The sequence below is a fragment of the Ornithodoros turicata genome, chromosome 9, assembly GCF_037126465.1.
Source record: "Ornithodoros turicata isolate Travis chromosome 9, ASM3712646v1, whole genome shotgun sequence".
NCBI classification, from domain to species: domain Eukaryota; kingdom Metazoa; phylum Arthropoda; class Arachnida; order Ixodida; family Argasidae; genus Ornithodoros; species Ornithodoros turicata.
In genome coordinates this window covers 39,952,725-40,070,227 of record NC_088209.1, presented here as the reverse complement: position 1 = coordinate 40,070,227, position 117,503 = coordinate 39,952,725, and the positions used below count along the sequence as shown (strand labels likewise).

Below are 117,503 nucleotides of genomic sequence, written 5' to 3'. Positions count from 1 at the left end.
CAACTTCACTGCTGGTCGACGTAATGCCCTGAGGTGGTTTATTGCTGGATAGTGACGGACCTGTCCTGTTATCCTTTCGCCGCATCCTAAGTGCCGCATTGAGCCTCTGTATGCAATAAGGGGATAAGTCGAAAAATCTCAAACCGAGAAAACTGCATGCGAATATCTGATAAAATAATTGCAGATGGGCTTCCTCGAATAACGCAAATGGAAAATGCGTAACATATATGCATGTGTCCACTTTACATGCATGTCCCGTTAGCATCGTTTCTGGGTGTGTGACTTTTGTGTAAGTTACTTTTGTGGGGGAAGTTATGCAGTGGAGCAGCCTAGATCGTGATTATTATGCTGCTAAACGAGCACAATTTCGAAAATGTCCTGTATATGGCCTTCAGACTATGCCTTATTAGCTCGATGCACGAGTTTTAGTAGCACTGCTGACTCTGTCACGTGAGGTAGGAAGAACGGTTCATTTCCGCATCGTAGCAAAATTTAAGCTACACACACATGCAATTCCTGTTTCTTACCCTCCTATGGCGTGTCAATGAATTCCGATACAATCAACTGCAGTTTTCTTTGACAGGTACTACATACTCGTATGCAGATGTCATTGCAACAGAAATACTACAAAGTGGATAATTCGACTTGTCCCCTCACTGCATACAGAGGTTCAATTGCTTGCGAGAGCGCCTCCGGTGACATACTGGTGTGTACACATCTACCGAGTCCTTCACGAACGTCTCCAGTTCGCAGCCCAGTTTCGAAAGGTTGTCCTTTTGGGGTATTTCTCTCGTCTCAACTCTCTCTCCCGACATTCGGGCTCAACCAGCGAGAGCAAGCAAGTGGAGTTCGAACTACGGGGGAATAGTCGAAATCGAAACAGATCCAGGTCAAAAAAAAAGAAAAAAAAAGATTTAGTTCGTTACCGGAACCACTGAGTTTTTGTAACCAACGAAAATAACTAGGTAAATGATATGTTTTTACCTGAAGCATCAGGAGCAAGTTAGGAACGAAATTAAACACGAATGACTTTCACGAATTTCATCGTCCGTTTCTTATCGACGAACCGCCATCTTTACTAAGGACCTTCTGACCGAACCTGATGCACAGTCTCGACGCCCGCACAGCCTAGTGCGTGCCTGCGAAAGGGGGGGGGGCGGACCCCTCCCCCAATCTGAAGTGATGTGATTTAGCCCAATTCAACGACCCTACCTCTTGCAAGATGGCAAGTTTAGAGTCCGTTAGGCTTTGCTTTCCCGTGTTTCTCTCGCGCTAACAGTGGATCAGATGGAGTTGTTGAAATGCATATAAAAAAAACTTGTAGAATTGTACAATTCTTACATTTTTAGATTCAGTACATGACCTCCTTCCACTTCTATGCAATATTTACCTTTCAAACGCTTTCACAAATTTTTAACAACGAGTGGTCCCGGTAACGAACTATACAGTCGAGAAAAAAAATGCGAGCCAATGCAATTCAATCTCTCACCTATTTTTTTTTTATTTCTTCGTCGTATCAACATCAAACACAGTATAGGGTCAGATCCCATAACACATTCAATAGACGCATTGGTCGCGAAAAGTTCGATTATCGACGAAAAGTTCAATATTGGGTCCACTTGTACAGTCGGCGTCATAAACGGGTACGAAATGGTCGCAATATCTCTGTCGTTTCCTCCTTCCAACACTTCTTCCATAAGCGCCAAATGCCACGACGCTCGCTGAATCACGCTGCCCATGCTAGAAGAATAATGGACGAAGAGGATGTTCCAATCCAGCAGTAGCTCGTCGCACCTTTCCTCGTCAAAGCTTACGTTCTTCGAAATATCTTCGTGCCCCACTCCGATAGCGAGCGCCAGCTGACCAGTAACGCAGGCATCGTCGACCTTATAGTACGGTATCTTCAAAGACCGATAATATCCGGCCGGGCATGATCACAACGCGGCCGGAGCAATACGTGTAGTACGTGGACTTCGGGCACAGGTAATGAGGAACATAGAAAGTATGGTCGACGTCTCTGTAGACATGCATTTGATTCCAGACGAAACAGTGCATAAGTCTGTCCTGTGGATTCACTCGCTTTCGGAGGTAGTCGCGTAGCTGGACGGGACGAACCGAACCGAAACGTCGTCGTCGAGCTTGATGACGTGCTTGACGTTGGGACAGTGAACGGACATCCAATAGAGTCCCGTCGTAAACTTGTGAACGAGGTTAGCGTAGATGTCTTCGAATGGAAGGATGACAGTGTCTCCGAAGATGTCTGCTTCCATAGTGTTCCACGCTTCCAGCGTAGGATCTTCCGTACAACCCATGACGAAGACGATCGCCGAGTTCCAGAAGCCTAACATGGCGGCGTGTCCCAACGTGTCGCGGTAAACAGCATGGTGAGGGAAATTGCTCGGAGCGGAGTTGACATAGAAGAGGATGTCCACCCCACGGCGAAAGGCTTCGATGGTGGCCGAACCACCGATGTACTCGATGTCTTCTACGACGGAGCGCTCGGTCGTGTACTTGAGTGAATAATCCCGCGAATGTACCAGGGAAGTGTCTTGGAGCAAAATCGACATGTCGACGACGAACGATAAGGTGATAAGCAGTATACTTATACGTTTGCCGACGGTTGATATTCGTGCCATTGACACGTCTTTCTGAACAGCCGAAGTGATGACCTTGCATGAATATAGGCTTCTTCTTCTCCTCCTTCTTCTTCTTCCCACGGAGAATGGCCATTAGCCACAAGGGAGATCGGCCAGGGCTATGCACGCAAGGCTTCTTCTTCTTCTTCTTCCACCATAGGAACAGTGGCCACCAGCCACACAGGGCGATTGGCCATGCAGGGTTTCGTGCAAGGCTTCTAGCACGCGGGCCGGTGCTACGTGACGTCTTCCTCTTATTCTTCTTATTCTTCAGCCAGGAGGGCAGTGGCCGCTAGCCACAAAGGACGTCTTCTTCCCACACAAATTATACTAAATCATTTTTCTTCACGGACCACTCTGTACTCTAATTTATCCAGGATAAATTTTATGTCTACATTTTGACGCTAGGATTGATCTCAGCCCACGCTATTAAATTTCATCTTTTCGGAAGCGAATTTATTTTAGCTCTCATTCTTTATCAGTCACGTAACCGGATCAGTGACGGACGGGGCTGGGGTTGTCGCGACGTAAAAGTAATAATAATAATAGGAAGGAAGTGGTTGACCAATGGCCGTGCGCTCTGACCTGGCGACCCCATAGAGTCAAGGTACGCTTCAGAGTATCGACACTGAGGGAGCACTTTGTTAGGCGTCTTTGATCCTCAACTCGGGGTGGTATACGGGTGTGGTGCGGAAACAAGATGGCGCTCCTGCTCTCCCTTGGACAGAGCCGTATATTAAAAGGGAGTCTGGCCATTAATGGGTCATGCCTATACCTGAAGCTCCACCCACTTTTTCAGCTTTCCGACCAATGAAGTCTTGAAATATGAAGCCCTATCAATCAGCCTATCCTCACTATTTGCCCTCTTATCCAACATGGGCAGCGCCATTTTGGGTGGCAAGTGGATTGGATGGGATTGAAATGGATACCTCTCGCAATCTGCAAAAGTAGTGGATTGTTGGTGCAAATTTGATGAGCGCCACCTAGGGAGCGTAAGGCACGTCGGGAATTGTCGTCTGCTTCCGTCGTTGTACCGCTGCCGGCAGAACCACCTGCTGGGACACATTCTGTTGTCGGTATGATTTTTAAACAAATCTCCATGAATAGTTGGAATATAAGAGGCAATACTGTTTATATCCATGCAATCCAGCAATTAAATATAAGATTGTACAGCACAGCGCCGTTTTTGTTATGATTTTGTTGTGGTCGCCGTGTTCACTAGGCCTAACACCGGCGACAAAACGTATTATTTTCAGTTAGATATCGATGGATGAGCATAAGTTGAAACTGATTTCCGAGAAACTTATATTAGGATGTACATTTGCAGCGTAAAATCAGGTTAGTCTGTGAAATTTTTTGTCACGAAATCCCCGCTTCACTGAGTTTGTCTTCGTCGCCATTTTGGGTGGCAGTATGGTGTCATGGCGACCCCCTTGGTAAAAGGCAAACCAATCAGAGGAGCGAAATTGTGATTGACAGGTCGAGCCTCTTTTTGTGACTCCTCCCAATGGCCAGACTCCCTTTTAATATACGGCTCTGCCCTTGGAGATACCAGTGTCGATACTCTGAAGCGAAGCTTTATTTAGTGACTCTAGGCGTCCCGAAGCCGGTGACGAACCGATCTAAGCTTCCCGCTTCAATCACTTCAATCACCAATCCAACACTACCAAGAAGCACTCTTAGAACATTTTCGTGTTGCTGCACAACTGTTACTCATACATAAACATGGTGTTTGCTCTAACGTGTCCAGAAATTTTAAAGCGAGCGATAAAAAAGAAACGAGCGCTACTTTTTATCTACTTGACTAAGAAACAGGTGCTACTAGTGAAGCAGTTTCTAACTGAAGTAGCAGAATAGTACCACTCGCTTTTGTTTCATCGCTGGCTTTAAATATGATTTCCGGACACGTTAGAGCAAACACCCTGTATAATTTGCGTTACTGGTTCTGCGTTGTATTTGTGCTCTTTTGAAATGTCCTGTCCCCCCTCTATAATACTTCTGCCCTGAGGGTAATAAAATAAATAAATAAATAAGCACTTGGGCGAATTCCCATGAGCCTACCGTGAAGAGGTAGCGTTATATTTCGAAAGTACGGGTCTTCATTGGAATTCTCCTCGTACCACGGTAACCACCGGGATTATGGGCGAAGTTACCTCGTCGTCGTCGAGGGGGTTAGAGGGTGGTGACACCCCTCTAACCCCTAAAACAAAATATATGGGTAACATAGCCATCTCCAAAACCACCATATCCCACAGCTGTGCCACACGCGCATGGCGCGAGCGGCCCGTCGGTTCCAAGAAATTGGGGAAGGGGACTCCTTCGGATCCCTCAACAATTTGGGAGCGAACTCTCACTCATCGTCACACATTCCATACGAAGCTATAGGGTACCTCCACGTGAACGTTACATATGTAAGTTTCTGTTTGTCTCAGCAGATTTCCCAATAAAAAGGCAAAACGAAATGCTGCGCAAGGTAGAACGAAATCCCTTTGATCAGCAAAACGCCGACGCCCGTGCCGACGCCACTCAAGGTCACGTGATAGAGCCGGGTCACGTGGGGGAAAAAACAAAGTGAGTCATTGGTCATAGGCCGCGTCTGTGACTCGGATTGAGGCTTGAAGGGCATGAATCCAACGGCATCCAATATTCAATCTGCCATCTGCCACCCTGCAACAAGTGCTCACGCGCGTCAATCGGAAGTACCACCTGTTTCTTGCCTGCATATCTTGTGTCAGTGAATAAGGCCACCGTGTTGTTATATACAGGTATGAGGTATAGTTCCGAGATACCAGAAACGTTTGTACTCTTCTTGGTCATGCATGAAATCGCCTGTCATTTGATCTCTGCCATGGTATCAGCGTCATCCGAGCGTTGTCTGTTTGAGGAGAACTGAGTCATGTTTGGACTACCGTGCTGTAGTTGGAGGGTTTTACGCCTGGGGGACTGTGCGACTGCGCTTCGAAACGGGTAGAAGCAAACTAAAGCTAAACTCAGACCAAGACTAAAAAACGGCATGCTGCTTTTCAGACTTCATTACTTTTGACAACTCAGTTTTTCACCATATATTCCTTACAACTCAGTTTACATCCTAAATTAAAATGGCGTTATCACAAAAACGAATTAGAAGGGGCCTTGGAAAAATGCCCTACAACAGTGATTGCAAAGGACATCTGCATCGTTATCACCGTGTTATGCAAACATCTCGAACTCCATTTATTCCTTGAGATAATCGCGATGTAGCCTTCGCATACGTCTCATTTTACTGCCTATATGTTGCAGCAACTAGTTCTTTTTCCTTTCTTTTTTTTGACAGAGACAATTTGTATGTTGTCTGCTCAACCTTTCTTCAGGAGGAGGAGACGAAGCATGTTTCAGAAAAAAATGATAATGCTAGGCAGGTGCAGGGCATTTTCAGAGTTGGTTTTGCAAATGACTGGTATGACGTCAGTATGCAAAGATGGAAGTCACCCACATGAAGCACACTTGAAGCACATCAGTGACAGAAGTGTTGCACTATTTGCACCATGCAAGCATGGAACCCGAGGTACTGCGCCATCCTGCTCCGACAAGGCTATTTTTGCTGCACCTGCACTCACGTACAGAAGTAGACTGCAGAAAATATGAAAAAAAAATGGCTGGGTGACTTACCTGCAATGGGAGGCAGTTTATATATAAGAGCAAGTGAATCCAGTCACGGCTTCTCTTGGCGAGCTCTCAATTTACGAGAAACCATAAAAACAGAGCTTTTCAGGTTCATCTGAATTGCTTCATACTTTACCTACATACATTTTTTTTAATAAATCTGAAAATCTGGAACTCTAAAAAGCTCAGGAGCTATATTGATATCGTGTGAATGGTAGCATCCCATATCGTAAATCAGGAGGAACTCGTTGGGGTACCCACTGCCAAGTTATTTGAATTGCAGGGTACTTTTCTATTGAAAATGATTTCCAGTGCCCAGTGTAATTTGGGTACTGCAGGACCAATTCATTACCGTGTCATTTAGATAAATTCATTAAATATAGAAGTGAACTAAAATTAAGTGAAGAAGCAAAGCTAAAATGAACTGCTTGTATCAATGATTAGAAAACAGTAAACAGAAGACACATAATCCTTACGTGCTCGTGGTGGCCTGCAAGTGGCATGTGTGAGTGACAGTCGTAAAAACCATGTCCATAGCTGTTCCTAGCTATATACTACCCATATGCTAGCTATTCAAGGAAGCCACTTATACTTTTGAACAAATGTTGTCTGTGTTGTCGCGCATATATATCCCTCAAGTTCCTCAAAATGGATTTCGGAAAGAGAAGTATTAGGTTTTGTGAGGTGTTTTAAGGTTTCCCGAGAAAAGCAGGGAAACAACATAAGAGGGATGTAGCACGGAGGCGGCAACGGAAACGAAAAAGGTCGCGCTACCTTTCCCTTCTGCAGGGTTGCGCTTCCCTGTGGCTATGTCGTTGTAATCGAAACCTTTCTTTGTGTTGTGAAAACACGTGTAACTACGTTTGCAAATTGACGTTCTGAGGCTGCAACACACGTAGATTCACCACTACGTTGATGCTTGCAGTCGCCGGAGATGGGCAGCGAACCGGACGACGCGACGGAGGCCAAGAAGCGTGACTTGCCGCCGCCGGGCTGGAAACGGAACCCTTTCCTCCTGTCGCTGAAGAGGCTCGACGAACTGCTGTCCGAACGGTGCTTCCTTGCCGCCTCCGAGAAATCTCCCCTCGGCCACCGCATACCTGCACTGTGCATGTTGGAGCGGACAGCTCACAGTGCACTGTGGTTCGGTGGGCTCCTCCTCCTCATGTGGTTCTTCTCGATGGATCCGCCGTTCCGGACCTTTCTATTCAACGTCTTCCTGGGCAAGTAGAGCGCTCTCTCTCTTCCTTCACCTGCAACGTAACTCCAACGCTGACAGGTTCACCTCGGAACGACGGTGGTGAGAATAGTACTCGAACAACGCTGTGTCGACCTTTTACGTGATGTGGCAAGACGGACATTGTCGTAATACACAGCCAGTACACTGTCCTTGTGCTCAACGTATTCTTCACGTGGCAGCAGAGGCAGTGTTGCCAGAACGTGAGGCTGAAAATTGGGTGTTCAGATTTCTAAAAGTCGTTAGAATATGTATATCGGGAGAACTTGCAAAGCTTCACACAGGTATTCCTTGTCCGTATATAAATGTGGCAGAAACTTATTAGAACCAAAAGGCCCTAAAAACAATTAAATATGCTATACCATACAAGGCAGGCTTTCACTTGCTGAACTGCAAGCCCTTCTACAGAAGAAACGAAACCTTATGCATTGTGAATTTTTCTTTTTTCTTTTCTTTTTTTTATGAGAGGCAACATTGCTTCCCATGTGGTTAACTTTTTGCTATGTGATGTTTTTTCTTCAAGTAAACATACTCACCTGCTCAGAAATCCAGTTGCCTTCAGTGGAGGTAGTAACGAGGACCTAACATGGAGCGTGTAGAATCAGCAATATTGTTGTCAAACACTGTATACGTAGCGTCCGACTTCTTTGGTTAAACCCGTTTTTTTCCCAAATTTCAATCGCTAATCACATGCACTATCTGCTAGCAATTTATCAGAATGCGTGATAGAATAGAATAGAACCTGATTTTAACCTCCCGAAACTGGTAAAGGCATTTAGACCAAAAAAAAAAGTCAGACCGTACGTGTAAGTAGTAACTTTCGCAAGGACAAATTTCCGTGGATGCTATTTTTCACCGGAATTAAAGCCCCGCGAAGTAAGTGACACCCGTTAGAACTTTGTGGTGCATGATCAGCATACCACGAAATGTTCTCCATCCGAATTCATGAAATTATTGAGACCGCGAACTTTACCACCTACACGGTGTTGAGAACATATCTGCCGGAACACACCGGCTTCAGTACATTGTGTCGACATACAAGTTGATACTGTAAGTCATTGATTTTGCTGGGAACATATTTTTGTGTTTTGGGGGAAGTCATTATTGACACGAAAACTTAAATTTGCGAAAAACGCAAGCTCATGTTTCTCGGTGACATCAGTGTATCTACTTCGCTGGTACTTAAATTCGCAATTTTTGTCACTCGCTCCGCATGAAAAAATCCACTTTTCCAGAATGTGTGATGCATATGGCAATCTAGCTTGCTTGAATGTAGTTCGCACTAATCTTGCTGTTGACGTTCAGCAGAGGTACGAGGCAGGGGGAAAAAAATAGCGAGAAACGGATTTTGTCTGCAGCCTAACAAACTCGCAGTATACAATATTCAAATATTTGTTGTAGTAGTTTGCTCGAATGGATTGATTGATTGGTTGGTCGATGTCAAGTCACCAGATTTGTCGCTAGGCTTCAGACCAGCGTAATTTGTCCGTGTGCTGCTCAAAAAGTCACTAGGTACTGTCACTAGAACGACTGTATTTGTCAGAGATGCTCAAGTATCACTCTGTATAGAGCGCCACAAAATGGCACTTTGACATCTTTTATCGATGTGGCGAGCAGTGATACCACCTCCAGCTAATTGATAAAAGTTGATAAAAGTGTTGATAAAAGTAATGTGCATGACACAAACTCCACATGGCTTCTGAGATAGAGCAACGTAGAAATTATGTTGCAGTAGCAGTCCAGATATAATTTAGTGTCATGTTCAAACTCGCTTCACTTGTCTTCGGCTGACAGAGTGTGGAGCCTCGACGGCAGGCCTTGTGGTGCAGGTAGAAATGTTGAGAAAAAGTGAGGGGCGCGCCGATGCCACCATATTTTTTAGACAAGTATTTTCTGTAGCGTGTTTACTTGATCTTAGTACAGTGTGACATGGTGCCGAAAAAAAACTTGTCATTACTCTCGTTAACAGCCCGTGAAAACTTTGCAGTCTCGGCAAAGGCCTTTTTCGTTTCGGCACATGTTAGAGGTCATTTTGTTTTATGCTGGAAGAAGATTTGCAGAAAGTGTTTCTAAATCAAAGAAGGACATTATCAGGAAGGTATTGTGGCGGACACGCAAAAATTTTGCCGCAGTTTAACCTTATCTATCGTAATTGCCATCGTCGCTTAAGTGAGACTTACATAAGCTGTGTAGTAAGCACGTAGTGAAAGTAATGTTCGCATGGTTTGAGTGCACATCACAAAATTAGCCCACGTGAAAGGGTATAAGGCCTTGCAGAACTGGGAAAGTACAAGTGTTATCTAAGTGCATACCTCTCTCTGTGACGGTAGCTTCAAAAATGTAACTGTAATCAAGATAGAATGGCGTAGATGCAGCCTAACTGGTGGACGAACTCCATGGTAGGCAAGCCTGAGAGATGGACAAGACACGTAAACACAACACAACACGAAGGCTCAAAGTTTCGTGTTGTGTTGTTTACGGGTCTTACCCATCACTCAGGCTTGCCTATCATGGAGTAACTGTGATTAACTTTCTCAAGTACAGTAGTGCCATATTTTTTTCACGCGTAGTTTTGTTCTTCTTTGGAACGTTCTATATACCGGACATTCACACGAGCGACATTGCCCGCAGAAGTGGAAGACACGAAAAACGTCATAACTTCTGAGCACGAGCGCTCAACGTCCTCTGTTCACACTGCTACCACGGGGAATATCCTGCAGCACAGCCACAAGATATTCCGTAGCAGGCGACAGGAAAGACACTGACGGTGTCGTCTGCTAAGCATCATCTGCTAAGTGCATAGTACGCCACTCCCGATATTCTGCACCGTGCGAATGCTCAACATAGCACGGGGCGGAACTTAGTCTCCGTGAGCATTGTTTCCGCTCTTTCTTCCGCCGGAATATTCCGCGAGGACGTCGCTCGTGTGAACACACGGATAGGAACGCAGCTCCAATTAGACAACATTTTAGCGTAGAAAAAGGGCTTGCCGAAAGCAGAGTGGCAGTAAAACCCTCGAGAAACTGTTACGACTTCAGCGTTACCATAGTAACGCACGTGACGCACATCACTGCCGTTGCACAAAGTACTAAAGTCAAATCATGGAGAATCGCAGCTTGCTCAGAGCTGGAATTTGTAAATCGGTCACCCTTCTACATTTTCCCCCGTTAATTTTCCCGCAGCACTAACGCTCGACGTGATCTTGGTCGCCATCTTGAAAGCTACTTGCAGACGACGGCGTCCAGGCGTGACGAGGGAGCAGTACGAGAGCTCGCCTCAGGCGTCCCACCTCAGCTTCCCGTCCGGCTTCACGTCCCGCGCCGTTCTGGTGGCCCTCATTGCCGTCGACCACAGCCACTTGTTCCCCCTCTTCAAGTTGCCCTTTGTGGTCTGGTGCTGCGCAGTGGCAGTCTGCAAACTGCTCATGGGACGGCAGTTCGTTGGTGACTCCCTGGGTGGTCTTGTGCTGGGGTACCTGGAGTACCACCTGGTTGTCGTGCCAATGTGGTTGTCGCAGGACTCTGTGGGTTTCTTCTTCAACCTGCTCGACGACGATGCGGCCGTCGGAGTGTCCTTGTGACGCTGGCTCTCGTTGATCAGAATGTTCCGGTTAGAGTTCCTATGTTCGGTTGGTTTTGTGTGTCTCATACATGACGTACATCTCATACATGACATATCGTGCGGAGAGTAAAAGACGTGGTGGTTCGTAAAACTGAGCTGACTCGTCCTCTTGGACAAAAAAAAAAAAAAGTCATCTTCCAAGGAAGTGTTTTGCTGAGCGGGTCCGAAAACAATATTTGGAGATGGTGTTGTAGGAAAGATGTTGGCTGCAGCCAGTGGGATTGACGGTCTGAAGCTGAGCTTGGCAAATGTTGCGGTCACGTTGCAATTTAGAAATCGACCAAGTGAGCCAAAGGTGCAGCAAAATCTTGGGTATGTAGAATACACTGCAGAGAGTATTGCTGACGTAGAAGGTATGGATACATGATAAACTGGGATTGCTGGTGAGGACGTTATCGCAAGAGCTGTAATACTGATCTGGTCTCAAACTCGACTATCATAATTTAGATTTAGAATCTATTACAGCTACCTAAAAATGTAAAACAAAAAAATGCAAATTGGTTGGTTCCCAAGGAGCGAAGACTGCAAATTAGATTTCTTAACCTCTTGTATCCATCCATTACGCCATTTATATTTACATATTTATTTTTGTATATATTTATTTCTATTCATTGATTGTGCCACTGTCCCAGCTGCGGACGGCTCCCATGTTGACTATTTCGCCCCAAACAGGTGGAAAACACATATTCGCATCACTATAGCCACATTAGGGTGCATCTTGAGAAGCAGACAAAAAATTTACTTTTCCTTCCCAGACTGCACAGAAAAACCCATAACCTTATGGCTGTTTATTTGTCACACTGATTTTTTTAAAGGAGACAGAAAAAGAGACTTCCTCATTTTTTGCATTTTCCAGAAATCTCCTATTATAAGTAATTGACTGGCACTCGTCAGTGCAACCTTGGTAAGTGTGTCACAGAAGGTTGTGTCCCTCACACAACTTGTCAGATGATACACTAGAGCTCTGCACTGGTCGGCATTTTCCGGGACGGACCCAGCCTTCTTGTTTTTGTGCTGCCTGGCCTGGCTCAGCTCAGCTCAGTGGCCCAGTGAGAAGAGCCCAGCCCAGCGTTTCCAGTCGTGGCTGAAATTTACAACAAGAGGAGACAAGGCAACAAAAACCTGCAAGAACTGGCGGTTTAACACAGCAAACCACACAAGGCCGAATGAAATTCAGAAAGCACACGGTCATGTGCGTTGTTGTTACGCTACACATTTTTGTGGAAGTAGAGCAGGATGTCGACAAACTCCTCCTCCCAATCCCTACCTCCTCTCTCACCGAGGTGTGTGAAATATATGAGAAACCAGGGCCAATGCGAAGTCCCTTTGAGAAGGTTCTAGAGGGTCGAATCAAGCACTTTATGATATGAACTGATAGTCCTCCGTTGTGTGGAATTAGCTCTATGATACACTGCCAACACAAATTGTGATGTCTGTTCGGTGTGCCTCCTAACTCTTCATCTGTCATGGATCACATAATTCGTGTGGATGAAATCTCCCCCCGAAGACGCAAAGAAATAGGCCGTGAGTCTAGTAGACAAGTGAGATTGCGGAGTATTATCGTTTTATCGTGTTCTCTTAACGCTGTACAACGGACAAACCGAGACATCCTAGGCTGCGAAATTACACGACCCACTCGAGACTCACAGGCACGTCCCTCATAGTTCAACGCCTTCATTTCCGACATGAAAACTTGCAAAACTGGTAAAATAGGATGCAATGTAGAGGGCAGTCTCGCTGTTCATCCAAAACAATGTCACTATCACGAGATATTCGATCACTCCTAAAATAATTCCGCCGCAAACATCTCCTATGTAGTGGCGGCCCAGGAGGACCCTTGAGCCGGCCACAGCGGCGCACCAGAGAACCGACGCCAGTTTAAATACTGGGAAAACGGAGGTCTTTAGGATGATGATGCACGACAACATGGCTGTCCTCGACGCATGGCCTGATGGGAAGGATAATTTGTCGATGGACACCGTAAAGAACATGTCTTGCCGGTTGACGACTGGACGCTTGCGCCGTGCGGCTGATTTCACACAGGCTACTGCAATGAGGTCGATGCACAGTGCTGGAAGGAGGAAAAAAGATAAAGTTGAAGAGGACAGCCAAAGCTGCACTGCTTAAATGACGACAGTGAATATCGACGTCATGCGGCAGGGCGTGCCCTGGTAGCTTCCTGGTACACAAGTATTTCGTATCATGCTGTGATTACTTTGTGGCACATATGAAAAATTAGTATAGGTGAATGTATCCACTGAATGTACAGCATCCTGCAACGTTAACTGTAACGCTGTGACTGCTGGGGAGCCACCCAACGGGCGCTAAGTAGATTTACGAGTCCCTCGTTTTATGAACGCGTGCCGTTCATAAATCGAGGGCCGACTGGTATAGGAGAAAAAAAAAAGGAGGGTTTTATTATTAGCAATTACTAATAACTTAGCCTTACACAATAATGTAGCTTAATCAAACGATACTTGCCAAGGAAAAGATTTATATAGAAAGCACAGAGTTCCCTGTCTGTCACGAACCATACAAGCAGCACGTCCACTAGTAACCAAGGGATGCCATGCGCAGAGTACTCCAAGAGTATCATCGTTGACCTCCAGCTCGCCATCGGCGAATGGTTGTTGGCAGCCAGAAAGCACTTGCTCGACAGCTTTTCGTCGGCTTGCTTGAGTTGGAGAAGTAGCGGGTGGCACTTCAACCCCGAAGTTTGCTGTTGTGACATTTTGAGACTTCCCGGCACGCTAGTTAACACACCACAATAACCGGTATTTGGAACGTTTTCGTCAGACGTACGCCTGAAGGGTCTGAAGTACCGTGCGGCAAGGATTTGTCACAGTTTGCCGGAATAATGGCAGGTAGAGCAGAATAGCTCGACCGACCAATGTCAAATCTGACTTATTAGTTCATTTGTAATGCGTAACCACGTATTAGTGCTGCGAAAATATTCCGCCGATGATCTACCGCCTGCGCCGGCTTTTGGCGGCTTGCTGTGGTTTGCTTTGGCTGTTTTGATTGGTGGCGGCGGCGGCTTGATCCAGCGAGTGGTGCCGCCGCCGCTCGCTTTTTGGCGATCGGCGCGCCGCTGTCGGAGAACGAAGACTTTCCCCCTTCTGCGTTTCAGAACACCACTGGGGGCAAAACCTAAAACCACATCGTAATGCGATTGTTTTTCTTATTTCTGTTGCAATAATATTCTGTCCGTTCGTTGTATGTAGACAACTACTCATACGTTGGTTGGTTGGTTGGTTGGTTGGTAAAATACGTAATTTGCGGCAATGATGTGGTTAATGGTGAACAGGGACTGAAACCGAAACTAATATCGGTTCGGTTACGGTTACAGTTCCGTTTCAGAACTCTGAAAGGGATTGGACGTTTTAATATTTGCGGTTAATGGTAACCAAACAGTCGAACCGGTGATCCTTTTTCTTTTCTTTTTTTTTTTATCTGGGATGTATCCGCAGGCTGAGTGGATGTCGCGAAGTGAGTTTCAAAGTGCAAACGGGTAAAAATGAGCATATTTATCTTCGACGCACTTTTGCCGTTTGTGACATTCCCCGTAAAATAATTTGTTGCGGTCTCTATTTTCTCGTGCACATTCATTTTGCTCTTGCTGTAACGAACAAGAAAAATAGCGTGCGTTCAGCAGTTAAGCAAACAGAGATGTGGAAACAAACAACGTGCAACTCTGGGTATCTTAAATGATCACAATAATACAGTTCGCCACTCATAAGTAACGTGCACAACAAATGAACATGAATCTACAAAACTTCTGAACGAAAAACACAACGACGAAGAGGTATACTTTAACAGAGGCACGTACTGCACTGCTGTTCGCGTTCACGCTTGAACCGATTCATATGAACCGGTAACCGCAATCACATTTTTTTGGTTCGGGTTACGGTTTCGGTTAATCGACGATGGCGGATTGCGGTTCCGTTTCGGTTTCAGTCCCTGGCGGTGAATCTGCCGACACCACTAAAAAAAAAAGGAAGATCAGCGACCACGATATGCCTTCACCAAACACGGAGGAAAATGTGGCAGTAGGGAGACAAAATATGTCAACGTGACATCTCTGCTGTGCATACCCCTATTGTTGTGAGGAAAATATTTTCTGGAAGGTCCCAGAAATAGACCTCTTCCTGTTTACAAAACAAACGACATCAGATGGTAAACAGCGCCGCCAACCTGGCAGACTGGAACTACTACTACAAAAAAAATATATATATTTTCGAACAAGGCAGCTTGGCAACATTTTCTTGAGTGTTACGAATACAGAGGCGGCATTTTCGAAAAATGAGGTATTACGATTGAACAATGAAAAATATTACTGGTGTGAAGCATAACTAACCTTTGTAGTTCGTACTCTTGTCGAAATGACCACCGGCATGGTGGTAGCCAAGGTGTCGTGCTGAAGTCTCTGAGGTGGTGGGTTCGAATCATATACCACCGGCGCTGCTGTGTGAGGTTTTCCCTGAATATATATATATATACAAAAAGGAAAAATAGCCGAATCTCTGCCGGCTTGCACAGCGGCCTCCACAGGTGGCGCGGGATGTCACTGATGAAAAACACTGATGTCTCGCCGAGACACACTGTTAGCGCCGACCCAAGATGGTGTCATTTCCCTGCGCCGTGCTGACGAGCTCCAAGTAGAGCGAAACAGCTGTCCTCGGCTGGGAGTGCACGATCAAATTATAAACATATGCTCAACGTGCAGCCACAGAACTGCGACTGTTTTTCCTTATATAAATAATATATGGTTCAGATGGTTGTTTGCCTCATATGTGGCGAACCAGCAGGGAGATAATGTAATTAATTCACAACTAGTGTATGGTAGCTACATCTCATTTACTTTTGAACGCTTTCAGAAAGGTTTCTACAGTGTTCCGTACCGTCAAGGTTCCTTTCGTGGATAACCATAAACACATATACAAACAAGAAGGAGTTAAAAGTCAGCTCCGTCGATATTTCGCTGCTACACGTTGCGTTCAAAGTTCCCTCTGTGAAACCATACAGCGCATGCGCGGAAATTTTGTTCTAACCTCCACAGCGGCACCAAGGACGTGTGCACACTTGACTCACAAAATATACCGAGTTTGCAGACTGCACAAGTCGATTCTTACAGCTTTAGCGCAAGATTTTCTTGTACTGTACCTGGCCAAGGCCATCTAACCGAAAGAAGGGCTTGCCCTCTACTGACAGGACGTGTCGTTTGTCTTTATGCCAATCGCAGTCACGCTTGTAGTGACCTTTGCTCATACAAACTCGCCGAACACTTGAACAACAGCCTACAGCAGTCAATACATCAGTGGAGATGACCTTTAACAGTATGCTAACACAAGTGATATTCGGAGACCCTTCAGAAGCGCACATGTAAAGTCATGGTACGTCTTGTGCGTCAACCTTCGTTCAAAACGAGCGAAAACGGTCACAAATTTTAGAAACGGCTCTATTATTTGGCACGACATTTCAGAAGATCCACTTTTTGCAGTTTTTGTTGGTCGAAGAATTCCACGAGGCCGCCATCTTGTCCTGGAGTTCCTGGTCGGCCCACGGAAGAACTATGCACATGAAAATTCGTCCCGTGCGACTGTCCGTCGGAAACATGGACACGGGGGAAAAGGCTTCGCCACCGTCCACGAACTCTCGTATTTTCGCGTATATATCGGGATAATGTCTCGCCAGGTGAACCCCGCGCGTCTCCAACTGTTTCTCCACTTGCCTCAGCCCCTGTAGTCGTTGCCTGTGCTGGGGCGCCACCCCGTTTGTACCGGCAGGCGGTGGTACTACCGGTAGGATGAGCGTCTGCACGTCGTCTTCCGGCAGCGGGCTCGTCAGGCGCAACTTCATCGCTTTCACAACCATCTCGCGCGAGATAGCGCTAATACCCGCGGGCGTGTTCACTTCTTGCGTCACACAAACGGCTACTAGGAGGACAAACTTCCGGTCCGGGTCGTAGTCGTCGCAGAGCGACCGCACTTGAGCATAAACGCGAGCCCCCATATCGTGGGGAAGAAGGTCAGTCCGCGGAATGTAGAACATTTGGCCCCGGACGGAGTCCCAACCCCCTTCCAGGAACTGGGCCGCCTTCTGCGGTCCGTGGAAGACCATGCGGACGACACCGCGTCCTCGGGACATGAGCCCACGCTGAGCGCACACGGAGAGGTGATGTCGAGAAGTCGGGTCGTGGCGGATCTTCTGCAGGACTTCTTGGCATAAGTTGGAGACCCGCGTGAAGGGACACCGGCGCGACTCCCGGTGGTGGGTACGGCACACGCGGCTGCAGAAGTAGCTGTAGCACGTGGGGCAGGTGTGCACCTTCACCTTGCCGCTCGTGTCGGTGGCTAAGATCCTCTGGCAGAGGTTCCACTGGCATTTCACCATGGCCGGCTGGTCGGGAAACGTGGTCTGCGACGCGGATTCGGGGTCGGACGTGTCTACGGTGGTCGTGGTCGTGGCGGCGAGGTTGGCGTCGTCGGTGAAGGGTTCTGCTGTGGGCTCCGTTGTCACATGCCTCGGTGTATCTGCAATAAGAAGTGGGTTAATAACGTTCCTAAATGGGTCTTTTAAACACTTCTCAGATGGGTTGCTGTTGCTGCTATATAGACACAGCTGTGATGACCTCGTGGTATTAGACGTACCAACATATGTTTTGAAGTGTCAACATGACCGATTTAAGAACTGTACACAAAAGGAACACGCATTTTCTTGAGCTCGTCACAGGTCTTCTGCATGCGGTCCTGCTGACGAACGCAGGTGGTGACACGCTGTAGCTGATTACTATATATGAAGCGTGCTGCCCTCTGCGGGCTATGCGGCTTGAGTACGCTACTTAAGAATAGCTCTATACTTGAGTAGCTGAGGGGTTAGAAACGCTGTAAGCAAAACATTTCAACGAATGTGCGAGTGTGGAAGCGAAGTAAAAAGCGCAAAAATGAACGAGGCCGAGGAAAGAGCAGAAAAGAGAGAGAGAGAGAGAGAAAACTTTGTAATCAGCTTTGTTTTAGTTGCTCTCTGTTATTCTAACTTCTATGTTGCGCTTGGCGAAAGTCTGCATCGGTAATTACAACCTATATTACCAGTGATGCCCACTAACTACTTCCACAGTAGTTTAACTATAACTGCTTCGCGATTGAGTAGTTTAACTAGTAGTTTAACTGCTTTTCAGGGGAGGTAGTTAAAACTACTTCTTTAACTACTGCAATATGTATTTTAACTACATCAATAACTACTTATTAACGTCGTCCATCAATCGCATTCTATAGTGTTCTCGGGCACCTAAATATGAATCACAAGCAGTGATAAAAGTGAAGATTTAGTACGCATGCACAGCACAATTGTTCTGCACCTCCGTTCTCATCAAACAAGTAGCTTAAGGTAAAAGTTGGAAGCACAATCGTGCCGCAAAGCTTGCGGCAAAATCGGTAGTAGTTGGCGCCCGTAGTAACCTCACTACTGTAGTTAACTACTCCAAATAGTAGTTTAACTAGTAGTTGCCACTACATTTCTGCAAGTAGTTGATAATTACTTTTTAACTACAATCAGGTAGTTTAACTACATGTAGTTAAGTACTGGCCAAATCTACTGCCTATTACTGTTCCCGAGCCATCTGAATACTACTGACCGCTGCATAAGAGCCAACTGAATTTCGCATATCTTATATATCTGAGCTTGATATGTATTCGGTTCTTCGAACTTTTGATGCCACTCTTTTTTACTAATGTATTGCTACGATTGTGCGATCGACTAGAAAATGTGTGGTGTTGGTCTTGGCGAAAAAAATAAAAGTGAGAGAGCGTTTTGCTACGGACACTTATATAGCCCATTGTATTTATGTTGCCCCAGTGCAGCCGGGAGTCCGTTCTGGCTACACTATTGACCCCCGGCCGGTCCCCACAATCATTTCAATTTCAATATATCGATAGGAAACTGCCAAGAACGTGTAAAAAGTGCGTGACCAAAACAGCGGTGCATTGACAACACGTGCAGTGCTATGGATATCGCCTAGCTCCCACGGACACTTTTGGTATGGTGACCTGTATATGGTGAGCATATACTTTTGGAACGAAAGATGATTCCTATATAGCAGGAATTCAGTGTGCGGTCTCTGCTGGGTCTAAAAACATCCAGTTAGAGTGCAGACGACATCTCTGTCAGGAGAAGCAAGGCAGTGCATTCTGGGAAACAAAGCAGACGACCGCCTTAGCTCGAAAAGTCACTTACTGTGCAATACTCAGCGGAATAAGGTCCTGAGCATGCGCAACGAAAAGTCTCCGGTTCTGGAGGCTGGTCAAAAGAGACAGCATGTTAGGGTTCGCCTTTTTCTCACAGTGCCATTATATAGCAGAACTCGCGCATGCGTGTTGAAAATTTGCCACGCCAGACTGTCGTCTGCTTGTGACTAGGAAATATAGCAGATGACGATTATAAAGTGAGAGTCCGACTTAGATATGTATTCGTACAGGGGCTTCTGGTTTGCTTTACGAGTACAGATGAGATGACCAGGAGGCCAGAGGTGCTTTGGGCAACGTCATCTATATGCGCGAGGTTCTAGAATAAAAGAAGCCTGCATCACAGAAGTTAAAAAACTAAAAAAGAGCTGGTGCGCTTTCTACATTGAAGGTTGGTAAAGGCACCCAACTCAGATAAACGAACTGTCGTCTGGCTTCGTATTTGAAATGATACAGCTTAAAGTGCCACTATGAACTAAAATATATATATATATTTGATTTCGTATTATATAGCCGTCCCACAGCTTTTATCCCATCTCCTCATCCTAAAGATGAAATAAGCTGAATTAAATTGAATAATTCTCGCTAAAAAAACTGAAAACTTGGTAATTTCGGAATCTCCAAGAGTATCGTGACCAGGTGTTTTTGCGTCTGTCTCCCAGCAATAGCGCGCGTCTCCGCTCTCGGCCCCACGTTGTAAGACTATAAGGAGCTGTTTTGCGTCGACAGAAACGGACCCGCGAGGAACAGAATGTTGCCAGTCGCGAAACTGAGCGCATCATGACGTCATGCTTCTTTAAACTAGAAATTATTATTTTTTTTATGATAATTGAGTGTCACATAGAGCAACAATGTTTTGGAAGAATGAGACCGATAGATTGGAATGGCCTACATTTCCGGAGACACGACATCAATTTAGTCCGCACAGTGGCACTTCAGAGAGAAGTCAATTTGAAATAAATACGGAATGAATTAAAATTTGAAAGTGGTTGTCACTCTTCGCCCATCCCACGTAAATGCCCGATATACACTCTAATAACCCTGTCACACTGGCTGTCTTCAACGACCATTGAAACCAGTGACCATTGAAAATGCACTGATCAAATTGAATGCATGCAAACCATTGAAATGCACTGATTTCAATGGTCATTGATCTCAATCGTCCTTGAAGACTCCCCGTGTGACAAGGGTATAAGAAAAAAAAAGAGTAAAATGGGGAGTAAATGCCGCCTTTAGTCCCCTTGATTGCCCCAATGACTCCCCATTTTAGTCTCCTAACCCCGACATTTACTCCGCAGGACTGCAAATTGTCACTGAACTTCGCGCATGGTCTTCCGAATGCAACAGTCTTACGTAAATATGTGCTCTTATTGGTCAATTTGATGGCATAAGGCTGTATAACTCCGCCAACTTAGCAATTTTCCACCAACACAGAGTAAGAAACAGTTTACGCTTCATTCTTCGCAAATTGTGCCCTATGTATGCCGCAAGATTTTATATCACTCGATATATCGCGATTGAAGGTTTGATTCAAAATATTTTCATGCATGTACACGAATTATGTACCTGGGGGCTCTTAGAACAGAGCGTGAAATGCAGTCTCTACTCTGTGACATTCACTTACTCCCGTGCATTTACTCCCGAACGGGATTATTTTTTTGTGGCAATGCATTTAGTCCCCAAAAGGAGTAAAAGTACTTTTTTTTTTCCTTAGAGTGTACTTGCATCGACGTGAACCTGCATTTTCAAAGTGTTACGGCAAAAGGCGATGTCCATCTTGGGGCAAATACAGTAGACCTCTCCCTTTTTGTAAACAAATGACGTCATATAGTGTACGACAGCGCCACCAATTTGGTAGAGTTGTACTATAGGCTGGAAGCTAGGGGGGGCGAAAAAGGTCGCGCCCGAAAGCCATATGTTCTTGAGGGGATTACGATGGTCCCTGAAAGGGATGCGAACTTCGGTCCTGCTTTTCTTTTAATAGGAGGCAGCGAACACGTGCCCATTCGTGGAACCAGGCCCTCCCCCTTCCGATTTGTTTCGGTTTCAGTCTGTCTACCAACGTCATGATGACGTTTCCTGGGTAGAGGTCTATACATAGACCCATAGAGCCGCAAAGGGACAATCTCAACAAATGTAAAACAAACGTAACGGTGTCGTCCCTGACCGATAATCAGGAGGGTCCACCACATTCACCCCCTTGCGCTGGGGCACACACATAGGCTTTTTCGTGAATTGCTCGTCGACCAATAGACGCGTAGCACTGTTTAAGAAGAAATAAAAAAAAATGGAGGCGCACCTTGACGGATGACGATTTCAGGCGAATGGTCGTTGGAGGACCCACTGGAACACGTCTGCTGCGGCACGGTCAGATGGATGTTCCCGACAGAGCCGTGGGTATCCTGGGTGTCCTGCGAAGTAAGGAAGCGGCCGTCCTGCTTCAGGATCGAGATGGGTGTGGAAGGACGGGCCCCTTCGCTGCCACGTCGTTCTCCGCGTACATCGGGTGAAGGGCCCTGTGCAGCGGGACTGCAGCGGCCTGGTGAAGCAAACGCTGCATGAAGAATGAATGCGTTTTGAAATGGCTGGCTTACGGCAGGGAGACGCACACACTTACAGACGTGCCGTATTTCTGGCGAGATGGGACTCAGTGTAGCTGTCTTCGAGGGTGTTTCCAGTCTGCTAGAGTGCGATGGAGATATGTCTGAGAGGGCCAGCAGAGAAGACAGCATGTCTTCCAGTGTCACGTCTTCTTGAGATGAGAACTCGCGTCCTGCACAAAGGAACGGTTAATTGTGAGAGTGTTTCTGCCGTCAACAGTCAGACTTGAAAAAAAAAAAAAAAATAAAACAAAAAAATAATGCGCCCAACGTGGGGCTCGAACCCACGACCCCGAGATTAAGAGTCTCGTGCTCTACCGACTGAGCTAGCCGGGCAGTTAGTGTCAGGGGCGAAAAAGACATGATTGAGGTCGAAACTATATTCGGACTCAACAATCATTGTAATGAGAGTTCAGCCGACATCCTACAGCATGAAAATCTCTCGCACAAATAACTGTACTTCGTATCTGCAGTTCCGTTCAACAGCTGCGTCCTTAAATTTCTCATTTCGAACTCTCCCCGCCCAAGCAATGCGCGCAAGCGATCCGATCTCCAGGCCGTCCGCCAGATGGCGAAACCAGTCTCGCTACCGACTGCTCGGTTGCATTCTTCTCCGCACTTCGGCGCTGGTGCACATTTCACAATGGCGGCCCCCTGTCGTCCGGTTGTGCAGTACGTCGTCGTTCGCGGCGATCTTTTAACGGAATTGAAGTGGCCAACGGGTGCAGTGATTGCACAAGCATGCCACGCTTCGTCGGCAGCGATGCATCTTTTTAAAGACGATCCCAACACTCAGGCTTACACAGCAAACTTGGACAGTATGCACAAGGTAGTCCTCGTGTCACCTGATGAAGATAAGTTGAGAAATTTGGCGGACAAGCTGCGAGAAGCCAGTGTGGACCATAAACTATGGATTGAGCAACCGGAGAACATTGCTACGTGTCTAGCGACAAAACCATACCCCAAGGATGAAGTGCAATCGTATTTCAAACAATTTAAACTATTCAAGTGATCTTAGGTATGACTGTCACCAGTGTATAGACCTGTCAAGTCCTGAAACAAAGTTTGTTAACTCCTGGCGTGCTCCGCAGTTTTGTTTTGATGTGAATTTTATTATTGTTACGTCGGAGAAGCGTACTGCTACCAAAAATAGGCATAGCTTTTTAAGCTCGGTAACAGACATTCAAAATAAGAAAGACTGTTGAGAGCACCTATTTAATATGCAAGGAAACTAGTCTAGCTTTCGTATTTGCTCTCAACTGTCTTAGTTTTATTTTGAATCACTATCGTCGACAACTTGACATTGACCTTCATATATTTTGCATACAAATGAATGTGCGTACGCGCTTCTCTAGTTGATTTGGTTACAGAAGGCATAACATAACTCCACTGCGCCCTGTGATTATCTCGGAGCTTCGGAGGCAAACTTTTCGGCGAAGCGAACACTTCTCCTTGTCAAGTTCGACGACCGTGACATAGACATCGGGGACAGAAATGGCTTTTATCGGTGATGCCACCGTCAGATGGGAGAAAGCTTGGTGTTCGGGGATCGCCTGCTATTCATAGTCGCTTGCTTGCAAGACAGAAGACAAAAGCAGACGACAGGTGCATGACATGAGCAAGCGCGAACGTGACAATGATCGGAAAAAGAAGTTATTTATTAACCTCCTAAAGGGGGCCCTCCCCGGTGCTTTGAACTCAGTTGTCTTTGTTTGAAGACAGGAACACGGAGGCTACCTTCGCAGAGATCTTGCCAATAATGAGAACGGAGGCTCGCTGTGCTATGTTTGTTCCAGGATGGAGCCCTCCTCGGCTCATTTGCCTATCGGCGGGTTTCGCTTCGGATAAAGTCCGATTCCGCCCGATACGTACCCGGCGAATCAGATTTAGTCTGAATCCAGTTACAACGGCCATTTCCCTCCAGGTTACTTCCTGACTAACAACTGCAGTTAAGGAACAATGCCGGTAAAACGGGTTAAAGAGAACGATGCCAGCCATTGCTCGACCATGTCTGCGACGTCGACCGAAGTGCGATGAAGCCGGGCATCGATTCCGCTTCTGCCCTTCGCGGTGAGAGTGAGAGACAGGTCTGGCAACATTTCCTTCGCGCCATATTGAATAAACCCGTGTGTGTGTGCACGTGCCCGAGTTGGACGTGTGGGAAGTCAATTACTGCGGATGTTTGCGGAGAAGACCGCCCTCTCGAACGCATCCAACGCGTTCCTCCTGATGAATATGGGCGCCGTGATCGCCTTTCTCGCGCGCGTTAGGTCGGCCTTGATTGCCTGCGGCGACAGTTCAGTTTGCGGAAATGGGCTGCGTCGAAGCACGCGCCATGACAGCTGTATGAAATGATCCATGGGATAGAGCAGCCCGTACCCGACATTCCATGGTTAGGGTGCGATTCTTTTGAGAGATAAGTGCCGTTCACCGGTGGCTTATCCAGAACACAAGCACGGGGGAGAGGTTCTTTCAGTGACGATAGTTAAAACAACTGTTATGTATCGCTGCCGTCTTGTGTCTAAGCTGAATAATAAGAGCCCCCTGTGGGGTGTACCCAGAGTGGGTGTATAAAAGCGGTTCTTCCAGCGGTATCTTCCAGAGGACAACGCGCCTTCGCCGTAAGCAGTAAGCGAAGGAACACGCCGCACACGACCAGGGATCGGAACCGAAACGGAACCCGAAGCGAAAACCGCTAACAACCCGTACCTTTCGCTGAACCGGAATCGAACCGAAACAGCTTTTTTTTTTTTCTCGCGTTGAACCGAACGGGAACTGAACCGAAATACATTTAGGCGGTTATCGGGTCGCGAAACGGTCGAGACGTAATGTGCGTTGTGAGAGATCGAAACTACTATTTACACAGCGGATTGAGCCTCGTCGCCAAACAAATACGAAACCGAAACTGAAGAAAACGAAACTGCCACCAAGTGCGCGAGGTATTTCCTCCTCGCAGCTACCGCGTTCATTCAGTTGTGTTTGGTCTTCCTTTTGGCAGTTGTAGGCTTCCTTCCGTCGTCGACATCATCTTGTAAGCGAATTTTGTCGTCCAGCAACCACCAAGTTTTCATTTTGGGCTGTGAAAATAACGGCCAGTCCACGAGCAGGATGTATACGATGAGTAAACATAGAGAGTACAGTATGCTACCGTAACGCTGCACCCGAAATGCATATCTGTAACACGCGGCGTTGAGGTGAACCACTGCTGCGTCGATAACAACAACAATAAAAGTACATTTGTGTTATTTGAGAATCGTAAGTATGTGCTTGCTCTTAATACAAGTAATGGCAATCTGCTCGAAATTAACTTTCCTGCACCGGTTCGAACCAAAATGCCTGAACCTGAAACCGAACCGAAAAAAATAACGGTTCCGATCCCTGGCACACGACCAGTCAGGGTGCTCGGCACATGAGGAGGGTGGTCGCAGGGTGAAAGTTTAGTGCATAATCCATCCCATAATCCATGCACCTTTTCTGCAAGTTCAGTTCTCGGTTCACTGCTGCCAGCGTTATAAGCTGTTGTTGGAAATCGTCATGCGGCACGTTGCATTTTTTGAAAATTTTTACGAAAGTTTACGAAAGTTTCACAAAAAAATGTGCGTCATCTCTTCACCACGCGCAGTTGAAGTGACCCCTCTCTCTCTTCCGCGTTTCCCCCTTTCCTTCGCGTTCCTCATCTCGCTTCTTAACCAAACGCGCGTGGGAGTCTCAGCCAATCACGTGCGTGCCATTCGGTGCCCGGTGACGTCGTCAGTGACGTAATCTTTTCTGCATGTCAAACAAGAACGAGAAGGAAGTCGTTTCATGGCTGCCAATGATGCCAATACATATATCTATTCGATAGCATGAGCCCTCAGTATACTCGTCGTTGGAGACATTTTTTTTAAGAAAATTAAAATCGAAAATTACGGGCAACATTGTGTCGAAGTACTCACCAAATGCTCATTACTCCTCAAGTAATGCGGAAAACTATGTTGAATGTAGATAACACTTGGTCTAAAACGAAAGAAGTTGGCTACGTGTCAGCTACGTAGCCATCAGTATGAGCCGTATTAGCAAGCCGGCCGGGAACGTAGATCACTGTTGCTTGACGAATTAGGGATTATTTCCCGCCAGACGTCGCCACGAGCCGTTTTACCTCAATTTTGCACGTTTCTGACTTGTTGCGCTAGGTTTAATACAATCAACGAGCTCAGTTTTAAACTACGCCATCAACACGAACTGCCCGTCTGCTGCTTTACGGTCATCTTTGCGTGAGAAATTCCCAAAAGGAAGCTTCACTGTCCTAATTCTCTATGCACCGTCGGGCGGCGCTGCATGTCAAGTGACAGCCTTGCGGGAGAAGTTCGTGCACCACACCGCCCCATCCGCGTGTTGCCGTCCTGTGGTATCTGCCCTAATCAAGCGGAACTCCCCATCCTGCTGTGCAACCGTCAATGTAGCCTACCAGCACGACGAAAAACGCCTTGCATGCGGTTCCAAAACTGACTTAACCCTTCTCGTAGACCCGTCCTGGTATCAGGCTTAGCTGCCTTCTACACGACGGGTTGCTGTGGTGTGGTGTACTTACTACAATTCCATTTGTGGCAATTTATTCGATGGACGTTGATTACTTGCTGCACAAACTGTGTATTCACACAATATACATCACCACGGAATGTTCTATAGTAAAAGAACGAGCTCAGAACGCCCGAATACGGGATTGGCCGACTCACACATTGCAGACGACACCACAGGCCCTGTCGTCTGCTACGGAATATGATGACGTTGAGCGCTCGCGCTCGCGTGGCAGCAGAAAGCTATGACGTCATGCGTATCTTCCGCTGGGCTACTCTGGGGTTTGTCGTATACTACTTCGTGGTGAAATCGAGTGCTGTTCATACAATCGGTTGTAATAGCACTACGAAGTGGTTGCATCACACGTGTTGGGCAAAGTTTCCAATGGTGCACTATAAATACACAACGTGATACGTAATTGCAGTTAGGGGAGAAACCGAATTTGTCCCGGAAAAGTCAGATACATTACTTGCCCTATCCTTATAGCACTTCTTCGTGGATGCTTTAATGGTGTACTATATGCTACAACTTTAATAGTACAGTAACGTTGATATGTCGCAGTACTTAGTATATGGTATATCAGTACAGTATATATTAACATTTGTTATGTGCATGTCTTGTACATCCAACATTATTGTACCGGCCTTGTATTAATTTTTTCGTGTACTGCCCTCCAGATTTAAGTCGCTGCTCCTGAATGAATGAATGCCACAGTTTCTCAAAATGACCTATAAATCAACCGAACGTGACCGCTTTCCACAGGGTTGCCCGGCCACGTCTTCCTTCTCACGCACGCGCTGAATCTGGCGGAGAGCCGAAGGTGACTTGAAACACTGCAGTGCAAACACGATGCAATCACTCACAGTGTGTGCAGACGACAGCCTCGTCTCGTCTGACGAAACTCGCCTTCTGGTACGGTTGGTTTGCGACCAAACAGAAAGCCGTACACCTTTCGATGCGCTTCTCAAGCTTCGTCTGGTCAATTTCAAGGAACGTCCTAGGAACGTCAGGGCGGACCTCCCACTGTCACACGAAAAGGACGTCCGCGATTTCCCCCTCGCGGACCGTCACAGGTATTTGCAATTTGCAACACGTTCCTCCTTTCCAGCCGCCGGCGCGAGAGGACATCGTGTAGACCGTTTTCGACAACCCTTTCGACCGGAACGCTGTGATCCCATTTCGAGGGACAGGTAACAGCGAGGCAGAAAATTGACTCTAGTCGTAGGCTGTGTAAGATTACAGGGATGCGTTGAAGGGTTTTCACTCCGGCGTACCGACCTCCATCTGCTATAGATGCAAATATGTCAGTCGTCAAACAAACAGCCAGACATCAGCTGCGGGTGTCGAACCACACACCTCTCGGCGTTGCGCTGTGTTCGTCGTTTGTGTACTCCAGCCCCAGAGCATACTTTCTTTCGTGACATATTATATACCGACCATGCCACAACTTGTAACTCCTATGCAAGCTAGCTCCATTCCGCTTAAATTTAAAAAAAATAAAATTAAAATTAAATTAAAAATTAAATGAATTTTTTTAAAAAAATTAAATATTAAATTAAAAAATTAAAATTAAATCTAAATTATTAATTATATTTAATTAATATGTATTAGTATAATATGTTAGTAATAGTTAATAATATGTATTAATATGTAATAATAATTAATGTATATATATATATATAATTATTAATAAGAATTAAATAAATTAATTTTTAAAATTAATTTCGTATATACTCTTTATACGTAGGAACGCACTTTACAAGTTTCCGCGTTCAAGAACTAACTGTGCTCTACAGCTGCTTTCACACAAAGTATACCACTTTTTACTAATAAACATTTACGAAATAACATTATTATTCAATCACTTTCACGCCAGTTAATAAGGTCATTTTACATTGTCTGAGATCTATGTGTACTACATTACGTACATTTCTGAATTTCATTGTGTATGGCGCTGTTTCGTTTGTTTTATACTTTAGTCAAATTATATCGGTTAACTGTTATCTTAATGTATATGCTATTGTTCGGGACAAACTCAAGTGTGCTGAAATTTTCGTTTGAATTCTCATTGTTGAGGTACTATTAATAACTGTGCCTGTAATCTTTCGCTGCATGTAAACTTTGAAGGGGGCAGACCACGCCAGTATATACCTCCTGTCTTGTACCGCCACCAGTCAGGATTGCCTGTATACCTTCTGCCGAATACTTGATAAAAGTAAACGTTATTATTATTATCCGCTAGGGGCGCTACGCGTCGGTTACGTATAGGTATTGGACTGTGGAAATAGAAAATTTTGGGTGGCAACAAGCGGCCACGCTGCCGTAGCAAACGCTCAACAGACATGGCTACTGCGAAGGTCAAGCCAAAGACCAGTAGGTGGAAGGGTCGAGTCCTTCTCCCGACAGTGTTTCCCTTGGGTCTTGCGCGGCAGACTTTCCAGAACCGCACTTCCCCTGAAGTCGACCCAGGACTTGCATTAATCTTCCCCTTGTGTCCTATACATTTCTGTAGCACCCTCTCTCTATCCTCTCTCTCTATTCAGCATGACATGGATCGGTTGGTGAGGTATGACCCAAACTGCAAACTGAATTGCTGCAAAAAGCTACGCAAAAAGCTGCATCCGCAGGGTCATATGACCGCTGGTCATTTCGTTTTCCATACCTTTTCATGCTCATATGTGCGCTTATAGTTATTCGTTCCTTATATTAATTGGCATTGTCATTTGCATATTTTTACGGACACTATAAGGACGTATACACACTACAGGAAGAGGTACGTATATATATATATATTTTTTTTTTTCGTTTGTATCTATTTTTCTCTATGTAACGTGGTTATTGTGTAGCGTCCACTTGTTTGGTTTGATCAACCGCTAAATGTTTTTCTGTCTCTGTCGCTTTGTTAATTCACCACGTCGCTGTCACGACGTTCCTCCGTCAGTAATATAAATCCAATTGCAGGAAGAAAGAAGCGACATGTGATGCGTAGAACCATTAGCGCATAGCAGGGTTGTGTCGCGCCGTTGATTCCACGAACGGAATTTCCTCTTTTGCGCTATTTACCACGACGGCCTTGAGACGACGAGCTGTCGTCGTTGCACGTGTTATTACCTGCACACACTACGTATTACACACGTCTGAAAGCACATGGATGCCGTTTGGATCAGTTGGTAAGCGTGTCCACATAAGTATCGGCGAGCTGTAGTGTACCGGAAACATTCCATGAAAAGGAACATCAACAACAACTACTACTTTTATTTTGAGATGAAGCACGTTGTCAAATCCAAGATCAGCAACGTGCCAGCGAGTTGAAAGAAGTCACGGTCACGCCATTAGCTTCGAATAGACCTCCTCCCTGTTTCGTAAACAAATGACGTCATAGTGTTCGACAGCGCCACCAATTTGGTAGAGTTGAACTATAGGGGCGAACAAAGTCGCGCCCGAAAACCACGGTCTTGAGGGGATTACGATGGTCCCTAAAAGGGACGCGACCTTCGGTCCTACTTTTCTGTCAGTAGGAGGCAGCGAACAAGTGCCCATTCGTGGAACCAAGCCCTCCCTTTCCGATTTGTTTCGGCTTCAGTCTGCCTACCAACGTCATGACGACGTTTCTCGGGTAGAGGTCTGTAAGGTGAAACTTGTTCGCGTTTGAGGGAAAACAGTGGCGCAAATCGAGAACAACTTTATTTCGAGATGTTGAGTGGGGAGTTTCATCGCCAGGGACGATACTCTGGCCCAGTGCCGGTGGTGACGTGGGGAATGAAATAATAATGGCGCCTTCACAAAAAGGAATCGAAGTCCTACGGTGTCCAAAAAGATGAGAAAGAGTTTTGAGGGCAGAGGGTTGGTGGAGACTGGAGAGGCGCGAATCAGAACACGACGTTCCAAACGGTAACACCTCCTTGAGTCTGAGGAGAACTGTGAGAAACAAGACAAGGACAGAACAAAAAAAAAAAAAAAAACCCCGGCGAAGACGACTTAAAAATTCGGCTTTCTATCAATTCTTCGAACCCAAGTTCTGCTTGCGACACACTTGTCTGAAAACTTGAGCCCGTGGCCCATCTGTCTCCTACCGGCGGTGTCGTGTACCATTATCGCATAAGAAGCTGTACCATTATCGCCTCTGAGGGGAGGCTGTGTTTCACACAACGCCACGTGCCACACTCAGGGGAGATGCTAACAGACGACACCCAAGTATTACGAACGATCTCTCCCGATTGGTGGCGTTGTGTGGGACATGGGGCCTCCCCTCGCGGAGGCGATAGTGGTACAGTTCCTTCGCGCGCGACACCGCCGATAGGGGACAGCTTGGCCACGGCCACGGGTTGGGGATTTCGGACAAGTATGGGGCAAGCAGTACACAGGACAAGAGTCGCTCGTGTTCCGTCTTGTGTCTCTCTTTTCGATGTTACCAGCGTTACGTTTTTCGCGTGTTCATAAGCTTTTTTTGCATTCTACTATTATGTTAAGCGACTGGCTTGTCACGTTTTCCGTTATCCTGAACATCCTGCAGGTCTACCACTACTGCTCTCGCAAGGGCATCTTAATGGTCATTGAAATGAATGACGATTGGACCGATGATTGGTCACTGGCCACTGTTACACGGCCGTGTTTCGGTTGCGATTGACTCTGATGTTGGATAGATGGAAAGACTTCGAAAAGCGCTGCTGGCAGCCTAGTGCTCTGTGCACAGCTATAAGTGCTGAAAAAGCACACAAAAAGCTGCGAAAACCTCTATGAAAAGCCATAAAGCTTCAGTATAACAGTTATTACACATGGCTGGCACTTGCTAATTTACTTTTCTATACTCTCGAGCCTCACGCCTCCGTGCGACGTTGACACCACGGAGCGTCCAACAAAAATGGATATGAGAGTAGTAGTTACATGCAATCAACAAACTTTTCTGTTTTAGTTTTCTTGCCTTACATCTTACTTATATGAACTTTCTTACTATCTTTCTTACTATATATGAACTCCTTTCGTTTACTAAAACTTCCGTAAATGGACGGACGGACGGACGCGAGCAGCGCCATGCAGCGTGTAACGTGTGAACGTCTCGAGCAGGATTGGATCGGGTCGCGTGGCAGAGCAGCGATGTCTTGTGAATGGTGCTCCAGATGCTGAACGGCCATCGCGTGTGACAGAGGTGTTCCACAGTTGTGGGATTTGGAATAAAAATGCAAGAAGAGCGGAAGCAGAGGGAACGGGTTCGAATCCAGCTGGGGGGACGCCAGCAATTTGATGGCAACGTACAAGTCCTACCGAGATCGAAACAGTTGCCGTTGTGCCGTGCTCAGAGATATGAGCGCACATTAGAGACGCATCTCGTACAACTCTTTCCATGTCGCAACCGTCAAATACACGTGCACTCGCCTTTTTTTCTTCTTTTTTTTCCCTCTCTTTTTCTTTTTTTGCGACGTTGGGCAATGCTTCGATGAGTCACGCCCACCCATGAACGGAAGGTGATACCAACGCCCCCGATCTGTTGCGGGCAAAAGCAATACTGCTGGCTCTTTCTGCCGGTGATGGCCTTGTACCGGTATATAAAAAAAAAAAAAAAAAAAAAGAGATACCTGATGAGTGGGCGAAACGAATTTGGAATACGTTTCCTCTTCTTTATCTCTATATGTTCCTCTCCCGCAGGAAAAAGATAATTTGTTTTTATGTTCTTCTGTATATATGCCGCTTTTTCTCTTTTTGTGTGTGTATGTCACGTAGAGGAGGACAAAAATGACGTTATATTTTACACATATATGTACGCAGAATATAATTGAAGCGGTTTTTACAGCCTGGTTTCGGGATTCAATATGTCGTTTCGAATTTGTGATACGATGACAAAACGAGTTCTTTTTTTTTTTTCGTTTTGTTTTGTTTTTTCTTGCATTCTTATCTCTCTAACCGCGGTGTAAAAATAAACTACGCGACGTCCAGACATGTGTCCAGATAATGTCGGGTGTACGACGAATTTTAATGGGTTAGTTATTGGATTTTCATGCTCTGCTTCTTCTTCTTTTCTTTTCCTTTTTTTTTCTTTTTGCGATTTTACGTGGCGCCCCCTATAGGCCCGTTGCACTAAAGTTTCGTTCGGCGACTGCGGCGCCAACTGCCCTCCGCTAGTGTAAGTGCCCGCAAACGTCGTGATAACAGGCCCATACACGAGCCCTGACCTGATGTACCTAACCGTGCGATCCTAAGGATATTTTAAGATTAGTATTCGCTGTGCGATTGATTAGTAGTTCGCGTGACAACGTTAGATACTGAAACTGATTGGTTGGTAAAAAAAAGAAAGATAAATATGGCCGCTGAAACTCTTGACTCCTAAACTCGTTGCAACAAGCGAGAAGTATTGTATTGGCCATACCAAACGATTAAATTGTATTAATTGTATTGTATTAATAAATTCAACTCGATTGTACCGTAAGGAATTCGAATGTTCCGTAATTTTGGTTGACCTCTGTTAGCTACGGGAGGATTTTCGTGAATTGCCAGTCAGGATGATTGTGAGATATTCCTGCTTCATCCTGAATAGAAAAAAACATAAATAAATAAAAAATGAGGGCGGGGGATCCGGAAAAGCAATTATATTTTCTACATGTGGGGTACTGCTGTGGGCCAACGGAACCGTCAGCGGAAACGGCTGCCGTCACTTCCGGTCACTGAACATCTCGTTCAACCAGACGAGAAAAAAAAGGTGAAAGCTCCTTCTTTGTTTCTTTTTATTCCCCGCATGGGAGGCGGATCCACTTTGCGTGCAGAGGTTACGTTGTTGTAATATCTTCGTTTTTATTCTTTTTTTTTCTCTTTCTTCTTTTTTTTTTGTGTGTGTGTGTGGCTGGAAGACCAACGTCCGGATGAAACGCTGTAATCGAAGGCGAAACACTATAGCTTTTCTAACGCAAATTATAATCATTTCCCCACAGAATCACTTGAAAGGAACATAATAGAATGTAAAACTACCCCGAAAATTCTAGCAATTTGCATCCGTCGCAGGTGTGTAGTAGTAGTAGTGCGTGTGTGGTAATACATGATATTACGATACTATTTCTGTTGTACCTTTGAGCCATCTGAGTATTATAAAACTCTCTCTTTGAAGTGTGTCTGTATAACAGTACACACCATTGAACAAATACATGTACGCAAAAAAAAAGAAAAAAAAAGAAAGAAAGCGTGTGTAATATATTTAGTGAGTCGTCCTAAGTCCGACCTTTGAAACCCTCTCGGTTATTAAATTTCCCGTGCGGCTGAATTTAGTGACGTGGTACGAATGGGTGGTACCAGAGGAAGAATGCTCTATCTGCGTAAGCGTGCTTTCATTCGACGGCTAGTCAATGGGCATCCGGGAAGCATCCACCACAGGCGAGGTCTCTCGTACGCGCGGACGGGAAGCCAAACAAGGACTCCATGCATATTTGACCTCGCTCTGATGACTGTCATGCTGCTTCATGAACGAAAATGCATTCCGGGAGCAATCGAACGCATCAACCAAGTCTGTGTTGCCGGGGCTTTCCTTTTTTTTTTTTTTTTCGCCCCCCTTTTTTTTTTTTTTTTTTCGCAGTTACTTACTATACAGTTAGGGAGTGACTTTTTCGGGTTAAATGCCGTACTCAGATTCGGGGAGTAAAAATCGGGCGCTATTTTTAAATCTGTAATTCGGGGAGAAATCGGGCGATAATTGTGCCTTCGAGTGTTACCGGCTCTCTTTTTTGTTCTTTTGTTGTCGTTGTTTTTGCTTTTTTTTTGCTTTTTTTTTGCGAGATCGTGACCTCCCAGCGGTAATCCCCGAAGGCATAGACACAGTGTTGACACACATGGGTGTATTGCCGGGAACGTATAAGTGACCCATTCTTACACGTGTTACAATGTAGCGACCTTCGTTCGTCATCGGTGAAAACGTCACTTGAGGATTTCATAGTGACTGGAATTCGGGGAGAAATCGGGTTTAACCCGAATTGGTCAGAGGTAAGTTCGGGGGGGAATAACCGGGCGGAAATCGGGTTTAACCCGAAAAAGTCACTCCCTAACTATATACTACGTCGTTTTACCGACACCACTTTTGTGAGTACGTTTTATCTACATCCTTCATCGGCGTTATGTCTATATACATAATGGTTCACGAGCAACGCAGGGCCCCGCGGTGTCTATAATACTCTTCGCCTCCCGGGGGGGCACAATTAGGAAATTTGTGCCCCCCCCCCCCTGTATTCTTGATTTTCTTCCTCTCTTCTATCGTCCCACAGCGCCTTCTTCATGCCTTGGGGGGAGGGGGGGATAACGTTAGGTTTCTAAAGGGTGTCTTTTCCGCGCCCCTTCAAAGGGGGGCTCAGGGGAAAGAGGGGGCGATGGCCCCCTCCCTGTTCCCAGTAGACGCCGGCACCGGGACGTCCGTGCTAAATGTTAGGGTGTGAACTACTAAAAGTTAGGAGAAACGGGAGCTGAGGAAGTTGTATGTGCCCTTTGGGACTTAAAAAGTCCCACCGAAAGCGATAAAAATAAATAAATAAATAAAGGGGGAAACAAGGCGATAGTGGTGTAGTGAGCTTTAGTGCGCTATCGTCTTCGCGTACACAGTGATAATAGCGTGATATCTGGTTTTGCGCACTGCGCGAAGCTCTCTTTATGTTTTGCGCGTGCGCAGGCCTATACCGACGCTATCCCTTACGTACGCAAATGCGATAACGTACGATACACTCTAAAACTCTCTAATAATCGTGGTTCTTGTCCTCACAAAATATATCGTCCGTAAAATATTTCATCGTCAAAGTTCTCGTTTTCATATAGTGTTCTTCCTATACATACTGTTCTATCGCAATAGCCGCTTCTGGATGTGATGTGGTACTTGACGCAAGAAAATAATAATAATAAATAAATAAAGATGAAGAAGGAAGAAAAAGCTGCATCTTTGGGCATTGTGCCAGACCCGCTTATGCACGCGATAGCTTTATGGGGCCATCATTGCCCGTAAATTTTTGGCGACTTTCTCGTCGAAATGCTATGAAATTATCATTTAAAGTCTTTTTACGTTTTACGACATCGTCCATTTTCGCATCGTTATACTGCGGTGGGAACGCAAGTGAAGCGTTCTCGCAACAGCCAGGGTGAGGTGGTCACGTGGCGTCATAAAGAGCCACGTACAGAGCTGCAGCGCATTGCTAGCTCGATTCAGTTCAATTCAATTCAATTGAACTCAATTCAATTCAATCACAAATGTGACTGGGAGCAATGACAAAAAGCCACGTAGCGTGACTCGAAGTGGATAATAAGGACAGCTCAATAAAGCAATCGCTGAAAAGTGATTAACTATGTGACGTTACCTGAGGTCTTGCGTACCTCCTTGTTCGGGTCCGACGGCTCGTCGTGTTTTTCTGAAATTAAAGAGTTCAAGTTTTATTTCTCTCAAAGTTTATCGGCGAGTGACGCATCATAAACGTTAGCCCTAGTTAACCTCTAGAAGCTGTCGAGTCAACTTAAATTCGAAGCTATATACCAATATGGCAGTGCGAAACACCGCATGCGACAAGTTTATCGATCGGATTGATTCGTATATGACAGAGTAAGCCGTAATTGGATCGTTTGCGCCAATCAACGAATGAATTGATGAACGACCATGCTGCTTCGAAATATGACGCATATGTCACGTGACAGAGCAGCTCCCGCGCGCTGGATCTCCAAGGGGCGAGTCGGTGCTCTAATAATGGGGAAATGGCGCTTATTGAGGTCCCGCGTTGTCGTGCGTTTTGAACTGGACACATTTCCTATATAGGAAGTCTATATAGGGACGCCATATAGGAAGGCTATATAGGGACTCCAGCTTATGATTCGAAGTACGAGGCCTTCATACGAAGGAATGGTTGGACTAATCACTCCACCAGCATGGACTCCGCGCTACTCCGTAATTCGTTGTGGACCTTCTATAATCATCACTGGAAACAGAAACGTACATAAAAGATAACACAGAGAAAGTGAAACAAACAGGGGGAAAATATAAAGCGAGAGTGGCCTACATTGGAACAAAAGTAAAAGGGACACCGTACGTGCTACAAGAAACCGAAAGTATAGCAGTGCGGAGGCTTTTGTCCGGCCCGATGTCGGGGCTCGCGGATGACGAGCAAAGGCGACTCGGGGCAAAGTACGACCGCAGACATGACATGCCACGTCATGCTACGTCATTGATATGCGGTACACGGATATGCGTATATTTTGTCCCTCACGCTTTCCCCTTTTTGCAACACTGACGTTGAGTCTCCCCCACCTGTTAACGCGTGCATCAGGTGGTTCTGTTTGTCCTGTCTTCGGTGCACGCGGCGGCGACGGCAAGGTCCTCAACAAGGAAGGCCCCAGGCACTTAGTTATTTTGCTTTGAACTTGAACGAATCAGGATTAAATATTAGGAAAAAAAAACGTATAAGAAAAGTTCCGAACCTGCTGACGCTCGATACCTTTCGGACTGGACCCGAGGCCGTCGTCAAAACGAGTTTGAGGCCGATTTCGTCCACTGGGCCGGGCTCGTGCTCGTGCCATCCCGGCCCTTTGCAGTGCTCTGTCGTGGTGTCCTGTCATGTTATCTGCTTCGTTGTGTTAGGCACAAATTTTGCTAGGTGTTAACACCAGTTATAAACAAAGCCTGGTCGCGCTGAAACGACCTGACGTGGTCCTTTGGAATCCGCCAATTACGGCCTTACTTTCCGGCTCCCGTAGCTACAGAAATGAGCCACATGAGCTGTACTGGCATCCACTAGTAGACACTTAAAGCCTGCATCTGAAATCAGCAGACGACATCCTGACTTTGAAGGAGTGCGAGAGGAGGCTTCATGCAGACCCTCTCAACCTGCCTGGCGTTGGGTTTACGGATATACCCAGCAATCCCCTCCCTCTACACACCCCTAATGCGCCCTCCCTCCCCAGATTTCTTCTAACACCCCAAAAATATCGTCCAGAAAGGCTAAAGACGCGAGAAAAGCAACGAATATTAGTATCACCCCCTCCCCTAATTCGCATACACCACTACGGACCCCTCCCCCAAGATGAAGATCCCTGCAGGTTGGAATGCTTGGCCAGGTGGTTAGCCTTTTTTAGGTGACGCTGCTTTGAGAAAGTGTCGAGACACAGTTTTCCCGACGTATCCCATCAGCAAAGCGGCACGACAATAAAGGTCGACGGGTGACGTCAACATAGACACTTCCATCAACGCGATTTCCCACGTCTTCCTCCGTACGTTGATGGGACTTTCTTCGGAGCAGCCATCGCGTAATTGCGGGTTCTTCTCCACGGGCAGGAACGAAAGCACGCATATGTCCTTCACGAGAGGAAAGGATTTCGCAGTCGGTATGCGGTATGCCTAGACAGAGGAACCTTCATCAAAATAAGAACGCCCTTCACTTCCAGACCCTGACGGCAGCAGACAAACACCGCGTTGTACGTGTTATCCAAAGCGCAGGTACACCAGGGGACAGACAGGTTAATTTTGGCTGCAGAGTTTAATGTCTTATATATATAACAAATATATATTAGCATATATTAAACATTAACTTGCTTGTAAGCACAGCACAACAAGTTATACATTCGATATGGGGAACGCTAAATAATTTTTAATTTGCCAGTAAAATTGCGGTAAAACGGCTCGGAGCGACATCTGGTGGGAAATAATGCAAGGTTTGTCGAGCAACAGTGATCTATGTTCCCCAATGGCTCGCACTCTCAGAACAGAACTCTACCGCATACCTTGTGCGTCAACCAGTGTCACGAATGATAAGGTTATCACTTCTGATTTGGAGAGAGTGAAGGGCGCACCCCCCTCTTGTAGCAATTATCGAAATTGCTATAAAAAGGCGTACGCCCGCCTCGCTATTCGAATCAGAAGCGATAACCCTATCACTCGTGGTAATGGTTGGCGGACGACGTGCTATGCGGTGAAGTTCTATTCTGGGAGTGCGTTGCTCCTGACGGCTACGTGGCCAACTTCTTTTGTTTTATGTCATGAATGTTTAAATGAGCGTTGGTTCCCCGCTCCCTCCAAGCGCGGAAGCTGTACCCTATACAGTATAAATGTTCGCTATAATGGAACTAAGTTGCACTTTGAATGCACATGGGCTTGTGAATGGGTACGTAAAAAAGATACAGTTTATTTATTTAGAAATACTATTGGCCTCTCACTAGATGCCCAAATATAGGAGTGGTAAAAAGATGCGTAAATACCGTTAAAGTTCGCAAAACGCCACTGGTACGTGTTTTTTACGTTTAGACAGATACTGGTCGGTAGCCCCTGCCTACACCGGTATATAGGCTATTCCAAAGCGGCGTTTACATAAATGCGCCAAGAGCGTATCGGTATCAACCCAAGCAGCACAACATATTGGTCCAATATTGGATCAACATTGGCAATACGGGCCTTATTGGTCCAACATTGGCCCAATATTGGGTCGGTATTGCCAATACTTGGCCGGTATTGCCAATACAGGTCCAATATTGGAGCAACATTGGCCATACTGGTCCAACGTTGGGCCGGCATTGCCAATATTGGTCCAATATTTGGCCAAGATGTTGTGCTGCTTGAGTTATCGCAACAAATCCTCTCCGACAGGGCCACGTCAACCAATCGGCCTGTCGCGATATACGTGCGAGGAAGTGCCATAACTCGATGCGACAGGCTTCTCCACAGCTATCCGGCAGCTATTAATGTCGTAACTGTGTGTGTTGCGTGTAAAAATCGCGCTTATACTACGTCATAAAACTCAAGAATTGAATTTGGAGTGTCCGACTTCTATCTATACTTTGCTACTCCTGCTCGTCGCACGAGTACCTCTGATGGCGCCGTTTCTTCGAGTGCCGTCATCCAATTGGAGCCATATGAGGTCTTTTCAACGTATATGAATGAGTGTAAAAACTACCGCCATTACAGTGGCCGTAATAAATGGTGTAAGAAAGATAAAGGCGACGTTTCGGAACTCTCTAATATTCACCGGAGTTTCTTTTTTATTTTTATTTTTCCTTCAGTCGACCCTTCTTGGTGATAAACTTCAGACCACAATAGTTCATGGAACGTTTAAACATGGCGAGAGCGCGCCGTGCATTGTGCACGTTAATGATAGTAGCTCGAAACGAAGCTTTGTGAGCGGAACTTGCTTCAATACCCGGGCCCAAGGAAATGTTCTTCTCAGACTTCTTCTCCTTTGACGTGTGTTCTCAATAACGTTTAAATGGCGCATGCGGAAGTTGCGCTCCACCCCGAAAGGGAACTTCCGGTCTCAAAGTAGAATGGACGGGGCTCAATTGAATGACGAAGCATTTGTGCAAATCGTTGAAGCTGTCTGCACGAGGGGTCCGTCATCAGCGGTGGTTTTGACGGAATTGACTGGAAGATGCGGCTGTCGTCTGTTAAAGGGCTTTGACGCGGCGAGGCCCCCGATGTTATATAAAAAGGGTCGCGTTCGCACAGACGTACTCGCACGTTCACACTGCCGCACCCACACACTCTTAGAAATGAACTTCACCGCACAGCACGCTCCTAGCCAACCATAATCTCGAATGATATCGTTATCTGACGTGATTTGTTGAAAACGGGAGGCGTACGCCTTTTCTGTGACAATTATGAACGCATAAGTGTCACAAAAAAGGCGTACGCCTCCCGTTTTCAGCAAATCAGACCAGATAGCGATATCATTCGAGATTATGGTTGGCTAGGAGCGTGCTATGCGGTGAAGTTCATTTTTAAGAGTGCGGGGCAAACGGCGCATCTCTCGGGTTTGTTAGGGATAGCTCGGATGCGAACACTTGTTCAGGGGAATCTGTAACTGTACCCAGGTACCTGTTCCGCGGAACTCGCACGAGAACGTGGGTGTCGTTCTTGTTTGATTTTTCCTTGTATAGCTGCGGCGTATCCGCGCAACCACCGGCTGCGCGTTCTCTGCGCGTTCTCCTTTGGCTTCTCCGGCAGATTTTCGACGCAGACGTCCCCCGAAGCCTGCCCAGGACGCGTAATACACCCATACCACCACCGTCTCCCTCTACTCACTCTCCCTGTCGAACACATGCAGTTCTTAATAGGTCGAATTCGAGTAAACAGTCCCCTCACATTCGTTCCCATATATATACTTTATACGGGGAGCACATACGGACCTCCCATGTTACCAACTTCCTATACCACAAAAAGACCGAGTCGAAATTCTTACGGAAAGTCGCAACGCCCCAAAGATGCAGCTGCGAAACGTGCACCCCCCTCCCCCCTCTTTTCTCTCTCTCTCTCTCTCTTGTGGGGATGTTCCGTGGGCCGCTATTTCGAGTCCCCCCTCAACCGAAATGAAAAGTGCCATCAAAATCCCGTATCCGAGGCACCCAGACTGCGCTGCTGAAATAGCGCTCTTTCACGACGTATTTTACGACATGCCACGGCCCGCGTGTAAACAAGGGGTGACGTCACAGACTCGTTGACGTGTGGGAATCCTTTCTTTCGTTTGGAGACGACAAAGCATGCGACAGAGTGACAAGCCACCCGGGAGACAAAAGTATAGGTATTCGACGAGTAATCATGTTCAGGTATATAGATACATGTACATGTCGCGTGTTTGTAGTCCGCGAGTGTCAGGTTAGCTTCGGGCGCGACGTTTTAGCTGCACGCGGCGAAATGAGCTCCTATATACAGAGACAAGATTACAGTTGTAAAATTAAGTTGTTGTTGTTGATGATGATGATTCGTGTCTCTTTTTTTTTTTTTTTTTGGCGCAGTGACAACGAAGGTCGCGTAATGCGCCACAGCAATGATAAGAATGGCGAGTTAAAAGAAAACACCTTGTTTTGTAAAATATCTCACGAATGTATAAACCCATCATTCTAAAATTACAACAGGTTAAGGATTCCGATGTGTTCCATGAAATTAAATGCTAAATTAAGCTAGATAAATGAATGCTAAATAAAATTGAAAGCACTAAAAGGAATCATAGCGTCGTCACCCAACAAGAAAAAAAATTAAGTTGTAAAACTGTAACAACTGTTTTACCAATCGTATATATTCCAGCGCACCATATGTACACAACAGTTGAGAAATATACGACATTTCGGAATTCCTTCGAATTCCATCATCAAAATGACAAAAGTGGTGAACAAAACAGTACTATTTGTGCAGCATATAGGTGAGCTACAAATAATGCCGTTTATTCGCCAGTTTTGTTATTTTGATGATTGAATTCGAATGAATTCCGAAACCTCAAGCTGATTTGCTTTTTTTAATTGTCGCGTACACTGGCGTGTTGGAGTACGATTCGTAAAGGATGCGCATACGATGTAGCAGTTGTGTAAATTTGTGTAATTTTTTTTATCGAGCCTCTCTGAACAAAAATAACGATATGGTATAATAACGCAGTTAAATTACACGTCGTACATTAAAACATATACTTGACAGCATGCCTAAAGTCAACGCATGGTTACTTTAAGCGCTTATTGAGAGCATGATTTGAGGCAATATAAATGTGATAAAAAAAAAGTAATAATAAGAGCGCACGCCGAAAGTCACTTGGCAATGCGGACCGCGTGCGGACGGAATAAGATGCCTATCTTGCACATCACGGGGTCATTTCCATAATCGCGCAAATCTTGCGACGATGCGGGCACATCCCGTCTATTGGGGGGTGAAGTATTGCACAATATAAACAAACAACGCTGCAATACGAAACAGATGCGGGCGCGGAGTGCCACTGAACGAAGAGATGCACAGACGGCGTGGATGCATGTGTAACAGTATCGTATATGCAAGTTCCTACGCGGAGTTCTTTCTTTTTCTTTTCAGTTTTTTTTTAATTGTGACTGGTCGGTTAATTGGGAACGAAGCACGCTAATAAACTACTATTGTTAGTCCATACCGCAACAGGTAGATATACTCGCTATGTGACCAAGCAAACGCACACACCTAGCAGGCATTACAGAATTCCCTGCTGAATACACTCTATAACACAACGCGAACTTGTCAGGGCAAGGTTGGCTACGGACATATAGTTAGGACATAGTCCTAACCATGATCGTTTATACTTTATCTGCAACACCTACGTATTAAGATTTCTACTATACTCTATCGTATTCTGCGTATTAGGTGGTGGTAATTTAAATCGAAAGTGACAACGTCCACTGTACGCTGTGTGGGCTTGCTTTAGAGCAAATGAAAATTGACTTCTAATTGACAATTAATTGATTTCATATTGACCGTATTGACTTTCTACCTTCGTTGACTTCTAAATGACATTGGCCGCTTAAAGTCAATTGACATGTTATTGATAATATTTTGACAGAATTCCTATTGACACTGGCGACTTAAAGTCAATTGACATGTTACTTGCTATATTTTGACAGAATTTCTATTGACAAAGGGCAATAAGCAGTCAATTGAGGTGTTCCTAAATATATCATTTTTAATTAAGTGATCCTATTTCATTTGAAACAGATTCTTTCGTATTTTTGTGTCTACCTGCTTAGTGGTGTACCAATGCAATAGTCATATGATTTTATTCGTTCGCATGCATCAAAGAATTAAACATGTGCTATGCATTGCACACATAAACAGGATGGATTTTGTTTCAGTTATCAGATCCACGTGCTCCCGACAACTGGGAGAGCTATAGCCACTTCTGGACGAAAAAACATTGCCGATTGAATTCGCTGGTGAGCTCCAGGAGTCGAGCACGTGTCGCATTTGTCAGCACAATTTTGAGAGCGCTGTAGCATTGTACATCGGGAATTCCATTTAATGCGACCATTCGTCCTTCGTGGCATTTGAAGTGAAGAACAAAAACCGTTTGGTTTAGATTAGAGAACCACTGCTTGTGCGGTTTATGTTATGAGCGAGTACCAACAGCCTAACCTAGAATGACAACGCACGACTGCGACGCGTACGGGAGCCAATGAAACGCAAACATGTGAGCAATAATTTGGCACACTAACAACACACTGAATTAAAGAAATTTTCGCCTTGTGTATTCTGCCAGACATATATGCTTCATGCGACACCATATGTCTGAATGAATCATGAAGTGTGCACATGGCGACAACGAAACCGAAACCAGTTACGTTTTTGAACATTCGAAGGTTTCAAAGCGAGGAAAACGAGATTAAAATTAAGAACTATTTTCCTTTGACAGCGTACGGTCCCCTTGTACATGTAATTATATCGCACATGTAATTATACCATATTGTGAAGCGACAGTCAAAATAGCAATGTATGTATTTTTCTTTTTTTCAACAACTCGCATTGTATAGCAAATGAAGTCTGGCAACACTGTTGCCCAAAGCGAGCCGGTCGGGCGGCGGGAAGGTGGTCTTGTTTGGTCATGTTACGTCGTCCATCTTTGGTTTGGTGTGTTTATCGTGGTTTTCGTCAAGGTCGACATATCGACGACGTTCCGTTTGCGTGGTTTTGTCGTGCGTACATGAGGCCGCGTACGCGATTAACACGTGAGAACTGAAAAGCAAGTGACGAAGAAGAGGAACAGTGCCAATGCACATGGATCGAGGTCGACCCCGTAAAGATCGTAAGTAATTCCTAAGTTGCTTTCTTAAGCGTACTTTGTTCTTTCGTAGCAGCTGAAGTAATTGTTGCGTAGATGTCGTTGTACGCTATACTTTTCCTCTCGCTGTTTGTTGCGTGATTGCTGTTCAACAACTCAGCAACTCCACGCACAGCTTACGGAGGCTTGTAATGTGCGGTATGTGTCTTATCTATGGGGTATATACCATGACACCGTCAAGTGTTGTGACATGTTCTTTTAACCGATTGACTCCACTGTTGCGCAGTGACAGCTTCTTTTCATTCATGAACTAACTTTACTGTTTTATATGTTAAGTGCGATTTCTTTTGTTTTTCTTTACTTTATGTGTGTGCTTTACGTTGACTGCAAAGATATCAACAGGTCACAGTTTTGTAAGTGTGGGCTGCTTTACCATGTGCTTGCTTGCATTTGTTTTTGAGTTCACTTCAGTTATTTTGGCTGACAAAAATGTGTCTTTCGCGTCTTATACCTTTTCATCTTCCTGTTAATGTTACAGATGCTACGTGGGTGGTGCTGCGGCTGAGAAGATTATGTGTTGTGAAATTATGAGCCACAAATCCCTCATTTTCTACTGTTGCTTTTCGGTCAAACGTATTAAAAATGCAGCAGTGCTACAGATCACCAGTGGGATAAAACGGGGAAGTTGGTTATAGTTCAGTTCAGCACTCAGATGGGCAACATATAAAACCAGCAGCAGTAGACATCACGTCTCTACTTCACACCTGATTTCAACTTAGAACAATCTCCATGCAGTGCCAATTTTTCGACCCTGACCACTCGCAAAATTGGTTTTGTTTGTTTTTCTTTGCCTAACTTCTTCTTGGTAAGAATTGCATATAGTGATGTCTGTTATGTTTGTTTCAGGGTATATCTGTGCAATGTTCGCTGTGCCAGCTGAAAGCGCAGGTGCAAAGTCAGCGACACCCAAGGGTTCTCCAGCGTATGGGTCACGTCATGAATTCAACAACAAGCTCATTATGAAATCTAGTTTAACTGGGCTGCCAAATAAAAATGTGTACAACCAGATTTTGCTTTTGATGTGCTTCATTCAGCACCCTCGAGTGAGCATAATACCTGAAGGTGCGTTCAGTTAAAAAAAGTCAATAGAAATGCAATTAAAAAGCACTGGCCAAACATTTCAACAGGAGCACGGAAGAGTCAATAAGATGAGTGCTCAAAGTCAATTGACATGCAATTAAAAAACACTGGCCAATTATCAATAGGAAGTGAGTGAAAAGTCAATCACATTTCTATTGACAGTCAATTGACATTTGGAAGACCAAGGTTGACTTTGGTCAATTGACTCTCAATTGAAAGTAAATACGTATTTTTGTAAGGGGATTCACGCGTATCTACATCTATGCGTATTTGTTGTCATGGGCTGGGCTTGTATACTGACTACTCAACTAAGTTATTGTTTCTTTTCTATTTATCTTCCTTTCATTTCTTTTTTCATCTTTTATTTTCCTTCGCTTCCATCTTCTTCCGGTACATAGCTATAGGAATGTCAGAAAAGAATTGTCTGAGAACCTGGTCAATTTATCCCTGTTTTTCTTCTTTCTTTTTGCACAATCAATCAATAAACTCATGTCGTAAACGACGTCTATGAATCATTTGAAACGCAGAGCATCGGAAAAAAAAAGAGAGAGAGAGCGAGAGAGAAAAGCGGCGCCTGCGAACGTTTAGTTTCCAAACCTTGCACCATTGCAAGTAGAGAGTCAGACTACAGAAAAGAAACAAGTTTGCAAAAAAAAAAGGCTCTTTTCAAATAAAGTTCCTACGCTCGAGAAACTACAGCGGCACCGCGCTTTGCAGAATTCAATTTTTGTCCCTTTCGGTAGCACCGGGCTGGCGTCGTCGTCCGCGAGGAGCCCGGATTATCGATTGAGACGCATCTCCGAACGGAGATCGAACAACCTCACCAATAATGCCGCTCACCTTCGCGTACGAAGAATACTCGCCCGCCCCAAACGGTGCTCCCGTTAAATATACGACGATCTCCCCAAACGGAGCGCCTCGTAAACACAAATCGAATACCCACACCGTTTGACTCCACAGTTTTTCGGGGCCGTCAATATTGAATGAAGCTCTTGTGTTTGATAGCGTGATAACGCTTTAGACGTAGTTTCACGTTCGAGCTATATATAGTCGAAAACGATTTCTCTGTTTTTGTTTTGTTTTTCTGTTCTCGCTCTCCTTTCCTCCCCTCTGTTTTTGGGCCCGTGCGAATATCTGGATTTTTCGAACGATTTCTTCCTTCAGCGCAAGAAAAATCCTTGCGCGCCGACTTCCGTATCTCCCAGTGTCTGCAAAGCTTGTGCGGCTTCCGCAGTCGAAGTGATTGCTATTCAGTGATTCTACGTTCATTCGTGTTTGAGTTGGACAAAATACGATAGGCCTCTGCCACGTCGATTATGTTGCGAGATTTCCTCAGGCTGATCTCTATCAAATTGCACCTTCCTCGCTCGTGCTTTTTCCTTTTTTTTTTTTTTTTTTTCTGTGCGTTGGGCCTTGACCACATTTGTGTATCATTCGGCCTCTCCTCTGGGTTTCTTTCTCTGACATTTCGCAACGCTTGCTGTTCAAGGTTCGAATTCGAATCCACTTCGATTATTCGAATTAGAGTTCTGAAAAGCAAGAGTTGCAAAATGTCTGTTTCAGTTCGGAATCGAATGCAGAATTCTGCGTCCGAGTTTCGAATCGAGGCAATCCGAATGCGTATTCGAATAGTTTCGAAGCTGCACTGCCCAAAACGTAGAGAACGCATTAAACAACAGCAATAATAAATGAAGGAGAATTGATGATGACACGGTTTGTTTCCCCGTGGTAGCCACAGGACCCTCCCCCACTTCAGCAATGCATGAATTATGAATTATGCATGAATTATGATGAACGCGAAGCGACGACAGGTCGGAGTTCTGTTTAGAGCTCTTCGAGGAGTCCAGTAGCTGGCATGAAAGCAAAATGGGAGCGAAGAGCCCGGCACTGACGCGCAGGGGAGCTCCATGTGCCACAAGTGCTTTGGACAAGCTGAATGGTCTGTGGTCAAGGAGCCCGCGAGTGAAACAAAGTGAATGTTGCTTCATGTACAAAAGCAATAACAACAACACTGATTATAGGGATGAAGTTTCATCGCAAGGGCGATGCTCTATACGCCATTGCTTCGGGTAATGTGGTGAAATGGAATAACGAGACCCTTCACATAGTGCTCTAGAAGTGCTTTTAGGGCAGAACGTTGCTGGGCTGGATTCAGGGGCGGATCCAGGGAAGATCCTCGGGGGGGGGGGGGGGGGGCACTAAAAAGAGAGAGAAGACGGGGGGGCAGGGCCCCCCTGGATCCGCCCCTGGCTGGATTTGGCCATGGACAAAGAATTTTTGACAAAGTGAGAGGGTGAAAGTCCAGCTACTTCAGATACACTGAAAAGTGTGGTTATAGGAATAGGAAAGGTGGGTATAGTGCGGGCAGTGGAAAAGGATGTGCTCTAGATCTTACAGGTCACCGCAGTGACGCAATATGGGAGAACCAACTTGTCGTAAGTGGTTAACACCCCTGAGCTGTAAAAGCCACATTGAGACACATCCGATGAATTCATGCAGCGTCTTGACGAGAGTTGACAAAAATCTATTTGCATATATTAGATATATATACGCTGTGTATCCGGACGTGTGCTGTGTATGTGTTCGGATCCGCCTATTATAACTACCGTAATTTCATGCGTATAAGCCGCAGCTTATGCGCGTTTTTTTTTCTTCTTTTTTTTTCTCACGGGCGCTCTGCAGCTTATACACCGGTGCAGCTTATCTGATGACTATTTTGCCCTGGTATTTTCCTCATACCCAGCTTTTAACGAAAGGGCCGACTGTGTCTCTGGAACAGCACCGCCTTGCCAATGCACGAACAATGCGTATAACAGGGGCACGTCCAACTTCGAGTAGACCGACCTTCCTGGTGCCTTCCCCGAAGCAGATTTAACGAAAGTGGTGACAGTGATTCGTGTCTCCTGGAAGGCCACTGACCCGTCCATCCACGAAAAACACGCAACAAGGGCACAATCCGACCATGGTAGCACACTAGAAGTGACCTCCTCTGCTGTACACCATGCCGACCCCGAAGTATGGACCACATGGTTTATGGCCTTCTCTATGGTCTCCTTTGTCGCACAGATCAGTATTGCCCGCGGCTTATCTGCCCGAAAATTTTCAAAACGTTCCTAAACTCGGATCCTGCAGCTTATCTGCGGTGCGGCTTATACGCGTGAAATTACGGGTTTTCGTTTCGTATTGGTTTCGGTTTTAAAACTACTACTCGCACAGTACTGCAGAGGTTTTCGTGGAGGTGCCGCCAGGGGTTTATCCAGAATTTCAAGCACGGAGGGGTGTTGGAAAAAATTGGGGGGGGGGGGTGATTGTTATATATAGTTACGTCATTACAGCATAACATACCATTACCGACATGTATCTAAAGCTGAAATCACAAGGGCACCCCCTGTAATGGGTACACAAGTGAAAAAGTTAGGGGGGTGTCACTGAACATTTGGGAGGGTGTTAGGAGGGGTGTAAGGGGGTTCTGTATAAATCACTGGGTGCCGCGCTTTGAGCGGCACAGGTGGAATTGCTGGCAACGTCTGCTTTCTAATCCTAAGCTTGCGGGTTCAGAACAGGCCGAGAACGCCGGTCACGTGGTAGCTTTATGCTTAGTGACGTCATCCTCCGTGAGGGTGGTGTACCGTGCGCAAAAACGATCGCGGTTAGCTCGCGGCGTGAAAACCCCGAAATGTGTAAGAACAATAATAAAGCAGACCTAGATGGCGGGCGGACTTTTTCAACCGCGCGTTGCCTTTCTATTTCTGCAAACAAATAACGGGGAACAGCTCAATTTCGGGAGAGCCGGAACACACTAAAAATAATCGCGCGCGCGCTCCTATTTATTTTTGAATTCTACTCGAATTACGAGGACAATTGACGTGTACACGCGCGGCGCGGTCTCCTCAAACGCTCGCGTCATTATTTACACCGCTCCAAATATATCTTTCTTTTTTTTTACAACGGAGTCTTTTTGTGTTTGCCAGCGGGGCCGTACATAATATTCTATTGTTTAAAAGCGCCAAACGAGATCGCCTTCTTAGTCCTTATATAGGAGAGTGTCGCTTGTACCGTTCGCCTTCCAATCTTGGATATCATCTGCGGCATCCCAACTTTTGAGGCGATGTAAACGGACAAAAAGAAGAACGAGAAGAAAAAGAAGAAAGCCAAACTAGGCCACCCATCTTGACTGGCCTTTTTGTGAAACAATAGGCTCCAATCTACGACAAAACAAAGCCGGCATGCACACGGAGGCGTGAGGTGGATCAGTGACCATCTGACATTCTCTGGCTTGCCGCGTGTGTCACGTGTGCTGTAGGAATGTCTGGGAAACATCTGCAACGCGTATCTTTACGATCGTGTAGTTCTTTTTTTTTTTTCTGTTGTGTTTGTGGACGTTTGTAAAACTGGATTATGAATTCAACTGCGTTATCTGATACGAAATCACCGATAGAGACACCGAGAAGAAAAAGAGCTTGCATTCTAAAATGTCGAAGGAGGTCGAATCCAGTGATCCCCTCACGATGGAGTGTGACAAAAGCAGTATTCCTCTTCCTGAGAGACACAGAACCAATAAATTAATCAATCTACGAATCAATCAAGTGAATCACATGAGTGACGAACCACCAGTGCGATTTTTTATTTCCGTTCTCTTCTCTTTCATTATTTTCTTTTTTCTTGGACAATCGTCTTTTCCTTTCTTGCTTTTTTTTTTCATTTTTATTTTTGAATGCCATGCAAGTCAACCTTCCGTTTTGGTCCGCAAATCGACCTCCGACTTTTCCTATTTTTATCTTCTAGTGAAGTAAAAAAAAACTACTTCAGCCCGTCGTACTCTGAGTGTTGTACGAATGAAATAGTCTGTCTGTCGTCTGGATTCTATGGAATTGCTGCATATACATATCGAATATTTTTTTCCAGTCCCATTGGCTGCGTGATTACTATAGGGTCTATTGTACCGTGTATGTCTACCTTTAACACGATGACAAGGACGGCGGGTGTGCTCCTGCGCGTTCCACGTGTAGGTTTCGTAGGAAGCACCTCGTTACCTTCATCTGGTCCTTCAGCAAGATTGAGAAACACCATATTCGTGGGATGGCACTCCGCACATATGCTAGTGGGGACGTTTCCTAACGGTTTCCTAACGGTTTCCTAAACGTGATTATTTGTTACGAGTGGGCACGTGGAGCCCGAAACTCAATGCTGTCCGAAACACGTTCATTCATTCACGAAAGAGTGGCACGTTCCAATATAACGTTACTCGTCGGTTCGGAGTTGCTATTGGCTGCTCAGTGGCTTCCAGAATGCACAACGTGGGCTACCCGAGGTCTCGTTAGCTTCATCGGGGAGCTATACGTTGTTGAAGGAAGCTTTCATCATCGAAGATTTTATAGGGGTCGGTGGCTAGGTACTTCACGGCGGCAATCGCCTCCGCGAGTTCTTGAGACGCGAGACGCTCGGTTTTAATGGTTCGCGTATACATGCATACACTCCATCACTGCATTCATCGTAACATCCAACCAATAGTAACAATGCAACGCAAATTGTGGAGCCTCAAACACAGAACAAATTCCGAGAACAGGACAGAACATTCCCGTCCTTGAGATTCAATCAATCGATCATTTATTGCTTATTATTACATTACTACTTGGTCATCGCTGTGGGACTAAATTAAACGTTGCGTCTGCTCTGCTGTATGAAAAAAAGAAAAGAAAATGCCGTCTGCCTCGGTTTGTTCGTGTGAATCTGAAACTGCATGAGAGAAAAACAACAACAACTTTATTTTCGCAACTTTCACAACAACAACTTTCGGAAACAATGTGGTAAAAGTGAATACTAGTAGTTCAAGGATTTTCCCATGCAGGATTTTCATCTGTTGGTGTTCCGTATAGGGGTGGATTGATACAACAATATCTGCTGCTTTTCGGGCTCTTCTTTTTTGCCTTTCTTTCGTGTCTTTATGCTCTTTTTTTTTTTTTTTTTGCAGGGGAAGGGATGGATGGATTTCAAGATATCAGAGGGTGGCTGTGCTGGGTAAATCCCTGGAACGGGTGTATTCGTGTCTTTCTGAACGAGACCTCGGAATATTGACGGCAGCACGATATAAACGAAATACTAAGGGTGCAAGGTATGCCTTCGACGATATAAACCACAGTCATCCGGGCAATCAGAGATGGTGTGTGGGTTCGATTCTCGCCAGTTGCTGGCTATGCGTCAATCCTATCCAACCAAGTGTGGTATCAGATGTGGAAATGACGCCCCGATAAGTAAAGTAACTTTCTCTTTCCTTTTTGTCACCGTGTGGGCTCCGCTTTCCGCCACAACAGTACACTCTTAAAAATGAACTTCACCGCATAGCACGCTGCTAGCCAACTATCATCTCGAATGATATCGTTATCTGCCCTGATTTGTTGAAAACGGGGGGCGTACGCCTTTTTGTGACAATTATGAACAGCATAAGTGTCACAGAAAAGGCGTACGCCCCCCGTTTTCAACAAATCAGGGCAGATAACGATATCATTCGAGGTGATGGTTGGCTAGGAGCGTGCTATGTGGTGAAGTTCATTTCTAAGAGTGTATGGTTGCGAAGACGTTCCGGTTTTTGCTTCGTGTAGGTTATCAACATCTCGTTACAATAACTGTTCCTCTGCAGAGGGTGTAGCAAACGCCGTTTCCTTGTTGAGCCGCACATTCATTAGTGTGTAGGTCAGGGGAGCGCCTCGGAAACGCAAACTTGCGAACGCCCAATAGGCGTCAGGAAGACTCGAACGAAATTATTTGCATTTTGAGTGCGGTAGGGTACTTTGAGCACGATGATGAGTACCTGAGATAGCGGTACATCCTCCTTCCGAGAGATGCGCGGGGCGTCTCATAACAAAAATTAAACAAAAAGGCTTCGTTACGTTTCACTCTCTCTCTCTCTTTTTTTCTCTCTCTCTCTCTCGTCATTTGGAAAAATTGTACCAAATTTCCAAACTGAAAAATGAAACGCGATAGGATTCTGTAAAATAAACGCTAATAACGTGTCATTAAAATATACGAAGGCAAATTTAAGTCTCTTCCACGTTTTGTTTGTGCGATGAACGCTCTGTACCCTGTACCCTGTACCCAAAAGTTTGCAAATACGAGAAAGTCGTTTTTGTGATTCAGTGAATCAAAATTACCGGAAATTTTGTATCTCCGGAGAACAACTTTATCCATTCTGTAATTCTAAGCGTTGCGCCGATGGTTACATTGACCTAACCTATAGCTACGTTTCCTGTCTCGATCTACCGACACAGCTACAAACATATAAGGCCCCAACACCCAAGAATCAATGGAATTCAAATAAGCAGGTGGGGGGGTCTTTGTTCGTGTGCTCGCTTCATCACCTTTTTCCTGAGTTACTGAAACTTCATTGTATCTTGGCTGTTGATGGCTTATGTGTTTGTGCCGTCCATATTCGTAGCCCTGGCTAATATCTATTTGTTTACGTAGAAGATGTAATTCTCATCACATCACGATTTGTTCTCGAATGTTCGCTAATAAATCCAAGTAATACGAGAGTGAAAAATTATTTTCGTTGTTTTTTTTTTTTTTTCAATTTTCTCGAAGAACCAGCACGAAGAAAAACATTCTTTTTCTCTATACCTCGCAGCAGCTCAACGTATCTGGTAATTTGAGCACCAGTGTGCGAAAAACAGCGCGGTCGGCCTTCACGAAAACAAACATGGTTCTTTCATTACAGGAGCGCCTGCACGCTGTGAGCGATGCGGGGCTTTTATGCTCCCGATCGTGGACACCACAGGATAACACGATAACACACGCATGGATCCACCGATGGTTGTGTATAGTTATATATACACCGCAGTTCTGTATAGCGCACACTTTGAGAACGGGACCCAGTTGTTGGTCTCACGCACTTCGATCTATACGCTTCATATATCACCTGGGGTTGTGAGTCACAACGTTTATATTCGAGTCTCACAAAAGCGATCATCTTGGGTGGTGTGGTCCCGAGTGTACCTCTTTCTTTGCCTGTTTCGCTTTCAGCGTTTTTTTTTACCACGATGCTTTTGCGTGTCAGAGACAACACAAAGACAGGGGGGGGGGGGATATGTTTATTAGACGAAAAAAAAGAAAAAACCGGGGAAAGGTCAGCCAAACGGGACGTCGGCTTGCTATTCCAGAAGTAAGAAATAATAATAAATAAATAAGAAGAAAAGATAAGAATTAAAGAAAGAAAGAAATAGGAAGGAATAAGAAATAAATAAAGAAAGAAAATTAAGAAATAAAGAAGTAGGAAAAAACGAAAAACTAACAGATGATGAAAGAAGGATGAGGTAGATTAAAGACAAAGATGACAACAAAAAAAAGACAGCTCGGACGCAGAAGCGATCGCGTACGTGGTATATATATATGTTCTTTGATTTCTTCGTCGTTTTCGATTGATCAGTCATGGTTTCTCTATCAGTATCGGATACCACAGTTGGTCGAAGGGTATTCTGCGCTTCCGACGAATGTGTCACTTTTTTTTTTTTTTTTTACTCCATGACAAGTTGTGCGAACTCGGCTGCTCTCGCTGCTTGCACTATTGGCTCCACGCTGGACGCAAATGTGGCGTATTTCAACAACATTGCCTACATACCATCATACATACCGTTGCCTATGTAGTCACCAATCAGCACTCTGTTGACCGGCCGCGCGGAAAACGCGTGCGATTTATATAGTCAAACTCCTTTATAGCGAACACCTTTTTAACGAAAATACCACTACAGCAAATTTTTTTGCGGTCCCGCTGGAGCCTATAGGTCCAATATTAGACATCCTTTTCAACGAAAATACCTTTACTGCGATTTTTTTTTTTTTTTTTGCTGTCCCCTGAGTTTCGTTGTAAAGGAGTTTGACTGATATATGTGCGTGTGTGTGTCCTACAATAATGGAGTGTTTTGTGAACACGCGAATATCAAGGTACAAGGGAGTTGGGGTCGTTTCTAGACTCCATCACCTCCAAGATAAGTGTCCTCTTGTGCGCCTACGCGGGCCAAAGTATTTGAAGTACCCGAATGAATACTGTAAATGTATTTTCATTCGCGGAGTATTAATTTTCGCGAATCGGGCATTCAGTCATTTGTGAAATTATTCGCGTATGTATTTGATTTCGCGATTCCGGGTCTGTTTCCTGTCGCGGGATAAACGTCAAGCTGTGTTCGCGAGTACAATTTTTTTGCGCGCTTTTTTAGCGGTCGCGAACTTCGCGAAAATTATATAATACATCGCGAATAAAAATACGTTTACAGTACTCTCATCACCGCACTGGCGATGTTCACGTGTAGCAGAAACTTTTGTTCCACATTGGTACATGATTACGTATGGAATCGCCAACCGCATTTTTAATGCGATTAACTCCATACAAACATATAATTCGTCGACTCTTCGGTCACTTTTTCTTCTTCGAGGGCCGGCCGCCCGGAAAGATCGTTACCGAAAGCAAAAAGACTGCGTCTCGAGGCATTGACCCTGAGCGCGTTGAAGGCAGGCCCCGATAGGCAACCAAGAAAGACAGGGGGGAGAAAAGATGCACACACTCCTCTTCGCTTACTCACAAAATGATTGAGGGGCGGACCCATTTCAGAGGTGGGGGAGCTAAAAAGAGAAACCGTTTCAGTCACGTAGCCAGGTGGCGCCACCGTTCCAACTGTCCCGACGGTTTCCATTCTCGATGGTGGAATGCGTTTTCTGCCACGTGTAGTCCGAACGTCTTTCCTACCCCCATGTTCCATACCACCATCGTCCTCGTCCCTGGCCTCTTCTTCTTCCATTGGCTCACACGAGCAGACTGACCGCACCTATATACACCTTATATACACCCTCCATTCTGTCGATTTTTCACGAGGAAGTCAGGAGGCCGCGGAGGAGGCTTCTTTTTCACTTCACGTGTGGGGCAGGTGATGCCGTCTTCGCGCAGGGAATGCCAAGAAGAATGGGTTTGCTATGCGCGGAATTAGCCAGTCGCCTTCGAGTTCTCTTGCCCGTCTCGTATAGGTTCGATTGTTCGTGACATCCAGGGTTCGCCGAATGGACCCAGTTTAAAAAAACCCACCCGGGTTTTTTTGGGTCCACCCGGGCTGAAAAACCCAATAAAGCCCACACGCGGGTGAAATACAGAAACGAAGGGAAAAAAAAAGAAAAGAAGGAAAAGGGACGACTGCTTTGGAGGTTACTTTACCGTAAATTCTACAGCGGCAAACAATTATTTCTTCCAGAAACATGAAAAATAGGCGGAGGACGGCTGTTGCGTGTCATATGCAGCAGTTCGAAAAAAAAAAAAAAATCCCAGCACCCGAAAAACCCACCCGAAAAATCCGAAAAAACCCACTGGGGCGGGCTTTTTTAAAAAACCCGGGTTTTTCCGAATCGGACGCCTGTATAAAATGTTTAATCTTCAGCGACATCCTGCCCTCGCCTGATAGCAATATCCGGCTGTAATTAGATCTTGATGTCGACGACAAAAATAATACGGAGAAATTGAATTCGTCACACGACAAATTCGGCTACTCCCATAAAACAGACCCCCCCCCCTCTCCAAGGGGGGGGGGGGGGAATAGCAAAGAAAAACCTGCCGCTTCCGCGATGTCACCAAAAGCCATATCACAGGTCAACGTTGCTCACAATGAGTCACACGGTCCTAATATAGACTGACTCCAACGCACACCTCTGAATAAATGTCACATGCGCTGACAAGGCAGCATCCCTCCTGTCAGGTGGCCAAGGATCCAGCACTTTTACGAGGTCAAAGTTGCGGTTGTCCAGTCGTTTGAGAGCAAATTTCATGGTAGCCCTTTGGGGTGCGTATCTAGAACGTGTGCACGAGAACGTGCTCAGTGTCCTCCACGGCTGCACAAAGTGTACAGTTTGCTGAATCAGCCTTCCCGATTTTATGGAGGGATTAGCGCCCGTATAACACACAGTATGCTTAGCAATGGCTACAAGGCGACGGGAACTCCTCGTTGCTCCATCTAGTTGACCCGGATCAAAAATTTAGAGCCCCGTTCACGTTATACCTAGTTCTATCCAGACCCTCTTGCACGGGTTCCGTCTGAACGTGCGGCTATAACTACAACGTTGATGAATGCATACGTCCGTTACTTAATTCGATCCGATTCGAGTCTTTCCTTTCTGAGGGCCACCGGCCTCCTTCACGAACTGTAGGGATTTCCTTCCCTCGTCATCCTCTCATATGAACCTCTTTGGAATGGGGTAGGGTCCTGCACTCAACGCAGGGAAACATCCCACATCATCATCATCCATTCATCTATGTTGTTGTTGTTGTTGTTGTCGATCCAGGATGCAGCTTTGGCTGTGAGCCGTGGACAGTTGGAGAGGAAACACATCAGATTGGAGTCGGAGACAGGCTGGTCAGTATATGCGTCCTAGGCCAACTTCATGGGCAACCCTGTCGACGTCCGTCTGTCCATTGGGAAGTCCGTCGGAACACTATAGGAGAAAACTTCGGGCGGTATCGACTGTGGAAGAACTCTATCCCCACCAGGAAACGCTGCTGCCCAGTTAGTCTCACAATCTTCCAAGTGATCTTCACCATGCTCATCGAGTTCCAGGATATCTCAACACAGTCCTTACAGCCACATTGACCTCCGTCGCACCACCTCGCGACTCAGCTAAAGAACGCAGTTAACATGCTATTTTTTACGTTTGCGTTTTGTATATTTGATATCTACGGGTAGTCTACACTCTAAGAAAAAAATGAGTACTTTTACTCCTTTTGGGGAGTAATTGCATTGCCACAAAAAATAGTCCCTTTCGGGAGTAAATGCATGGGAGTAAATGAATGTCACAGAGTGAAGACCGCATTTCACGCGCTGTTGTAAGAGTCCCAGATACATAATTGGTGCGCATGCATGAAAATACTTTGAAGCAAACTGTCAACCGTGATATATCGAGTGATATAAAAGCTTGCGCCATACTAGGGCACAATTTGCGAAGAAAGATGCGCTAACTGTTTCTTACTCTGTGTGGCTGGAAAATTGCTACTTGGTCTCAGTTATACAGCCTTATGTCGTTCAAATTGACCAAGGGCACATATTTACGTAAACTGTTGCATTCAGGAGGCCATTCGCGAAGTTTAGTGACAATTTGCAGTCCTGGGGAGTAAATGTCGGGACTAAATATTTGGTTAGGGGGACTAAAATGGGGAGTAATTGCACACTAGGGGAGTAGAAGCTGCAATTACTCCCCGTTTTACTCCTTTTTTTCTTAGAGTGTAGGGAAGAACACTTCAAACTTCAATGTGAAAATCAATCGACGGCCCCAGCCTGCCCCTTTAGGATTGTGTTTGTCCTCATATATACTGCCACGCTAGTTCCTTTGCAAGTGGCCTCGTAGACTCCCTCGAACGTACGAAAGAAGCGATATCTCTTTTCTTTTCTTGTCATCCAATGACCGGGTACAACGACATCCACGATGCCTTGCTTGGATCATGGCGATCACAGTCTGCTTCTTGAAACGGGATCCCGATTTCTACGCATCACGTACGTCAAACCGGGGGGGGGGGGGACGCCACTACCGCGGAGATGAATGGGCGAGCTGACGACAGCTTCGGATTACGTGGGATATCAAAATACAGCCGACGCATACTGCAACTTCCTAACCTCTTTCAAAGTCTCACGCGTTTTTCCTCTGCGAGCAGCAGTGCCACCTAGCGCCCGTGGATAGCTGGATCAACGACCGGTGTAGGTCCGTCCGTCGCCTTCAAGGGCCACGTGACACCCTATGAGCACGTGGCGTGGTCACGTGAAGGTATGCTGCGAAGCAACGCATTAAAGCGCGATTCGCACAATGCGCAGAGATGCAGTCTTTTTTTTTTTTTACCCACATTTTCTCTCTCTCTCTCTCTCTCTCTCTTTTACGTATGTGTGCTTCATGACGTCACGTACGCAGCTAGTGTATACTGTATACTATATTCCGGAAAGTTGAGGATTTTTTTCTTCTTCATCTTTTCTCATGGTTGGAGAGATGCAAGCACGTGGACGAACGTCAGTGTCGTGCTCCTGTGTCAGAGAAGCGAGAACCTCGGCTATTCCTATTGGATCTTGCAATCACGTGACCCGTCCTGCGGCCGGCTCATTGGCAGCGATGCCTGTCGCGAGGTGACAGTTTCGATATTCGCGGTGTCCTTTCTCTATATGCTTTGCCTTGTACCTCTTTTACTATACATAGAACTTTCATTTCCTGCATAGGTGCCGAACACATGTGAGAAACAGAACTGTTATGTTAATCTACTATATACGGGCTGGTGTATTCGTATTCTGATAGAGGAGGGGAACCTGTTTATTGGAATATCTTAACTATACTACTTTTCTGGTATGAGGTACTGTAACTAAGTCAACCACGGTAAGTAAGCGCTACAAAAGAAATTTCTTCGTCCCCTCAAATGTCTTCCACACAATGAGCTCTTTGAACAATATATGAACAATATATTTTTTTTCTTTGAACAATATATTAACAATATATGATAATAATTGGGAGTAGACTTACATGTAAGGTGAACAACAACATTTTTATTGGCCTAAACATTTTCGCTGCTGTTCTGTTCATGTTTAATCTGGAAGTATTCGCCTCTCCAACTACCTATAGAGGCGCTCGCGTCGTACTCAAGATGGCGCAGAAAAGAATGATTGCCGATGAACTTTGGAAACGTACATTAATAGACCGTATGGTTCGGGATCATACCTGGGTAAATTACTTCTAAAATGTAATTAAACTACATTACTCACTACTCCAGCTAAATTACATTACTCATTACTGCAATTTTAATTTAATGAAATTACATTCCAATTACTAGAAAAAATAGAGACGTTACAAAGTCACTACTTCGAGCTTAATCGTATCGATGTTAAGGATGTGGAAATTCATAGTGGGCGTTGAAATTCTTTTAACTCGCCAGTTGCCAACTCTCTTTCTGCCAAGTGCCAACACAGAACACAGACTCGATTCTTTTGTAAAAAGTAACGAGTAATGTCATTAAAATTACTGCCCAAATGTAATTAAATTACATTACAAATTACATAATGTCAAAAGTAATGCATTACATTACAAATTACCAGAAAAAGTAATTACTGTAATTTCATTACAGTAATGACATTACATGTTCGGGATATGTGATCTTGCCAAGTCGCTATCGGTGACCTTTTTCGGATGTTTTTTTTTTAAATATAATTTTATGTTGTTGTTTTTTCACGGCTTCCGCCACCAACTTGTGGGAAATCAATTTCGTTTAATTTACAGCAAAATTACGAAATCTGATCTTCAGCAGGTAAGGGCACGTCCTCAAGGCTTATTTCTTACCAGAACGATCTGTACGAACAACTGCTGCCCAGAATAACCAGCGTTGAGGACGACCGAGATGACCTGCTGTCAGACACCGTTTTCAGCATCCCGTATACGTACACGGCATTTTTGTCACGCGACTCTTTCGCGGCCTCATTGAAGCCACGCCTGGAGAGGACAAAGAAACTGCCACCGTGTGTTCTTGACCGGTCAAGCGGACCTCTGACGGTCATCCATAATGGGAACCATAATGAGCAAGAGAATGCTCCCGTGTAAAGACAAAAGCTCGCGGTGTAGGTTATTACACTGAACTGCGCTAGCAGCGTGCAAGTTCATTGGTAGCTAGAGACGTTCTTCATTCGTTAAATGGCCTATAAGCAGTAGTAGCAATCTCAGAAACTTTTATCTATTTGATAGCCCGTGCCCTTAGTACTCTCTTACCGCGTGTTCACACCAGCGACATTCACGTGTTCACGTACGCTGCTAACCGTGGGGAGTATCCTGCAACGCAGTAACAAGATATTCTGTAGCAGACGACGGGAAAGACGCTGTCGTCTGCGGAGTGTCGTCTGCTAAGTGCGCAGTAGCCACTCCCGACATTCCGCACCGTGTGACTGCTCCACATAACACGGGACGTAACTTCGTCTCTGTGAACAGTGGGTTTGCTTTTTCTTCCACTAGAATCTTCCTTGTGGGTGTCGCCCGTGTGAATAGACAGATACGTCACGTTTGTCTTTTATAGAACATTTAAGCCTTAAAATTACGGGCAACATTGTATCGATATCTCTACAAACACTCTAAAAACAGAACTTCACCGCATAGCGCGCTCATAGTTTTCTTCTTTTTATTGAAAATTCCGGACAACACTGTGTCGAAGTCTCCACCAACTGCGCATTACTCGTCAACTACGGCGGCAAAACTACATTGCATGCGCATAACATTGTGTCTGGCGCGAAAGAAGCCGGCTACGTAGTCATCCTGAGCAGCAAACTAGTCGGGAACATAGGTCACTGTTGCTCGACAAATTGGGGATTATTTCCCACCAGACGTCGCCCCGAGTCGTTTTACCGCAATTTTACTAGGAAAAAAAAATAAAATAAAATATTTAGCGTTCCCTGTCGTATGTACAACTTGTTGTGCTGGGTTTACAAGAAACAAGCAGTTAAACTATACGCCGCCAATGTAACACGTCTGTCTGCTGCTTACGCGAGGGATCTATGGTACAGGAGGTCGAGCCTGAGGGCAACGTAAATTGGAGGTCACACTAAAAACGCAGTTCTTTATTATTATTATTATTCCGTTTTATCCCGCGCAGCAACTAGAGCCATGAGCGACGTATAGACATTACATGGAAGTGGAGAGAGGACATGAAGGAAAAACCTTTAGTACGCGCCCAGGGGTGAGTGTGAAGACTGCCGTCTTTTAAGAAAGACCTGAGGAAGACCTAAGACAGCATGCATAGCCGGCAGTATAGGATACGACCCCACAACCTCCCGGTCCTCTTCAGCATGGCTGGGGAGGAGGGGGGGGGGATCTATTTAATTTTGGCAGGAAAAGTCAGCCAGAAAGGACTATTACTAGCGCTATCACTTGAAGTCAAGAATTCCTTAGTGGGTAGTCACGTTCTTGTGGCAGCATGGCCTTCTGCATGAAGCTCTCCTTTAGAGAGAGCCAGCCCTGTTATAACGCATGCCCAACACGACGTTGATTGCACGCAGGAAAGAAGCGACTGGAAGCCCGGTGTATGTGTACGGGGTCTTTATGTGGGCTTCGTGGAAGCATGATATCATAGCGGAACAGCATGCCAAGGGCTTCTCGCTGAAGCTGCACGACTGTTTTTTTGGCATCGTCGAGTCTCAAAGCGGCGGGGACATCTAGGCAACGTCTTGCAAGACGGTATAGTGACATCGAAACACGGTGAAACAAATTCGTAAAAATAGCGGATGACACCCGTGGGACGAGACGGACAGTTCTGACACTGCCCCAGCTGCTCGTATATTGTGATCGTCTTTTAATGCGTCAGATGCGTGTGACGGCGAAGCCCCATCGAGACAGCGGTATAAGTGGACATGCAAAAGGGATATAAGAGAGTAAATGGATGCAAATTATGTCAAATTGAAGTATAATCGACGGTAATTAAGAGTACGAAGTAAGGGTAATTGAAGGTAGTTAATTAAAGGCAATTAAAACGAGAAAGTTTAGTTTAAAGGTAGCGAATGTAAGATATGTGTAATTAAGAGAAAGATTAAATGAAAATTAAAGATTACCGAAGGTAACCGCAGGTAATTAAAGGGTAATTACAGGTTAATTGAAAGTAATTGAGGCTAATTAAAGGTTAATTAGTGGACTTACATATAGTAATTACAAGTAGTAATTACAAGCATTGACTGAAGACGGACAACCGGAAGTTGGGTTTAAACCGGAAGTGGATATCCGGAAGTCAAGTATATGAACCGGAAAAGGCGGTTAATACTAACGCATCTTGCATTTACCGCGAAATCGCCAGTAATTTTTATTTTAAATGCCGTTTTGTTGTCGCGACAGCGTATGTTAGCAGCTGTACGAATTACAACGTATAGAGTTAATTTCTTTCATTGTTAATGAATCACTTAATGAACTGCATGCACACTCACTTGGTGAACCGCGAGGACATTCCAGATCCAGGGCTTCCAGCTGGTTGTTTAAGATACCACAGTTGCGCTGTACAAGATGTTTCCAAATACGTATATATAATGTTTTATGTGAATTCTTCATTCTTTTTTTTTTTTTGTTCTTTTTGTAGTGTGCACCTTTTCGTTCATTTTTACTACGTTCCGATCAACTTAGTTATGTGAGTCTCAGAAGTGTTCTTCTTGTGGTGCGGTTTCACCTTTTGGATAAACGTAAGCTATACGGATGACTTGTGACGTATAGACAGTACCGAAAGACACCAAACCAATTTGGAGCTGCCTTTGCTAGCAAACACGTGCTTCAACACCCCTTAAACTTTCAGGCGTCTGTTTAGCAGCAGGCATACCTGGGTAAATTACTTCTAAAATGTAATTAAATTACATTAATCATTACTCCAGTTGGAATTTAATTACTCATTACTACAATTGATATGTAATGAAATTACATTAGAATTACTACGAAAAACTAAAGACATTACAAAGTCATTACTGCGAGTTTAATCGTAACGATATTGAGGATGTGGAAATTCATTGTCAGACAACACTACGTTGTAAAAACGAGACATATTTTATTCTGTGCCGATTGAGTGCGTCACCGTTCATACTGGGCGTTGCAATTCTTTTAACTCGCCGGTCGGTAACTCTCTTTCTGCCAAGTGGCAACACAGAACACACAGCCGATTCTTTTGTAAAAAGTAATGAGTAATATCATTAAAATTACTGCCAAAATGTAATTAAATTACATTACAATTTACCAGAAAAAGTAATTTATTACTGTAATGAAATTACAGTAATAAATTACTTTTTAATAAATAATTAATAATAAAAAATGAATAGTAATAAATGACATTACTACCCAGGTATGGCAGCAGGTACTTGCAAAGTCACGGAGTTTGTCACTAGAACCTTCAGAACTAGAATCTTCACGGAGTCACGAACTTGCCAGTTCGGAGTTTAGCGCCGCGTGACAACTATGATAATGAGCGACGCCATGTTGATCGGTCCTTGGATTCATTTTTGCACACCTGAGTGTTCTATAAGCGCTGGAACCTCATACAGAGGTCAGAGAGACGTTTCGGCTACGTTCCGTTTAATGAGCAGCTGCAATTGGATAATTACATTGCACGCGCAACCATGTCTGAGCTTTCTGTTAATATTCTAGCAGTCAATATGTTTTTGCTAACCAACTAATTCTGAAGTTTTTAGCGAAACGTCCCCAAGCATAATACCCCCCAACAACACTGAATATCCTCTGGATGTACGAATAATGTCCTGACGAATTCGTACGTCCGATGGATGTCCCTCAGATATCCGTCGGACGTACGAATCCGTTAGGGCATTATTCGTACATCCATAGGATATTCGGTGTGTTGGGGACGCTTCGTACGAGACAGAAGTGCTGGCAATGCTTATCTGACAAGTTTGGAAAAAGTAATTAAAAGATATTACAGCGGAAGGCGCTGTTGTGCGGCTATCTATACAGGTATAGCGAGTACCCGTGTGAAGATAAACCAAAAGCCGGGAATCATAGTGCAGGAAGGAAAAAATAACACCGACTTAACGTAACAAAGACAACAATTTCATCAGACGTTTCGTATCCCATGGGAGACGAAATGTCTGATTAAATTTTTGTCTTTGTTATGTTAAGTCGGTGTTATTTTTTTTCCTTCCAAAGTACCTGTGTGCAGGAATTATCGATCCCTGTAACATAAACACTGGCGTATACACGACGTTATCCAATATAGTAGATTCCGTTTTGATAACGTGAAGCCTTTGTATCGACTGGTCATCGGTCCTGGAGGTTAGTGCGACCAAACAGCTGAGTTTTAATCGTGCTGAACGAAAAGTTAGTGTGGAACATTCTTCTCCGGGTTGCAGATATGTCAGGAGTAATTATAAATAATAAGCGATAAATATAGTATGATTATAGTGCGGTTAGTAACTTCTGTGCATTCACATGTATGTGGAGTTTTATCTTCCATATTTCATTTAAAAAAAAGAAAGAAAGGTACGTTTTAACATTGTCTCAATAAAGCAGTGTGAGGCCAAATACCACGTATTTATTTCATAAAACGCGTCCCTCAACCATGTAATGTAATAATAATTACTCACGCTTCAGTGCTGTCAAGTAGTGGCGCAACACAAGAAAGCGTTACGTCATTACTTCCTAACAACATACAGGCGCCATTACAGTAATTGGAACCTCACTTAGTCGCTACAGGTGATTAATAAGAATGCCATGCTCAAGTAATTTCCAACGCCTTTTTTTTCTTTCCTTTCTTCTTTCTTTTTCTTATTAGTTTATTTAGTCGATTTATTATTTACCTGACTAGCACCTAGCAGCAGCTGGAATTTTATGTTTTTCTAACGTCTTTAAGAGAGGGAGGGAAGACCTTGCAGGAACCCTTTAAACCCAGTTAAAACGAAAACTTCCTTCATTTGTTAGCGCAACATGAACAGTTCGATGAGTTTCATTCGACAAGAAAATATTATCAAGACAAAACACTTTGGTAAGGAGCGCCTTGGAGCGAGCTTTTCTCCAGTAATCCAAAAGTAATCTTTTTGAAGGGATCTGACACTTCTGCTGCTTCTCCGAATGGAATCCTCGTTCCCACAAACGCATGACGTCACGAATGTGGCGCATGCCTGTACTTCCACGTGCGCTCTCGTCCTTTCTTTGCTGACGTCAACAGAAAGCAACGTCACCTGACATTCTGAATTATATGTAGCGCGACAAACCCAACAGATCTCTCCCTGTTCGTAAACAAATGTCGTCATATGTGTTCGACAGCGCCACCAATTTGGTAGAGTTGAACTACGCTCGAAGCTAGGGAAGAACAAGGTCGCGCCCGAACGCCACGGTCTTGAGGGGATTACGATGGTCCCTGAGAGGGATGCGACCTTCGATCCTACTTTTCGTTCAATAGGAGGCAGAGCGAACAAGTGCCAATTCGTGGAACCCAGCCCTCCCCTTCCGATTTGTTTCGGTTTCATTCTGTCTACCAACGTCATGATGACGTTTCTCGGGCAGAGGTCTATTGTGCAACGAACGAGGGTGGGTAGAATTAGTGAGAGGATTTCCACTTCCGGCGCCGCTGCGGTTAATTAACAGCCATTCCGAGTGGATGTTGGAGGTAAAACAGAACAAACAGCGTTAACCAAGTGCAGGAAGGTGTCAATTATTGAGCAAGAACTGGAACAAAATTGCCATGCAGTCCAAGAACTGATCAAAGGTACATATACATCGTGCCACTGGATGGTGTCAAATGTTAGGGACTGAACAATGCATCTTGAGTGAAGGAAAAACATGACTTTATTCATCCATGGTACAAAAATGAACTATACTTTCAAGCAGCAGGCACAACAGTAGAACTAAATGCAGGTGGAATCAAATACAGAGGCAACACAAAACAGAGGCTCTACTTTGAGGCTTCAAAAACAAAGCTGTACAGTAACATTACAAGCCATCGTTTCAACAGAGACTGCGCAATCCCACAAGCAACAACACAACAGGGCGGTTCACTCCCGGCAGAAGACAGGTCTCTCGCTAAGCAGTGTTCTAGGTGGCGCTCGAGTCGCCTTGTTAGCCAAGGGAACATAGCACGTCTACTGACGAGAGTAGCAGCCCTACACTTTCAGAAAACGACACTGCTACTAGGTGTGACGTTTTTGACGTTTAACAGTTTTTTTGACGGCTAAATAGGCGTCAGATCACCAATTTCCACGCTTAAAATGCGCGCATTTAACCTAATCTAACGGTAAGAGCCTGCTGAAACAGATATGCTATCATCTCTGTTTCGTCTCAGGTCGGATTTCACCGTCAGGAGGTGAGGGAAGATTTGACCGACTAGTTGTACGGGAGAGGATATTCAATAACGAAAGCAATGTTACGAGAAAACGAGCTGCTTGAGTACGCAGCTACACCTGGGTCGGGGCTCTCGAGAAATGGCACAAACGGCTCGCCGCACCAACGCCACATAGAATAAACAAAGCTCCATCGCTTAAGCGACGTGACGTAGTCATTAGGGGTCCGCCAATCACGACCCCTGCTTTCGGCGGCCGCAGGGATGGAGGCGAGCCGCCATAAGCCACATGATTAGCCACTCGAAGCCACGGAAAGCCAAATCGTCTGCTGCGATTGGCTGAAGCCAGTCTGAAGCAGACGACATCGCGACGAGCTTCCTGTATGTAGGTGGCGTTGACTGCACGCTCGTTTTCTCGCGATTTTTGCTTTCGTCACCAATTATCCTCTCTCACATACTGCAGCCAATCACATCTTCCTCAGCTTTAGACATACGAAATACGCCCTCTGGGTTTCACGCTTCGTCAGTGTTCGTTTGCTGAAAGTGTACCGACTAACGCAACTCCTAGCAGATAAAGAAGATAACCCCGTTTTACATTTGGTTCTTTGATACATGACTCTTTGAGCTCCTCTATGTATGGCATACAAAGCGGCTGTCCTTTCATCCACTATGGCAATTCTACCGTATACATGCCGATATTGTCAATAAATAACGCTATTTACAAAGCACACTCAACACGGTATGAGCCAAGAAGTAACGCAGTGTCACGGAGAGTTTACGGGTTCATCTGCCGCATGTTACGCATAACCTTGCGTGACATTAAAAAAAAAAAAAAAAAGGTGCGACACAAGCCACACGTGTGTACTCTGACTACCAACGATGACGTCACACACAGCGGGTGAAAGACGACATGCATGCAAAAGAAACGTTACCAGTGCCCGATTATGTATGTCACTGATCTTGCACGAACTCACATGACATTTTTTTTTCTTCCTTTTTTCTTGCTTGGGGAGACTCAAATTGCGGTGCACACAGTTACGAGGCAGTCGGCTGCTCTAACACCAACAGTGCCTTTTCATTAGATAGCCATAAAAAGTAAAAAGACAAAATAAAACTACGCAGTCCTCCACAGTACACCTCACGGAAAGAATTGGGGTAGGTAAAAAAAAAAAAAATAAAACGGACACTGGTATTTTCTGGACTACATTACAACAGCCAGTGAAGCGGGCATACAGCCTTCGTTGGCAAAATATATATCCGTGTACGCCTTCCTTGGCTTTCGTATTTTTGTTCTTTACTCCCCCCCCCCCCCAAAAAAAAAAAATTCTTTCATGCAGTCAAGCGGAGAGCTGACAGTAAAAGTTCAAGGTTGGCCACCTGTTTCAGAGCTGTCACGTGTTTTTTTTTCTTTTCCATCAGATTTTTAGCGAACACAATACCCTGTCAATGCTGCTTGTTATTTTCACGCTAGTCCTGCCTCTGTATTTTTGCAGAGCACTAATGGAGCTGGTCCACCCAGCTCAGTCTCCGAATGACACTCGTTCACTGCTACGTATACTTTGCAAGTGGGCCACGTACTACCGTCCATTAAGCATGGTGTCTCGTGTCCAGTACTTCGAGATATAAGATAAAACCAGGTATAACCTTCCAGATAAAAACCAGATCTCGCTTTTGTGTATTCAATCTCGTACAGCTGCCACACAGTGTATTCCAAAACTACGTATATCTGTTTTGTTCAACATCTTCCCAGACAGAAGATCGTTTTCTTTTTTTTCGTTTCTTCAAAGTGTAATGCCCACACTACTACAAGCGTACTCACCGACAGTACAAGACGTTGTCGAGGTCGCGTTACCCTCCGGTCTCGCGCCAACGAACGACGACTCCATCCACACCGGCTTCACGTTGGCACTTTCCGTCGACACCTCGTGTTTGGGAACTTCACTCGTTGCTGCGTCCGTGCGACACGTATCATAATTCACGTTCCAGTTTCCACCACCGTAGATGCCCTGAATGTACGAATAACGATCTCTGGGTATCCCGCCCGCGTCGCTCAACAGTGGGCCGCCGGGAGACACAGGTCGACTCGTCGACATAGGAGTAGCCGTCCCGGTGCTGGGCGTCGCCGCCGCGGCAGCTCTCCAGCCCAGATACGGTTGCCGGAATGATCGGTACGACCAGGCCGAGCCCGGAGCACTGCTGACACTGCCCCATCGCGACAGGGACCCGTCGTGCGGTGAAGCCCAACCTGGGCTCGACGTGAGCGACTCGCGCGAAGTGTCGTGAGCTCCGATGGTGCGCCAGTCCGGGGTGACACGCTTCGGAATGACCAGGTTACGTCCCGCGTTCAGCGACAAGCTCGTCGAAGACGGCGTGCGGCTGCCGAGCCCTTGCCAACCGCCACTTCGTACGCTTTCCGCGCGCGACGGACGCACGGATGATGAAGGCGACTGCCCGGATTGGGCGCAGTATTTCGTGTACCATTCGGGAAGTTGAAGGTTTTGTAGTGATTTTTCGACGCGAAGTTCGTGTTCCGACTTGGCCCTGCCGCGAGCGGACGCCAGGTCGTTTTCGGGTGGCGTGACGACGGATCGGTTTTCTTCCTGCATTAGAAAGTCCATGCTGCGCGTGCGCTCTAGCGGCGAGGAGGCTTCGTCTGCGTTCTCTTCGTCTGCGATCACCTCGTTCACATTCCTACACTGCAGCGTGTCGACGTCGGTCTCGAGGTAGCCCAAGCTCTTCGAACGTCGACGCAGGTCTGGGCCCGCATCGTTGCCGACGTAGCGCGGGTAGCGCTGCCGCACTTTCTCGACGGTGGACGCGAAGCGGTCCTCGTTGGCCACGGGCCTGTGTGCCTTGTGCGCAAACGCAGTAGTTTGGTCGTCCGCCACCGGGGCTGCGGACCTACCCCTGTATCGATCCGTACCTCGGCGGCTGCGCACATCTGCTTCGAGGGCTGCGATGTCCGGCGAGCTCTTGGCGAGACATTCCCGCGCTTCTTGGGTGCTAGCTTTGAAATGTTCCAACCTTTCGGCCGCGTCGTCTCTGGTCGTTTTGGCTTCACGCTGGAGGGATTCAAAAAAGCGACGCCGGGAAGATACGAGACGCGTTCCCGGGGACGGAGCCGGAAGGATGACCTGCGGTTTGGGGAGGATTTCTGCTACTTTTTTCGCGGTCCGGAATCCGGTGATGCGCTCGAGGTATTCCTCGGATGAGTTGGCTGCATCCAGGAATTTTGGTCTGGACGGAAGAGGTAGGCACGCCGTCTTGGCACGAGAACGACCGTTTGGCAGGGGAGGTTTCCCATTCACGGGAAGCGTTGCGGGCCGAATATTTATTGCGGGGTGTCGTCCATTCACTGCGGGTTTGTCGTGATGTCCATTTTGATGGGCGCGGTAAGGCGGAGATGGCGCGGTGCTCTTCTTTGGAATTTCTGTTTGGACGTCGTCCGAATCGGATACGTCTTGCACGACAACTGCTGTACCTTTCACCGGCGTGCGCACAGCGCGAACGCGGTCTTCGCGTAAAGTCGAGCACCTTGTTGGGGTCGAACGCGCGGAGGATGCAGGCGATGGAGCTTCATCGGATGAGGTCCACACAGTATGCACTTGGAAAGCGTGAGTTTCCAAAGGTTCCCGCGCAAGCATACTTTCACCGTTCATATCCACCGGGCTTTTCAGATTGAGGGCGGAGAACTCGTTGTACCGCACGGGCGTTGGCAAGCCAGGGCGCACATCGCGTCTTGGCGAAGAAGTCCTCGGGGGAGGATTCGGAACGACGACCACGCCCGGTCCACTCTGACCTCGGAGCGACTGTGCCCGACCCGGCAGAGACTCGTCGCCGGCTACCGAACACGCCGTCTGGATGATGACATCCAGGTCGGGAGGCGCGCAGAACGCCTTCCTCTTCGCATAGATTTCGTTGGAAGCTTCCACGCTGGCCGTTGTTGCTGCTTTGGCCGTTGCGACCGCAAGTGCAAGGTACGGGTCTTCCCCCTCGACTCTAGCAGACGCCAACGCTGACACTGAACAGGGTTCGTCTGCGTTCCGATCCCGGTTACGGGCGACAGCTCTCGAAGTAGCAGTGGCACTCACTCTCGCATCCCTCGGCGTGCCGATGTTCACATCTCTCCTCCCGTTGCGATTAAAGGCTGCGTAATCCACGGCGTCGACGTCGTCCTCGTAATCGCACGACGTGCCTTCGTCGGCAGCGTCAAAAACGTTGCCAGGAACACCACGACGACCACGATAATCCTCGACTTTCTCCGGTCTTGTCACTTCGCTCGCATTGCTCGTGCAGCGTTTCTGCTTCTCCTCACTTTCCCGCTCTGCTGATTGGCGGCCGCGCGGTGGAATTTCCGCCTCTGGCTTCGCTCTCCCATTCGTAGATGGCGCCACATGACGCGTCGGGCCGGCTTGCAATATGGCGTCTCTGTTTGTTTTAGGTACCGTCGTCTGCTGTTGTGTAGCGTTGTAATCTTGGTCGGTCGGCGTATATGGAGCAGTTGAAGATGATGTCTTGGTCCACGATGACTGGTGGATATTATTGAGCTTCGCAATTCGTGTGTCGTTCCTGACATACTCATATCCGTCTTCTCGACGCACAACCTCTGAAACTGTCAATTCCGTCGTGATGTAGCCCGTCGATATTGTTGTGAAATCGTTCATATCAGTCGTATGCCCGTTCTCAGCACAGCTAATGTCAGATGTGGTGAATTCATTACCACGATCCACGTAGCTGGGTTCTTCAGGGAATACTTCTGCAAATCCCCTTCTATCGATCGACGATTCCCAAGCCAGGCTGCCGGGAGGGGAGACGTCGCTCGAACTCGAAGTACTTTCGCCGTCAAGATATCCTGAATCATCAAGATCGGTGTCTCTGGGTCCCAATGGAAACATGTGTTTAGCGTTGCCTTGGCGACAGCTCCAGTTTCGATTTCTGGCGCAGTAGTCGTCCTCCTCGCTACCAGAGGACGCGGAAGCCTCTTTGAATGTTACGTGACGAACGCTAGATGGCGCGTTCAGCGGTTTCTCGTCTGCTAGCACGGACACTGATCTTTGACCGGTGTTTCTAGCTTCAGTCAGATGTCTCACCTCTTTTTCGTTGCTTGCATAATGACCTGTACTCTTGTTGTTATCCATTTTGATGTTGTCAATATGTCTGTTATACGCATCAAGCGAATCCAAGTCAACACTGTACACACGCGCACATCGCGATCTTGGCCGATCAGGCAAGGGTGCAACGGCCGGAGAACGCCGTGGTTGCCCATCCGAAATCTTGAGCGCTGTCATTTGCGGGGTGCCTCCGTTGTCGAGCGATGCCATGCAACTCCTCAGCGAATCAAATTCTTCTCTGCTCGTTAATCCACGATAGACGTCTACCACTGAACCACATTCCGACGGGTACGACCACCAGCTCCCAGAATCGGAGTCTTCTTCGCAGAAGGTCTCGACTCTTACATTGTCCTCCTGAACTGTACCGCTGGGGTACAGGAAGGACCCGGGCTGGACGCGATCGTACTCCATTGTCAAGCAACGAAGCCGGCTGGCGTCACCTTTAGACGCTACATCTGTGCGGACGATGCGCCCGTACGCCGGGATATCATCTGATGCAGACGACGATTTCCACTACGCTCGCCTGCGTCACGGTGCCAGCTGATTGGATCGCGGCAGTTGCTCGTGCGGCGCACCGCGCTCTCATTGGGTCGCTCGAGCTGTGGCTCGGCTTCCGCTTTTGGCGCCATTGTTTGCCATTCGAACGTGTGCCAGATGTGCGGTTGGCGTAGTTAAATCTGAATAGAGAAAAAGGGGGTCCTTTTTTTTTTATCGTCATTGTATTGTACGCGTTGCGCGGGAAAGAGCCAAACAAGAATGATTGTGAGAGACCGTCAGTTTAGCTGGGGAGAGCTTTTTGTTCATCGCAGCCGTCCGTCCGTTAGCCAGGGTGGCTTTTTTTTATTTGAGGGAACGAGGGGAAAAAAATCCGTCAGTTGGTGTCTCAAAGTGGTCTATAACAGAACAAACACAGTCGAATCAAGGGAAGCGTCTACGCAGCTGAAAAGCAAAACGCTGAAATAAACGGAGTTATATCGTATCTATCAGTGCATCGTATGATATATGGTGAGGTACGACATGATTTTGCGAATGTTTGTTCAAGGAAAACATTCGACAAGGTGCTGCTACATTGCAGGCGCGCCGAAACCGTCAGTGCATGTAACACATGCACCCAAGGCCGCCAAGCTGCGTATGTGCGCACCTTAACTGTTGCTCTCTGTGATCGTAAACGCCAATTTTATGCTTCGTGTCGTGCTAGGCGTGATTCATACGAGATGTCGTCTGCAAATATTTGCGCGCGCAGTCTCGAGATATCGTCTTCTGCATTGTTTCTTTCTTCTTTTTCGTTCTACTGTGTGTCACGAACGCTCCTGCCATCTGTCGGTGATCCTCTGGGTACCGCATGATCGAGAATATCCTATCCGGGACTTTGCTTATCCTATCAGTTCTATGCCTGAGACGCAGCGATGCCAGAATATTCCATATTGTTACTGTTGTTATTATTTTAAAAGGAGAAGTAACCAGTATCTGAGAACGGCGTGGTTAGTATAAGCTCCTCGGATAGCAGTACACAGATAACGGGACAACACTTGCAGCTGTCGTGTCGTCCTTTTGCTCCTGCTTTGGCGACCGTTATGCGAGGTAATGTAATCAGTTTTAATTTTAAATAACTAAAAATAACAATAATCTGTAGCGCTTCCGATTGATTGATTGATTGATTTTAAAAGAAAAAATGGAGGCAGCGCTTCCGACATAGCTCGCTCTTGATTGCATTTTCCGAAAAGTAAAGCTGTCTCCATAGCTCTCATGTGCGTCACGTATTAAATTGGAGTGGATATGGGAGCCTTATCAGTGCAGTGCAGACGTCACGAGAAGCCGCAATATCTGAGCAACGTGAAACAGATAATGTTCTCGGTAACGGGGCACGAAGTGGAGAGCAAGATAAGCGACCGCCATTGTGGGGTCCGAAGAGTGATGTGTTGCCAAACACCTCTGAGCTCAGTATTGCGCTGATCGATTGTGTTATCTTCGGAAATGATAACTGCCGATAAGTGATCATACGTATACTGTATGCTGATCACTGGCGAAAGACACTAAGGCTCCTGATACTAAGTGAAGCAATTGTGGCTATGAGCGACGTAGAGACGTGGACAGATGGAGAGAGGACAGCAGGGAGGAGTGGGGGACAGGGGGGTTAGTATGCGTCCTGGGCTGACCTCAGGGGGAACTGTGCCGACATTCGCTTTGAAAGTCTGCCGCAAAATACAGGGAAAACCTCATTCTTCAATTAAATCTTATCGCGGGACACTTCTGTCCCTACCCGGCGCATATCGACACGGTATCGACCCAAGAAACACAACACATTGGCCCAATATTGGCAATGGCGGCCCAACATTGGACCAAGATTGGACCAATATTTTTTCCATTATTGCCAATATTAGCCAAATATTAACAAAATATTGGCCAATATTGGCAATGCCGGTCCAATATTTGTCCATTATTGCCAATATTAGCCAAATATTAACAAAATATTGGCCAATATTGGCAATGTCGGTCCAATATTTGTCCAGTATTGCCAATATTAGCCAAATATTAACAAAATATTGGCCAATATTGGCAATGTCGGTCCAGTATTTGTCCAGTATTGCCAATATTAGCCAAATATTAACAAAACATTGGCCAATATTGGCAATGTCGGTCCAGTATTTGTCCAGTATTGCCAATATTAGCCAAATATTAACAAAATATTGGCCAATATTGGCAATGTCGGTCCAATATTTGTCCAGTATTTTCAATATTAACAAAATATTGGCCAATATTGGTCCAGTATCGGGCCAAGCTGTTGTGCTGCTTGAGGAAACATGAATGCACGCGTGCCGATAAAGGTTGCCGAAAGCACACCCCCGACAACGCAATTGTTCCGAACTCTAGCGTCGCGCCGTGCGTGAAATTCACACACACACACACATCCGTGTACCGGCAATGTGCAACAGGTGCGCATTATTCATGTTGGAAGTCTGCGTCGCGTTAGGTTAACCTTGAAAGTGAGCGGTTTCCATGAGAACGAAAGAACAAGACCCGTGAGTAAGACTTAGAGGTCAGGTATTGTTATTGCGATGCGCAGCTGTTAGTGCCATAGCGGCCACTACGCAGTGAGCAGACAGCTGCTGCGCAGTAACTCTTTTACTACTTCATCTTGTCAGTAAATACCGCGCCTGTAAAAAAAAATACTTCATTGAATCACGATTACAACTACAGACTCGTAAAAATAGTTAAATTACAGAAGGGGGAAAAAATTAGGAAGGTCTATAGGTTGGAATCCTTCTCAGGGCATCTTTTTCTGTACGGATCGATTTGAACCTCGTGATGACGGCAACAATAGTCACGCACATTTCACGCAAGAATTTTTTCTTGGAACGTTGCCGAAGTAGAGGCTTCATGCATTGCCGAGCGAGACGTCGTTGTGAGAACAGACTGATAAGCTTCATTCATTCGTTTCAAGACAGCATCGCTGGGACTGTCTTCGTGATTCGCGTTCCCTGTAGCCTCACACTGCGATAAATATAGTAAAATCCAATCCAATCCAATCCATCCTTTATTTTCCGCAACATTGGCATCAGGAAATATGCTCGTTACCAAGTGTTCCGCCGCGTTTTTCCACTTTTTGAAGACGCGAGAGCTTGATGCTCGTTCTACATTCGCTTGCAACCTGTTAAAACAGTATACCGTACAGTACAGTACCGTAAGCGAGAGCCACAATACAGCTCGACTGTTAGATATTAGAGAGTTTTACGAGAATATACTCCAAAAGCCAGGAGATGTAACATAATGTAACATCCTTTATTATTCCGGCTTGCATAACAGTATAAAATACATCGCTAAGGAAGGGTAGTATCATATCCAAGCCTATCAATGCGATGTCACCCGCTTCAAAGAAACGGGGCCATTTGGCTTATCTTTTCTGAACCGCTGCTAACGCGTCTGGCAGGTCATTAAAGGAACAGCGTGCCCACGGGCCATGGGGTTAAAGCTGTGTCCAACGCCGTTGTATGTGCAGATGCCGTAATGTGATGCAGTATGCTAAAACTCATTGCGCGTGAATGTCTTTCACACACAAAAACAAACAAAAAAGACAGAGAAAAATTGCCAGGTCCTCAATACAAGATACCGCATACCCTAACGCACACGCCAAACGGGATCTAAGAGACACCGTGTAAACGCAGGGGTAGGCGCGCGTGTCACGACCTTAGCCACCAGATGGAGCCCCAAATGAGCGGCGGTTCACAAAAGTCATTAACTGATTACGGAAGTAGCAGGAGAGCTCGTTTGCACGGAAGCGTCTTGAATGCATATCCGTATATGAGATGTCGCCATTTCGCTGGCATATAAATAGCGCTCGCTCGCTCGCTACCGGTTGCAGGAAGGTTCCCAAAGGGTACGAAATGGTCCCTCAGTTGGTATACCGCATTTTTCGTTTCATAAGACGCACCGAAAAATTAGGGGAATTCGGAAAATGTCTGGCGCATAAATTTTCCGTTCATGCTCCAATGCGCGTTGAAGCACATATGACGCTCTCCGCAGAGGCGAAAATATACCGTCGCGCGTATGTGTTCGGCAAAAACTGCAAGATCCACGTCGCTCCGTTTGTGTCCAGAGTAATTAAATCGTGCGCGTCGGTCGTGAGTAATTTTTTCTATACTTTTTTTCTTATTATTTTATTGTCGACAGGGTCGGCGTTGTAGTAAACTTTGTTTTCATCCGTTCTGTTCTTCTGCACTCCTCCTCAGCAGCGCCAGCCTTTTCAAAGGGCTTGAGGATCGGTGACACTCACCTGGGCCCACTTCGCTACCTCTTCACGCTCGTGTAGTCGTACTGCTTCATCTATCATCCACTTTTCGCAATTTTTCCGAACGTGACAGAATCAGACCAGGGTTTTAGGACTTGCACGACATCGCGAAAAGCTACGTGCATAACGCGCACTGCCTCTTCCGAATTTTTTTTTTTTTTTACGACGTATAACGCGCACGTTATACACGCGGAAATACGGTACAATGAACCATCGATTTGTGAATTCTCTCTCTTTATGAACGGTGCCCTTTTTGGAGCTTTAGAACGAGACACTTCACTTTTCTCGTTCCAAACCTTCATTTATGAATACCTGGATTTATGAAGTTTTTTTTTCTTTTTTTTTTCGGGAGCGTGAAACCAATTCATAAATACAGGGTTCACTGTACTACTTCCTTACTCCGTACATACGTACTTTTTCACTCCACAAGATTTATGCGACGGCCACGTTTCAAGTTCAGGAAGAAAGAAAGAAACAGCAGCAGCAGAAAATTATCTGTAACGACTTTTTTATCTCAGTGAGTGCCCCTTGCTGTTACGGACGACGCATGACACTCAGATAAGATCGAACGTAGCAAACGCAGGAAGCAAAGTGACGTTTCTGAATGGGTGGGGGGGGGGGGGGGAACGGGTACGACCATAATTACGAGTGCTCGAATTGGTCTCGCTTTCCGCGTATACCTCGAACGGGATCGTCGCCCGGGGGGGCTCCGCTGAATTTTTCTTGGCCTATCCTATAACCTGCTCGATGAAAACGCGTTTTATTATCTGCGCGAGTAACAACAAAAGTTACAAAAGCAAATCTCACGCACTTGATATGCGCCGAGCGTTCTTTTTCTGAAAACGTTCCGTTTTATCTACGCCCCATGTCGTGAAAATCGAGAACCTTACGGCATACGGTGCATTCCGCTGCATTATTATTATTTATTTATTTGTTCATTTATTTATTTATTTAGTTATTTATTGCGCACTCTAGGAAGAGGTACCAAATCGTTTCCGAGATACGCCAGAATATTCTATCGGCCGTATTCGTAAAGGATCCTCGACTCGACCCCCCACTAGAAGTGGTCCTCAAAACCACTTTTCGGCTTAATAAAATGACCTTGACTCGAAACTTCCCCCCTAAGGGAAGGTCGCGTTTTCCTCGCTACACGGTAACGAAGGGAGCCCAAAGGAACGCTCCTTTCGTCCGCTCGCTGGAGTCGAGGAGGGGCGTCGAGTGGAGGATCGTTTAAGAATACGACCGTATGAGGTCATCTAAAAGGATGTACACATCTAGTTTCCATCTTACCGTCACGTGACCGTTAATAATTCAATTTTTCGTTTTTCTTTTCTTTCTTCTTCTTCTTCTTTTCGTGTTAGCGGGAAGAAGAGGGGGGAGGGGCGAAGCAACAGTGGCGCGTACAGACGTGAGCAGATGGAGAGAGGACAGCAGGACTCAGTGGGGGGGCAGGGGTGTGCTTAGTACGCGTCCAGGGCCGACTTCAAAGGAAACTGTACCGACATTCGTACGGCGTCTTCGACGCTTCGCAGAGCAAAAAAACAGAAAGCTATGCGGAAAGCCATGTCACGGCAATGAAAATTACTGCTATTAAATTCGTTCAGAAGTAATTTTATCGAAATAGCTATTTCCCACGTTCACTCTGAGCAACACATAACTTACATCATATACAATGCCATCCTTCTAGTAGTTTCAGTTTGGGTCTGACGTATAGCTGTCACTTCGAGACTCACAAAAATATATAATAATTTCTTGGCACTTTTGTTTTGCCGTTCAGAGCGACGTGTGCTGTCAGTCTGTATGATACATCACGGCCCGGTTGCTCGAGAAAACTAGGACTGGAACAAGGCCAGGACGGTAGGTCTGCGAGGCGTGTATACGATCGCACGCGCTGCACCTGTGACGCATGCGTTTCGTAGGAATGTCTGTATACCCTGTTTCACTGCGGAGTAAGGTAGGTCTTTATTAAACGCGCGCGTCCAACCACATGGGAGGAATCGGAGCTGACGGAAGTTCGTTCCAGTAATCCTAGAAGGTATTGTGATGGGATGCCAGTCGTTCGCAGACGCGCGTAGCAACACTGTAGCGACATCATATATTCTCCTGCGCACGGCGCTAGAAATATTTCCTGCGTAACGACACGACGTCATCGTAATGCTTCAAGGACGGTCATACGAAGCTCGGGCTGGTATGCTGCGCGGCGTACTTCTGTTTAGGATGAGTGCTCCGAAATTTTAACGTATGTCTCGGATGTGTCGTGAAAATGTGTTGAGCATAGAAGTAAAACGCAAGCGAGCTGGTGTATACTTGACGTTGGCAACATGTCCCTGAGCTTGTGAAAGGACAGGAGACAAAACACGAACAGCACAAGACAGGGCTCATGAACATATCTTGACGTAACATGAATATATCCTCGGGTTAATATATAATATACTATCTTCAATATATCTTCATGTTATATATTTGTACCTGCTATATTAAAACTTTCATTGCTGGTTTGAGCGTTGTCTTGTGCTGTTCGTTTTCGTGTTTTATCTTTTGTCCTCCTCCCCAAGCTATGTTGCCAACGTCAAGTAAAAATATGATTTCTTACAGGAAAGATTTAGCTGCAACCCACATCGTAAAAACCAGGGGTCTAAACCGGAACCGAAAGAAAAAAAAGGAAGAAAGATCTATCCTGACGTAAAAGTGACCAGGAAGGAAAGTAATTGTCTGTGTGTTTCGGCCTGCGAACAGTTATTTTCCATCGTTCTCACCAGATGTCGCTGCTTCGTACTTGTGTTGTGTTGTATGTATATGTGCGTGTGCATGGAGAAGAAGTGTAGCCGAGAATGTGAAGAGAATGACTGTGTGTCCCTTTATTTGAATGAGGCCCCCTTCGTGAGCCGTCAGGAAGCATATATGCCAGCGTAGCGGAATTGGTTAGCGCACTCACCGTGAGATGCGTGGTTCGATTCCCGTCTGTGTCTGGCTTTGTCAACGGAACTGTGACGTCGCTCGTCAGCATAGGTGTCTCCCTCTCGAACTCCAAGGGGAAAAAAAGAAAAAAGGTGCGAAAAGGTGGTAACTTCTATAGTTACCACTCAAGTCAACATAGCTTTGTCTGATAAAGGGCTTAAAAGGGTGGTAACCCTGTTTGTTACCGCCTTTCCGCATGTGCAGTATACAAAACGTGCGTAAGAGCTATTATTACAGCCACAGAATAAAAGCAATGCACTTTTAGGGAGTGTTGCTTTCCCAGCATCGACAGTGCAGTGGACATTGAGCACATTGTGTACAGCGAAGATAACCGCAACTAAAATTTATTTTGAGATTTGCGCTATAATCTGTTGTGCAGACTGCGACCGGGTAGCACTTTCGCAACTTTGCAACCTTTTATGCGCAACATAATGCTACAATTATTAGCTCCTAAAAGGTGTAAAGGCTCCACCTTTTTTTTTCTTCTAAGACTGCGAAGACCGCAAGTTCTTGTTATGATTACAGAGGAGACGACAGCATAAAGAAGAAAAAGAAAGAAAGAAAAGCAAATATAAAAAGGCCTCCAAGTGCGTTGCGGCCTCGATTTGCCCTGAAGCGCGAAAAACGCGTGGAAGATGTGCTTACGTTCCAGTCTTATTTTTCCTTTTTTTATATATATAGTATATATGCTTTCACACTATATAAGAGAAGGCATCGCCTACTTAAGATTCACAAGATTCACCGTATAGCAGTTTTCTGAAGACCGTTCATTTTCCATGACATCCCGCGTTGGACGTCCATGCTCTGGTTACATCGACTTCTCAAAAGAACATTTCCTCCTACAATTTGTTTCCCTCTATATATGGCACATCCTTTCGTCGGACGGTCCGAAATATCGTCAAACCCTTAATATATAGGAACCCTTCTTCTGACCCACGCCCCTTTCTTCGTGCTTATCAACAAACGCGGCGCCATAGTAATCCATATCACCCAGCAAAATCAGCAGCTATGATTCATTTCCGTAGACGCCTGTTCCCATTTTCTGGATTGATCGTTCCATACCGTAAGACCCGGTAATTTACTTGTCACGACGATGACAGCACTATAGGTAACCGACTCGAAATGAAAGACTCGGCACGACGAGCCGTGCCCGGGGTCGGCCATTATACATCCATACTGGGATATTCTTTCACGCGCGAAACACTTGTCCTGCGGCTCCATACAACGCATCCGTTATGAAGAGCCGACCCGTTATACTAAGGTATGCCTTCACCGTGAACATATTTCGTGCGATTATCGTGCGTTCTAACGACAGAGCGCTACCGCGCTCATGGCGCTTATCTCAGAATGGTGTGCTGTGGTCCATCGACTGGAGTAACGAAGAGTGCTGAATGATTGAACATCCTGCTGCGCCTGTAAAAAGGACACCGACAAAATGCGCGAGTTTGAGAGTCAGGTGTTGACTCCAGGGGCTTTATAATGAACTACGTAGTAAAAGAATATACGTGAATTTATGGTGCAGGACTCGTAGAAGTTAGCCTGGTGGTTGATGGATTAACTTCGCCAATTATCCTGGCCGTCACTGTAGAACAGGGAGCATCTCAGTGATAAGCTACCAAGGGACCCAAGCAGCGAAATATATTGGTCCAATATTGGCTATATATCGGCAATACTGGTTCAAGGTTGGGCCGATATTGCCAATGTTCAGCCGATATTGGGCCGAGATGTTGTGCTGCTTGGGGATGCTCTGAATAAAACCGGAGCACAAAACACGGACAGTTTTGTGCGTGTTTTGTGCTCCGGTTTTATTCAGTCATGTACCAACAGGCCCATTCTGCCATTTTGGGGATGCTCGCAGGTTTTCAGTGGTGAGGCCCACAGCGTCCCAGAGCAGGAGAAATTGCGCTACCTTTCCCCTATTCTATCACTACCACCTTCCTTATACCCCTGTTCCTCCAAGCCTCTTGGTGCACTGAACCGCCAGTTCTGAGCACAGCTGACCTCGTGCACCTTCTCCCAACATCACCTTGGGCGCTTTTCGTTCGGGTAACATCTCATTACGGCCAAAGTCTCATTACGGCCAAAGTCCGCCGTTACGGCCAGGAGGTGCGTGGCGACGCTGTTCATTTGGATGCAGCACAGGATGCATAATCCTAACAACCACACCTGGCGATTTTGTCGTACCGGGCCGACTTCACTGGGGAAGTGCGCAGGCATCTGTCGGCGGTCCATTGAATTACTCCGGCAAAGAGCTTCCGGAACGCTATACGGTGATCTCTTCCTGGATGCGCAGTTTGCAGAGGAACGTCGTGCAATGGTCCTCCCTTTCCATCATTCCGCGAAGTTGTCGTGACGCTCGCAGTCGCTCCGGGAAATTATTTCGTCGCCCGGGGTATTTTAAAACATCGAATTAGACTTCCCCGCTCGTTAATCAGGATAAATGTTTCGTGCCTATTTTGATCGTTTTAGAAGAGAAGTGCATATTTGAATCAGTCACGGAGCGCCCGGGGAGTTCTGACCCCGGGGAGTTCTTTTGCCAGTGCCGTCTGCTAACATTGTCGCCTGCTAACAGCGTCGTCTGCTAACATTCGTCGTCTGCCAACAGCGTCGTCTGCTATCGCTAACTACCCAGCGATGTATACATCGCGAATGGGGCGAGCAACGCTTGTTTTTGGGCTTTTTTGTTTTACGCTGTTCGGCGTCTTGTTAATGGCGGGGCATAAGGACATATTTACTATATGGCTAGAAAACAGATAAATGGGGACACTCGCAGTATTGTAAGGCACCAATATCAGCACGGTGTACAACTCAGATTTGAATGTTTTTTTTTCGCGCTGGAGAACCTAGAAAGTCGTAAAGGTGCGAGTACCTCAGTTATTCCCACGGTATAGGTTCAAGGGATACGGAAGTCGCTCAGCCGTGAAGCGTGGTCCGTACACGCTATTCTTTCGTATGGTGTGCTGAGCCTTGCCGATCGGAAAACTCATGAGCCAACAGGATCGACACACGTCCACTTAAGTTTGCCCTGGTATTGTTGCTTTGTCAGTTGTATAACAACGTCTTGAGCGACAGACAAGCCGAGGTCGTTGTACCCTTTGAAGCCCAGTTTCCAGGTAAACACCTGTTCTTCTTCACATCAATGTGATACGTAATATATGTGTATTATCTAAGAGTATAAGGTGTATATGGTGTTTGGTAGAATATTTTGCCGTACCTCTACGGAGCTCCGGAAGCGGCGATGTTGTGTCGATGTGGCGTATCCGGCTAACGCTCTTCACCTGCGATGCTCTAACATTAACCAATTAGACACGCTATAGCCACGTGTCACAAAATAAAATTTAAAAATTCAAAATGCGTGTCGCTGTGAGCCTCACTTATCTTGGGACTGGCTACTCTGGAGCGATAAAGAACACGAAGGAAATGATATATATTTTTTAGAAAGCCACTGCTCCAGATAGTAGATACGGGCTCTAATCCGTGTCAAATCATCAAATCAAACCTATCAAATCAAAATCGAAGTAAATGTTATTATTATTATTATTATTGGGCTGCAATAAAAACTCAATTCAACTCAATTATTACTATTATTATTATTATTATATTGTTGTTGTTGTACAGAAAGATCCGCTTTGCATATTTCTGGAACTGGTCACACACACACACACACAAAAGAACAAAAAACAAGAAAATTGAACATTGTGTCCCGTGCATGCCTCATACACTGCAATCTCTTGCTCATCTACGTTTTGAACCTGCAAAATTACGTACAAAAACGTATAACCCGCCACGACAACCTCTACCGTAAGTAGCGAAGAACGTATCCAGCGGTCAGCGACCCGCCTTCAGATGGTGGATGGCCATGGGAACCTGGCTCCACCCATTACGAAGACAGGCAGCACTCGTGTCCTCGCCAGGGAATCTTTCGCCAAGACGAGATCGCGTACAAACTTTCTCGAGAAACACGGAGTGAATCTAGCTTTTCATCTCAGTGCTTCTTCCATCGGTATAAGTATATTCCACAGTGGCATAATTGGATGCATATGCGGGCGGAATTGATGTTGGAATTCTTCCAATAAGTACCAGATACGTTTACACATGCGTTTATGCGTATATTACCGAAAAAAATTAACTAGGTTACAGTTAGCCTGTAAGAATAGTAACTGACTTGCAGTTACTCCTTTTTGTAGAAGTTAATTATTACATCTTCTATTACCACGTTAAAGTCGTAGTTACGTTACAATCACCTTCCGAGGGAAAAAAAAAGCCGAATAAGTATAACTCCCCAAAGAAACTTTCTTGTACCGTCCTAGCATAATTATAGACCGTATTATGAACAGAGGATTTTCCATGGGTCTTAAAAACACAGTGGGAGTTAGTCTTTGGCTATCCTGCCTGCGTATGAGAGGACAAAATTCGTGGAATTCCTGGTAAAAAATAAATAAATAAATAAACAGCAGTGTACTTGAAGCCTCTACAAAACGACGTTATATGGAACTGACGCGTGGAAAATATTGCGTCCATACCGGAGTAACTTATTTTACATTTTAAAATTACTGTAACCGAAGGCGGTAACTATAACTTGCTGCAACACGTTACTATAGTTACGGTAGCCGGTTACTCAGCTTCTACACAAGACTACATATGCGTATACGACGAATATACACACATTCAGCCCTCACGAAGTAACATGACTTGCTCACTTCGATGTCTGATCTCGCATTCGGTGCACTTGTAAATCAGTGAATCGTTTTGATGTTTTAGTTGTATTTCTGTGTTCTGTTCTTGTTTATGCAGCCCAAATCCGTTATGTCACACCTTAGGGCCATGAAAGTTTTACTGTGAAGCAGTACAGCTGCCCAATCTCAGAAAATTTATCTCTTCGATAACCTGAGCCCACAGTAGTCTTACGTCACATATTTTCCAATTCCAATTGCGCTCAGAGATTTTTCAAAAAAAGAAAAAGGAAATTACGGGCAACACTGTGTCGATGTCGCCTCCAAGTGCACATTGCTCGTTAACTACGGCGACAAAACCACATAGCATGCGCATAACCCTGGGTCTAAAACGAAAGTAGTCGTCTACGAATTGGCTACGTAGCCATCATGAGCAGCAAGCCAGTCGGGAACGTCGATCACTGTTGCTCGACAAATAGGCGATTTCAGATATTGCCCTTGTGCTCCGCACGGGGACCCTCCGTCGCCCAAGTCACGCGCATCGCGCAATGCGTTGTGGGAAATGTGGTCGTGCTCGTCTGCCTGTGGCTTGAAGGTGCGGGAGGTGAAGGAGAGAGAAAACCGAAACCGTTTGCGCTCTTCTTCTTTTCTCTGACTCATGAAAACTAAATCCCAGGGTGCAGCGGGGCTTTCGCAACACGGCGCTCTCTGGTGTGCCATCCATGCAATTTCTGAAATCGTCTATTGGGGATTATTTCCCACCAGACCCCAATCGTTTTACCGCAATTTTACTTCCAAATTAAAAATATGTATTCATTTGGTTTATCCCATTTTACTAATTTAACTAACTAACAAACTAAAATATTTAGCGTTCCTTTTCACCTGTATTAACTTGTGCTGGGCCTACAAGCAACAAGCTGTTAAAATACGCTGGCAACATAACCTGTCTGTCGGCATCATCAAATGATAAAATAATTATTCTGAACTCCCATCGGTGTTCACGAGTGCCGCTAAAGTTAACCGAACGAGAAACGTACGTCTGTTGCATTGGTGCGAAACAAAGTTGAAGAGCAAAGAAAGGGACTGCTTTGTGAAATACAATGGACAGACAGAAAACAATGGGTCCCAAGGCGGCGCGAAAAAATCTGACCGTGAACCCAGTGTTTACTAGCGGAAATTGTTGCGCCGAGCTGTCAATGGCTGGCGGAATGCGTCGGAATGGAGGCCCCAAATAGCGCGCACGGTGTGAGAAAAAAAATACGGGACAAAGCTTGTCGCCTCTTCGAGGCTCAGAGCGTTGACCCTCCGTATATAGAGTTCATCAACTGCGTTCATTTGTGGAACGCGAGGTTATTCTGGAACGCACGGAAGAAGTGAAGCCCTGTGTGTTATTCTACGGTGCCTGCCATACGGTTTGGTGGTGATATAGTCTGCGAGCGTTCGATTTGTATACCTCGCGGGGTACACGGTTTACGTCGCGACCTGGCATGCGAGTCACGTGACAATCTCCCACACCAAACGGTGTTGATGTGCTCGTCTTTTCTTGAGGTTAATTTCGCGGTCTTGATGGTTCGCGAATTCGGATGGAGGCACGTTTGGTGACTATTTCGCGGTACGTTAATTTCGCGGAAAAATATAAGTCCCCGCGAATATTACTACTTAAGCTGTATATTATGAACATGGAACTGGACGCCGTTTTTTTTGTTTTTTTTTTCTATTTTCTCGATGTGAGACACAGCCGAAAATACGTGTACAAAAAGCCACCGTTTTTTTTGTGTGTGTTTTTTTTTACGTTTTTTCTGCCTAATTTCGGAAAATGTAATACAGTCAAACTCCTTTACAACGAAACTCAGGGGACAGCAAAAAAACAATCGCAGTAAAGGTATTTTCGTTAAAAAGGATGTCCATTATTGGACCTATAGGCTCCAGCGGGACCGCAAAAAAAATTTGCTGTAGTGGTATTTTCGTTAAAAAGGTGTTCGCTATAAAGGAGTTTGACTGTATCCAAAAAACTAGGGACCGCATATGCTTGTAACCAAGTCACTTCACAAGACTGGATTTTCCACTGCGTGATCCTGTGCGTGGTACCGTACCTGTAACAGCTCGGCGTTATGTATTGCGCTACTATATGTTGATCGAGATAAGATACATACTGACTGCATTCTTTGCCGTGCACAGCAGACGACCTAGCATTCTTGTTGTAACTGGCCTTTCCCTTACGGTCAGAAATATATCGACCTCCGTACCATAAGACGCCACTTAAAGAGCTCTACGATCGAAAGGATAAACCGTAAGAACGCAATTCCGAAGTCATTGTACTTTTGCGTAAAGGTTAGAGCCAATTTTCTTTGAACCCTCTCTCTACTGCTTTACGGTCGACCGTAAAGTACTGCACATGCCCAATATGAACCGTAGACGGATCATGGGCCAGAACGGAGATGGAACGTGGTCATTCATGCTGAACCAATGCCTTTGTGTCGTGGCCTTGTATAGGTTGAATTCTTGCGCACGTTCTCTGAACCGAAGAAACTATAAGGTCGACCCGATGCTGCCGCGCGCTTGCGCGTAGCGGTAAAGCGTGCGTGTGTTTGTATTTTTTATATTTTTTTTATTTATTTAAGTGCCATTGCAAGAGGCAACTGAACCTACGCGATGAAACAGCCACTCCACCAGCATGCAACGGCACAGTCAGTACATCATAACTACGTCATAAATGCGTCATATATGTGTCATAAACACATCAAAAACGTGGAGCAGCAACCTGCACCCCACAAAATGATCCCGAAAACTTGAAACGTCTTCATATCTTCCTTTTTTTTAATCCACCAATCAATCAATCAAGCAAAGGCGCAAAAATATGAAAAAATGAATATGAAAAAATATTTCCGTGCAAGAAGACGTTACACACGATCGTGCACCAGATGTCTCTCTCTGCCAGTAAGTGCCGTACAAGAAGAGATGACCTATCTATAGCGATATTGATTAAAAAACGACGCCACTAAAAAGCCGATGCTTTTGAGACCATATATGGTCTGGTCTATATCTACGGGAAAAAAAAGTATTCCGTTAACGTAAACGTTTACGGTAACCGTTTCCAAATGGTTAGTGCATTCGAGAAATATATTCTTACTAAGTACCTGTGTCTGAAAGTAGTATGCCTTCCCGCAGATATTCCAGCTCGCGGATGATGACGCATTTCCCCGTGAAGTCGTCCATGGACGTTTACTAACCTCAGATATTTCCATGTCTGTCCTGCAGTCCTCTCTCCGTATGTCCAAGGGTTTGTCCCGCTCATATAGTCAGTCTTTTCGCGGTGACAACGGGGATTTTTTATGTATTTTTTATTCTATGCGTGTGTGTGTTTTTTTCTGTTTTTTTTTTTTTTTTGTCCAAACAGAACAAAAATCACATACTTTCTTCCTCGATGTTCCCCGACAACGTTTACGAAGAAAGCTTGGCGAAAAAAAGAAAAAAAAAAGGCGAGCAAGGAGACGGGGCGACGAACCGAGCGGAACGGCGAAGTGTTCTCCGCGGAGAAGGTTCGTCATGCTCCGGTTCCACTGCGCGTTAATTCTTGGCATTGCTTGTCCTTGCCAAGGATCAAACGGTCGAAGGACAGCCTGTAAAGTTTCTGATACGTTCTCAACGGACAACCTCCTAGCGCAAAATTTCCCACCTTCCGGATTGTATCCCAATTTTGTCACTTTTACCCGTCATGCCTTCGAAACTACGGTATCATTTCAGTCTTCGCGTACTACTGTCCACGGTGTCGAAAATCTCACGCGAAATACGGTTTGACTGCTATTTGATGGGATACAGTAAAACCCTTTAATTTCGCGCCCCTAAATTTTCGCGAATCGAGTAACAGGGATATATTCGCTGCCACTAAATTTCGCGAGCTCCTCGGGCTCATCCTTCTCTGCTTTGAAATTTTCGCCTGCCCTTGAAGTTCGCGAATTTTCTCGATTCGCGAAATTCGCGAAAATTCACGGCTCGCGAAATAAGAGGGATTTATACGTAAAACCCTTTAATTTCGCTGCCCCAAATTTTTGCTAATCGAGTAGCAGGGATACATCCGCGACCATGACATTTCGCCAGGTCCCCAATCTGCTCGAGCTCATCCTTCTCCGTTTCGAAATTTTCACGTGCCTTTAAAATTCGCGAAAATGAAGGGCTCGCGAAATAAAAAGGTTTTCACAGTACGTGACAAGAGCAAGACGCCGGATGTTGAGAGTATGACGGAATGAATTATGTCACTGGAAAAGGCCTTAACGTCATTCCCTGCACCACCAATCGGAGCAAGGCGTTGACAAAAGGGGCGCCATGTCCTCTGCAGCTGCGGAAGCAGCGTTGTTATTTAAAATTAGTTTATTTAGTACCTAATTACTTTTCGGTCGAAAAAAAGAGAAAGCCAAGTAGATTGTCGGCCTGTGGGAACGCCCCTTTAATTGAGAGGAAATGGAGCGCAAACCGTTGACACGCACAAGAGCCGAAGATGACACAGACTAGAACTCAAACCACTTGAGGGCTGCTTTGTGGCATTTTCGGCTGTTGCGAACGTCAGTGTTTTTGTACTCGATTTCCTCTCAGTACGTACCATCAACTTGAGAGAACAGCACGCTACTATCTGAAAAAACAAAAAAAAAACAAAAAAAAAACCGTCTGCCTCGACTTATTTGTCTATGTCTGAACGTATGAGTGCATGAACGAAAACGTAAGAGAGAATGGCCCAAAGTGAATGTATGTCGTATTGAAAGAGGCCTTAATATGTCGTTACGTTATGATGGGCATTAGGAGAGGTTAGCCTGGTACGAGAGCACGATGTCGGCGTAGTGCAGTGGCAGCACTACCTTACCAACAATCAGACAGATGTGGGTTCGATACCACGGCACTCGCTGACTTCTCCTCAACTGCAATATGCTTCAGACTAAAGATTCACAACATTGAGATGACCTAATATTGCGCCAATTTTCCAAGTTGAGTAGCCTAGCCATTGTCTGTATACCCAACAACAACAACAACAACAAATAGATAGCGGATAGCCTGTATAGCATACAGGAACATGTTCACTGCGTGCTACGATGATGCGATCATCTCGCCGGAATCGTAAACACGAGTGTTGCGTTTCAGCGTTCGCGTCTGGGAGGACTCCCCATAATAACAACCCTCAATAATGTGCGCTTTACGTAACGGATGCTTTGCAAAGACACTCGTCGGGCGACCACTTTATTAGGCACACCACTGTCGGCGGAGAAATGACCTGGTTACCAGTCGTGAATCTCACGCTTGGCTACCGGGTCATCTCCACCACATAGGCAGCTGCAGGGCGGAGATGTAGGCAAGCGCATCAGACACTATAGATATATGGTGCGTATACAGTAACACATCGCTATAACGAACAGTGATTCGATATAAGTGGAAGTGCGGCAAAAACTGTGCCAGCAGCTTCGCAAGCGTGCAGTATTCTTAGCGAGCGAACAAACCTTGGTAGTCTTTTAATTTCTACGGAAAACAAAGGGTAAGGGCGAGAGAGAGAGGGAAACACCAGAGCTTTGATTCGGTTCCGACATACGTATCGGTTCAAAACGGGTTCGTTGTACAAAATATGTGCGGTGAAACGGTAAGAACAATGTATAAAAGGCGTACTGGTTACAACGATCGCCTTCCACGGCAAGACTGGGAACCCGGTACGCGAATTCGTATCCCGGTATACCGGCCGTTTTGTATGAGGTTTTCCCTGTGTTACCCGGCAGACTTTTCGGACGAATGTCGGCACACTTCCCCACGAAGTCTGCCCAGGACGCATACTAACCCTGCTGTCCTTCGTCCGCGTCTCTACCCCGGAGAAAGCCACACTTACTTCGCGGCGTTAACGCGGAATAATAAAAGAAAAAGGCACGCGACCACGCCTTCCGTTCTTTTTTTTTTTTTCTTTCTCGTTCCTTCAAATTCATTTATTTTCGCTTCACTTTACAGTCTTTCATCTCTACCGTAGCAGCCACAGGCCTCTGCATGAGCGTCGCATTCTCAATTTCATTTTTCCGTCCACCACAACCAAACTACTTTACTCCGCTTTATGCACGGTCGGATTCGCTCCGCGGCCTCATTAATGCCGGCCCCGGTGTTGAACAGGGAACACCGTGCTTCCGTTCCAGCTGCAACCTTGGCACGGCCTTGTGTGCAAAAGAGGGAGACTCCATTCGATGTGCTCCTGCACGCTCCATCTGCAGGTATATATGACGCAGCACATTAATTTCCCGACTACGCATATTCGATGTAACAGGAGTAGGCAAGCTAGCTGGTGCTTTTTTTTTTTTTTTTAGTTTGAGGTAAAACACGGGACGAAAAGAACACACGATATACTCACTCGTTCAGACTTGTGTCCGTTACTGGAAAAAGGTAATTGATTACCGTTACCGTTACTTCCACGGAAAAAAGTAATTGAATACCGTTACGTTTTTTTAGTTTGAGGTAAAACACAGGACGAGAAGAAGACACGACATACTCACTCGTCCAGACTTGTGCCCGTTACTGGAAAAAGTAATTGATTACCGTTACTTTTTTTTTAGTTTGAGGTAAAACTGGACGAGAAGAACGCACGACATACTCACTCGTCCAGACTTGTGCCCGTTACTGGAAAAAGTAATTGATTACCGTTACCTTTACTACCGTACTCGACTCAAAATGTAATTGAGTAACGAGGAGAAAAGTAACGCGTTACTCTGGTCGTTACTCTGCATTCACGCTAATTATACCTGTCTTTTTGTGTCTCAGAAAACAAAAAGAAAAAGGTTCAGGTAGATCTGTACGTCAACCGTATTTATCGCCCGGGAATATACGTGGACCCTATTGTGGAAGAACATTGCGTGGAACTTCCCCATTACTGATTAAACCTCCAAAGCTTCAGGTACCGTCACACTGGTGTAGGAAGAGATTAGGGAGAGAGAGACCCTGAAATTCTAGAACGTTATTACCAACAAAGGCTGACGGCACGAGGGGTTTGACTTGGGGCAGAACATCTGAAAGATAAGTTAATCTCTGCCGGAAAAGTAATCAATTACTGAGTAATCGATTACACAGAAAAGTTACTGATTACTCGAAAAATTACTTTGACAGTAAAGTAACTGATTACTCGAAAAATTACTTTGACAGTAAAGTAACTGATTACTCGAAAAATTACTCACAAAAGTAATTGATTACAAGTAACGCAATTACTAGTAACGCGTTACGCTCAAGTCTGCTCGTAAGCCTGTCTCGTGTGTTCTTTTCGTCCTATGTTTTAGCTCAAACTCGAGGCAATGTTGACGTCAATATTCGGCATCTCGTGCAACACTGCGGCGATGTAGCTCCTGAGCAATGATTGTTTACTCTATGTATATGAGGTGCTGCAGCGGAGCTCGTGACACCTGTCAGCTTCAATAACGGATGAGAAACACGGACAATGACCAATAGGGTTTGTTCACATGACGTCACTCGGAGGGGAGCGCCACAGTAGCTACCGGATTGGCTATCATGACGTATAGGTCCGACGATTTTAACAGGCCCGACTTTCCCGAGTACCGGTCATTTACCGTTTCATTTGCTGTTTCTAAGTTCTTGCACTGTGAGAACATTAATTGCGCAATACCCACGTATGATTACGATTAAAACTCAGATGTCGTCGTATACGCAATCTGAACATTTACCCGTGCATACCCGCTGCATATAAGAGGTTTCAGTTGTCTATTGGTCGAACGCTTTGCTCTACCCCTCACCCCCTTGGAAACAAAATCCTGTGGGAACGCCCATGGCAGCGAACGAAAACCGGAACCGAAACTTGGAGGGATCATATCATGGTGGAGATTTCCCTCTTTCAAAGCTGGCGCCCTCTATACTGTATAGGGTTGACACACAATGGCTCCGCGCAGTATCAAGGAACAAGGAATTTACACAAACGCCCGTATTCTTTTGCATATCATTAGTCTGCGTCCGTATATACTACGGTTGGACGCCCAATTCCATATGGAGCATCACACGCCCAATCCTAGTCAACTCCTTGACCACATAAATACCTATCCTCTCTCTTTCTCTCTCTCTCTCTTATTAACGTTCTTGGCTGCACAGTGTGCGTGCCTCCCTTGGAAATAGAGCGACTTCTTTCTATTCAACGAAGAAGGTATGCTCAAGGAATGATAATGCCATCCTTGTTTTGAATGAAACCGAGTCTGCCTTCGTTCTACTTATTTGCAGACGGATGCTCTGGAACTTTGGGTCGAGTATAGGCATGGAGATAACCTGGCTTTTAATGGACTTTAATAGGGCGTTTGAGAGAAGTTTGTTACACGGCTCGGTAGGCAGAGTTTAGTTATTGGTTTGCTTCTTCGTGGGTTTGGTTGTTGGTTAAACTGTTAGTTTGTCCATCCATTTCCTAGCGCTCATTCTGTCATTATAGTTAGTTCATCATATAGTCATCATGCTAGTTAGAACGTTAGTTGTTACTTTGTGAGCTTCAGTTTGAGATTTTGCATTTTTTTTGTCAGGTTACATTAGATAATCGTCTAGATACGTTTTACTTATTTACATATATAGGAGTGATTGATTGATTTGAAAATAAAAATATAGAGATGTCGAACGCCTAAATAGAAGACAAAGTAGGAAAACTAAACATATATATAGCATGCTTATTGATTGGTTCACATGTTTCTGTTATTTAGCTATATTTCGGGAACGTCATATGGATGCTTTTGCACCCAGTTCCTCTTTTTCTCTTATTCCGAGACATCATCTGCGAAGGTCAGACAGCGTTCATTTTCCTAATATTATTTTCGGAAGACCTTTAATGAAATTTTAAACTACGCAGGCCATAGCAGGCGTCGGCTCGTCTCCTGAGAACGCCATAGAAACCGCCTTTCATGTGGAACGATCTTGAATGACCCGTACTTTCTCAATTTCAAATGGAACCCCAAGTCCATCGTCCAACCGAAAATGTCGTTACGGACGGCGCGACTAATGACAACTGTAGAAAACGGCATCGTTATGGTCACCATGGAAAGCCGCGCAGAGCCTTCTTTGTCCGATTTCGCGAAGGTCGGTCAATCAACATTGCGCAGCGTTAAGAAGCAGAAACGAAACCGAAAGCAACTTTCCGTGTGCGAATGTCCGCGGACTTTGACATTTCAACGCCGTCGTGACCCCTTCGTGAAGGTCAATAACTACTTGATTGTGGGTTCAAAGTGAGACCGTCGGGGCCTCGCTGGGGAAGATCTTTTCCGTTTGGCCGTTTAAAAGAAAGCGACGAGCCGTAGGATGATGATTCTTTCTGAGCGCCTGTGAATAGCAGACGACAAGCGCATGGCAGACGACGCTGGGGAATTTGTCTCTCGGTGGATAGTTTAATAGGGCGTGGTCATGTGTTTATGTCAACGTTTTACGTGAGGAAGCCATTATTATTATTACAGATGTGATGATTATTTATAATTGTTTTTTTTTTTTTCAGCGGTTTCAGTTGCAGGAACTAAGACGAGCACTTCCGGTAGGTTTGGGGCAGAAACTCCGTGAGGGAGCCAGGTTCCCACAATTCCTGAACCGCTTACTATGCCGCAAAACCAACTTACCTTGTGGGAAACATTTCCCCCGAGAGCCAACGAGTGGGATTTACTTCGTTCCATTCTTTTTTTTTTTTTTTTTTACATTCACTTCGAATCCAACGGTTTTGACCCCGAAGATTTTTCCTGTATACCTTCCAGTACGTGTGATTGGAAAGTTCCTCCAGAAGTCAGCCCTGGACGCGTATCAAGTCATCTCGTATTCCATTCCTTTCGTCGATGCCTGTGTCGACGCTTACGGTCACACAAGCTTCGCGATCTTCTCGGCGACTTCATGTAGAAGAAACCCATCGGTAGCGATCCTTCTAGGCGATCATAAACGGTTATACAGAAAAACCGTACCTGCCTCCGCAATGCGCTTGTCCCAGAGCTCATCACCTATCTCCATACATCATCAATCGACCACCAGAGAACATGTATTTTACGTAGCATCTTATCAAACGATCTCCTTCCATATATATATATATCTCTCCCTATACAACTGAGCATGATTTATTTGATGCAGAAAACTGGTTTCTGCCGCGCAACCGCGGGCTCACATCAACGCCCCTCGTCATCTCCTATTGTTCTATACGCTCGCATCTGATCGACTTGGCCACGCTTTGCGATTAATCTCTGTTTCGATAAAGCATCAAGCATCCGACGAACAACTTCCAAGCTCTCGCGGTCACCATTTCGAAGGATTTCGTTCGATGGTATCTCGCGTCCACAGAAAGGTATTTCCGCATTTGCACAGCTGTGTCTATTAGCTGCTGCTGTACACACAAACAAGGACCGGGACCCCGTGGGATATTAATGGCAGTAAACTGAGCCGAGATGCCTAGAATGTCTTTGCTGCCTGTTTTGATGGAATAGACCTTTTGACCTTGGATGGACCTTTGGACCTTGCACCTTTGACCTTTGGACCTTTGATGGAATAGACCTTAGCGGTTGTCCCTTGATGCCTCAAAATGAGCGAAGTACCAATAAGTAACAACTAATCTTTCTGGCTGCTTCCCAGCTTTCTATTTTCTGCAGGTCTTACAGGGTTAGAGAGGATCTTTGTATCATTCAACCCATTCGATAGAAGTGTCCTTCGTTGCTGGCTGTTTTGATACAATGCACCTTTTGTCCGATGGTCCCTGTTGCCTCCGATTGCGTAAAGACTCCAACAGTTGCTGCCATAGGTTACTACTCTTTATGGATGCTGGTCAGATTGCCATTTTCTGCAGGTCTCTCACGTCTAAAGCTGGTCTTTGTGGTACTCAAGTGAATGGATGGAATACTTTCCATCACACCCTAGCCCCTAGATCATGCCTTCTTGGTATCCGTTGGTGGGAGATCATCTTGGATGTGATGGAAAGTAACTGTATCGAGTCTGAAACAAACAGACAGACATGAACCTCAAAGTGCCGACGAGCATGAACGGTAGAAACATTGCGGTCGTCAAAGAAACGAAGACAGCGGCGTGAATCGAATCGACGCACCTCTCGAATGGCAGTCGAGTGCGCTATTTCGACAACTGCGATACTTCAATGGACTTTTTTTCACAACGGCTTACGCGCATGCGCATGACCTTGAAGCGCCGGAGAAGGTTATCTCAGTCTCCATTAGATGGCGCAGTATGAGGATGACAGAAGCGGGGAGACCGCACGAACGGCGCGAGCGCGTCGGTCCCACTCCGGACCGGTTTTGGTCCTTTGTGCTACCGACGTGGATTTGTTTTGACGCACTCTACAGAAAGGTGCGTGGTTCGATTCCCGCCACCGTCATGGCTTTTTCGACGACTGCTATGTTGCGGTTGACCACTGAGATGTATAGGCTTCGTCAACGTTCATTGGTCTTCTTAATATCATGCAGGGATTTCTGGGCAATCCCAGAGAGATCGGAACCGTTATTTTTTTCGGTTCGGTTCGTGTTCAGGTTCAGGCATATCGGTTCGGTTTCAGCTCCGCAGCAGCGCAAAATACCGGTTCGAACCGGTTCGGAATAGTGAATTTTGCGCGATTGCCATGGGTTAAAAGCAAGCACGTCCTTACGATTCTCAAACAACACAAGTGTACTTTTGTTGCTGTTGTGTTGACGACACAGCATTGGTTCACAGCAACACTGCGTGATACAGATCTGCGTTTCATGTGCAACGTTACGATAGGACACTGTACTCTCTATGTTCACTCACCCTGCTCAGGGACTGGCCGTTATCTTCACAGCACGAAATGAAAGCTTGGGGTTGCTGGAAGTAAAAAATCGCGTACAAGGAAGCCCGCAACTGGAAAAAGGACGACCTCAAACCAAACACAGCTAAATGAACGCAATAGCCGCGAGGAGGAAGTACCCCGTGCACTTGGATTGCAGATTTATTTCGTTCAGTTTCTATTTCGAATTTGTTTGGGAACGCGACTCAATATCCGCTGTGTAAATCGTAGTTGCAATCTCTCACGACGCAAATTACGTATGAACCGTTTCGCGAACCGGTTTTATTTTGTTCCGGTTCAGTTTCGGTTCAGCGAAAAATACGGGGTCTTAGCAGGTTTTCGGTTCGCGTTCAGATTCGGTTCTGACCCCTAAAATCAGGGGTGGATCTAGAGGGGGGTCCGGATGACCTGACCCCCCCCCTCAATTTCTGTCTTCACATAGTGTTTAATTGACCGTAGATAGCATATTCATGGCTGGACAGAAAAATCCTGGACCCCCCCCTCCCCTGCAGTGAGCCAGCAAGTGTTTTTATTCCTCACTACTTTTTGTTGGCGAGTCCGAGTACCATGCTCGGTTTTAGATGCGGCACGACCGTGGAGATAACGTCGATATAACATGAAGGCCTCGACGATGAACTCGCTGAATTCGCAACGTCTTACGTACCACGAAGATGTGCAGACAGTAGTGATCCGGGTTTGAAAAGCATTATACCAAAGTAGTCACCATATGACGCTATATTAGTGGACAAAGAAAATATGACCATGGTGACCAACATATTCGTTTAATAACGACTTTTATCTTTTGTAATAAAATATATGAACATTGCTGTCGGGAGTTTTCCTCGAGATACATGTACATATATCCCGTTTTCTGTAAACCTCTGTTTCCTAACGCTCTGGGCTCTCTCGCAACCCTGAAGCAATTAAAACTTTGCTCTGCCACACAAGTGTTGTGTTTCAGTGTGTTGCAACGAGACGGAATGGTGGATGTCGGTGAAATGAAATGCAAGCGCGAACTTCACAGGGAACCTCGCAAAGGCCTGATGTATATTTGTGCGCTTTTATGGATTCTGGTCGGTTTGTTCTCATAACTGTGTATTCACACAATCCTCATGGAAGATTCTAGCGGAAGAAAAAAGCGAAAGCACTGCTCACAGAGACGAAGTTCCTTCCGTGCGCAATAACGGGAGTGGCGTAGTACGCACTTAGCAGACGACAGTCTTTCCTGTCGTCTGCTACGTAATATCTTGTGGCTGTGTCGCTGGATATTCCCCACGGTTAGCAGTGTACGTGAACAATGGACGTTGCGCGCTCGGAAAGCTATGACGTTTTTCGAGTCTTCCGCGACGAATGTCGCTCGGGTGAATACACGGTAAAGGTATTATACGGTCAACATGTTCTTGCTTTTAACGTTACCCACCTGAGCATGGCCGACAACGGCTCCATGACCACCGGACTTTTCATACACGTCTGTTCACACTTGGGAAATTCGCTTAGATTTCATCCTGTACCCCGATCGCATACTCTGACCAGGCTCGTGCCAGTTACTCGAAAAAAGTAATTGATTGCCGTTACTATAGACTCCAATGTATGACCACGAGTAGTAAGGAGTAGAAAAGTAATTCGTTACTCTGCATTCACGCAAATTATACCAGACTTTGTGTGTCTCGAAAAACCAACAAAAAGGTTCAACAGCGGAACAGCTGAAATAACACGAAAACGCGTAGATCTGTATGTCTCTTGCATTTATCGCTCGAGAAGACGTTGACCCGATCGTGGAACTTCCCCATGACTCACTAAACCTTCAGGTGCCATCACACTGGTGATAGCGTTGCCACCTTTCGTGAAAGTGAAAAATAGCGGCTGAGGGGTGGAATAGAGGGAAAGAAGAAAAGGTACACGGGAAAGGGCACAGAGAGAATGAGAGAAAACATAGGAAAAAAGGAGAGCAGATGAGCAAACGAGGCTAGCTCCATCTAGTGGAAAAACAACTCAAAGCACGTGTTCCGTAAGGTTCTTTGGAGCCACACCCATCCCAGACCTGTAGCTCCCAGAGAATACAAATATCACAGGTTAATCAACAGCATGTTTATTTGGCAAACAGAATTTCGAAAAAGCAACCAAGTTTATTGTTATTTGGATACACCGCTGTTCCCGTCGTAAGTTGTCCGCTCGCTGCCAGGCACAATCGTCAAGATCCATATTTCTTTTCCGCGTCCGGCTTACCAAGCTTCAGGTTCCGTCGTCACAGCAGAAGAGTGAGTCTGCACGTCTAACGGGGGCTATGAGCGACGACACCTTTCCCTCCGACATCGTCAAGGGTCCCCGCAAGTGGAAGATGTCATCGGAATGTACGTCAGCCAGGAGCTTAGGCAGTACTGGAAACCGGACGACCGACAAGCGTCCAAGCCGACGGGGAAGTCTTCTGACCCGGAGTCGCTATGGCTGGAAAGCGTCCGTACCGTCAAGTTCAGGCCCAGCGGTGTGTCCGCGATGATGACGGAGGTGCTGCCGAACTGTTTGGACACCATCTGCCGTGTAGCCTGGACCTGTGGACTCCGCCTCGTCCACGGCACTGTCGAGGGAGCTGGAGTTCCTCTCGGGCGGCATTACCGGCAAGAAAAGGTAAACAAGGATGAAACACTAGCGAATACCACTAACAACTACCTGCTCGTATTCCTTGGACAAGGAAGCCACACAGAACATAGGCAACATTCAGGTTAAATAGCAAGAAACAGCATAAGTGTTCGCTTACATCGCAGTTCCCTGAAGTAGACCACTGCCACGGTCTTTCGGCTGAAGAAGGAACCCCGCGTCCATCGCTCTGCTGCTGCTCTGCTCTGCTGCTGCTCTGCTGCTGCTCTGCTGCTGAGATGTCGTTCACGCCGTCGTCAGGATAACTCTCCTTTCTGCGCTGGTACCGCTGCGGTTTATAAAGCTTCAGATTCCCTCGCCGTAGAGAGGGAAACAGCACGTGTGAGACCACTATCGGCGATAACACCTGGTTACCGCCACGTTTTCTATCTCGCAAAAGATAATTCTAAAAGATAGATTGCTTTTCCAAGATAAATGCACGTGCCATTTTTGTCGGCACGATCGTCTCTCTCCGCAGTACCACCCTTTCCCTCCTGAGTTGCCCAAGGATGAAACCTCACATTTCGAAACGATGCAAACCGTGCGTAATATTTTTCTTTTCATTTTAGATCATGTAACATTTAAAAAAAGAAAAGAACGGGAAAGCTACAGGATACTGGGGGGAAAAAAGCTACATTATGTAGCTCGACGTCCACTAGCCCTGCACTTTAGCCAACACAACAGCGGCTAAACAAGATAGATATATATTACGTACATTTCATAAAATCATAATATTAAAAAGACATGGCACACAAAAACGTAGAGAGTGTATAGGGTCAACCCCTCAGCGGCAAAGACGAGGAACCATGCTAGAAGAGAGCGTAATAGCTTCAGTTTATTATACGAGAAAGAAAAGAAAAAGAAACATTATGTAACAACCGAGTCTTCAGGGCAAGACAATCACTCGGTAGTGCACGCAAACGGACAGCTTGATCATTCTTTACTATAGTTTTTGCTATAGGCTGTGGAAGTAAGGCCTGTATCACACGAACGTGTTTTTCTTGTCCGTGTTTCTGACGGAACCAAAAAGAACCCATTGGAACCTACGGGGCTCGAATGTCCTTACGTTCTATTTTGAAGCGAACGGACGACAAACACGGTCGCGTGAAACAGGCCTATAAGGATGATTTAGGTAATGTGTGCATGCGTCTATAAAGAATTGCCGATAATCATACTGCTCTATCACCAACAACAACTATACTATCCCAACAACTTTATTTTAAGATGCACTGAATTTAACATTGAAAAGAAAAAAAGGAAGAATCATTCAGTGTCGCTTGGCATCCTCATTGCAATAAACCCATCTGAGCAAAAACATAGGAAATGTATGGTATGGCCAAGCATATTTGACAAACTTTCAGCGCTGACAAACCATATCTTTTTCGCTCCATCTAGTTACGTAGGTTATTATTTATTTATTTTTTTCGACTACCTGCGGCTAAGTGGTCTGGCTAAGGGTAGCCAGTCTGTCTTTGTCGCGACTTAAATCCAATTTTTTTTCTTTTTCTATCACATCACATCACATCGTTACGCCGGTTATCAGCGGGTTCACCTCGAGGTTTTCGCAGGGCATTGTCAACAGGTTGTTATCTAGACGCGCCTGATCTTCATTGATTTGACGGGACGTTTTGCGTGATTCTGTAATCTTTTTTTCAGTCTCGCAAAGAACCGGATGATGCGAGCATGCGCAGTGAATATGTTTGTAGTACAGAAAACTATCCTCTGCACTGCCTCGGCGCACTTCCCAGCACAGGAAGGAATGCACTGATGTTTGGAGGTATTTTCCCGCTATTTTTTTCGTATAAAGAACACAGAATGGTCCGAAATGCCTTCCGGACGCCAGCATGTAAACGTCCTTGTTCGCCCAATGGAAATATACCCTGTTCGTATGCTGTCTCGACTAAGCCTAACATCAACCCATGCGGATATACCAACGTTTCGGAAACATTTCGGAAGAGTAGTCTGTGTATCAAATCAACAAAATAGGCGTATCCATAAAAGTTGCGCTAATAATAATGTAACATTGTGCCAAAACGCGGTCAAACGCAGTATAGCTTTGTAGGGCTGTCACGAATGGCAAATATCACAGCGTCACGCGGTCCTAGAATGTCAAGTGGAGGTGGCTGTTAATAAAAATATCCGTCAAAAATTGAAACCGAATGCGGTAGTAATACCAACAAGTCCTCAAACTGGAGGAAATGTCGCCGTTTATTCCAGAGCTGGTACTGCACCCCATTCCTCGCTGGGATTTCGCTGATGAGCCAGACGGTGAGGATCAATGTATCACGTTTTCCAGATGGTTAGCAGCGCATATTTTCGGGGTAGAGGGTTTGCGGGCTATATTTGACCATGGAACAATCAGTTTTGTCATAGAGTGCGGGAGCCTAGTTGATTTAGAGTAGAGGCACTGCAAGTGGTCTCTATGTATCGTACTATGTATCGTGCCATTCATAACCTTGGCTAAACGTGAAGTTACCGCCTCAGTACGGAATTATGGGCCATATACACTTTGTCTATACCAAAAATACGTACAAACTATGGATATTTTTCATTTCAGTACTTTGCGGTTAAACTGTGGAATTCATTGCATGAGTGTATTCACGGCTCTAAGTCACTATTTATATTTACAAAACAAGTAAGAAATTATTTCAAATCTCAAAGTTGATGAGCTGTAAAACCACACGAAATTAGTGTTCTTATTATTACAGCATATCTAGCTCTTGTAGTAAAGCTTGAGATGTGCAGAAAGCTTGTGCAATGTGTGTAAATATGGTCAGTGATAGTACTATGTTTGTGTATACCTGCCTTGTACGTATTTTTTCTTGTTGTCATATTGTTATGACGGGGATCAGTGACAAGCCATTGGCGTTTGATCCCTCTCATGTTTTGTCACAGTTCTCGGATTTTATTACTCAACCTGCGAAGCTGGCAATATGTAATGTAAAATAATGTAAAAAAAAATAAACAATTTCCTTCCTTCCTTCTAGAAAAGTTTGTAGTGTGGGCGACGGAGAAGCGTACGTGTTCTATACATTTTCAAGATCGCCACGGCATCTTGGAGACCCCAACTTATCGCAGCCAGTAACGCCACACTAAGCTGTAAAGGCCACGTTTGTTGAGTCGCATCCGATGAATTTATGCAGCACCCTGACGACGTATTTCGTGATATCCAAAAGCGAGCGTTGGTTCAACTATTTTTTTTTCAATCCCTTGTTAGCGCCGCGAAGCAACTGTGGCGATGAGCGGAGTACAGACATGAACAGATGGAGAGAGGACTGCAGGAAGAATGGGAGGTTACACTCTTGCAAGCGTAGATGTGGAGAGAGGGTCGGACAGCGGCGACAGCAATCGTCGACGAATGGAATACATACCGAAAAGAAGTCACACAAGTAATAAAAGTTATAAACAATCGGGAAGCAGTATCAGTAGACAGAAAACTCTGCGAGTATAAGTACTTGGTCAGCTCAGCTTCTTTTCCATTTTCAGTGAACAAATCAAAATGCTCCTATTGAGCTGAAATTAAACGCACATACTCAGTGAAAGCTCCTTACTTTGCACGTGGAAAGGGGTATGGAGAAGGGCATTCGAATTATGGCCTTTAGAAAACACCAAGCGCTTCTTCTACTCCGTATTTTGCAGTTGGCCTGAGACTGGAAGGAGGATCTTCCAAATGTTATCATAATTAGCTTGATCGAAAGTCATTTTTTTGTGTGGCTGGAACATACGAAGGGACAAACATTAACATTAATTAAAATGCTTCTATTCAGTTCAAATTAAGCACACAATGCTCAATAAAAGGTCCTCTGTATTCTGCAGGTATACTGAGGCAGGAAGAACCACCACCTAAATCTGGCCTTAGGAAACAAAAAAAAGTAAAATGAAAACAAATAAAAATGCTCCTATTGAGCTAAAACTAAGCACACGTATTCGGCAGGTAGAATGGTACAGGAAAAACACCAGCAGAGTTTCGCCTCGCAAGACACCAAGAGTCTTACCTTGTATTGCGTGTCCAGTGAAATAATCAAAAGCGTCAATTGAGCAGCAACTAAGAACACATACTCAGTACTCCTTATTTCGCAGGTAGCATGAGACTGGAAGAAGGCCTTTCGAAATTTGGCCTCGGAGAACACCAATAGGTAAGTATTACCTGGTTTAACACTTTAAGCAAAGTAATAATAGTGCTTAGATTGCTCAGAGTAAGAGCTCACACTATCAGAAGGAGATACTCCTTATTTCGCAGGTAGCATGAGACTGAAAGAAAGGCTTTCGAAATTTGGCCTCAGAGGACACCAATAGGTTAGTATTACCTGGTTTAACACTTTAAGCAAAGTAATAATAGTGCTTAGATTGCTCAGAGGAAGAGCATACACAATCAGTAGAAGATACTCCTTATTTTGCAGGCACCATGGGACTGGAAGGAAGGACCTTCCAAACTTGGCCTCAGAGAGCACCAATAGGTCAGTCTTACCTCTTTCACAACTTTAAGCAAAGAAATGAAAGTGCCTAGATTGCTCAGAGTAAGAGCACACACAATCAGAAGGAGATACTCCTTATTTCGCAGGTAGCATGAGACTGAAAGAAAGGCTTTCGAAATTTGGCCTCACAGAACACCAATAGGTTAGTATTACCTGGTTTAACACTTTAAGCAAAGTAATAATAGTGCTTAGATTGCTCAGAGGAAGAGCATACACAATCAGTAGAAGATACTCCTTATTTTGCAGGCACCATGGGACTGGAAGGAAGGACCTTCCAAACTTGGCCTCAGAGAGCACCAATAGGTCAGTCTTACCTCTTTCACAACTTTAAGCAAAGAAATGAAAGTGCCTAGATTGCTCAGAGTAAGAGCACACACAATCAGAAGGAGATACTCCTTATTTCGCAGGTAGCATGAGACTGAAAGAAAGGCTTTCGAAATTTGGCCTCACAGAACACCAATAGGTTAGTATTACCTGGTTTAACACTTTAAGCAAAGTAATAATAGTGCTTAGATTGCTCAGAGGAAGAGCATACACAATCAGTAGAAGATACTCCTTATTTTGCAGGCACCATGGGACTGGAAGGAAGGACCTTCCAAACTTGGCCTCAGAGAGCACCAATAGGTCAGTCTTACCTCTTTCACAACTTTAAGCAAAGAAATGAAAGTGCCTAGATTGCTCAGAGTAAGAGCACACACAATCAGAAGGAGATACTCCTTATTTCGCAGGTAGCATGAGACTGAAAGAAAGGCTTTCGAAATTTGGCCTCACAGAACACCAATAGGTTAGTATTACCTGGTTTAACACTTTAAGCAAAGTAATAATAGTGCTTAGATTGCTCAGAGGAAGAGCATACACAATCAGTAGAAGATACTCCTTATTTTGCAGGCACCATGGGACTGGAAGGAAGGACCTTCCAAACTTGGCCTCAGAGAGCACCAATAGGTCAGTCTTACCTCTTTCACAACTTTAAGCAAAGAAATGAAAGTGCCTAGATTGCTCAGAGTAAGAGCACACACAATCAGAAGGAGATACTCCTTATTTCGCAGGTAGCATGAGACTGAAAGAAAGGCTTTCGAAATTTGGCCTCACAGAACACCAATAGGTTAGTATTACCTGGTTTAACACTTTAAGCAAAGTAATAATAGTGCTTAGATTGCTCAGAGGAAGAGCATACACAATCAGTAGAAGATACTCCTTATTTTGCAGGCACCATGGGACTGGAAGGAAGGACCTTCCAAACTTGGCCTCAGAGAGCACCAATAGGTCAGTCTTACCTCTTTCACAACTTTAAGCAAAGAAATGAAAGTGCCTAGATTGCTCAGAGTAAGAGCACACACAATCAGAAGGAGATACTCCTTATTTCGCAGGTAGCATGAGACTGAAAGAAAGGCTTTCGAAATTTGGCCTCACAGAACACCAATAGGTTAGTATTACCTGGTTTAACACTTTAAGCAAAGTAATAATAGTGCTTAGATTGCTCAGAGGAAGAGCATACACAATCAGTAGAAGATACTCCTTATTTTGCAGGCACCATGGGACTGGAAGGAAGGACCTTCCAAACTTGGCCTCAGAGAGCACCAATAGGTCAGTCTTACCTCTTTCACAACTTTAAGCAAAGAAATGAAAGTGCCTAGATTGCTCAGAGTAAGAGCACACACAATCAGAAGGAGATACTCCTTATTTCGCAGGTAGCATGAGACTGAAAGAAAGGCTTTCGAAATTTGGCCTCACAGAACACCAATAGGTTAGTATTACCTGGTTTAACACTTTAAGCAAAGTAATAATAGTGCTTAGATTGCTCAGAGGAAGAGCATACACAATCAGTAGAAGATACTCCTTATTTCGCAGCTACTATGAGGCTGGAAGGAAGGACCTTCCAAATTTGGCCTAAGAGAACACCAATAGGTCAGTCTTACCTCTTTTAACACTCTAAGCAAAGAAATGAAAGTGCTCAGGTTGCTCAGTGTAAGAGCACACAATCAGTAGGAGATACTCCTTATTTTGCAGGTAACATGGGACTGGAAGAAGGACCTTCGAAATTTGGCCTCAGAGAACACCAATAGGTCAGTCTTACCTCTTTTAACACTTTAAGCAAAGAAATTAAGGTGCTTAGATTGCTCAGAGGAAGGACACACACAGTCAGCAGGAGATACTCCTTATTTCGCAGGTACCATGGGACTGGAAGGACCTTCCAAATTTGGCCTCAGAGAACACCAATAGGTCAGTCTTACCTCTTTTAACACTTTAAGCAAAGAAATGAAAGTGCTCAGATTGCTCAGAGTAAGAGCACACAATCAGTAGGAGATACTCCTTATTTTGCAGGCACCATGGGACTGGAAGAAGGCCTTTCGAAATTTGGCCTCGGAGAACACCAATAGGTGGGTATTACCTGGTTTAACACTTTAAGCAAAGAAATGAAAGTGCTTAGATTGCTCAGAGTAAGAGCACACACAACCAGTAGAAGATACTCGTTATTTTGCAGATAACAGGGACTGGAAGAAGGACCTTCCAAATTTGGCCTCAGAGAACACCAATAGGTCAGTACCTCTTTTAACACTTTAAGCAAAGAAATGAAGGTGCTTAGATTGCTCAGAGGAAGGGCACACACAGTCAGTAGGAGATACTCCTTATCTCGCAGGTACCATGGGACTGGAAGGACCTTCCAAATTTGGCCTCAGAGGACACCAATAGGTCAGTCTTACCTCTTTTAACACTTTAAGCAAAGAAATGAAAGTGCTCAGATAGCTCAGAGTAAGAGCACACACAACCAGTAGAAGATACTCCTTATTTTGCAGGCACCATGGGACTGGAAGGAAGGACCTTCCAAACTTGGCCTCAGAGAGCACCAATAGGTCAGTCTTACCTCTTTCAACACTTTAAGCAAAGAAATGAAGTTGCTTAGATTGCTCAGAGGAAGGGCACACACAGTCAGTAGGAGATACTCTTTATTTTGCAGGTAACATGGGACTGGAAGAAGGACCTTCCAAATTTAGCCTCAGAGAAAACCACTAGGTCAGTCTTACCTCTTTTAACACTTTAAGCAAAGAAATGAAAGTGCTTAGATTGCTCAGAGTAAGAGCGCACACAACCAGTAGAAGATACTCCTTATTTTGCAGGCACCATGGGACTGGAAGGAAGGACCTTCCAAACTTGGCCTCAGAGAGCACCAATAGGTCAGTCTTACCTCTTTCAACACTTTAAGCAAAGAAATGAAAGTGCTTAGATTGCTCAGAGTAAGAGCACACACAACCAGTAGAAGATACTCGTTATTTTGCAGATAACAGGGACTGGAAGAAGGACCTTCCAAATTTGGCCTCAGAGAACACCAATAGGTCAGTACGTCTTTTAACACTTTAAGCAAAGAAATGAAGGTGCTTAGATTGCTCAGAGGAAGGGCACACACAGTCAGTAGGAGATACTCTTTATTTTGCAGGTAACATGGGACTGGAAGAAGGACCTTCCAAATTTAGCCTCAGAGAAAACCACTAGGTCAGTCTTACCTCTTTTAACACTTTAAGCAAAGAAATGAAAGTGCTCAGATTGCTCAGAGTAAGAGCACACAATCAGTAGGAGATACTCCTTATTTTGCAGGTACCATGGGACTGGAAGGAAGGACCTTCCAAACTTGGCCTCAGAGAGCACCAATAGGTCAGTCTTACCTCTTTCAACACTTTAAGCACAGGAATGAAGGTGCTTAGATTGCTTAGAGGAAAGGCACACACAGTCAGTAGGAGATACTCTTTATTTTGCAGGTAACATGGGACTGGAAGAAGGACCTTCCAAATTTAGCCTCAGAGAAAACCACTAGGTCAGTCTTACCTCTTTTAACACTTTAAGCAAAGAAATGAAAGTGCTCAGATTGCTCAGAGTAAGAGCACACAATCAGTAGGAGATACTCCTTATTTTGCAGGTACCATGGGACTGGAAGGAAGGACCTTCCAAACTTGGCCTCAGAGAGCACCAATAGGTCAGTCTTACCTCTTTCAACACTTTAAGCACAGGAATGAAGGTGCTTAGATTGCTCAGAGGAAAGGCACACACAGTCAGTAGGAGATACTCTTTATTTTGCAGGTAACATGGGAGGGGGGAATATATATTTATTGTATGGAAAGGTCCGCCAGACCAAGGTTGGCATGCTATTTCATTAAAAAACATGGGACAGGAAGAAGGACCTGCCAAATTTGGCCACAGAGAACACCAATGGGTCAGTCTTACCTCTTTTAACACTTTAAGCAAAGAAATGAAAGTGCTCAGATTGCTCAGAGCAAGAGCACACACAATCAGTAGGATATACTCCTTATTTCGCAGCTACTATGAGACTGGAAGGAAGAACCTTCCAAACTTGGCCTCAGAGAACACCAATAGGTCAGTCTTGCCGCTTTTAACACTCTAAGCAAAGAAATGAAAGTGCTTAGATTGTTCAGAGGAAGGGCACACACAATCAGTACGAGATACACCTTATTTCACAGGTACGATGGGACTGGAAGAAGCACCTTCCAAATTTGGCCTCAGAGAACACCAATAGGTCCGTCTTACCTCTTTTAACACTTTAAGCAAAGAAATGAAAGTGCTTAGATTGCTCAGAGTAAGAGCACACAGAATCAGTAGGGTGTACTCTTTATTTGGCAGGTAAGCCCTTGGTGTTTTTTAGGGCAGAAATTCGAAGGTGGTCTTTCGTCGCAAAATTTGGGCTCAAATTAAAGCGCGGTTCCTGTTGAGTGGCCACGCAAAATCCTAGCTCCATTTGAGCAATTTTATTTTTTCGCCAAAAATGGAAAAAACGGTAAGCCTAACCCCTTGGTGTTTTTTAGGGCAGAAATTCGAAGGTCTTCTTTCGTCGCAAAATTTGGGCTCAAATTGAAGCGCGGTTCCTGTTGAGTGGCCACCCAAAATCCTAGCTCCATTTGAGCACTTTTATTTTTTCGCCAAAAATGGAAAAAACGGTAAGCCTAACCCCTTGGTGTTTTTTAGGGCAGAAATTCGAAGGTGGTCTTTCGTCGCAAAATTTGGGCTCAAATTGAAGCGCGGTTCCTGTTGAGTGGCCACGCAAAATCCTAGCTCCATTTGAGCAATTTTATTTTTTCGCCAAAAATGGAAAAAACGGTAAGCCTAACCCCTTGGTGTTTTTTAGGGCAAAAATGCGAAGGTCTTTTTTCGTCACAAAATTCGCGCTCAAATGAGAGCACTGTTCCTGCTCAGTAGCTACGCAAAGTTCTAGCACGATTTGAGCACTTCTATTTTTTCTCTAAAAATGGCTCTTTATTTTGCAGGTGCGTGGAAATGAAGTACATTCACAGGGGGAACACAGGTTTGTGAAATAAAGGACGAGAAAGAGAGCGAGTTATAATGCTTTCTCTTTTACCTTTTTCTCAACAATAACTTTATTTAATGATGGTGAATGGGGAGCTTCATGAAGTTTTTTTCCTCATGATTTTATTGGTTAGTGCTTCAGTTGTTTTGAAGCGTGTGTGTGTGTGCATGCATTTGTTGGAGCCTCTGAATAAATCGATCGGTTGACACTTTGCAGTCGCGTCGTTGCTCTGTCGTTCGGTCCTTGGATACCCGTGCTTCAGAATGTGTGCCACATACCAAGTACCCCCTTTTTTGAAGCCAAATTCCCAATGCCCTTGAGCAGTGTGGACTGGTGAAGGACCTTGGAAATTTGGCGTCAGAAAACACCAAGAACCAAGGTGCTCAATATTCTGCAGGTAGGACGAAGACTACTACTACCACGAGGACAAACTTCAGCTCCGGCCTGAATACACTTCCTCTGTTTTTGTTAAAATTTGTCAGTTTTATTCCTTATTGTTGAAGACGCTGAAGAAAAGTGAATAATTCAGAATGCCGGAAAGGTAAGCGGCCCCTGCCTAGATGGCGCTAAAGCTATTCTTGAAAAGTTCTCCCTGTAAGCATATACGAGAAGGGGCGAGAAGGCACACCTCCCCCGATTCTGGACACCCTGGAGGGTGGTGAGTTTTAGTGGATCGTACGCTATCGCGTTTGCGTACGTAAGGAATAGCGTTGGTGGTTATGCGCACGCGCAAAACATGGAGAGCTTCGCGCACTGCGCAGAACCACTACGCTATCCCCTACGTACGCAAAGGCGATAGCGTACGATACACTAAAACTCTCTAATTTTAGTACACCGTACGCAAAGGCGATAGCGTACGTAACAGATAGCGTTGGTGGATCTGCGCACTGCGCGAAACTCTCTTATGGGCGTGCGCGAAACCATCAACGCTATCCATTACGTACGCAAAGGTGATAGCGTACGTAACAGATAGCGTTGGTGGATCTGCGCACTGCGCGAAACTCTCTTATGGACGTGCGCAAAACCATCAACGCTATTCCATTACGTACGCAAAGGTGATAGCGTACGTAACAGATAGCGTTGGTGGATCTGCGCACTGCGCGAAACTCTCTTATGGGCGTGCGCAAAACCATCAACGCTATCCATTACGTACGCAAAGGTGATTGCGTACGATGTACTAAGACTCTGCTCTATTAGGGGAAATGGACTCGTCCTGCAGGGAGGTAAAGGACACCCCTCCCCTTGGTCGAGTCCATTTGCTCACTGGAATAAGCACAAATAGCACTCTTCGCGCCCAAATCGCGATTTTTTTTGCAAAACGCATAGCGCCCCCTAGCGGGGACGTCCGGAACTAATTCAAGGCCACGTTTGAGGTCAAACAAGGTTATTCAAGGTCAAACAATGTCAAACAAGGTCAATCAAGGTCAAACGGTAAAAATTTTTTTGGACCATTTTTCACAAAATTTTCCAAATTTTCAAGGCCATTTTAGAGGTCAAATAGCGGTAAAATAGAGGTCAATAGAGGTCCTTCAAGGTCATCTAAGGTGACTTCCTGGGAATGGACTCGTCCGGGGGGGGAAAGGACACCCCTCGGGCGAGTTCATTAGTGGACTCGTCCAAGGGGTGTCCTTTACCTCCCCGGACGAGTCCACTAATGGACTCGTCCAAGGAGTGTACCTGCTGCTGGAAGAGTCCATTTTTCTGCATTTGCTTTGCAGAAATTTGTGCAGACTTTTGGTACGAAGTGGCGCTGCAGTCGGTAAATCTAGACTTTACACAATTTGATTACAAGGCTAGAGACGTTTGTAATGTCCAGTTAGAGCTTCCTACACCCAGTACTGCCTAATACTAAATTTAGTAAGACATTTAAATTAGACCACGCACTCGTTTACCAAACATCCTGCAGTTTTCCATCAGAACCATGCTTACTATGACCTGGATTCTATTTTAATAAACATTGAATCAAAGAAAGACAAAGTTTAATCACGTATTAAAAGCAACTGAATAAAAGAGCAAATTGACACCCGACATGAAGTTTTGATGTCTCCGGCGGCCAAACTTCGAAGAACCACTGTCCTGTCCCTTTTGACCATGTTTTCGGCGGTCGCCATTCTTTCTCTTGCATTCCAGCTGCAGAATAAAGAGCACCCTTTACTGAGTGTGTGTGAGCACACTTAATTTCAGCTCAAGAGGAGCATTTTTATTTCACTGAAAGGTAGGTAAGACTCTTGGCGTTTTCTGGGGCCTAATTTATTTATTTATTTATTTTCGATACCTCAAATGCCCTCCTGGGGCGATACATGACAGGGGAGGGGAAAGAAAGATCCTTACAACACTTGACAAATTGACAATATTGCACTACTTAATAAAGGTAAGTAGCCAATGTGGCTCGAAATGATGAATGATCGGAGATGGATACGAGTGACTGAGGCAAGTCGTTCCAGTTTCCAGCTGAGGCAAGTGTTTGGGGGAAAATGAGTACATCAAGTAGAAGTTGTTACAAGTACAATTTCGGCGGTCGTTCTCCCTTCATGCCACCTGCATTATGCAAAGCTGAATGTGTGCTTAGTTTCAACTGAATAGCAGCGTTTTTCTTTTTCCACTGAAAATGGAACACATAGTGGAAGACTAACCTCGTGGTGCTTTCTGATGCCCAATTTCCCCAGCCGTTCTCACTGTCATTCAACCTGCAGAATAAAGAGCAGAATGTGTGTTCGTAGTTTCAGCTCAATAGGAGCAGTTATTATTATTTCACTAAACATAGAAAAGGTAAAACTAACCTCTTGGTGTTTTCTGAGGAAAAATTTAGGTCCTTTCTGTTCTAGTCCACCTGGAGGACAAGGAAGATGTTTTACTGAGTATTGCTTGTTGAATTTCAACCCAGTAGCAGCATTTTTATTTCTTCCCTGGAAATGGAATCTAAGGTAAGACTAACCTCTTGGTGTTTCCCGAGGCCATACTTCGAAGGCCCTTCCCATCTGCAAAGTAAGGAGCATCTCTTGCTGAGTGTGTGCTCAATTTCAGCTCAGTGGCAGCATTCTTATTTTTTTCACTGAAAATGGAACACACAGTGGGGGACTAACCGGTGTTTTCTGACTCCCAATTTCGGCAGTAGTTCTCCACCTACTACTATTCCTCCAGCAGAATAAATTGCTGAATATGTGGGCTTAGTTTCAGATCAACAGGAGCATTTTTCATTATTTCACTAAACATGGAAAAGAAGGTAAGACTAACCTCTTGGTGTTTCCTGAGGCCATACCTCGAAGGTCCCTCTTCCAGTTCCATTATATCTTCAAAGTAAGGAGCACCTTTTGCTGAGTGTGTGCTCAATTACAGCTCAATAGCAGCATTTTTATTTTTTTCAGTGAAAATGAAACACACAGTAGTGGACTGACCTCATGGTGTTTACTGGCGCCCAATTTTGGCAGTAGTTCTCCACGTGCAGAATAAGTTGCTGAATATGTGGGCTTAGTTTCAGATACACAGGAGCATTTTATTATTTCACTAAACATGGAAAAGAAGTTAAGACTAACCTCTTGGTGTTTCCTGAGGGCAAATTTCGGAGGTCCTTCTTTCTGTCCCAGTCCCCCTGCAAAATAAGAGGACGTTTTACTGAGTATTGTTTGCTGAATTTCAGCTCAATAGGAGCATTTTTTTTTCCTCACTGGAAATGGAAAAGAAGGTAAGACTAACCTCTTGGTGTTTCCTGAGGCTATACTTCGAAGGCCCTTCTTCCAGTCCCTTTCTACCTGCAAAGTAACGGCCATCTTTTGCTGAATGTGTGCTCAATTTCAGTTCAATAGCAGCATTTTTATTTTTTTCACTGAAAATGAAACACACAGTGGTGGACTAACCTCATTGTGTTTACTGGTCCCCAATTTTGGCAGTAGTTCCCCACCTGCTACTATTCCACCTGCAGAATAAGTTGCTGAATATGTGGGCTTAGTTTCAGATCAATAGGAGCATTTTTTTTCCTCACTGGAAATGGAAAAGAAGGTAAGACTAACCTCTTGGTGTTTCCTGAGGCTATACTTCGAAGGCCCTTCTTCCAGTCCCTTTCTACCTGCAAAGTAAGGGCCATCTTTTGCTGAATGCGTGCTCAATTTCAGTTCAATAGCAGCATTTTTATTTTTTTCACTGAAAATGAAACACACAGTGGTGGACTAACCTCATGGTGTTTACTGGTCCCCAATTTTGGCAGTAGTTCCCCACCTGCTACTATTCCACCTGCAGAATAAGTTGCTGAATATGTGGGCTTAGTTTCAGATCAATAGGAGCATTTTTTTTATTATTTCACTAAACATGGAAAAGAAGATAAGACTAACCTCTTGGTGTTTTCTGAGGGCAAATTTCGGAGGTCCTTCTTTCTGTCCCAGCCCCCTGCAAAATAAGAGGACGTTTTACTGAGTATTGTTTGCTGAATTTCAGCTCAATAGGAGCATTTTTTTCCTCACTGGAAATGGAAAAGAAGGTAAGACTAACCTCTAGGTGTTTGCTGAGGCTATACTTCGAAGGCCCTTCTTCCAGTCCCTTTCCTTCTGCAAAGTAAGGGCTATCTTTTGCTGAATGCGTGCTCAATTTCAGTTCAATAGCAGCATTTTTATTTTTTTCACTGAAAATGAAACACAGTGGTGGACTAACCTCATGGTGTTTACTGGTCCCCAATTTTGGCAGTAGTTCCCCACCTGCTACTATTCCACCTGCAGAATAAGTTGCTGAATATGTGGGCTTAGTTTCAGATCAATAGGAGCTTTTTTTTCCTCACTGGAAATGGAAAAGAAGGTAAGACTAACCTCTAGGTGTTTGCTGAGGCTATACTTCGAAGGCCCTTCTTCCAGTCCCTTTCCTTCTGCAAAGTAAGGGCTATCTTTTGCTGAATGCGTGCTCAATTTCAGTTCAATAGCAGCATTTTTATTTTTTTTTACTGAAAATGAAACACGCAGTGAAGGACTAACCTCACAGTGTTTTCTGACGCCCAATCTTGGCAGTAGTTCTCCACCTACTACTATTTAACCTGCAGAATAAGTTGCTGAATATGTGGGCTTAGTTTCAGATCAACAGGAGCATTTTATTATTTCACTAAACATGGAAAAGAAGTGAAGACTAACCTCTTGGTGTTTTCTGAGGGCAAATTTCGGAGGTCCTTCTTTCTGTCCCAGCCCCCTGCAAAATAAGAGGACGTTTTACTGAGTATTGTTTGCTGAATTTCAGCTCAATAGGAGCATTTTTTTCCTCACTGGAAATGGAAAAGAAGGTAAGACTAACCTCTTGGTGTTTCCTGAGGCTATACTTCGAAGGCCCTTCTTCCAGTCCCTTTCTACCTGCAAAGTAAGGGCCATCTTTTGCTGAATGCGTGCTCAATTTCAGTTCAATAGCAGCATTTTTATTTTTTTCACTGAAAATGAAACACGCAGTGGTGGACTAACCTCATGGTGTTTACTGGTCCCCAATTTTGGCAGTAGTTCGCCACCTGCTACTATTCCACCTGCAGAATAAGTTGCTGAATATGTGGGCTTAGTTTCAGATCAATAGGAGCTTTTTTTTTTCCTCACTGGAAATGGAAAAGAAGGTAAGACTAACCTCTTGGTGTTTCCTGAGGCTATACTTCGAAGGTCCTTCTTCCAGTCCCTTTCTACCTGCAAAGTAAGGGCCATCTTTTGCTGAATGCGTGCTCAATTTCAGTTCAATAGTAGCATTTTTATTTTTTTCACTGAAAATGAAACACACAGTGGTGGACTAACCTCATGGTGTTTACTGGTCCCCAATTTTGGCAGTAGTTCCCCACCTGCTACTATTCCACCTGCAGAATAAGTTGCTGAATATGTGGGCTTAGTTTCAGATCAATAGGAGCTTTTTTTTTCCTCACTGGAAATGGAAAAGAAGGTAAGACTAACCTCTAGGTGTTTGCTGAGGCTATACTTCGAAGGCCCTTCTTCCAGTCCCTTTCCTTCTGCAAAGTAAGGGCCATCTTTTGCTGAATGCGTGCTCAATTTCAGTTCAATAGCAGCATTTTTATTTTTTTCACTGAAAATGAAACACGCAGTGAAGGACTAACCTCACAGTGTTTTCTGACGCCCAATCTTGGCAGTAGTTCTCCACCTACTACTATTTAACCTGCAGAATAAGTTGCTGAATATGTGGGCTTAGTTTCAGATCAACAGGAGCATTTTATTATTTCACTAAACATGGAAAAGAAGTGAAGACTAACCTCTTGGTGTTTTCTGAGGGCAAATTTCGGAGGTCCTTCTTTCTGTCCCAGCCCCCTGCAAAATAAGAGGACGTTTTACTGAGTATTGTTTGCTGAATTTCAGCTCAATAGAAGCATTTTTTTCCTCACTGGAAATGGAAAAGAAGGTAAGACTAACCTCTTGGTGTTTGCTGAGGCTATACTTCGAAGGCCCTTCTTCCAGTCCCTTTCCTTCTGCAAAGTAAGGGCCATCTTTTGCTGAATGCGTGCTCAATTTCAGTTCAATAGCAGCATTTTTATTTTTTTCACTGAAAATGAAACACAGTGGTGGACTAACCTCATGGTGTTTACTGGTCCCCAATTTTGGCAGTAGTTCCCCACCTGCTACTATTCCACCTGCAGAATAAGTTGCTGAATATGTGGGCTTAGTTTCAGATCAATAGGAGCATTTTTTTTTCCTCACTGGAAATGGAAAAGAAGGTAAGACTAACCTCTTGGTGTTTCCTGAGGTTATACTTCGAAGGCCCTTCTTCCAGTCCCTTTCTACCTGCAAAGTAAGGGCCATCTTTTGGTGAATGCGTGCTCAATTTCAGTTCAATAGCAGCATTTTTATTTTTTTCACTGAAAATGAAACACACAGTGGTGGACTAACCTCATGGTGTTCACTGGTCCCCAATTTTGGCAGTAGTTCCCCACCTGCTACTATTCCACCTGCAGAATAAGTTGCTGAATATGTGGGCTTAGTTTCAGATCAACAGGAGCATTTTATTATTTCACTAAACATGGAAAAGAAGGTAAGACTAACCTCTTGGTGTTTCCTGAGGCTTTACTTCGAAGGCCCTTCTTCCAGTCCCTTTCCTTCTGCAAAGTAAGGACTATCTTTTGCTGAATGTGTACTCAATTTCAGCTCAATAGTAGCATTCCTTTTTTTTTCAATGAAAATTGAGCACACAGTGGAGGACTAACCTCACAGTGTTTTCTGACGCCCAATTTTGGCAGTAGTTCTCCACCTACTACTATTCCACCTGCAGAATAAGTTGCTGAATATGTGGGCTTAGTTTCAGATCAACAGGAGCATTTTATTATTTCACTAAACATGGAAAAGAAGGTAAGACTAACCTCTTGGTGTTTCCTGAGGCTATACTTTGAAGGCCCTTCTTCCAGTCCCTTTCCTTCTGCAAAGTAAGGACCATCTTTTGCTGAATGTGTACTCAATTTCAGCTCAATAGTAGCATTCTTATTTTTTTCAATGAAAATTGAACACACAGTGGAGGACTAACCTCACAGTGTTTTCTGACGCCCAATTTTGGCAGTAGTTCTCCACCTACTACTATTCCACCTGCAGAATAAGTTGCTGAATATGTGGGCTTAGTTTCAGATCAACAGGAGCATTTTTTATTATTTCACTAAACACGGACAAATTCAGGAGGTCCTTCTTTCTGTCCCAGTCCCCCTGCAGATTAAGGAGGACGTTTTACGGAGTATTGTTTGATGAGTTTCAACTCAATAGGAGCATTTTTATTTCTTCACAGGAAATGGAAACGAAGGTAAGACTAACCCCCCCCTCTTGGTGTTTCCTGAGATCATACACTTCGAAGGCTCTTCTCCAGTGTTTTTTCACCTGCAAAATACGGAGCATCTTTTGCTGAGCACCTGCTTAATTTCAGCTCAACAGAAGCATCTTGATTTCTTCACTGAAAATGGAATACTTTTGGTGTTTTCTGAGGCCAAATTTCGGAGGTCATTCTTTCTGTCTCAGTCCGCTAGCGGGATAAAGAGGAACAGTTATTGAGTAGCTAGTGTGTGCCTAATTTCATATCAATAGGAGCATTTTAATTTTTCACTGGAAATTGATTTATTCTGTGTTAGCGCCGCGATGCAACTGTGGCTATGAGCAGTGTAAAATGCAGAGCACCTACTGCTGTGTATATGAATATAGTATATGTAATACTGCTTAGTATTATCTCAATCTCACCATTTTCATTTTTGGCTTTTATTTCCGAAGGCACTTATTTCTGCGAGGTTTCTGTATACTGAACGAACATCTTGCCCCCATAGAACTGAGCTAAAATTGTTTAATTTGAGTTAGGAAAAAGCTGGTACGTTTGACAAGACCTCTTGACCTCTTCAAGACTTCCGAATGATGTGTTTCCATGGAGAAAAAAATAAAGAAAAATCTACCAAGTAGCTTTCTAGCCAGGTCTGAAAGGAGAAACTTCTCCAGCTTTCGCATACATCTGAATTCATGATGGGGTACAACCGTGATGAACGCTGTTTAAAGGGTACCGGCCAATGGGTACCTGGGTCCCGTGGATCATACTACAGGCTACTCTCTGTCAGCCCCAATAAAATATTTCAAAACGCCACTGCCATCATGATCGCCATCGCCACTCCGATCATCGGCGTCATCATCGTCGTCGTCACTCATATTAGACCAGTCCTAGAGTAAAAAACCTCCCCTTCATCGTCAAAATAAAATTGTTGTTCAAGAGAGAACTGATGTTCTGAGGCTGGAACAACATAGAAAGGACAAATACGTACAAAGCCTCAAAAATTGCCTAATTGTTGTTCGTTTCAGATTTACAATTTTACCATTCGTGTGACATTAAGTGTGGCAATTCCTGGCGTTTACTTAAGAGCGCGTTCCCAATACTTCAGACCTTCTTCAACTTCGATGACCTCTTGACTATTGATACTATGCACGCTTTTTTTTTTTTTTTCTATTCTGTACTTCAATATCCTTACTATATAGCATTTCTATTTCCACAGCTTTCTGTCTACTGGTACTGCTTCCCGATCGTTTCTGGTTTTATTACTTGTGTGACATCTTTCTGGTATGTATTCCATTCGTCGACGATTGCTGTCACCCTGTCTGACACTCTCTCTACATATACGCTGGCAAGAGTTGAACCAACGTTTTTGGGGTGCTACGAAATACCTCTTGTCAAAAATTCAGCATTAATCCAGTCAAACGTGGACTTTACAGCTCAGTGGCGTTACCGCTTGCGATAAGTTGACTATCTAAGATACCACATGCTTCTCCATCTCTCACACTACCAACATTTCTCGACCACACTTAGTGCCTCCAAATCAACTTCCCCTAGTGGCAAAGTTGCTCGTTCCATGGTCAAATGTAGCCCGCAAGCGCTCTGCCCTGAGGGCACCTGCTAACCTTTTATTTATTTATTTATTTATTTATTTCGGATAGTGTTGACCCGCCGACGGGGTCGTTACGGGAGTCAGCCGGCACATGTAACAAATATTCCAACTTTTGTATAAAGCTGAGACGTCTCTTGCAGTAATAACACTTCAAGGAAGACTTGTTCCAGCCGTGAATTGTTTTGAGGAAAAAAAAAATTGTTAGACACATTTTTTTTTTTTTTTTTGTAAAACGTGACACACCGGTCGTCACTCATAAACCAAATCAGAGCGAGGAACGGGGTAGAGTACCACCCGTGGAATAAACGGCGACATTTCCTTTAGCTTGAGGGTTTCCTGGGGCTGCTACTTGCTTCGGTTTCAATTTTTGGTTTTCACCGATACTTTTTATTGACAGCCACTACCACGTGACATCCTATGACCGCGTGACGCTGTGACACACGATACTGCCATTCCTGACAGCCCTATAAAGCTACACTGCATTTGAACGCGTTTGGCACAATGTTACAT

At 45.1% G+C, this 117,503-nt stretch overlaps 5 protein-coding genes, 1 long non-coding RNA gene and 1 other non-coding gene across 10 annotated transcripts; 1 reads left to right on the top strand and 6 right to left on the bottom strand.

The window, feature by feature from the left end:
- Positions 1–2,072: 2,072 nt before the first annotated feature.
- Positions 2,073–2,567, bottom strand: LOC135369489 (acetylgalactosaminyl-O-glycosyl-glycoprotein beta-1,3-N-acetylglucosaminyltransferase-like). Its single transcript, XM_064603074.1, has one exon. It carries the CDS (start codon positions 2,565–2,567, stop codon positions 2,073–2,075), a length of 495 nt encoding a protein of 164 aa, XP_064459144.1.
- A 2,679-nt stretch (positions 2,568–5,246) lies between these two features.
- On the top strand, positions 5,247–11,231 carry LOC135368920 (polyisoprenoid diphosphate/phosphate phosphohydrolase PLPP6-like). 2 transcript variants are annotated; one of them, XM_064602480.1, is made up of 3 exons: positions 5,247–5,401; positions 7,178–7,501; positions 10,698–11,231. In XM_064602480.1, exons 2-3 carry the CDS (start codon positions 7,213–7,215, stop codon positions 11,093–11,095), a joined length of 687 nt encoding a protein of 228 aa, XP_064458550.1. In that variant the 5' UTR covers positions 5,247–5,401; positions 7,178–7,212; the 3' UTR covers positions 11,096–11,231. The 2 variants fall into 2 exon arrangements, with proteins under 2 accessions (XP_064458550.1, XP_064458549.1); XM_064602479.1 differs by having other exon boundaries at positions 5,249–5,401; positions 7,204–7,501.
- Positions 11,232–12,672: 1,441 nt separating this feature from the next.
- On the bottom strand, positions 12,673–14,161 carry LOC135368921 (polyisoprenoid diphosphate/phosphate phosphohydrolase PLPP6-like). The gene is made up of 2 exons (XM_064602481.1): positions 13,618–14,161; positions 12,673–13,207 (listed from the first exon to the last, which is right to left on the bottom strand). Exons 1-2 carry the CDS (start codon positions 13,865–13,867, stop codon positions 12,795–12,797), a joined length of 663 nt encoding a protein of 220 aa, XP_064458551.1. The 5' UTR covers positions 13,868–14,161; the 3' UTR covers positions 12,673–12,794.
- A 1,813-nt stretch (positions 14,162–15,974) lies between these two features.
- On the bottom strand, positions 15,975–71,548 carry LOC135368918 (uncharacterized). Of its 3 annotated transcripts, XM_064602478.1 has the most exons (6): positions 67,758–71,548; positions 35,845–35,895; positions 21,994–22,149; positions 21,676–21,930; positions 19,369–19,431; positions 17,606–17,669 (listed from the first exon to the last, which is right to left on the bottom strand). In XM_064602478.1, exons 1-5 carry the CDS (start codon positions 71,458–71,460, stop codon positions 19,379–19,381), a joined length of 4,218 nt encoding a protein of 1,405 aa, XP_064458548.1. In that variant the 5' UTR covers positions 71,461–71,548; the 3' UTR covers positions 17,606–17,669; positions 19,369–19,378. The 3 variants fall into 3 exon arrangements, with proteins under 3 accessions (XP_064458546.1, XP_064458547.1, XP_064458548.1); XM_064602476.1 differs by lacking the exon at positions 19,369–19,431 and having other exon boundaries at positions 15,975–17,669; XM_064602477.1 differs by lacking the exon at positions 19,369–19,431 and having other exon boundaries at positions 15,975–17,669; positions 21,676–21,915.
- Trnak-cuu (transfer RNA lysine (anticodon CUU)) lies at positions 22,240–22,312 on the bottom strand. The gene has a single exon. It is a non-coding gene; the product is annotated as a tRNA-Lys (tRNA).
- Positions 71,549–97,293: 25,745 nt separating the features above from the next.
- On the bottom strand, positions 97,294–98,111 carry LOC135367978 (uncharacterized). Its single transcript, XR_010414605.1, has 2 exons — positions 97,980–98,111; positions 97,294–97,867 (listed from the first exon to the last, which is right to left on the bottom strand). It is a non-coding gene; the product is annotated as an uncharacterized LOC135367978 (long non-coding RNA).
- Positions 98,112–109,609: 11,498 nt separating this feature from the next.
- Positions 109,610–114,086, bottom strand: LOC135369488 (uncharacterized). Its single transcript, XM_064603073.1, has 17 exons — positions 114,013–114,086; positions 113,856–113,910; positions 112,913–112,968; positions 112,756–112,810; positions 111,973–112,027; positions 111,816–111,874; positions 111,655–111,673; positions 111,502–111,575; positions 111,341–111,396; positions 111,181–111,236; positions 111,029–111,101; positions 110,882–110,937; positions 110,731–110,813; positions 110,583–110,625; positions 110,428–110,477; positions 110,281–110,334; positions 109,610–109,777 (listed from the first exon to the last, which is right to left on the bottom strand). Exons 1-16 carry the CDS (start codon positions 114,084–114,086, stop codon positions 110,326–110,328), a joined length of 873 nt encoding a protein of 290 aa, XP_064459143.1. The 3' UTR covers positions 109,610–109,777; positions 110,281–110,325.
- Positions 114,087–117,503: the final 3,417 nt, after the last annotated feature.

Coding starts and splice junctions, on each gene's coding strand:
- LOC135369489 (XM_064603074.1), bottom strand. CDS start 2,567: ATGTCGATTTTGCTCCAAGACACTTCCCTGGTACATTCGCGGGATTAT.
- LOC135368920 (XM_064602480.1), top strand. CDS start 7,213: ATGGGCAGCGAACCGGACGACGCGACGGAGGCCAAGAAGCGTGACTTG. Junction 7,502..10,697: donor TCTATTCAACGTCTTCCTGG/GCAAGTAGAGCG, acceptor ATTTTCCCGCAG/CACTAACGCTCGACGTGATC.
- LOC135368921 (XM_064602481.1), bottom strand. CDS start 13,867: ATGTCACAACAGCAAACTTCGGGGTTGAAGTGCCACCCGCTACTTCTC. Junction 13,208..13,617: donor CTATATAAATCTTTTCCTTG/GCAAGTATCGTT, acceptor TCCTCCTTCCAG/CACTGTGCATCGACCTCATT.
- LOC135368918 (XM_064602476.1), bottom strand. CDS start 71,460: ATGGAGTACGATCGCGTCCAGCCCGGGTCCTTCCTGTACCCCAGCGGT. Junction 35,896..67,757: donor GACAACGTCTTGTACTGTCG/GTGAGTACGCTT, acceptor CTTTAATTTCAG/AAAAACACGACGAGCCGTCG. Junction 17,670..21,675: donor TGAAATCGTCATCCGTCAAG/GTGCGCCTCCAT, acceptor TTCTTATTGCAG/ATACACCGAGGCATGTGACA.
- LOC135369488 (XM_064603073.1), bottom strand. CDS start 114,086: ATGGCCCTTACTTTGCAGAAGGAAAGGGACTGGAAGAAGGGCCTTCGA. Junction 111,397..111,501: donor GGACCAGTAAACACAATGAG/GTTAGTCCACCA, acceptor GTTACTTTGCAG/GTAGAAAGGGACTGGAAGAA. Junction 111,102..111,180: donor CCCTCAGGAAACACCAAGAG/GTTAGTCTTAAC, acceptor CCACATATTCAG/CAACTTATTCTGCACGTGGA.